This window comes from Acromyrmex echinatior, chromosome 9 (assembly GCF_024713525.1).
Source record: "Acromyrmex echinatior isolate Ae372 chromosome 9, ASM2471352v2, whole genome shotgun sequence".
Taxonomy (NCBI): domain Eukaryota; kingdom Metazoa; phylum Arthropoda; class Insecta; order Hymenoptera; family Formicidae; genus Acromyrmex; species Acromyrmex echinatior.
In genome coordinates, this window is record NC_141860.1 from 286,352 (window position 1) to 408,247 (window position 121,896).

At 34.7% G+C, this 121,896-nt stretch overlaps 4 protein-coding genes, 1 long non-coding RNA gene and 3 pseudogenes across 13 annotated transcripts; 4 read left to right on the forward strand and 4 right to left on the reverse strand.

Moving 5' to 3' along the window:
- Positions 1–44,382: 44,382 nt before the first annotated feature.
- Mdh1 (malate dehydrogenase 1) lies at positions 44,383–53,930 on the forward strand. The gene is made up of 5 exons (XM_011056426.2): positions 44,383–44,608; positions 46,696–46,891; positions 49,523–49,845; positions 50,029–50,406; positions 50,693–53,930. Exons 1-5 carry the CDS (start codon positions 44,606–44,608, stop codon positions 50,789–50,791), a joined length of 999 nt encoding a protein of 332 aa, XP_011054728.1. The 5' UTR covers positions 44,383–44,605; the 3' UTR covers positions 50,792–53,930.
- Positions 53,931–55,022: 1,092 nt separating this feature from the next.
- On the reverse strand, positions 55,023–70,392 carry Ufd4 (ubiquitin fusion-degradation 4-like). 6 transcript variants are annotated; one of them, XM_087409228.1, is made up of 24 exons: positions 70,281–70,392; positions 70,038–70,157; positions 69,416–69,464; positions 68,765–68,904; positions 68,443–68,677; positions 68,001–68,341; positions 66,867–67,926; positions 65,814–65,933; positions 64,153–64,549; positions 63,851–63,886; positions 63,374–63,640; positions 62,726–63,279; positions 61,738–62,644; positions 61,375–61,661; positions 61,015–61,272; positions 60,683–60,890; positions 60,236–60,436; positions 59,682–59,944; positions 59,380–59,538; positions 58,781–58,996; positions 58,433–58,677; positions 57,774–58,344; positions 56,613–57,667; positions 55,023–56,432 (listed from the first exon to the last, which is right to left on the reverse strand). In XM_087409228.1, the coding sequence occupies exons 4-24, from the start codon at positions 68,902–68,904 to the stop codon at positions 56,150–56,152; spliced, it is 7,803 nt and encodes a 2,600-aa protein (XP_087265354.1). In that variant the 5' UTR covers positions 69,416–69,464; positions 70,038–70,157; positions 70,281–70,392; the 3' UTR covers positions 55,023–56,149. The 6 variants fall into 6 exon arrangements, with proteins under 6 accessions (XP_087265354.1, XP_087265352.1, XP_011054729.2 ...); XM_087409226.1 differs by lacking the exon at positions 65,814–65,933 and having other exon boundaries at positions 70,112–70,157; XM_011056427.2 differs by lacking the exon at positions 65,814–65,933.
- Positions 70,393–73,813: 3,421 nt separating this feature from the next.
- On the forward strand, positions 73,814–78,144 carry LOC147908447 (uncharacterized; annotated as a pseudogene). The gene is made up of 2 exons (XR_015546110.1): positions 73,814–76,754; positions 76,832–78,144. The product of XR_015546110.1 is annotated as an uncharacterized LOC147908447 (transcript).
- Positions 78,145–78,550: 406 nt separating this feature from the next.
- Positions 78,551–84,982, reverse strand: LOC105146279 (uncharacterized; annotated as a pseudogene).
- Positions 79,486–98,308, reverse strand: LOC105146278 (uncharacterized). 2 transcript variants are annotated; one of them, XM_087409297.1, is made up of 8 exons: positions 97,054–98,308; positions 96,855–96,947; positions 96,696–96,770; positions 96,520–96,575; positions 96,142–96,449; positions 95,987–96,069; positions 95,614–95,774; positions 79,486–79,593 (listed from the first exon to the last, which is right to left on the reverse strand). In XM_087409297.1, the coding sequence occupies exons 1-4, from the start codon at positions 97,352–97,354 to the stop codon at positions 96,526–96,528; spliced, it is 519 nt and encodes a 172-aa protein (XP_087265423.1). In that variant the 5' UTR covers positions 97,355–98,308; the 3' UTR covers positions 79,486–79,593; positions 95,614–95,774; positions 95,987–96,069; positions 96,142–96,449; positions 96,520–96,525. The 2 variants fall into 2 exon arrangements, with proteins under 2 accessions (XP_087265423.1, XP_011054730.2); XM_011056428.2 differs by lacking the exon at positions 95,987–96,069.
- A 9,594-nt stretch (positions 98,309–107,902) lies between these two features.
- Positions 107,903–109,405, forward strand: LOC147908448 (uncharacterized). Its single transcript, XM_087409413.1, has 4 exons — positions 107,903–107,987; positions 108,318–108,456; positions 108,543–108,665; positions 108,851–109,405. Exons 1-4 carry the CDS (start codon positions 107,903–107,905, stop codon positions 109,098–109,100), a joined length of 597 nt encoding a protein of 198 aa, XP_087265539.1. The 3' UTR covers positions 109,101–109,405.
- Positions 109,406–110,057: 652 nt separating this feature from the next.
- LOC147908449 (uncharacterized) lies at positions 110,058–113,679 on the reverse strand (annotated as a pseudogene). Its single transcript, XR_015546111.1, has 3 exons — positions 112,761–113,679; positions 112,561–112,690; positions 110,058–110,297 (listed from the first exon to the last, which is right to left on the reverse strand). The product of XR_015546111.1 is annotated as an uncharacterized LOC147908449 (transcript).
- Positions 113,680–113,756: 77 nt separating this feature from the next.
- LOC105146280 (uncharacterized) lies at positions 113,757–115,638 on the forward strand. Its single transcript, XR_846172.2, has 3 exons — positions 113,757–113,964; positions 114,130–114,172; positions 114,252–115,638. It is a non-coding gene; the product is annotated as an uncharacterized LOC105146280 (long non-coding RNA).
- Positions 115,639–121,896: the final 6,258 nt, after the last annotated feature.

The following is a 121,896-nucleotide window of genomic DNA, read 5'->3' on the forward strand; positions in this document are numbered from 1 at the left end:
TTTGGTAAGTCACTAAACACTCAGCTGTTAGTCGGCGCTAACTTGTTGCCATCGCTCGCCGATGTGCTAATCCGATGGCTGTAGCACACGATCATGACGGACATTGAAAAATGTACCGCCAAATTCTTGTGACTCCCGAGGACAGATTATCAACGCATTCTCTGGCGTCACTCGCTCAGCGATTCGATTCGCGAGTATCGATTGAACACGGTGACATACGGTCTGTCGTGCGCGCCATTTCTCGCTATCCGTACACTTCGTCAGCTCGCCGACGAGAAAAACGCAAGATTTCCGCGAGGTTCCGCCGTACTGAGACACGACTGCTACGTCGACGACGTCGTGAAATTCTCGTCGGCATTCCTGCGGATCACTGTCTCGCGGATTCGCGGTCGTGGGAACACGAGAGTCACGCAACGCTGGGCTTGCAGTAGTACCCGGTCGACAACACCTTTTCAATCCTGCTTCAATCAGCGTGCGAAAGCTAGACTGGGACGCCTCGCTCCCTCAAGCAGATGTCTGCCATTGGAGTCGTTTCCTGGAGAAACTCCCAAGGCTTGAACAGCTTCGAATCAACCGCTGATTGAACACGGGCGCCAAAGACGCGAAAGAGTCGAACTGCATGGATTCGCCAACGCGTCCGAACGAGGGTACGCAGCCGTGGTGTATCTTCATGTCATCAGCACTGACAATGTCAACGTTCTCTACTAGCGGCAAAGAGCAAGGTCGCTCCGATTAAGCCGGTGTCTTTGCCGCGATTGGAACTGTGCGCCGCCTTGCTCACGAAATTGGTCACACACACACGTACTGTTTTAAGCTTGACTTCAGTCACTCTTTGGTCCGACTCCAAGGTCACTCTCTACTGGATTCAGGGTCATGCCTCTCGATGAAAGACTAAAAGACTACGTGGCCAACCGCGTGTCCATCATACAAGAAGTACTTCCAGAAGGCCAATAGCATCATGTTCCCGGAAAGGACAACCCGGCTGACTGCGCCTCTCGGGGAATAATACTAGGAGAGCTTATGAATCATCCACTCTAGTGGTCAGGCCCCTCTTGGCTGCTCAAGGACAACTCCACTTGGCCTAACGCACAGCCTAAAAGCTCTATCGGAGGAATTGCTTGAGCAACGCGTCCACTCTCGCACTGTCAAAGATAGTCACGGAGCCGGAGCTCCTTCTCCGATTCTCCTCACTTCACCGGCTCCTGAGGATCACAGCGGTGCCCAGCGGTCACGTCAAATTTTGCGAAATCTCATAGGCGATTGTAAAAGAAAGCCTTTGTTTTTCAAAGAGGATAAAAGGCAAAATCGAGCAGCTTCTCTTAGCTATTCTCGGAGTCAACGCTTTACTACAAGTGCAATAGCCTGGGAGACGCTCCGCCGCGTTCGATTCGCGATCGAGAATTCGCGTAAATCGAATTTCAGCTAAAACGCCGTCTCACTCAAAATTTTCTCGCTGCCGCTCTCGCTTTAACTTGCTTTCGAACAATAGGAAACCGAAGAAGAAGATGACGAGGAAAAAAGCGACGAAAAAACGGATACTTCCAATGGCGAGGCGATGCGTTACTGTGCGAGAGCGCACCGCGCGTAAAGATTCGAGTGAGAGTTCGGCGCACGGCTGGTATGATGCACGACAGTAAAATCAACTCAGTTTCTTTGTAATTTAACAAAAGAATTTCTTTAATATATTCAGTTACAAAGTCAAAAGATATAATTAATTAAAGATTAGATTAACAGAATATTAAATGCGGTCACCTTTTCCAAATTGAGTTTGGAATCGCGGTGATGGAAAATCTCGGCGATTTTTCTCGACGCTTCTCGAAAGTTTCGGCTTATAGCGATTTCACTACACGGTTAGCACGGCGATTTTACGAAGCGAGATTGTGACTCTAAGAACTCTAAGAACTTTTTGGAAGTAAGAAGGAGGACGGCGAGATCGAAGCATTTATTGCTTTCGGCCTGAGCTTTCCCTTTTGGGAAAAATCCAATAAAAATTTGCCACAATCGTAATTATTACGTGGCATTAGGTGTACAAAATTGATTGGCGCTTTGGATTCTTTTCTAGCGACGTTCAACGTAACAGTCATGCGCGACAGAAAATCCGTGCGTGGGATTGGTGACAGCGCGTGACGTATTCGTCGGAGCGCGGCGCTCGCGTGCGCGAATTGAATTGTTCTAGAACCTTCGATTGTCCGTTGCCGGTAACGACAACTTGTTTGCGTGTAACGAATTGTTTTTAAAAAGAACAAAGAACGACGAATTTGATGATTTTAACGAGGATTAAAATCATGTTTGAGATGAAATCACGAGCTCAATTTGTGCATGCGTTCAATGACAATTAATGTCGATCGACTGAAAGAATTCTTGCTTTCCTTTCGAATTACCGATCTCAAACGTTACTGTTTCTGCCAATGTTGGGCGCGCTCGGGTCCTTGATCGGCGGAGCAGTCAGCGTGACGAAAGCAGTAAACGACAGTAAAGCCGCGCGATATCGGCTCGAAGAGCTGTAACGTCACGACCGCGCAATGGAACAAGTCAGTGGACTGTATCTCGCTCCGTACAAATGCGGACAGGGAGTAGCTGCAAAGAAAAAAAAAGAGTCGATAAAAATGTCGTCTAGCGCAACTATCAATGTACAATTGAACGAGCTTGCGAGACGTACCATACTTTAGAGGCGTTTTCATGCGTAACATGTTACCGATGAGCGACGCGCGCTGAAACGAAAGCGATATCGTGAATCTGGACGATGCGAGGGGGCCTGATACTCACTGGCGTAAGCGAAGAAGAACAACAGTGTCGTGTACTTTGACAGTTTCGGTAATCTTCGACCGCCCAAGGAATTGGTGCGGTGTTTCGGGAATGATGCTACGACAATAGAATACAATCTCACGTCCTATCAGATGTACTATTAAAGCTTCTGCGGACAGATGTGTCTGCGGTTTCCACAAACGGTAGACGCGCGTGAATTTGAAAAGCTCGACGAAGAGCTGTGAAATCACAATATTAGTCGAACGCTTCTTCCATCATGTCGCTGACGCTTGCGTTGAGCGGGAAGTGCACCGTCCTTGTGGCGAATTACTTTTCCTCCATAGATTTGATGGCGATTACGAGCTCGGTCTGACGATTTTTTAGACTTATCACACAATATCGAACGTGAACAAATCGAACAATTTATAAAGATAAACAAATTTTATAAAAATGACGCGGAAATTACAATTCCCAAGGGTTTGTACGAAGTGCGAGACATAAATGAATTTTTGAAACGCGCGATTTTACGGATACGTCCGCACCGCGACGCTTGAAACCGTTGACGTAGTGCGTGGTGACAATAACAACAATGACAATAATGATGAGGGTGGAGAATACCCGATTACGCTCCGCGCAAACTACAACACGATGAGGTGCGAGATTAGATATGCATACAGAATAAACTTTGACAAGTCCAACAGCATCGGATCACTGCTGGGATTCTCGTCGAAGCGTATACTGCGGCCGCGAAGATGACACGAATCGAACATGTTAATCAGCATAATGAACGTAAATGTTATCCGTGTAAAGTGTAACGAGATCGCAGGCGCGTACAGCAACGGCAAAAGTGCGCACATGATACACGAATTTTCGCCGGGATATAAGATATCGAAGAAGCCGACGCAGATCATTTACCTGCCGATCATAGCACGGAGCATTATGGATCTAATGATACGCGTCGTCGACGAGAACAGACGATTGCTCGATTTTCGCGGAAATCACCGTTAGATTGCACATACGATAATAGTGATGGTAATAGTGATAACGTGAGCATGAGATGCTCGTGCTGAACAGAACGGAGCGCACACAGAGAGATAACGTATTCATTCCATGGTGTTGGGCATGGATACGTAGAGGGATCATTTTTTTTCGCGTCAGGGATAATACGCCATCGTATCGTTACACCTCCCCGGATTCACTTCTCTCTGTCCTCGAGTCCGTTTCACTCCCGTCCGCTTCCTCTTATCCCGCTCCCCTATCTCCGCCGCTTGCGTCCGATGAAAGTGGCCCTGCGTGATTTCCTATAAATCCATCTCAATTTTCGGTTTTGAATTCGGGTACCTCGCAATGGCGGATTACGTGTTGCGCACATTAACGTTAGATCGCTTGTTCCGCATGTTGTGTTAGTCAGAGACATTATCGCCTTCCACCGTTTGGATATTCTGGCCGTCAAAGAGACTTGGTTGCGGAATTCGACTGACTCTGGATCCGTTGATATAGATAACTATTCGCTCGGATAGATCCATGGGCCGCTGCAGGAGCGGTGTCGTGCTATATAGATGATCTCTAAAATTCTCCCCGATCGGCTTGGGCGTCCCACCGGTGGATTACTGACACTGTTGCTGTATCTCTCCATCTTGCTCGCAGTCGGCGGGTGGCGATTGTCTGCGAATATCGCCCTCCGGGTGCTGTCTTCCGTTGTTTTCCGACTTGCATTTTATAGAATCATGCCTGTCCTGTGCAGCATATATAATCGATGCGATCGTGTGCCTGGGTGATTTCAATGTCAATGTATTGATCAAATTGATTATAACGCCAAACTGTTACTCGATATCGCGTCGCTGTTCTCTCTTAGGCAATTAATTGATGCTCCAACTCGCTTAACATGTAATTCGGCAACTACCTTAGATCTTATTTTTGTCTCGTCGAGAATTAATGTGATTGAGTGCGGAGTCAGCGATGCAATCAGTGACCATTTTACTATCCATGCGACGCTGGCTATTCCGCGACCACATCGCCCTGGTCATGTGTCTGTCTCGCGTAACATTCATGTAATCAGGCCTGAGGATTGAATATGAGTTGGGGCTAATAGACTGATCTCCTTTATATGCGGCGTTGCATGTTGATGAGATGATTGATGAGATCTCTTACTTTATGACCTCTCTTATTGCAATTTTTGGCCGACTTGCCCCAATTACTTGTAGGCGCGTTTCTTGTCTCTCCGCTCCGTGGCTGAATAATGCAGTCCGACGGCTCATTGAGCTGAAGAGATGTGCCCTTCTTAGATTTAGGCGATCTTAGTCTCCTGCGAACTGGCGGTGCTATAAAGGTTTGCGGAACGACGTAAATATTGTTGTTCGTCGTGAGAAAAAGTCCTTTCTCTCTGCCTCCCTTAAAACTGATTCCTCGCTCCAATTCTGGAAGAATCTCCGTGCCCTTGGTGATGCACAATTCTCCTCTGCTTCTATATCTCTGCACCTCAGAAACCTTCCCTCCTGAATAATCATATTCTTGATGTTCTACCTTCTTTGTCTTATTCCTCTAACTCTTTTACTCACCTTCTTTCCTTCTCTCCTCACGTTTCTTCGACCTTCAATTTTGCTCCAATCACTCCCAGCGATCTCTACAGTATTTTTAAGTGCATTCGGTTGACTTCTGCTGGGCCTCTTGATCTCTCTAGTCGTGTGCTTCTACTGTGCCTTCCTCAATATCTTGATCTCCTTCTCTATATGTTAAATTTCTCTCTCTCTCTCTCTCAGTAGCTTTCCCTCCTCCTGAAAACACTTAATTGTTCTTCCCATTCTTAAAACTAATAACCCTTCTTCTCCTTCATCTTTTCGCCCTATCTCGCTCTCCTCTTTCCTTTCAAAGCTGCTTGAGTATATCTGCTTCTCTCAGCTTAATGCCTTTGTCTCTAATTTTAATATCCTTCCCTCCTGTTAGTCTGGTTTTCGTCGATCTCACAGCATGACGACAGAATTGTTTCACATCTCTGACGTCGTGCTTCGTAATTTCGACAATTGTCGCCTTACTTCCATCGTTGCGCTTGACTTCACAAAAGCTTTCGATACCGTCAATCATGATCTACTTTTAGCTAAACTGAAGTTATGAAGTTATGTCTCTCTCACCCTCTCTCGCTAATCTGCTCGTTCCTTATAAACCGCACGCAGCAAGACCTTGTATATAATCCTTTTCCTCTTTTTTCGTATCGTTCTCTCTGGTGTTTCCCAGGGTTCTCGCATCTTTACTCTTTAATATCTTTGTCTCTGATTTGTCTAATGTTTCTGTATCCTCTGAGTTCTTCATGTAGGCAGACGTAATTCTTCTCAAATTCTTTCACCCATTTGATGTTTTAGCAACCTGTTCTGCTTTGAATACAGACTTAAAATCTATCGCCGAATGATCCACTAATAATGCCCTGCATCTAAATCCTTCTAAATCATCCTTTATCCTTTCTAAATCACCTTCATGGTCATTCGAGTCACACGTGACCATCAAGTGTCGTGCTGCTTATGCTCGTTTATCTTTTTTATTCTCTTTGCCACATCCTTTCCTGCTTTCAAAAACTTCTCAATTATTTCTTTATTTGATTACGCTGATGTATACATTCCTGCTCTTAACCAACATCTGCTAAATCGTTTACAGCATATCCAAAATATTCTTGTCTCTGCTTCTCCTATTGTATTCGTAAATACGATCACATATCTCCGTATTATCAGAAATTTGGCTGGCTTAAAATTTGGCAACATTTTATTTTCCTGTGTATCTGAGTCATCTCCTTCAGTTGAACTCTAAGCATCATTCCTCTTTTAACCTCCTTATCAGCAAAATTACTTATCCTTCCCCATATTGGTCCACTAAATTCCGTACTGCTTTCTCCTACACCTGTGTCAAACATTTTAATTCCCTTCCTGATTCAATAAAAACTTCTCTTTCTCTATCCTCCTTTCGTTCTGCTGCCTCGCGTTTCATTCACAGTATTCAAACGAAATGTAATTGATGTGTATGCGGGTGTATGCGCGTGTGTGTATGTACGTATATATGTGTGTGAGTGTATTTGTGTGTGTATGTTTTCAGCTATTAGTTTACCTCTTATTATTCTTATTGTTGTTTTATTGTTGTCTAGTTTTGTTACTAGGCTTTATAACAGCAATTTTGCTGACGCCTAACCATTTGCAAGTTACTATTGTCTATTGTATTTATATTTATGTTAACTATAGTCTATTGTTTCATACTTTATATCAATGCTCGGAATTACTTGCCCAAAGGGCAAATTTTTTATTATTAACATATTATGTGTATATTCTACAATAATATAATAAGCAATAATATAGTAAGTAATTATTATAATACTGTAATTACGTCGTAATTATAGTATTATAATAATTACTTACTATATTATTGCTTATTATATATGTTAATAATAAAAAATGTAAATATTAAAATAAAAATCATGTAGGAAAAAAAATATTTTGTTTAATGATATTTGCCGGAAGATATGCTCCCAGCATACTTTTTGTATCGCGATGCTCCTGGGGCACAGCGTCACGTGGGCTCGGCCGCCGAGTCTCGAGTAGTAGAAAGGGTCGCCTCAAGAATCTGTCCGAAATGGGCAATTAATTCCGAGCACTGCTTTATATCTATTACTCTGTTAACATGTAGTCTTTTTTTTATAGCTTTGCAATAAACTAAATTAAATTAAAATTAAATTAAACATACGTACAAACGTATATATGAACATACGTATAAACGTATGTATAAACTCGTGATAAAGAAAATACGTAGAAAGGCGTGATAAAACGTGTCGTGACACGTTCGAAATTCTTGGAAAGAGGAAGAGGCCTACCTCCCCTTTTCGATTCCAGAAGTATTATCATATACGTCACAATTTACGCGAATGCAATCAGTCTTGCGATACCCCTTTGTACGAACGGTTGAAAATGTACTTCGCCAAAGAGAGCAACGCATTGTATGAAACGAAGAACGACAATAACGTAATAAGTTTCAACGTTCTATACATAAAAGAAATGTTTTTTAAAATTACATACGTACATAACATGGAACATTGCGCGATATGTTTACTGAGCAGACGTTATGATCTGACGAATATGAGTTACAAATTTTTAGAAATTGAAATCAACGTTGATCCACCAAGTTACGTGGAGATCACTCTGAGAGATCATTGCGGACACGAACTGTCGCTGTCTCTTGAAACGTGGAAAAGCCTCTACGAGCAGCGATGGAATATTTACAAACGCTTTGAATACTTACAAATACTTCCAAATACTTACAAATGCTTCGAAACAAATACAAAAACAATTTTATAAGACCACTTTTGTTGGACCACTAATCGTCAGAGTTTGCACGCTGAACGATGCTACGCTCGTACATCTCGATTCTTCGTCCATACGCATTACGATAATCGAAACGACGCTACGTATTATATGTTTGCGTTTGACGGATGTATCGATGTAACGTTCGAACGATTAGGTCGATACGATTGATGTCAATTATATGCGATTCTTCAACATCGCATCCGAAGACTCTATACGCGATAGCAACATTTTCAATGAATATCAGCTTGTCCATTGCGAGCTATTGGCTTTAGTTTTTGATACATACAAAAAAAGAAACAATGTAATAACATGTGAATAAAAAAATTGTCGTTTGCATTATTACATATATATGTACTTTCTTTACTTCTCATCCTATGTTATATGTACCAATCCATTGTAAAAAAAAAGAATGAATAACAAGTATGGAAATAAATGCGCGCAATCGGAGGTTAAAATTGATCTTCTTCTCGAACATGTTGTGACATGTCGAATGTTCGTGAAAAATCTGATCGCGTGACATGTACACTATTTGGCAACGTCGTATTTATATCAAATCGCATTGATGATATCATCATCAGAACATGTCGTGACATGTCAAAAGTTTTGGATGCAAAAAGAAAAAAAGAGAGATAGGAGAAGACGGCAATGTATCGAGAAAAAAATGATAAGTATAAGAAATACCCCCGCGCCACTCGCCTCCCTCAGAGGACCTGAATTAGAACCGCCTTATTATAGCTACTATCGATGATTATTATCCAAACAGACCTAAGGAATTAGAATCATTGAACGATTTTGCAAAACTTCGAGAAATTACGAGATTACAGATGCCAAAAAATGACGAAATCGAGTGTTACAAACTTGTATCGGTTTATTTTTAAAAAAACGAAAAGTGTTATTTAATTAACTATTATCGATTTAATGTAAAAATTGAAACTGAAAAATACTTTTACTCGCTGTTCTTCTATTCTTCTTCGCTTCTTTTGTTTAAACCTTGGAGAGATTTGAGTGAAATCAAAGATGCATACGAGACTTACACGGATATCTTTAAAAATTCAGCGTCTGCTTTGACAAAGGCAATGAAATATCACGAAAGGCTCAAAGAAATACAGTCAGCTTTTGAGTACGTTGCTGAATTAATCAAGAAACACGAAAATGATTTGAAAACAGCAGATAGAAACAAATTCATGACAATGAACTGGATTGCAATCCGATAAAAGCTGACGACGCGATGAAAGATCTGATAGATTTAGGTAAGATTGACGCCCCGATTGATTTATCGCAAATGATGTCGCAATTGAACGAAGACCAGAAAAGAATCTTCGATAGAGTATGTCAAGTTTTACAAAATAAAAATCAGATTCTGCGACTGTACATAAATGGCGAGGGTGCAGGAAAAAGTTTTCTTATTGAAACGATTAACACATTGGATCAGAATACATTAAAAAAAGCCATTGCCCTATCCCACAGGTATCGCGGCTTGACGATCTATAGAATGTTTTAGCTACCCATTACACATGAATCTACGGCAAAATATACGCTCTTGTCAGGTTTTAAAAGGATTTTGAGAGATAAATTAAAGATTGTCGAATTATTTATAATCGATGAAATATCCATGATTTCGAATGTGACATTTATGTTTATCAATCTACGATTATGTGAAATCTTTGATACGACAGATACAGATGATGGCAGAAAATACATTCTTCTGTTTGGAGACTTGTTGCAGCTTCCCCCTGTAAAACAATCTCCGTGAAAATATCTCGATCAGAAATTAATACAATATTTAGGTACCATATATATTATAGATTTGATTTGTGGAGATTGTTCGATTACGATGAATTCTTGATTAATAGGCAACAAAAATGCGATAATACATATTGTGATATACTTTCTAGAATACAAATAGATTTGGTAACGGATTCTGATATCAATGTTCTTCAGTTGAGAAAAATCCATTTCAAAGGAAGTAGTTACGATGAAAGATTGAATGAATTATGCACTTATACGAATCAATTACCGGTTGATACAATATATTTATTACCCACGTGTTATTTGTGCAAGGTTTTGAACATGGCAATGCTCGATAAAATTGATGGTGATGAAATTGTACTGATAGCAGAAGATGATGTCGATTGTGCTCCAGCAATGAAAAAAAGAGTGCACAAAATTTTGGAAAACAAAGATGACAAAGTTTCGCAAACAGCATTGAAGAGTAATAGCGATTAAAATTGGCGCTGAAGTGATGATTCGACAAAACATTGATGTAACTTTGGGATTTGTCAGTGGAACGATAGGCAATGCAATTGCAGTTAATCGCTCTGTTGACGGAAATCGTATTGATTCCATTAAAATAGTTATTTCGGATAACAAAGAAATCACAATAACGGAAGATATTAAATTCAAAGTATTTCACAAAATGATGATACATTAGAAACAATTTCCATTTTCTCTCAGTTATGGAATAACTATACACAAAAGTCAAGCAATTACGTGTAAAAATGTAATGATGGATATAGGAACGAGTGTTCAGATCAAGCCTATGTAGGTTTGTCACGAATGAGTACACTGGAAGGACTACATTTGATAAATTTTAATCCGACATCCGTTAAAGCAAACTTAGGAACCATTGTAGAATATAATTGACTGAGATCTGTGCTCAACTATAAATCGTCCGAGAAAAAGTCTGTGAAAATTCACGCTTATCGATGGGCCATACCTAATATCATTGATGATGTACAGAATTATGATTGCGAGGAACTAGAAAGTATAGTTACATGGAAAATACATGGCCTCTGTAATGACGATTATGTTTCGTATTACGCTAATGTAATATTGCAATATGCGTTTCATTGTGTACGTATCAAGCAACAAATACTGAAAAATAAAGTATCGAATGTATTGACTGATGCTATCTGCGCGTATGCAGAGCATAAGTGTTGCAATATTCTAGCAGTTAGAAGATCTGTCAGAGAACGCTTCGAAGAACGAACACAACAAGATGTTTCGGAATTTTTCACGGCTCTAATGTCGAAATATTCCAAAATCAATGATGTATTAGAATTCGAATTGAAGCACATAACATCTTGTTCAAATACCAAATGTAACTACGCTGGAAAAGAGTTGTTTGCTAAATATTACCTATACAGTCGACATTAAAAAGGAAAAAAGGTCACTCTGCAAACTTTGATTAATTTAGAATTTTCGAAATGGGAAACAATAAATGGCAATTGTAACGAATGTAAGGATACCATTCTGAAAAAGAAAACCGTAATCGAATCGACTTGATCCGTCTTAGTAATACAGATCAATTTATACACTTTTCTAAACGGTGTTCCTAAAAAAATTATCGACAATCGGAACACCGTACCGACGAGTACTGTCACGATTAATAAAAAAAAAGTATAAGATAATAAGAGCTATATTTCACGAGGGTGAAGAAATGAATCGTGGTCATTACACGTGTATGTTGAAAATAGACAAAAAATCGGAATGGTGTTATTCTAATGATTTACAATTATCAAGAAGAAATGGCCCAAAGGAGCACAAGGGGCATGTTGTTCTTCGAGCAAGTAAGCTTGGAATTAACTTTTACATTTTTAATGACACTTCCTTGGAATGGAACGGAATTCTTTTGGTACGTTTACATGAACCTTAATAAATTGTTATTGAGATTTATAATTAAATTTTATTTTCAGAATATTGAAACTAATCGTCTTTGGACTGTATAAGGACTGTCGTAAGCGCTGAAATACATCGGCTGCTCCAGCGTTGTATAAACACTGCCGTAAACGCTGCATTAAAACATCGATTGCTCTAGCACTGTGTAAGGGTTGCCATAAGCGCGAAAATAACACATCGGTTGCTCTGACGCTGTATGTAAGCTGCCGTAAGCGTCACATTAAAACGAATGCAATAAAGTTCTGTCTTGCCTTAAGTATCGATACTATAAATAACAAAAGATTTTACATTAAATCGATAATGATTAATTAAATAATACTTTTTTCGTTTTTTTTTTAAATAAACCCGATACAAGTTTGTAACATTCGTCATTTTTTGGCATATTTCGTGATTTTCCAAAATCTAGCAAAATCGTACAAATTCAATGATTCTAATTCATTAGGTTTGCTTGGATAATCATCGATGAGCGACGGACAATAAATATTAGAATTTTCATCGAGAACTTTAATTGCATTAAATGTTTTAACTTTTCTGTTTCTCATCTCATTAACGTCAATTCATTTGACAATGGTATCACTGTCTGTACCATACAAAAGATTTCCTAGCAGTGTGTCCGCAGCTTTTAAAGCACTGCATTTTCTGTTATTCACGCATCACAAAATTCCACAATTTCGATGCCAAAGGCTTATTGCAATCTATCATTGCAAAGTGTACATTGCATTTCTCTGACTTTGTCGTGTATTTTGTTAAGTACGAGTTTAAAAACTCTGATTTTTATCCAATAAATTATCTAATAATATGTCCATATTCCCTTCCAGGCTAACTTGATAGTAGGATTATAATCTACAACTTTTAAGGCATTTCCCTCTTGGAGCGAAGAGATATTCACCCCAAAATCGTTTAAGATTACAAAATTAAATATTGTACTCTGACTATGCAAAATAATTCTCTGCTTTATGCGCTACTATTTCCAAGCATTTTTTATTTTTGCGCTGCAACTCTTAAGGCACTTCCTTCTTGGAGCGAAAGTATTGGATTTTACGAGCTTTCAAAATAATCCAAAACAATGATTGGAATACGATGATTTAAGAAATCAACCAAAAAATCATATCTATGTCAAATCTCTATGTCAAAGATCGTGTTAAAATCGAAGAGACGAAGAAAATGTGGTTGCGTTCTTACGAGAATGGGCGATAGAGAGGCTCATTCTTTAGTTTTAGTATATTCATACAATCCGCATGACCCAGATTTTAATGGATGCTTTAAGACCTATCTTTTTCAGATACAGCGTAACGCGTCGCCGATTTGTATGCATTGTCATATGACTGTGGATACGGCGATGCATACGCTGTGGGCCCCATCTTGGGCCGCAGAGAGGACATCACTTTTTGAGCGATTGGGGCTCGATGTCCTTGCGCATTGTCAGGGCGGCTATGTGCTCCGCTGCGTGTTGGACGGAAATCCCTCGCGGATTTCTGCGAGGCCATCATGCGCAAGACGAAGTGGGCCGAGTGAGAGCGTCAGGCAAAGGCAAAGGCTCTTTTAGTTCGGGCCTGTCTAGGGTCTGACGACAACCATGTGTAAATATGTATATATAATGTACATATTTAAAATAGTATTATAACATATTATTAAAGTTCAAAATGAACATACATCAACTGTATCCTCAAAAATTTAAACTTTTAAAAATTTTAATGATTATTATCTAATAATATATTACCATAACAAGTAATAGATATATTATCAAAGGTGCCAGTTCAAAGTGAACATACATAAAGTGTATATATTATCTAAATTTTATATAATATATTATCATGAAAAGTAACTCATATATTATTGAAGATGTGAGTTTAAAACGAACATACATACAAGTAAAACAGATTACAATTTCATTCTAGAAAATAAGTGTGATATGTTATTCTTAGTGCACAAAACATACATCGTCGTTTATTGAGATTTGATTTGAAATTTATACTAATCCGTACAATGAAAAATAATTGCTCATAATTCCAAAGTACCAATTTGTTAATGACTCGGAAAAAGAACATGACGGCCCGCTTTTAAAAAACTTTCGATGGATGGAATATTAAAATAAAAGATTTATGAAAATGGTCCAGATTAAAAGTCTACAATCTTTAGTAAAATTTCGAATTTTCGTATCAATTTCCAATTTTGAATTTATATCATACTTTGAGCGATCAAAAACATAGTCTTATTGTGTTTGAGAAACAAGCAAATATTAAGTAAACAAAATTCATAAATACAATGTTCATAGGTCAAGTACACAGAAGCTATACGGTTAAAAATTTACTGGTTATTTGACGTAATATATATTCACTTCGTTATAGAGCTTTCGAAAATACCATTCTAATATAATACTTTCATACTTCAAGTATTGTAATAATTAAGGGGATAGTGGAATAAAGATCTAGTTACAAAATCTTGATTTTAATAAAAATTAAAATAACTTGCTACTTTTTTGTTATACACAAACAGTATCAAATAAATTTATGTAATGTCCTTAAGAAGTTACATGTTACAATATATTTCCTTATTACGATCGATATTATTATATATGTGCGAGAATGCACCGCGCGGAAAGATTCGAGTGAGAGAACGGCACAAGGTGATGTGATGCACGACAGTGAAGAGAACTCCGTTTCATTTAATTTAACAAAGGAATTTTCTTTAATATAATCAGTTACAGAGTCAAAAAATATAATTAATTAAATATTAGATTAGCAAAATATCAAATGCAGCCACCGTTTCCAAAATTGTATTCGGAATCGCGGTGATGGAAAATCTCGGCGATTTTCTCGGAAAGATTCGTTTTATCGCGATTTCACTAAGCGGTTAGCACGGCGATTTTACGAGGCGGTATAGTAGCGAGACTATGATTTTAAGAACTCGAAGAACTTTTAGAAGTAAGAACTCTAAGAAGTCTAAGAACTCTAAGCGGTGTAAACGGTTTAAGCGGTGTAAACTATGTAAGCAATCTGCGCAATCTGCTTTGAGAACCGGCGAGATCGAAGCATTTATTACTTCCGGTCCGGGCTTTCTTCTTGGGAGAAATCCAATTAAATTTTGCCACAATCGTAATTATCACGTGGTTGTACAAAATTGATTGGCGCATTCGATTCTTATCTAGCGACGTTCAACGTAACAGTCATGCGCGACAGAAAATCCGTGCGCGGGATTGGTGACAGCGCGTGACGTATTCGTCGGAGCGCGTCGCTCGCGTGCGCGAATTGAATTGTTCTAGAACTTTCGATGGTCCGTTGCCGGTGCCTGTTTGCGTGTACCGAATTGTTTTGAAAAGACTACAGAACAATGAATCTCTGACTTTGATGAGGCTTAAAGTCAGGCTCGAGATGAAATCACGAGCTCGCCTTGTGCGTGCGTTCAATAACAATTACTGTCGGTCGACCGAAGGAATTCTTACCTTTTTTTTGAATTACCGATCTCAAACATTATATAAAAAAACTAATTTCTTGAAAAAGAGCCTAAGAGTTGTGCCTTCATTCCACCCATCCTCTCGATTACTCTGTAAAAACTCTCTTCGGCATTATTTTTAAGTGGACATCGAGAAACTCATCAAAGTTTTTTAAAAGCAGGCCGCCATGTTCTTTTTCTAAGTCATTAACAAATTGGTATTCTGGAATTACGAGCAATTAATTTTCATTGTACGGACTAGTATAAATTTCAAATTAAATCTCAATAAACGACTTTTATATTTTGTGCACTAAGAATAACATATCGCACTTATTTTCTAGAATGAAATTGTAATCTGTTTTACTTGTATGTTCGTTTTAAACTCGCATCTTCAATAACGTAGTTGAGTTACTTTTCATGATATTATATTATATTAAATTTAGATAATATTAGATGTACAAATAAGTTTCCGCCGTTTGACAAAAGACGGCGCCACTAGCAAGCTATGATTAAAATTGTCTGATGTAAAACATTATATCGTAAGGTTGGACATCTGTCAACAACATAATCTTGAAATACTAGCGATTTTGTATCAGCATCATTTTTTTTGTGCGAACATGCCGAGTTTTAAGCCGAATAAGCGTCATTTGCGGGAACTTTTGATTTACTTCTTTAATTTGAAGAAATCTGCAGCTGAGGCTCATCGATTGCTTGTAGAAGCATATGGTAAGGCTACCTTAAGTGAGAGAAGTTTTCGTGAATGGTTTCAAAAATTTAAGAACGGTGAATTTGACGTCGAAGACAAAGAATGTAGCGGAAGGCCGAAAGTGTACGAAGACGCGGAATTGGAAACATTATTGAATGAAGATTCGTGCCAAACGCAAAAAAAACTTGCACTTACATTTTGACTTACATCAATAAAACATTATGTATCGTTCTTTCACAATAAATGCTTAATTTTTGATAAAAAATGGCGGAAACTTATTTGTACACTTAATAATTTAAAATTGTCTGATGTTGACGCTCCATCCGAATAGGGGTACAGAGCGAACGTTCTCATCTTCTTAATCCCGAGCAATTGCGATAGTTCCTGAAAAATCCTAGATTTAAAATTTCTTCCTTGGTCCGTGTGGACTTCTAACGGGACCCCGTGTCTCGAAATAATTTGATTCAAGAAGATCTCTGCAATGGTCTTCACCCTGAATCTTTAAAGAAAAGGTTTCTATTCATTTAGTGAAATAATCTACAAGAACTAATAAATATTTATTTCCTGAAAGTGTTGTTGGGAGTGGACCAAGCATGTCCATTTGAGCTCTCTCAAATGAAGTTCCAATATTGTAAATTTGAAGCAGAGATTTCCCTTTTTCCGTCTGGCCCCTTCGAACAACACAAATTTTGCACGTTCTGCCAATCCTCCACGCCCTGATTACACGAAGCCCACTAAAATCTCTTACGGATTTTCTCCAGAGTTTTATTAACCCCGAAGTGTCTTCCCGATGAAGAATTTCCTTTAATATTTCCTGCATTTGCTTCTTAAGAATAACCTTGGGTCACGGTGCTTTTCAGATTTGGAACCTTCCATATTTAATAGAGTACATCCTTTTTTTGATCTCTAAGGAATCCCATCCATATAACAGCATTTCTCATTTTTAAAGTTTCCTTTACTTTCACAATACTGACACTTCGCATTTACATAAGGACATCTGGATAATCCATCAGTTTTTATGTAAAACATCCTTACAGTAAATTTCGAAGTCATGCTGGAGCTTCTCCAGCGTGCCAATTGGATCTCCAAATTCCTGAAGAACATGTACCATTTAAGCAACATATGATCCATTCGTATTAGAAATTTCCGATCCTACAAATCAGTAGAACGGTTTAATCAATCGATAAAAGTTCGCGTGACACGAATTAAATGTGATAATTCTTTTCAGCTTTATTCAAAACACGGTTAAAATAGGAAATAACTTTCTCTTTCCCATCTTGCCTTTGCGACAAGACTACACTGATTTCGAAATTCGATGCATTGGTGTTGAGAATGAGTTCTCTCTCTTCTTTGGGAAAAGAAAAAATTGGAGATAAGAACTCGTTTCAAACTATTAAAACAGTTCTCACATTGTTCATCCCAGACAAATTTCGTTTTCTCTGTAAGAGCATAGGTAGATTTTGCTAATCTCTTCACAAGTTTACGATAATATGAGCATAATCTCAAAAAGCTCCACAGATGTTTTTTATTTCGCGGAATTGACTATTCTTTAATAACACTAATTTTATCGTTATCTGTGAAATCTGGGAAATCCCTGCAGCCGAAATTTAGTACCCCAAGTATTTTACTTCTCGACTAAAGAAGGTATACTTTTTAAGATTAATTTTCGAATTACTTCTCACATACGATTCAAAACTTTTCTCAAATTTTAGATTATTTTTCTTCAAAGCTTTTACCGAAAATAATAATGTCATCTAAATATACTAAACAACTTTTTGAGAGAAATTTTTGCAAGATTTGCTTCATTACTCGCTCAAATATTGCTGGAGCATTATATAAACCGAAGGGTATCATCCTAAATTGCCATTCCGTTTTCGATAGAGAATACGTCTTTTCTTTATCCTTTGGATGAATTTTAATTTGCCAGTATTTGCTTTTTAAGTCTAGAATAGAATACCAAGAGTTACCTATGAGTTGATCGAAGATGTCGTCTATTCTAGGCAAGAGGTAGGAATCTTCGATAGTAATATTGTTTACGGTAATTGATACAGCATCTCATTGTCCCATTCTTTTTCTTTATTAACACGGCTGAGGACATCTAAGGACTTATTGATTCCTCAATTACATCTTGATTTCTCATGTCCTCAATAATTTTATTAACTTCCTTCCTCATATTAATTGGAATTCGACGAGGAATCTGTATGATAGGGAGAGAACATTAATTTCGCGTTAATTATTAAATGCTCCTCAACTTCACAATTCCCAGCAACAATTTCCTCAGCAAATATGTCGCGAAATTTAACAAGAAGTTTTCCAAAGAGTTCCTTCTGTGATTGATTTAAATATTTAGAATCTTTTTCAAAAAGACACACACACACACACACACACACACACACACACACACACACACACACACATACACACACACACACACACACACACATACACTCATTTCAAATTCGATGGAACATTACAAGGACTCTTTTACCACCCGGATATTCTGATCGGAAATGTCCTTCTTTGCCGCACTCCTTTCCACTTCCATTTTCTACTTTCTTATAATTCTTTGTCAAATTTTGTAAATTTATTTTTAATTTTTGTAAATTTAATTTATTCCGCAAAACGAATCTGAAAAGTTATCGTCGCAGATGACATTTTCTGCGACATCCTTAACACACAGTGACAGTCGTCAGGAGATTGCTCCGGAACAATGATTCTCCTTTTTCGAGAAGTTGACTCTTGCACAGCACGCATTGAATATTCAAGCGGACGAGGACCTCAAAATGTTGCGCCTATGCGGCCAATTTATGAGATCGCGCTCATGGACGCGCACACGCGCTCCTGAACCACCGAAATAAACAACACAAATGTTAAGAAGAACAAGAAGCGTTTATTGATCGAAGAATACAGAACAGAACACCGTGAAAGATGTAAAACGGAGCAATCGAGAGATACGTCCGAACGCGCTGACAGCTTACATCCAAGTCTGTCTATCTTGTTAGACAATTGACTTGTTGGTTGTTTCGGCAACGCACTCGCTTGCATATGCCATGGATGTCAGCAAGGCACAAGCATAACAATATCTACACTTTTTTAATAGAATTTTTCATATATAGAGTGATTCAGAAAAAAAATGTTTATCCTTAAAGTGTTATATTCCTGACTTAATTCTCAGATGATGTTTTCTTTGCAAAAATTTTGTTTTGTTGAAGCTTAATATTCAAATTACAAAAAAAAATAATTAGCGTGGAGGAGACGGACAGAAACAGCGCTCACAGTTAGAGGCGAGTGCTTTACGCACTCTGATCGGACGTTACACACGTTTAAAAAAACACGTTTCTTCTTATCTTTCTCTTCTACTATACTATCTCTTTATCTTTCATATACTTTAAATATGATAATTTAAATTATAAATCAGAGTAATGAAATTAAAATGAATGTTTTTGAACCCTTTGAGTATCGGATTGTTTTTTAATTATTATACATTGATAAAATTGTTAGAGTAATATAGTAAAAGAACGAAATTAGACAATAATTACGTGCGATATGCTCGTAATTAAAATTATTATTGACATATAAATGAAACAATTATTTCAGTATGTCGAATAAGATTAATTCTAAGATTATTTCTTACAATTTGATGTACCGAAAACTTGTTAGACATAATTATATGTTAATAGGCGTTGTAGCACACAATTATTGTCTAATTTCTCACTTTTACAAAAATTTCTCTAACAATTTTATCTACTCTATCACGCTCGTAGCATTTATAACATACTTATAAAAAGTCTTATGAAAAACGCGATCGCGCTTTTTAATAGTCAGAGTTGTGAATATTTAAAACAAAAACGTAAGCCAAGTACATTTTAAAAGCTTATTATTATCTTAATTATAAAATTGTTATTAACTTGTAGATGTTCAATGATTCCATTTTGCTCTAGTTTCTTGAAACAGTCGGAGGAATGAATTTGGATGCACCGTAATAGTGCTCGATACAACGGTTTACTGTACTTCATTTTCTTCACTCAAATATTAAATACCTTTAAGTACGTACAGGGTGGGCCATCTATTGGTACGTTTTTAAAAATGCGATCAAATGAGCATACATTGATATTTTTTATTAATTTTTTTTTTGTTGTGAAGCTAAAAGTATCCGCGTCAAGAATGAAAAACGATTTCGTTCATGTGGCTCCCTCTACTGGCCTTACAGTATGCCATTCGGTCACCCCAATTATTAATGACATTTTGGACTACCTCGGCGCCAATTTCACTCAAAACAGTCGTAATATAATGTCATCCACTAACATCCCTTTCTCACGAACTTTCCTCACCAATTTGCGTATAGCTCCTTCGGTGGGTGCTCTATCACGACCCATATTTCTTTTCAAAATTCGTACAGTTTCGGCGACACAGCACTGACTTTGAAAATAAGTTTTTAAAATTTCAAAACGCTCTTCAAGAGAAAACATGTTGTTTCGTGCCGCGGACGGTATGACTAATAAACTGTCAAAATTTCGGGTCTGTAGCTCGTTCGGTGTTGCCATACGACGAAATTCAAAAACGTACCAATAGATGGCCCACCCTGTAGATATCAAGTCACACATTTTTACAAAGAGATTTTTCTTTTATAAATTGTCACGTTTCAACATATTAACACTTCGTTATACTCACTTGATGAAACGAAAAATTTATTAACCGATTTATTAATTAATCACTGACAATTATAAACGATTAATTATTCGGTGATTGAAAAACACACAAAGGAAGGAAGGACTGACTTTTTTGGTTATGGGTTTAGTACTGCACAGTTCATGCATCATTAAGCAATGATGTCAGACATGCCCTGCACTCGCGCATGCGATTGTTTACAGCTTAACGCGCAGTGTTGTTGCCATTAGGTTAGGTTATTATAACGATGTGATGCCGTGTGAACTGCGTCTACGCGTCAAACCGGACAACAGAAGGTGCGATGCATCCCAAGAGGAAAATAAAAATGAGATAAAGTAATATTTTTGAGATAAGTAATATTTTTGCTTCCACTAGTCTAGATCTTCCAAGGCTTCCGGACTTTCTATATGAAGATTATGCGTTTCGCGGGTTCCCTCTGTGTTCAGATCCATTCTTGGAATACCAACGTTTTATGAGCCTTGCAGTCCACTTCATCAGGGCGAGGAGCAGCTTGATACTGAGCTGTTCCTCCGGGCCGTTCCTTTTTATATTAGGCTACTTATTAGAGTGATGGGATCAGCAGAAAAAGGTCCTCAGAAAAACACTCAAAAAATTAGAAGTTTGATTCCATTATATAGACGACACATTCGTGACATGGCAAAACCGAACTCCTAAATTTCTTATTTTTCTCAACAATCAACATCCAAATATCCATTTCACTGTAGACATAGACGAAAATAGAAAATTTCCCTTCCTAGATGATTATCTCTAAGAAAGCTGATGGTACCTTAGGTCATCAAGTGTACAGAAAATCAACATACCCAGATAGATACCTACATGCCAAGTCGCATCACCACCCAACACAAAAAATCTGTAATCAACTCACTTGTACATAGAGCTTTCATCATCTTTGACAAAGAACATCTGCAGACGGAACTCAATCACTTAAAACTAGCCTTACAGAAAAACGGACACGACAAAACAGACATAACCAAAACAATCAATAAACATGCAAACAAGAACACTGGTCTCTGACACACAACCAGACAAAAAGATATGGGAGGATGGATCCTATCTATTTTCCCATATATCAAAAGAACAATAGATCGGATTGGCAAGATATTAAACAAACACAATATCCGAACTATCTTTAAATCATTCAAAAAGATAGGACAAATCTTAAGAAATCCTAAAAATCAAAAACCTCCATTGCAGGAGTATACAAAATATCTTGTTCCTATGGGCAAGTTATTTTGTAAGTACATTGAAAAATCCGGGAGAATGGTCAACCTACGGATAAAAGAACGTGATGTCAGACTAAAATACGTCACGCAATTAGCATTATCAGAACACAACAGGACATCAAATACTGTTTGACAAAACGATCACAATAACCAACATTATATCATACTTTTCAAGAAAGTATAGAGAAGCCATAGAGATACAAAAACATCCTAACAATCTAAACAGAGATAATGACTACAACATAAAATATGGAAAACCATTCTCCCGGTTATTGAAAAATGACAAATTTCCCTCTTCCCATTCCCACCCACAATTCTCTTCCTTCCATCACTACTCCAAGTAGCGTAATATAAAAAGGAACGGCCCGGAGGAACAGCTCAGTATCAAATCGCTCCTTGCCCTGATGAAGTGGACTGCAAAGTTCACGAAACATTGGTATTCCAAAAATGGCTCTCGACACGGAGGAAATGCATAATTTTTATAAGGTAAAGTATGTCAGGTCAGAAAATGAATTGCAATGGAATCAGGAAAAAGGCCTACAAAAAAGATATGTATCCGAAAATTTAAAATATCTTAGACAAAAATATCTTTAAAAATTGCTTAGCAGAGAATGACAATAAAGCTTGGTGGAATTTGTAATATTTCTCTTAAATGTTATCCATATAATTTATCAATGTTTGCCAAATCAGGTTCTCATATAGATAATGTAAATAATGTTAATTAATGTAGAAATTGATACCTCACAATAAGAAGTATGTCTAATTTCTATATTTATAATTCTATTTTTCTTTGGGGCGACTAAGGACGCCAGTTTCACGAACGGATTAGATACTCTATTGGCGCTTTACTGCGCGCGTGCGCGAGTGCGGGGTATGTCTGGCAGCACTGTCACTAAGGCGTTGCGTGAACTGCTCTCACTACACTTATAACCAAAAAAGTCAATCAGCTGCTTACGCACGTAAACACGTATTGTGTTGTATACGGATTTACAAACATGTTTCTTCCTTCGTGTTTTTCAATCATGGAATAATCCAATTGTTTGTGATTGTCAGTGATTAATTAATCAATCGGTTAATAAATTCATCAAGTGTAATCGAAGTGTCAATATTAAAAACATGACAATTTATAAAAGAAGAATCTTGTTCCGGAATAATTTGAATGTATTCTTGGGGATGATAAACAGCTTATAGACCTTCACCGTTTAAGACATGAATATATTTCGCTTCTGTTCTAATCACGCTATCTATTTCAGATGGCACGCGACACTCAAAAAGTTGACGATCGTGCACGTTGCGCGTGCGAAAATTCAATTTGCTTCCCGATCCCGATTAATACGGATCATCTATTGCTATTCATTCTTAACGCTTCTTGTCCCAAATCTTAAGTGCGAACCACACCGAAGTTCTGTCGCGTATTACCGCTGTATTTTGTCATGTAACGTTCTCTGTATACGCGTACCGCGAGGGCATTCAGTGCGCGAGAACTGCTTGACTCTTCGGTGAGATTTGCCAGTCTCGTTGATGCTCGCAATACACTTTCTTTCGAATGGCTATGAGAAATTACTCGATGTCGTACTAAGTGCGAATTACCTGTGCACGCATTTAGCCGAACGCATCAATTATCGGATTACGAGCATCGCTTACCGCCCGCTCCGAACAAATCTTAATTCGATTGAACAATAAATTTTAAATTATTACAACAAAGAGAGTCATCGTTATTACATGCCGCCTTGACGAGCGAACCTTCCATACAAGGTGACATCAGCGTCATAAACACAAAACAAATCTCATCGTGAAAACATGTGACTTAATATTTACTTAAAAAGTTTACTTAAAAGCATTTAATATTTGTGTGAAGAAAATGAATTACAGTAAATCGTTGTGTCGAGCACTATTACGGTGTATCCAAATTTATTCTTCCGACTGTTTCAAGAAACTAGAGTAAAATGGAATCATTAAACATCTACAAGATAATAATAATTTTATAATTAAGATAATAATAAGCTTTTAAAGTATATTTGGCTTACATTTTTATTTCAAATATTCATAACTCTTTGACTGCTAAGAAACGTGATCGCGTTTTTTCATCAGACTTCTTATAAATATGTAATAATGCTACAAGTGTAAATAAAATTGTTAGAGAAATTTTTGTAAAAATGAGAAATTGGACAATAATTGCATACTACAAATATTTGCTTATTGCTAAAGCCTATTGACATACAATTAAGTCTAACAAGTTTTCGGTACATCAAATATAAGGTATGACTTTGCTTATGCGGTTTTTTTCCGAAATTCGAGGCTTTATTGTAAAAAACTGGTTATACATTTATGATTTAAAGTATTGTCCATCGCTGGCCACTACTTTTTCCCATCTTTCGGGCAGCATACGAATCCCGCGTCGAAAAAACTGGTCATCTTTTGAGGCGATCCACGAATCGATCCAATTTTTGACTTCTTCATAAGACCGGAAGTGCTGGTCAGCCAGGTCGTGTGCCATTGATCGAAACAAGTGATAGTCAGAGGGAGCAACGTCTGGAGAATACGGCGGGTGGGGTAGGACTTCCCATTTCAACGTTTCCAAGTATGTCTTGACCACTTTCGCAACATGGGGTCGAGCATTGTCATGCTACAAAATCACTTTATCGTGTCTCTCGTTGTATTGCGGCCGTTTGTCTTTCAATGCTCGGCTCAAACGCATCAATTGCGTTCGATACTGATCGCCTGTGATTGTTTCAGTCGGTTTTAACAGCTCATAATATACTACGCCGAGCTGATCCCACCAAATACAGAGCATGATCTTGGAGCCGTGAATATTCGGTTTGGCCGTCGACGTGGAAGCATGGCCGGGAACTCCCCATGATTTTCTGCGCTTGGGATTATCGTAATGAACCCATTTTTCGTCCCCAGTCACAATGCGATGCAGAAAGCCCTTCCTTCTTTGCCTTTCAAGCAGCTGTTCACAAGCAAACAAAGTCGTTCAACATCTCTCGGCTTCAACTCGTACGGCACTCAATTTCCTTGCTTCTGAATCATTCCCATGGCTTTGAGACGTTTTGAAATGGCTGATTGAGTCACTAATGATCGTGCCAATTCTTTTTGATTTTGACAAGAGTCTTGATCAAGTAATGCCTTCAATTCTGCATCTTCGAAAACCTTCTCCCTTCCACCGCTATGCTGGTCTTCGACGTGAAAATCACCGTTCTTGAAGTGTTGAAACCACTTATGACACGTTTTTTCACTAATAGCGGCTTCACCATAAATATTTGAAAGCATTCGATGAGCCTCAGCCGCAGATTTCTTCATATTGAAGCAGAAAATTAAAACCTCCCGCAAATGACAAGAATTTGGCTCGTAAACTGACATTTTCAATCGAGAATAATTTTATGATGCAGACACAAATCGACTAATGTTTTTATGGGATTATGTTGACAGATGCCCAAGTTTATTGTGTGACGTCTATGATCTATTTATTTCGATCACCACTTACCGCTAAAGCCATCTATACGAAAACCGAATGAGCAAAGTCATACACCTAATAGTAAGAAACGCTCTTAGAATTTGACATACTGAAATAATTATTTGATGCATGTCAATAATAGTTTTAATTACGTTCTTATCGTAATTATTGTCTAATTTCGCTCTTTTATTACATTTCCCTAGCAATTTTATTAATGTAATTAAAAAACAATCTGATACTTAAAGAGTTCAATATTCATTTTAATTTCATCACTCTAATTTATAATTTAACGAAATTATCGTATTTAAAGCACAATATATACAAGGGCAAATCAATAAGTACCCATGTTTCAAAACAGGCGACGTTGCTAATGCAAGTTAGCATTACCATCGTGTACTACCATCTTTCAAACGACGCCATACAAAATTTCAGAGTGATTCAATATTCTTGATTTGACAGCAATCCACGTGTTTGATGTTTTTCGATACAATGGAAAAAGAGCAATATCGATCTGTGATTCGTTTCTTATTTTTGGATGGAAAAACGTGTGAAGAAATAAAAACGAAGTTGGATGCTGTCTATGGGAATTCTTCACTATCTATGACAACCGTCAGATATTGGTTCAACGAATTCAAACGTGGTCATTCGTCTGTTTTTGATGAGGAGCACCCAGGCAGACGTGGTTACTGAGGAAATCGTTAAAAAAGTCCACGACATGATTCTCGCTGATCGCCGAACAAAAGTGCATGAAGTAGCAGAAACCGTAGATCGTACGGAACAGCATTCAATATTTTGCATGATAACTTGGGAATGAAAAAGCTGTCCGATAGGTGCCGTGATTGCTCACGGTAGACAACAAGCGGATGCGATTATCAATTTCAAAGTATGGTCGAATTGCGCTATGAATTACTGCCGCATCCACCGTACTCTTCGAATTCAGCCCCCTGTGACTTCTTCTTGTTTCCAAACTTGAAAAAATGGCTCGGTGGAAAGAAATTTACGTCAAATGAAGAGGTCATCGCCGAAACAGAGGCCTATTTTGCAGAGTTCGACAAATCATATTTTTCTGAGGGGTTAAAAAAATGGCAGAAACGTTGGGAAAAGTGTATCCTCCTAAAAGGGGATTACGTTAAAAAATAAAAAAAATTTTTGTGAAAAGCTTGCGTCTTCATTACTAATACCTATACTTATTGATTTGCCCTCGTACAGTAGCGTAACTCTCCTGATTTTATGTTCCTTAAAATGGAGTGCGCATGCGCGAAATAAGTAAGTTGCCTAATAACGCCATCTAAATTTCTATCTTACTTCTTTCTCTTTTCATTTTTTCTTTTAGGGCTATTTAAAAATATTTCCTTTTAATTGTTTAAATACCTCTATGATATTCTCTTTGGAAAGCTAAAATTTGGAAGGAATTAGTGTAATTGTCTTTTGCTTAAGCTGTGTCAGTTTAAGAAAACTCCGAATGCTGTATAATTTGTAACTAAAAAATAAAAATAGTGCAAAGAAGAAAAAAATGAAAATAGTACAAATGATAAAAGTGAAAAAGCGAAAATAATGCAAAAATGATAAAAATGAAAAAATTAAGTGAAATGAGGAACGAAAATCTCCTTAGGAAATTAATTAATCTGTACAATTATTGTATAAGTTTTCTATTCTTTTGGAAGCACTTTCGATATTAGCATTGTTTCAGGTATTGCTAAGAAAATTTTAACAGCAAGAAGAAATGGAACAAAAAGAATGAGTGGAAGAAAACAGCAAAACTGTGCAGTACCAGAATTGTGCGTTCAGAATTGTAATGTGGAACAACGATATTTTTCTAGATTTCCAAAAGAGCATGACAAGTAATATTTTATAATTATTACTTTATGATATGTAAATTATATTTTTATTAATTTTATTATATGCAGTCGTTTAATAAAAGATTGGATATATATGTGCGTGCGTGCGTGCATGCGTGCGTGCGTGCGTGCGTGCGTGATGGATAGGTACGATGAGGACAGCGCTGTGCGCTGAAAGCGTTCCTCACTGGTTAATTGGTATCTTGTGCAGCTTTGCGTCATGCGTGACGTTATAGCGCGCGAAATGTCGTAGTATGATTTTAATGTGGTCCTTTTACTCATTTAAGAGGATGAGCTAAGCGTCGCTCCAAACACTTAGTCTCTGTTTGTACTTGAATCACTTGAACATCAGTTATCTCTGCATGTATTTCTCCAATAAAAAAATATATATCATTTGTATAGAATATGGTATTATATGAAATAATATATAATATTTCAGTTTAAATATATATATCGATCCATTTTTTCTGCGAATGCATCTTCTTTTTCTTCTTCATCAGTTGTTACATTTCTGAAAAAAGATTTTAATTATTTTCTGTTTATACATTATTTTAGTAATAAATATAGTTAACAACCATTATCAAATACCATATATTATTTGAATTACCATATATTATTTGAATTACCATATATTATTTGAATTACCATATATTATTTGAATTACCATATATTATTTGAGTAATTATACATATACCATTATATTATTAAATAAAGCAATTATATTGTTGCAAAATTATTATGTATTATTTTATATGTACTACTTTATATGTACAGCAAGCAATTAAAAGATTGCAACACTTTTTTCAATGAGTTTCGGAGTGCAACTTATTTACTGAGCGATTGGTTCTTATTTATAGATTTATAAAAAAATCGTTCGGTAAGTAAGCTGCATTCCGAAATCCATCAAAAAGAAAGTGTTGCAATCTTTTAGTTGCTGTAATATAATATAATGGTATATGTATAATTACTCAAATCTTTTATATAGTTGCTGACTGTACAGTATTAATCAATTTGAAATCTAATTCCATTAAACTAAATCATTAATTATTAAAAATAAAAACTTATTCTTGTCTCAAATGTAGTCTAAATAAAGTAAGTACAGCATCTGGGTGAAGACGAGCTGTAATTTTGTTAAAATTATACCATTTTTTTTCAAAATGCAAATGGCACAAACGGCAATTTTGATAGACATATTCCGGACCTGGGTTCTAGATCCAGCCTTCTACATACTCATATCTACTGCAATCATCTGTGCACGCACGCACGCACGCACGCACGCACGCACGCACGCACGCACAAGAAGGCGGTAAAATTATTGATCTCTGAGCAAGGTGATTCCAGATTGCTCTCTTGTTTTTGTAATAATGATCGAGAAGATACTCGATCGATTCTTTTGGATTTCATATCCGGGTTTAACGGTTGCTAACATGTTCTAGAACAATCTGGAATCACTTGAGTATATAAGATAAAGAGCGACCGAGAGCGGGGCGAATTCAGTGCAAGACGATTCGGGTGGGCAATAGAGATTTCGTTGTAAGAAAGTCTCTGCGTTCAATAAAATTGTGCTGTAAAATAAATTTCAATCTGTTTGTCAATAAAGTTTATTGTCATAAATATAAAAGAGTTACACAAGTAATTTGATCGCTTGGCGTCCCGCTCCACCTTCCGATACGCTATACTTTGGTCCTTTGAGCCGGATTCAAACGTCGAATCGGCATTAGCTGAATATATAATGTCGCAAATCGTACAACTTCGAGCGTTCCTTTGCGCAATTCTGGAAGGAGGCACTCATTGAAGTTCAAGTGGAACTTTACAGACGAATCGCGTGCACGCACGATAATCTGAAAGTCGGGCTCAGCCAAATTAATAAGGGCACTTATCTCTACTACACTTAGACTCCTCGACGCCAAGTGGCAAAAATTCGAGAAGAATCATGAGCACCTTCTTAACACTTACTGAGACGAGATGAAAAAACACGAGTATCACCTTAAAGACTTCCTGGGCCAAGCAGAAGACATATACGCTCAACGAGCCATCCTTCTCGAAATGGAGGATTCTCTGGCCCGAGACTCGGTCAGGGAGACAGAGAAGACGAGCACGGAATTGTCTCACACCAGGCAACACACTGCCTCGGATCCAATCCTATTTCTCGAGGGAGTACAAAAAGTGGCCCGTATTTCGGGATCTCTTTACATCTTTGGTCTTGAAGGATACTAACATCTCAGACGTCATGCGAATGCACTACTTGAAGACAAGTCTGAAAGGAGAAGCAGAGTTAATTGTCAAGAATCTACCAACAACAGGTGACAACTTTGCGCTTGCGTGGAAGTTACTAGCGAATCGTTATAAGAATACAAGATTGTTGGTTCGATCGTCCTACACCACATTTATAGTGCCAAAGATGAAGTCCGAATCGGCCGCGGATTTGCGTAAGCTACACCACTGCGCCAGAAACCGTTAGAGCACTCGCAAACGTCGGACGACGTATGATATCAGAGCAGTGAAGATATGTTCGTATGGAGTTGCTGGATTCAAATACTCCGACGCACTAGGAGGAACACTTGGACAGCAGCACGCACCCACCTACCTTCGCGGAACTCCAAGAGTTCTTGGCGCAGCGCTTGCTGACGCTGGAAGCGACGCATCGGAGCAAGTCGAAAGTTGCTTTAGAGAAGTGCCGCTAAAACCATTCATGCTTACTACACACAGAGGGAGAAGGAACGCTACACATTATGTCGCAAGGATCACTTTCTTATGATGTGCGAAACTTTCAAACGGAAGAACGGCGCAGAGCGGAAACGGGTTGTCGACGGCGCACACTTGTGCTTGAACTGCCTAGGAAAGCACAAGGTGAGTGACTGTGTGAATAATCGTTGCACTGTGTGCGGGGATCGATACCACATCACATTGCACGATACGTGTCGTCCTACGATCGAAAGCCCACTATCGGACAGGTTCATCAGGCGGTTGAGTCGGCGAAAACCACGCACGTCATGCAGCATCCAGCCACTCATTGTCCTTCTTGCAACCGCGCGAGTGAACATTGCGGCTCGATCAGGAGAGTGATATTTCGTCGTGCACTTATTGACCAGGGATCCGAGACCTTGGCACAGAGATTGCGACTTCCTTGGCGAGCATCCATCGCGGTGTATGGTATCGGCGGGCAACAGATGACAATCGCGCGCGGGAAAGTCGCCGACGACAATATATCTACTCTCGGACAATATATCTTAGAAGTGTCAGCCATCGTGTTTCCGCGGCTCATTACATACGGGCGTTATGATGCGAGAATGGTCGCACCTGCGGGAGCTCGAGCTAGTTGATCCGGAGTTTTGCTCTACGGACATCGACCTTCTCCTTAGTACTGATGTCTACTGATGCCGCCATAATAAGTTCGAGCATCAAACGGGGAGAACATTACGAATCAACAGCCCAGTGGACGTCGTGGGTGGATCGCGTCGGAAACGGTAGACAAAGTGTCATCCCACGTGACGGTTTGTCTCCACCAGTGTATATTGATCGATCCATTGGCAGCCATGGTGCAGCGATTCTGGGAACAAGAAGAAGTAAGTCATCCTCTAATTTCGTTAACGCTAGAGCAACAAAAGTGTGAGAAGTCAACAAGCAGCTGCACACACGTAATCGAGACAGTCGATACGTGGTTCGACTTCCGCTTAGGGCACCGTTGCTAGATTTCTCAACGACGCGAAAAGCAGCATTGCGTATACAGAAACGCATGGAAGGTAAGTTCGAACGAGACTCACCTTTTCATGAGCAATACGCAAGCTTCATGCAACAATATGAAGAGTTGCAGCACATGACTCGCGTGAACACGTGGGAGCAAAGGGACGAACGTGCTACTTACCACATCATGGAGTCTCGAAGGAATCCAGCAATAGCACGAAACTGCGCGTAATTTTTAATGGATCTCTATCCATTGCGGGCGGTGCATCGTTGAACACGCACTTACTAACGGGACTGAACTTACTGTCACAACTCGCTGAGGTGCTTCTGAGATGGCGACGTCATCGATATGTCTTCGTGGCGGTTGTTGAAAAGATGTATCGCCAAATCCTGATGCATCCGGAAGATCGTACCTACAGCGAATTCTGTGGAAACCTGGAAAAGATACGGAAATCCAGGAGCATCAATTAAATACGGTCACATACGGATTGGCATGTGCTCTTTACCTTGCTATCCGTACCTTACATCAACTCGCGAAAGACAAAGGTCATCGTTATGTCAGGACAGCTGAAGCGTTACGAATGGATGTTAACGTTGACGACATCCTCACCGGGGGAGGCGGCGACTAGACAGAGGCTCGCAAAATTCAGCGTCAACTCATGATCTGCATTCCATTTATATTAATGGAAGTTTCCATTTATATTAACGAAAAATATTTTTTAATAATTAATAAAAAATATTTTTTAATAAAAAAATTTTTTTTATTTTCAGCAATGCCAGCACTTCAGAAATAATTCTGCCAATCACTGTCATTCATGACATAGAAGCTGAAAAAGTTAAACCGTAAATTTTCGTTCAGCAAATTATAGTAAAGCATATATTTTTATTTTCTCATTTTCAATAATAAAATTTTCTTACATTTATTTATTACTAGAATGTGTAGTTTAAAAATTAATATATTTTTCTTTTTTAACTTTACTTTTTATTTAATATTACTTGAATTGTTTATGTCTTGTTAGTAGAATTTATTAGATAGCTCATCATATTTAAAAATAATCTTTTTCATCATTGAACTTAATTCATATCATATTACAGAAGTATGTACATCCGAGAGTCAACACATTAAATCATCGGATGATAGCCCAAGAAAGAAAAAAATGCGTTTGAAGATCAAAAAATTACAGGTACAAAATAAAACGCTATGTGTAACAGTTCGACGATTTCGTTTGGAAAAAAAGAAAACTACAAAGTAAAAATTAAAAAAGATAACAAAAAACAGCTCCTAAATTATCAATGAATCATATTGAGTCAAATAATTTTTCGAAAATGAAAGTAAGTTATACTGTACAAATATTTAGTAATCATGTAGCTGCAGGAATGTGTACACGAATATCTTCCGGTTTTTCTTCCAATTGAAATAGTTAGAAGTATAGATTTAATAGATCATTTTGATAAATTATTTGATATTTTAAATTTAAATCTAAATAATTATAAAGAATATGGAAAAGCTTTTACCGGAAATGACAAACAAATGCAGTTTTTAGAAGAAATGTTATATTTCATAAAGTCTATTAAATCGAAATTATATAATAAATATGTAAAAGTGAAATGCTTTGATGGCTAGTAGATAACAATCAATAATATTATTCAACTCTAGACGATATTAAAAGATCATGATTTTCAGTATCTCCAAACGCGTATATAATAAATCAAGATAGCGTCGAAAATTTCTTTAGCTCTGTTCGGGAACAAGGTGGTAATTGCCTTAATCCGACACCTATACAATTTACACATGATTTTAAAAAACTATTTAGTACGAAATTTTTAGGACATTAGGAAACCCAAAATTGTGTTCCTGACAATGATGATATATTAAATCTTATTAGAACGTCTAATATCAAAGAGTCCACAACTTCGGAATTTGTTCCATCATCGGCGCATGAAATTTTAAATTTTTATTCCGAATCATGATTATCGTTCAATGACTTTGCCAAAAGAAAATACATTAAAATATGCGGCTATTAAAATTAAAAAGTGTACAGCAATACATCCATGATATATGTACAAAATATTATATATAAATGAAAATAAGGCTGTGTTAGATGACTACATTATATTGTTCTTTTCAAGCTTATGAAAACGAAAAAGGAAATTTGTTTGGAAATTTTACCTAGTAAGGATTTTTATAATTATATTCAGAAATTAGAAGAAATATTTGTAAAAAATTTTGAAAAGAATTGTTTTCAGAAAAATATTAATAATTATGTATTGCAATTGGCATGAAATATAACTTTGAAACCGCCGTATCCAAATTTCCCAATTACTTATTTAATAAAATACTTCGTATGCGTATATATATCACAGCATAATAAATCATGTAAAAAAAAATGAAAAAAATAACAGAAAATTGTTAAATATTTTACATTTATAAATTTTTAAATTTATTTATAAATTTCTCTTTTATTCTCTTTTATTCTATATTACATTTATAAATTTCATTTTATTCTTCTTTATGTTTGTATTAGTCTTGTTTTTATATTATATTATATTATAATATTTATATATTATTTCTTGTTATATATATTTAACATATTAAAATTATTAAAATTATGATTTGTTCATTCTAATAGTTGGTTGTATTGAATTTATAATTTATTTGGTTTATTATGTGTGCTTTTCATTGCTGCCATTCTTTATTAAGCTAGTACGCCCATTTTACATTTTTATTAACTTTAATATTTTATTATATAATTCAACAGTGAGTTAATTCTAATTTTATAATATAACAAGTTATTCTTGTGTAATATATTTTATTCTCAAATAATAAGGCCTATATATGTAAGTTTTTCAATTGTGCCATTTTCATTTATGTATATTAATTGAATTTTGTGTTTAAATTTGATAATCGATATGTGCAATAATTGATATGTATAATGTATTTAATTACGTGTGCATATATATGTATATGTTTTTATATGCATGTGTAAATACTATGGAGATTTTTAATTAATATGTTTTATTTTTACGTGTTTTAAGGATGGGTAATTAGCCAAAAACTCGGACAAGAAATGGAGCACTGCGTTAAATATGGGTTGCTTATATACGAGGTGTGGCTATTAAATAACGAGACTGACGCTGCTACAGAAGAAGTACGCATGCGCCAAACGCCAGCGACCGACAGCTGTTTAGCGTGAAGCCTTCTCTTTCGAATGCAGTACCTCTCGCTTCTGTAAACAAATCCGTATAGCCGTAGCCTTCTTTCGCATTAGAGTTGTTTTTTTGTTTCGCCGGAAAAATGATAAGTGTAACAATAGAGCAACGAATTGTTGTGAAATTTCACGTGAAACTTGGAAAAACCGCTACTGAAACTTATAATTTATTGAAAGAAGTGTATGGCCATGAATGTTTATCGCGTGCACGTGTTTTTGAGTGGTTTAAGCGTTTCCAAGATGGCCGAGAAGACGTTGAAGATGATTCACGCCTGGGTCGCCCTTCCACGTCAAAAACGGATGACAATATCGAAACAATCGGTAATCTGATTCGATCCGACCGTCGGTTAAGTATTCGTGTGATTGGTGAAACTGTAGGAATTTACAAAGAATGTGTACGGCAAATTTTACATAACAATTTTAACATGAAAAAAGTGTGTGCCAAAATGGTACCTAAAATTCTCACGTTTGAACAACAAGAAGCTCGCAAAAATCTTTATACTGACACTTTGAATGCCATTGAAAATGACCCAAACTTATTGGAAAGGATAATAATATGTGACGAATCGTAGTTTTTTACTTATGATCCCGAAACGAAGCGCCAATCCATGCACTGGAAGAGCCCAACTTCACCGAGAGTCAAAAAAGCTCGAATGAGCAAATCAAAATTCAAAGCAATGATGATTGTTTTTTTCGATATTCATGGGATTGTGTACCTTCACTGGGTTCCTGAAGGTCAAACTATTAATCAACATTGCTACCTTTACGTTCTTGCTGAACTCTGTGAAAGAATAAGGAAAAAACGACCCGAATTGTGGAAAGACAAGTCATGGGTTCTCCACCAAAACAATGCGCCGGCTCATTCCGCATTGTTTGTCAAGAGGTTTCTAGCCAAGTATAGCATCCCAGTGTTAGATATATATATATACACGGAATGCAAGAGATCCTGTTTCTTTTATTGTGCAAAGCCCCTTAAAGGAACAGGGAACAGAGAACAGAGAATAAGAATTTCAATCTATCAGAAACTGTGTTCCACAATACATAATTTCTGATAGGTTGAAAGTCTTATTTTCTGTTTTCTGTTCCCTGTTCCTTTAAGGGGCTCCGCACAATAAAAGGAACAGGTTGTTTTCTGTTCCTTTTATTGTGCGGAGCCTCTTAGACTTCGAGTTTGAGCTCCTTCTTATTACTCCGTGCAACTTCGTTTATCCAGTTGTGAAAGGTGGAAATACGGCATTCACAATTACAACATTATTGAAGTAAGAATAATGCGAGTTAAAAATAACTTAATGAAAAATGAAAAGTAAATATCATGGTAAAAAAGTGCTGTACTAGAGACCCTAGTGTAACAGAGATTCGCAAAATTTCACATGATCGATATATTTCTCTGATTGGTTGGAGTAATAGTTATTACTATAGCAATATGCGCAATTCGTTGGCATGGTGATAATGGATGTAAATTACATAAGGTATGCAACATTCAATGCAAAGCATGAAATAAGATTGATAAACAAGACCGTTTATGTTAAATACATTACTTTAAATACGAAGCGCCACTACGGTTTGAGTGTTAAGATGTTGAACTGTTTCTTTTTGCGCGAAATGAACGATTAGCAAAAGAAATGTCGTTCTATCCCGTGGATCGAGGTATTAATCGTTTAAGTTGACGATTATTCAGATTAAGAAATCAGTCACATCGACAGCATAGAATATAATGGGACATGAGAACATAAATGAGACTAGAATAAATATTTCCTGCATCGATTTTTAAGAGAATGTGGTTGAAACTGAACAATTATCTTCGATTTTTTCATTTTTGCAATTTAAATATTCGCGCCACGGAAGGCGGTCAGGTCTTCGGTTATAACAGCGCTACTACCGGCGAAAAAAAATTGGGGACCATATTTCGAATATATTGGGTCATCTAAAAAGTATCCGCGGTACTTTATCACTAGATATATGACCAACACACATCTAGTGACAAAAAACCGCGGATACTTTTTAGATGATGCAATAGATATAGTAGCTGTGGTCAAAGTCTACAAATGCTTTGAAGCGTTTGATGGACCAATTATAAGAAAGAATTTTACTGACCAATTAAAAAACGTTTCAAAGCGTTTGCAACATCGTGTTGACCATATACAGTCTCTAGACCGAGTATTGTCAGAAATTTCGGGAGTGGGAGTTGCCTCATTTAGAAAAAGACACATTTACTCAGTCCTAAAGCTCTATATTACTAAAGTAGCGCATTTCTTTTATCTGAGTCAAACCGCTATCTTGGATGTAGTTGTTTGTAATCCAATAAGCGCTTAGTATTATTAGTACATAGTAAGATTAAAGTAGGTAGGTCCAATATGACGGACTAATGCCTATTGCACACTGGACGCGATAAGCGATGAGCGACGAGCGATATCCAATAAGAGCTTTGTTTTATGTCACGTGAGAAAAAGCACAGCTTTTATTGGCTATCGCTCGTCGTTCATCGCTCATCACGTTCAGTGTGCAGTAGGCATAACGCGCTACTTTAGTAATATAGAGTTTTACCACGTGCGTTCTCTTTTGTTTCGCATGCGTATAAGTGTATCATTATTGCATCATCGTCTACCGACGTGATCGGACGTGTTATTACGTCATCAATTTTCGAAAGTGAGACCGGCTTCAAACGCGCAACTGAGTTTATATTGCTTTTTTAGATTTTCGTATTCTTCATATTGTTTTTTGTTACTCACATAAGTGCCGCGGATACTCAATGGCTCAGTTCCAACCTGTCTGGTTGCGGAGCCAATAAAAAGAAGAAGAAGAAATACAATATAAGTGTACCTCTGAGAGAGAGGATGGAAAGAGAGAACGAGGAACTGAAATGTAACAGCAGTCAGATCGGCAAAGAGAGTCTCATATATATTGAATACATTCTATGAGAGAACTCGTCTCACAACGAGTGCTAACCGGGACGAAATTTTGTCTCGGAATTTTTGTTAACCAGGTTAGCCCGTCCAGCTTCTTCAAGCTTTCGGTCCCCTTTAGAGGTACAGTTTAGTAATGTTCGTTTTGTCTCTCGGGAGCTGCGCTGGTTCCGAATGAATCCAGTGTATTTGAAATATAAGATTCACACTATGTACGGCATCCGTCAAATGACATCTGACATTCATTGTTACAATAAATGTCGGATGTCGTATGACGGATGTCGTACATAGTGTGAAAACCAAATGTAACCTAAATGTACAGAATAATCGTAATAAAGAATCTCTTAATGTTAATTTATTCAGCTACATTTTCAGAATACACACTCATTTGAGATTGAATGTACATGCTGACTATTATTTTTATATGTATGACTTATGTATGTACTATTATAAATCAACAAACAAGATCTATATTAATAAAGCAAATTGATGTTAGAGCATTAGCAATTTGTTTTCATGTCCCCAATTTGTTTTCAGTCTCCCCTATCGTCGAAACCATTAATTGTACAAAAAAAAGAAATCGATTTTAAAGATCTTAAATTGTTCCATAGATAGGTTATTTTTAATTTACCATTTTTATACAAATAAAATGATTTTCCGTTTGTTTACAATTTTCATTAACATTTTTTATCATGAACTCACCAGTTTAAAAATTTTCTAAAAATTTTATTCCCACGCACTATAATTATAAAGTAATCTTGCAAATTTCAAAATTTATTTCAAGATATAAGGGAAAAATTGAAGTGAAAATTACATCATTAACTACTACGTCAACTATTGTAAATGTATGCAAAAAATAAAAATGCATTTGATACACTAATTTAAGTATTATGCTTTTTTCATTTAATCGATCATTCTTATACTGTCCCTGTAAACTACGTCCTGCATGTATGCGGAACCTTGCCGTCACACAGAATTTTTTATCTATACAATCCATTCGAGTTCTATTTTGAAATTTGCAGGACTTTATAATTGAAATAGAAATATGATGATATTTTAATAAAAATCATTTATAAAAATTATAAACAAATGGAAAATCATTTTTTTATTATATGTGTATATATAAAAATGGTAAATTAAAAATAATCTGTCTATAGCACAATTTAAGATTTTTAAAATCGGTCTCTTGTATTTTTTTGTACGACTAATGATTTCGACGATATAATAATTTGAATATTCGAATGAATGACATATTTTTATGAATTTTTGCAACTTATAAGCGTGAATAACTTCACAAAAAAAATCTCAAATTTTTTACGCAAAACACGTATCTCATATTTTTATCTGTAGAATATGTCAGCAAATTTAAAAAAGAAATAAAAATGATCAACATAAATATGATAGAGAGCGCCAAAGATAGATCAAAGTTAGATATTTCGAATAATATAATATTTTTGATTCATGAATTTAATTTATCTCAGATGTGCGCCGAAACATTCGGACATTTAAACAAAATCAATTTGAGATGCTAATAATCGCGAGCCGAAACATTCGGACATTACGTATATACATAATTAATCCCCCTCCCCCCCATTTCGAATAAGAACTTTTATTGTGATTGTGAAAAATATTACCTCAATCAGGATTCAAACCTGGAATCTCTCGAATAAAAATTTCTTATTTGAAATGGGGAAGGTGGATTATACAGGATATTTTAAGTAATATGGTCAATTATCTCGTGAATCGATGATTTTATTGAAAAATTTTTCAAACGAAAGTTGCATGGCTTGAAGGAGTACACATGATGGAAATATGGACTTGATCTTGAGTGACCTTGTCAAAATCAAGTCAAGGTCATTAATGTTTTTTTTAAATGGAAACCTCTATTTTTATTACATATCCTTGTAGCTTATCTCGAGAGCTTTCCAAAACACTATAATGAAGTTACTTTTCATTAAGTACTTGTTAAGTTATAAGGCAAGACCGATCACTGATCCGGTCGATTAAGGCAAGATCGGGATTGATCCGGCCAACTAAGGCAAGATCAATTCGAATATGTCTTTAGACAAAATGTCGTTGATAAGATATTCAAATGGATTTTTTTGCAGACATAGCCCAATAGTTTCTCAAAATTTTCTACTTGAAATATTTTGAAGAATGCTACGATAAACATTAGTTATTCGATTTTTCATGTTTCCTACAGATGTCGGCGGAGTTTCGTAAACAATATTTTTTATGTAGTCTCACAAAAAAAAATCACATGAAGTTAAATCAGAAGACCGTGGAGGTCATCGAATATATCCACACCTCCCTATCCATCTTTCATGAAAGATATTATTGAGGTATTCCGTCACAATACGATAAGAATGGACTGGCACACTATTTTGCTGTCATTTTTTGTCGAGTAGCAAGATCAACCTCTTTTAAAAGCTTAAGCAATTTATTCTGCAAAAAAGAAAGGTAAGTTTCCCCATTTAAGCGGTTATCAAATAGTATGATCCAATCAAATATTCATTTACAATTCCGCGCCAAGTGTTTAAACTCCAACGATGTTGATTATCAACACGTTAAATTCAGTGAGGATTGTATGTGGATCAATAATGACAGTTATGCCTGTTGAGTTGTCCATTGTTATAAAATGAGACTTCGTCACTGAAGAGAACATACTGGAAAAACGTCGAATCTTCTCTTATCATTTATAATGCCCAATGACAAAATTGTCTTCTTAAGACATTTTCACTTACACTTGGGTTAAAGTGATAAGTTGATGTGATAAGGATGGAATTTATGTCTTTGTAAAATCCTCCACACAGTAACATAAGGAATTCCTAAATTACGTTATAGTTCTCTAGTCGAAATATGAAGATTCAAGTTTATCTTTGCTAGCAGTGCTAATACACGCGGATTATTAACGTCATCTTCAGCATTTATTTGCTTGCAGTTTCTCTTATCGGTTCTCTTACGGATTCTTCTACTCTCTCGTAATAAAATTCTTCTTATCTGCATTTGGATGTCATCTAAACGGATATTTATTACGATACAATCTTTCTGCTCTACAATAATTTCGTCCAGCTTCACCAAGCACAAAAATAATATCAACAATTTTATTTGAACTGTAAACTGCCATTTTGAAAAAAGCTTAAAAAAGCCCACTAATGTAAAAAAATTGAAAGAAAAAGCTATACGAAAAAAAAAGGAAAGTTGAATCATTCAATTGGGAAAGATTGGACTCAATTCCGTGCGCGAGAGCGTATATCAAGCAGTGTGGATAGATCGTGAAGACGCGCGCGCGTAAAAATTCCGCTCACATGCGCATGCGCATGCGTACATGGGTAACGCCGGCTATAACTTTCAATCTCCATAATCAGAAAATACTCGATGGAACGTAACTTTATTATAGTGTTTTGGAAAGCTCTCGTGATAAGCTATAAGAATATGTAATAAAAAATAAGGATTTGTATTTTAAAAAATACAATTAATGACCTCGACCTGATTTTGACAAAATCACTCAAGTCCTCATTTCCATCATGTGTCCCTCTTCAAGCTATTTTCAACTTTCGTTCGAAAAATTGTTCAATAAAATCATCGATTCGCGAGATAATCGACCATATCACTTAAAATGAAATACCTTGTATATATGTAATATGTCTTAGATAGCAAGATATCGTCTATTTAACATAATTAATTGGTCATTCTTGATGAATCTAACGTCCTATCATCATAAACATGGATTGTTACAGCCACATAACGTCATTATAAATATTTGTGGAATTTCACGATGCGAGTTAAAATTATAAATAATAACGCAGTTATGCGTATATTTCTTAATGCTTTCGCAATAAAGATTTGCACGTGCATTTTCAATATATAATATGCTTAAAATCAGCTTTGATATGCCTAACACGCCTACTGTGATATTAGTTCACAATAGTTCACATATTCCTCAATTAGTCGATGACGCGACACCCAGTCTGAAGTTGCAGCAGTCATGGTGGAAGGGATAACATGGTGTGCTCACTTTGCAAGCATCTCTCTCTAAGGGGCTCTGCACAATAAAAGGAACAGAAAACAGAGAACAGAGAATAAAAAAATTTCAACCTATCCGAAACTGTGTATTCCACAATACATGATTTCTGATGGATTGAAATTCTTATTCTCGTTCTCTGTTTCCTGTTCTTTTTATTGTACGAAGCCCCTAAATCTCCGCCGTCTCTGTCTGTGAATGTCGCGTCAGGGGAAAAGACTGCCAACTGTGAAACGCTAAACATGGGACGATATTCATAGTCCATTTTATTTTAAAACTGTCTTAAATAATGTCTAAGGCTAATTCTACAATGTGTTCTTTGTTTCTTGTTTCTTGCTGTTTGTCTCTGTTTGTCTCTTGCCTTTTTGATCAATAAGACTTTAAGATGCTAATACAGTCCTCGAATTGACTTATGAAATCTTAAGATTATAATCTGTAACTTAAAACAGTCTTATGCAAGAAAAAGCTATGAATACCGGCCTGTTTCGCGTCGTGAAATTAGTACTGAATTTTTCTATAGAAAGAGAAATATAAAGTGTATTAAACAAGGAAAGATTCAGTATCAATGCATTTAAGACTGTCTTAAGTATAATCTTAAGATGTCATAAGTCAATCCAAGGACTGTATTAGCATCTTAAAGTCTTATTGATCGAAATCTTAAAATATTATTTAAGACAGTTTTAAAATAAAAACAGACTATGAATATCGCCTCATGTTTCACGGTTGACAGCCTTTTCTCTTGACGCGACATTCATAGACAGAAACGGCGGAGATATACGTTTGATAGTTGTTTAAAGCGGGAAAGAGAGTTCTAGAATAGTCTAATGCAGAAACAAAAAACATATTATATAGTGGGTGCTTTCCATTTGATGATATAATGGCTTCTGCATACTGAACGCGGAAACGTTTGCCGCGCGGCAAAATGTAATGCGGTAGCCAGTAAGCTCACAGCTTGAATTATATATACACTAGAATGGGCATCTCCGCTGTGAAGCATAGAAAATCGTGGGACCAATTGATCAGCGCCATTTTTATTTGATCAATATAAGAGCGAATCAGAAGCTTTCAAGTGCTTATGCACACTTACGTTTAGTATGTCAGCAAGATCATTGTGTGTAGTGTGTAGAGTTATATTTGAAAGATTACTTTGAAAGATTATAAAATCGCATGACCGTAAAATGTGCAAAGCATCAACATGAAGTGCTGTGAGTCTGGATGTGGGCAGAGAAGTGGGCAGAAAAGAGCATTTCATTTCATAGATAAGAATTTTTGTATTAAATGTATCAATTTCTGTGTTAATGATGTAAGATATGAAAAGTGTTATTAATGTTATTTTATTGAATACTAATAAAATTCAAGTGACATTATTTTTGTTTATATACTATTCATATCCATATAGATTTCCATACATTGATAGTATCTCGATATATCGATCGCCGCGAAAGTTTCTGATTCGCTCAAATATCGTTCCAACTAAAATGGTGGCTGATCAATTGTGGTCATGAATTTTCCTCGATGCTCATTCTAATGTACATACAGGGTGATTTTAACATATTTCGTCACCCATGAACAGGTAAATCGAAAAGTCATCTACCATTTTGCAGTTTATGCAATAGCTAATGAAATATTAATTACTAAAAATTAATATTGGTCTTGAATAATTTTTTACTCAAATACTATCAACTTTATAGAAAATTCTGAAAAAATTCTCAGAACTTTGTGAGAAGAAAATAAATAATTTTTGTCTTTTGCAGCTTTTCTATAAAATTGATAGTATCTGAATAAAAAATTATTCAAGACCAATATTTGACAATTTTAAGTAATTAATATTTTGTTAACTATTGCGAAAATTGCAAAATGGTAAAGGACTTTTCGACTCAGTTCGATTCACTCTATCTACTCATGATGGGTGACGAAACATATTAAAATCATCCTGTATAGTTCTGTGCTTACAGCTCCTAATGTATTCATTGGTTACCGCGTCACATTTTGCCGCGCAAGCGTCCAGTGTGCAGGAGTCATCACACAAGCATCGTTCCTTTTTGACATTCAGAGAGTGACAAAGATAGAACGATACTTGTGTCGACTTGTGTCATTAAATGAAAAGTATCTAGTTAAAGGTCATGTTATCTCTTCTATCATGACATGCGTTCATATAGAAAGCAATATCTCTATCTCTTTCTGTCCGCCATTTTTTGTCTACATTCACCAAACCACATACATGTATACAGTAGCTGCGTTCAATAATGCAAATCTGAGGCGTCGGAGTGCTCTTATATTATAGCATATGTCACGTACACTATAGAAAAAGAACACTCCGACGCCTCAGATTTGCATTGCCAAACGCAACTAGTAGCGCAACTCTCTGTCGGCACCTTTAATGTCAGTATTGGCCAAAATGGAGTGCGCATGCGTGAAATAAGTAAGTTACCTAGCGTTATCACGGTTACCACTAACGGTTACCTAAACTCTTTCTCTTTTCATCCTTTTTTCGCTCTGTTAAAACTCCTCACAAAACTCTAGATTTATTTGCGTCACATTCCAACGAACGCGTTGAAGTGAATAAGAACTATTGTAGCATGTTGGAGCATATCATGCAACACGAATAAATCTGTTACTGCAATGAAATAACTTAAATTTTATTAAAATTAATAAAAATAAATTGTAAATATATTGAAAAATAAAGACAAAATGTAGAAAATTAGGAAAAATATTAAAATGTAGGAAAAATATTAAATTAATTAAAAAATGTATATATTCATACAGAAATATTATGTAATTGTAAATATATGCTATGAAAATATTATGAGAAAACTGATATAAAAGAAAATTTATATATAATACATATATATGCCCTAAAAATAAATTTAAAATACAATAAATAAAAAGAAATTTTCTTACTCGGTTTTTTTTTTGTTAACTTTTGTTCACTTTTTCACTTTTTCACAAGAATTAGACCAGTTTTTTGAGATTTCTTACACAACATTTCACCAATTGGACAATACACTTCCCTTCAAATTTCTACTCTGAACCATGTATGATTGAAAGACAAATGTATGAAATGTATGGAACATTAAAACGCTTATTTAAATAGAGAGAGAGAGAGAGAGAGAGAGAGAGAGAGAGAGAGAGAGCAGTAAAGAAAGAGAAAATGAGACGGAGCAACTTATTTATTTCACGCATCCGCACTCCATTTTGGTCAATATAAAAAAGCAGTAGAGTTGCACTACACTGTAGCTGCGTTCAGCAATGCAAATCTGAGGTGTTTTCTCATCGGAGTTTTCTCTTTTTCTACAGTGCACGTGACACATGCTATAATATTAGGTGTAGTAAAAAGAAATCCATAAAAAGCCATCTATTGGAAAAATAATGGATTTCTTTTTACTACACCTAATATAAGAGCACTCCGACGCCTCAGATGCATTACCGAACGCAGCTTGCATATACTGTGGCCAAACTCTGATTATAGGATCTCTAGTTTCCGAACACAGCCTAAGTGTATACGTTGCTTTATACTTCTACCTTTTCCAATTTCCAGAGTCGGGTCAGTCGGGTGTTCGGTTCCAGTTGTGAGTGCTCGTGAATAGTCTTTTATTCTCTGGTTTAATCCTGATCGTACTTTAGGTATCAGGTGTTTCTTTTTCTTATCATTTCGCTAATAATAACCATATTACAAGAAAAATGGTAAGTTTTTAAATCCATAATATATATTATTGATTTAGAGATAATGAAAAATGTGGATGAGAGAGATCGTATATCTTAGTAAAATTTATCTTTAGTTTCACCTTTATTTGACCTTTACTAAAATCCTGTATGTATGTCTATTCATTTACTTGTCAATAATTTTTGCATAAAAATACATGTTCATTGCATATTAAATGTACTAATTTAAATTTAATCAGTTTCTTGAAAAACATATATACACACATATATATATATATATATATATATATATATATATATATACATATACATATAATCGTGTTTTAATAAATAAAACAATTTTTATATATCTACGGTATTAAAAATTGATAAAAACTTAAATATTACACATATTAAGAATTTTAAGCACGACCGTATATGTGAATACATCAAAAATCTTCGGAGAAGACATTTTAGATTATAGTATATATTATATATCTAACCATATAACAGTTTCTTTTCTTTTCTAATTCAAATTATATATAATTTGTAATACACTAATCACCAGTATGTCTATATTTTAAAATTATTATATTATCATTATCAAGGATAACAAAACATAAAGTTTAATATTTCAATACAATAAAGAAAGCAAAGATCGATCAAATTTTGAATGTTTAAAATATAGACATACTGGTGATTAGTGTATTATAAATTATATATAATGCAATTTGAATTAGAAAAGACTGTTATATGGTTAGACTATATTCTAAAATGTCTTCTCCGAAGATTTTACTCTATATATATTATAGTAGAGAAAAGGCCCCTATTATGAAATACCAAGTTTATTTTGGGTAACTAAAAGCCTATGGGCAGAATTTTAAAAAATAATACGTCATTTTGAAGGAAATTTAATAAGCTTTAAAATAATATTATATAAAATTTAATTCAAATTCAACAACAAAAAATTCAAAAAACTAGGATGAATGAGAATCAGCGTGGTAGTTAGTACACAATCTTAAATCTTTATTCCAAAAAATAATACGTTTCAGTTCACTTTGGAACCATCTTCAGCAATACAATTTCAAAATATCAATCCTTTCATGTCCAAGAAAAAATCATCATCAAATTAATAGATTTGATGTTATAAAATCCCAAAACATAGAAGGAATTCGTCTCGACATTGGATCAAAAACAATTAAAATTTATTATCACTAAAGAGTATCAAGTTAAAAACATATGTTGATCGCAGTTCGAACGAAACATGACTTTTTTTTTTAATGTAAAAATAGCAAATTGCAAAGTCAAAAAATATGTTCCTAATAAATGCCCTGAGAATATCGATAATATCGATAAAACGCAAAGCACATCAGTATTACAATTAAAAAACTTTATTTAATGTTTCTAAAATACAAACAAACAGCTAGTGTGCGCAAAAAATGAGCATGCAATGAATTATATTCAGAACTCATCTTTAGGTAATTGAAATCAAACATCGCAGACATAGGCACTCGATTCATTCCGGTTGTCTTTTTTTATTATTGTACAATAACATTTATATTTTAGCATCGATTTTCACTGACATAGGAGCATAGGTTATTTCATATTAGAGATACCCTGGGTATCTCGTATTATGATTTCTATGCCTTATAGTTTTACAATCATCAAATCTAACTTTTGTAATTAAATAATTCAACATCCCGTATTTTTCTATTAGTACGATCTTATCTCTATCACTACATGAAGAATTTATTGCCAAATATTTACTTATTAAATAATAAACAAGATTTAAAGGTTCATCTTAATGGAACTTGAAGACATCCAAATTCTAAAATTTTTTTTTAAAGTAATAGGCATGATTTAATAATGCATTTTCCACTAAATAGTTTTCAATCTAAAAACAATAAATTCATGGTGGAACGAATAGATAATATTTATTAGGAACAGGAACACCGCTATCTCATATTAGGCGCCTATCTCCTTAATAGGGGGCTTTCTTCTATATATTACATGTACTATGTATTTCAAGTAAAAATTTTCGTCTGAGAGAATGTACCCTTAGTATAATTATTAAAGCGTAATATAATCGTAGATTCAAGAATAATTTTTCTCTTTTAATTTTATATTAGACAGAACCGATAAATGTCGTAGTTACTGGTGCTGCTGGTCAAATTGCGTATTCTTTGCTGTACCAGATTGCAACTGGTACAGTTTTCGGTCCACAACAACCTGTTAATCTCAGATTATTAGATATTCCACCTATGATGAAGGTATTGGATGGTGTGGTTATGGAATTAGAAGATTTAGCACTTCCTCTTTTACAAGGTGGGCATTGAAAGCTACATTTAAAAATTAATTTTGTATGAATATATTGAATATGTATGTATATCTACACACAAATATAATATATATATCTAACTACAAATATTATTTAATCATTTCAACATATTTTTAATGTTTACATGCGTACAGGAGAGAACATGTCGCATGCGTGTGTGCGTGCGTATGTGTGAATATAAAAGAAAAAAACGCTCATTATCTATGAATTATATAATAGTGAAGACAGATTATACAGGATGTATTTTTAAATAACATCTACTAATTTTATTCCTAATAGAAAACTGAATCGAAAAGTCCTCTATCATTTCACAATTTTCATAATAGTTAACGAAATATTCATTTCTAAAGATCAGTAAAGAATTCTTGAAGATATCTAATTAACATTGTCTTATACGTTAATTTTAGACATTTTGCTCATTGAGTAACTAAAAAAAAATTGCAAAAGTTGTAAAATGGTAGAGGACTTTTCGACTCAGTTTTTTATTAGGAATAACACTATATGATTAGCGAACGTTATTTCAGATATACCTTGTATATAAGAAACTTAATATTGAGTTTTGATGTATGTTGTAGCAGAATATTTTAAGGTTTAGATTTGTATTAAAAAAACATTTTTAAGTGATGTAAAAGTTTCTTGTTAAATCTTGTGAGAAAAATTAATAAAAAAGACATAATAACGAATTAGAATCTCTAATGGCACAGTTTTGGCTTCATTAATCATTTCAATTTTTTCTTTTTTGTATAAAATATATCATACAGAATAATGAAAATATGTGAGTATAATATAAATAATTTTAAAAAATACAAATAAAATAACTACTCATAATCACAAATAAGGACAGAAAATTGCCGAATAACAACATTTTCGGCAATTATAGCGAAATACCATTGGTTTTGTGTTAAGAATAAATACATGTTTTTTGAAAAATTTACATTTATACAGGGTGATATGGGGTTAAACCGCCAAACTTAAAATATATATTCATGACCTCAAAATAAACAAAAATTTTCCTCTGAGCGTATGCTTATAAATGCTTCATTCGAGATATTTACTTCTAAAGTTATGCAGAACTAGGAATAATGTCGAAATAAGATCTATTTTCTTTATTGTTTTACAATAATCAAAATTTAATCATTAAATGTTTTGTTCAAAATAAAGACTCCAGCTGGAGGCATGCATTATATCTATCAATGAGAGAACGAATTGCTGACTGACATTGTGCGCCTGTAATTTCTTTGCACACTTGCACAATTCTTCGTTTTAATGATTGACAGTTATTAATAGGCACTGCATACATTTTTTGCTTCAGAGTACTCTATACAAAAAATCTAATGATGTTAAATTCAATGAACACAGAGGCCATGTCACAGGACCAATATGATCCATCTTCCGGGAAAATTAATATTAAGCCACTGTCAAAGACCTCTGCCATAATAAGCAGGACAGTCGTCCAAATGAAACCAGGAATTTATTCTCATATTCAAAGACATGTTTTCCAAAAGCTCAGAAAGTGTTTAAAAATGTGAGAAATCCATTCGCATTCAAGCGAACTGGTAGAAAATGAGGTCCAATTAAAATATTGCCCATTATTCTTAAACATATGTTATATTAAAAAACGTGTTGAAAATGTTGTTCATGGATTGCTCGACAATTCTCATACGACCAAACTATTTCTTTGATTGAAAAAACTTTGCCTAGTAAATATGGCCTTATCTGTTCACAAAATGTGTTGTGAAAATTATGAATCATTATCTATTTATCTGTTTAAAAACCAATCGCAAAATATTCTTGGAATATTCGGTAATAAATGCTGGACATGTTGAAAAGGATATTGATGACGTCCATTGGCTGAAAGTATCTCCCACATGAATGTGGATGAAATTCCTAACGGAGAATCAGATCTTCGGATACTTGTTGATGGATTTTGATCGAAATGTTGCAATATAATGGCTGTTCTTTTATTTTGCAGCGGCAAAAACTCTATCAGTCCAGGGAACCATATTAAATGACCCATTTTCCTTCAGTCGTTGAAATGTTAAAGAGAATACTGATTTATCCGGCAATCTTCTTTTTGAAAATCACGCGGCGTATTCACGGCGAGCAGCGTTAGCATTTCCCATTTCGTCACAAAACCCATATAAATATATCATATCGGCACATTCACTATTAGAATACGTACAAAGCATGATTATAAGTTTATTCGACAAAAACATTCAATGAATTAATAGGTACGAGCTACAATATATATAATAAGTATGAGTTTTGCGAACAAAAGCCTATCAATGATCTTCAAGCTTCAAAATAAAAATAAGAGATATTTCAATTATTCATTCCTATAGTTCTGTATAACTTCAGAAATATCTCTTGAACGAAACGTTTGCGAGCATACGTCCAGAGGAAAAAATTTTTGTTTGTTTTGAGATCCTCTCTGGAGGGGGGGGGGGAGAAAAATATATATTTTAAGGCAGTTTAACCCAGAAACATCCTGTATAGTATAGTATAGAATATATTATATAGAATATATAATATAGAATATAACATTATATTGCTATTTATATTCTAATTTTTACTTATTAAGTTTATCTAGCTGTAAATAGCTTAATTTAAATTTTTAGAAGTTTTGCCAACGGCTGAACCAGCCAAGGCCTTCAATAACATAGCAGCTGCTTTTCTGGTTGGTGCAATGCCAAGAAAAGAAGGGATGGAACGTAAAGATCTTTTGGCCGCAAATATAGAAATTTTCAAGGTGCAAGGCGAAGCATTGGATAAATATGCTCGCAAGGATGTTAAAGTGTTAGTCGTAGGTAATCCTGCCAACACTAACGCGCTTATCTGTTCACATTATGCACCATCTATTCCGAAAGAAAATTTTACAGCGATGACTAGATTGGATCAAAATAGAGCACAAGCAGCATTAGCTGCGCGATTAAATGTACAGGTAATATGTATTACCACGCTTAAAACATTTTTTTCACAAAACATAAAATTTGATTTTATTATGGAGAATTGATATTTTTTTCAAATGTTTTTATATTAACAATATAAAACGTAAGACTATACTTAGATTGTTGCAACATTGTACTGTTTTGAATATTCCTATTTTATAATCTCGTTGATACAGATGGATAAAGTGAAGAATGTCATTATTTGGGGTAATCATAGTTCCACGCAATATCCTGATGCAGCACATGCAACTGTAACGCTTTTATCTGGCTTAAAAACAGTACCATCTGAGATAAATGATGATGAGTGGTTGAATAACACTTTCATCGAAACAATTCAAAAACGCGGCGCTGCTGTAATAGCGGCTAGAAAAATGTCTTCTGCCATGTCTGCTGCTAAAGCCGCTGGAGATCATATGAGAGATTGGTGGTTTGGTACTAAACCTGGAGAATGGGTTAGCATGGGTGTTGTATCTGATGGAAGTTATGGAATTCCAAAAGATATTGTATTTTCCTTTCCTGTCATTATCAAGAACAAGCAATATGAGATAGTGCAAGTAAGTTATCATGTAAAATGTATTTTGAAGTAATTTCAACTTAAATATATGATAGAAATGTAGACTCTTTTCATAATTTTGGAGTACTCTATATCTGATACTTCTATATGTTAACACAGCGATTTAATAGTTTGTACTTTTATTAGCGATGTTTTTTTAATAATTATTTAAAATTAAATTGATTATTCAAAATCAAAATTATTGAAAGCAAATACAGCATTTTTCATCATATTTAGAAAAATTTTTAAAAAGAATAGAAAAAATTCATCATATGATTTATTTTCAGAATCTTCCAATTAGCAACTTTGCACAGTCAAAGCTGGATATTACATCTAAGGAATTAGAAGAAGAACGTGCTGAGGCAAATAACGTACTAAAAAAGTGACTAGTAACATCAGTGTCAAATAGTGAGATGCAAAAGAAATTTCTGTTATCAAAATTGTAAAATATATAATTGTTCTGCATAATCACATATACATGCATGTATGCATACGCACACACACACACACACACACACACATACACACACACACAGTGTCTGAAAGATTGTAATAATGCTTGGTTAATATTATATGCATCCGTTTTTTGTTGTATGACAAATTTTTCAAGCCTGTTGATTGACTGTAAGACAAAAAGATCCAAGATTCTCTCTATCTTACAGCCAATTAACACGTTTGAAAAATTCATTGTATGACAAAAAACGAACGCATGTAATATTGGCCTAAAAATAAATTTCTGAATCATTTTAAGGCAAATTCTAATATCAAAATATCGAGACTATAATATTTTTTTTAATAAGCATTTAAAGTTGATAATCGTATAAAGTCAGCGCGTTTAAGTGTCGTTGGCATTTTGCGTTGGCACTTACCCATAGAAGGGACATATTGTATGCAGTTAGTATATCTTTTTAAATCTACCCTCTCCGTCTACGGATTATTCATAGAAGAAAGTTACCAACTGTGAAACGCTAAACATAGGACGATATTCATTGTCCGTTTTTATTTTAAAACTTAAACGTCTTAAGGGGATGCTGGAGTTACCAACGGAGCGTTATTTCCTATTTCTCAAATAATATCGTTTTTCTTACACAGAATGAAAAATCCTTCTTCAGAAAAAGAAAAAACACAAATACTTTCGGAAAAGTTCAAACCGGCATGAAAATCCACAAAAAAATTGTAAATTACAATTTTCTGTAATCATGTTGGTTCTTTCTCCACATATATATATATAAATGAATGCAAGCATATATCCAAACAAAAAGTACTTTTCCGTATTTGAATAATTTATAAGAGTATCATGAGACCTTCAAATTATGATTCACAAGAGAAATGGTTTGAGAAGTACGATTTGAGTGTACATAATCTCACATTCAAGTGATATATAAGCTAAAGCAGAGCAAGAAATGTACGTAACGTTTTTATTTAATGATTTTGCTTAATGTACGTAACATTTTAATTAATGTATGTAACATTTTCTTGATGTATGTAATATTTTATTTGGAATTAAAAATCTGTTTTATCGACATCGATCAAATTCGGCCATCGCTCCAGCATCTTAATCGACTACCGGCCTGTTTCGTGAAATTGATACTAACTTATGCAAGGCAATATGATTTGCTAACCTTAAGGCTCCTAAGTAGTCACCACAGATATATTGAATTGTGACGTCAGAAGCGAGAAATGACACGTTAATTTTACATACTATTTATAAATAAAGACAATTTGGATAAAACAAAATGATGAGATTGCTTTAAAACATTTATAAAAATGGACGAGAACTGTGCTTATCTCTTTTGACAGTCAGTAAATTGGGTCATCTAAAAAGTATCCGCGGTTTTTTGTCATTAGATGTGTGTTGATGGTCATATATCTAGTGACAAAGTACCGCGGATACTTTTTAGATGACCCAATAATTGTGAAAAGTGATAAAAGGCATGTGTAAGTGAAAATAAGCTACGCATGCGCGCATTGAATAAAGCACTTAATGTGCCTTTTATCACGATTATTTATTGACTATCAGGGGGGATAAGCATAGTTTTCATTCATTTTTACAAATGTTTTGAAACAATCTCATCATTTTGTTTATCTAAATTGTTTTTATTTATAAATTATACGTAATAAAAATTAATGTCATTTCTCGCTTCTGACGTTATGACTCAATATATTGGGTCATCTAAAAAGTATCCGCGGTACTTTGTCACTAGATATATGACCATCAACACACATCTAGTGACAAAAAACCGCGGATACTTTTTAGATGATCCAATAGTTGTGATGACTACTCAGGAGCTTTAAATGCTTATAATTCAAAAACTGTTATAGCCTCGATATTTTGACATTAGAATTTTTGTTTCAAAATGATTTCAAGAATCTACCATTGTTACAATTAGCTTTGTCTTTTACCGGACTCCCTGTATACATACATGTGCACGTATATATATTGGGCCATCTAAAAAGTATCCGTGATTTTTTGTCACTAGATGTGTTGACCATCAACACTATCTAGTGACAAAAAACCGCGGATACTTTTTAGATGACCCAATACATACGTATATAAAATACATGGTGATAAGAAATTACACACACACACACACACACACACACACACACACACACACACACACACACACACACACACACACACACATACATACATACATACATACATACATACATACATACATACATACATACAAGGTGTCTGGAAATAATCGCCAAAGATTATCATAAGATTTCATGGACAGATAGAGCGGACTACTGAGTCGAAAAGTTCTCTACCATTTTGTAAGTTTCCCCAATAGTTAATGAGATATTAATCCTTAAAAATAGCCGAATACGCGCGTCCGTCCGACCTACTACTGTGCGAAGTGTATACATGCCCCGCGCCGCGCACACTGCTGCGAGCAGTGCGAGCCTCCATAGCTCGGACAATGCGCTTGCCAGGCTATCCCTGCTCTCCACTGTTCGCGCGCCAAGCGATCGGTAGGCGTATACACTTCGCAATAGTAGGCCGGGTACGTATTTGGCTATCTTTAAGGATTAATATCTCATTAACTATTGAAGAAACTTACAAAATGGTAGAAGACTTTTCGACTCAGTTTAGTCCGCTCTACCTGCCCATGAAATCTTTGGCGATTTCCAGACACCCTGTATATATATATATATAAAATATCCCAAAAATAGAATATAAAAAATCACGTCTATGATAATTGCATATTTAGCCCAATAACTAACGTTACAAAAAAAAGAGTGTAGTAATACACATCTTGTAATTTTTTTTACTGAAATAGAATAAACGCGTAACTCACAATGTAAATATATTAGATAAAATGGTTTGATTAGAAGATATGAAAGAAGAAATGAAAGCATTAATACATAATTACTAATAAAATATAAATGTATGTATCCTGTTATAGATCGTACAGCAAATTATATTAAGATATATAGTATACATAATGTTTATGTATAACTTTATAAAACTTGTAACGAAGGTATACATCGGGAAATATATTATACATTACAGCACTTTTTTGCTTTTATTCATCTCCTTCATGAGAATAATTTATATTACAGTAATGATAATTTTTTAAAGTCAATATATCATAATAATTCAATCTTTTCTCACATTTATATTATCTTTGTATCTTATTTTCTAAAAACTATTATTACAACTATATATCTCGAATTTTTTTCTATTATAATCGCGCACGTGAGCATTAAGTAGCATAGTATTGTACAAGGATATAGTAATTAGTTTATCCAATTTTGGTAACGCACGCAATATCGCAACTTGTTTTTTTTTTCACATTTAAAGAGATACTTCTGCGTGTTTTAGCATATAGAATATTTAGAAGTTAAATACATAAATATACAAGGAGCAAATATTTGAAAGCTGTAAATATTAGCCTAAATACTATACGAAACATTTTTAATATCATGAATGAAAAATGTATCATTTTACGAATTATGTCAATTTCGATTTACATAATTTTCTTTTACATAAACATTTTTAGAACATAATTTGTTTACGTAATACATGTGCATATAAATATTCTCATAATAAAGAAAGGAATTTTTTTAATTTACTTTTTGCACAACTATTTTCAAAGTAATATTTATGATAACATTTCTATAGTGAAGAATATGGTTATTCAAGTGAAAAATTTCCAAGTTTTTCTTCCATGAAAATAGCAAATATATTTAAAATATTTCTATAAAGACATTTGATGAAAAATAGTCTTTGAATTCGATCAATTTTATAATGGTTTATGCAATCAAAATTTTGAAACATGTCATTTACAGATATCTTCCATAACAAATGTTCTATAACATACATACGCGTGCACATGAACGCATTCGCGCGCATTTCAGCATTCACGCGTATATATATTCGAAAAACAAATTATTTTTTATTTGCAGTATATAAGATAATACATCTGTCTTATAAATCGTTGTTAATGCAATATATATCAAAGTGCAATATGATTGCAGAAATCTGATTAATCATAGCTTATAAATCATGGATTCAACGAGTAATAATATCTATAGTAAAATAAAATAATTACTAATTCACGCCAAGAAATTACATTAAATATAAATATGTATATCGTATATATATTTTTTTTACCTTTTTTTTTACCTATATTTAATAATTTAATTGGATTGACTCATAAATAAGTTATGTTGTAAATAATTTATCTATGGAGAATCCCAAGTTACTTTAATTATACTTAATAATTTTTACATTTATTTAGTAGTGAAGGGTCCCTTAGTTACAAATCAGTATATATTATAGTACATCATTTTAAAATCATGAAAGTAAACTCTTAAAACGGAAGATTTGAAAGTACATATGCGCCATAATATATAACATAATTTTTGAGAATTTATTAAGGGAGCAGTGCTATTGTAATGGAAAAATTACATTAATGTATAGTGAAAATGTTATAACAGATCGAGGAGTGTGAAAATGATTTACGATAATTTCCTTCGAAAAGTATCACTCACGGACTAATTCCGAATAAAGGTTATTCTAATTTCAGTAACAATACTTTGAAATTATTGATGGAACAAAATCCACGTTACACGAGAAAATTAAGAAATGTTAAACATGTCATAGCTGCGTTTTGTTATTTATAAAGACTCTGTAAAAGAAAATGAAAGTTATTTATGAATCAACCCAATGTATGTATGTACGAAATATTACGAAGATCAATATACAGAAAATCAATGTGATTTAAGAGAGCTTGAAGCATTGAATGATAAATGTACTATGATTTATTGATCATAAATTTACTGAAATGATAAGATACATTTTTCAACGTAGATATCTGAAAAAAGGATAGAAAAAAAAAACAAGAATATGTGAAATCATTTTTTATCTAAATTAAGAAATAAAATATGGAGGCAAAACAAAATAGATCAAAGAAACATATTTAAACATTTTAGACACATGTTTTTGCTATCTGTTTATACTAATTCGTACCAGAAAAATAAAATTATCAAATTACAATAAAGGCCGTTCATCTATTTTTACATATACAATGTATACATACACGCGCGCGCACACACACATACGCGCACACACACACGCGCGCGCGCACACACACACGCACGCACACGCGCACACACACACACACACACACACACACACACACACACACACACCTATCTCGATCTGTTAAGTATAATTTTTTTCCCGCATAATTTATGACTAACTTGAATCTTGAGATAAGAGAATAAATTCAATTCAAGTGAAACCCTCTTTCCCGAGTAGCAGCCAACAGCCTTTCTCTCAGGATTTCTTCTGTAGGATATTCTGGTAATTTTAAGTAATGAACACAAGTATTAACAGAAGGATAACCACCAGAACCAGCGTCCACTTTCCGTACGACAGTTAATCTGGGATGTAAATTACATAAACCACCTGGAGGTAGAGCCGAACAACCGGTGGCAAATTGTAAGAATGCTTTTCTTTCAGATCCAGTTAATGATAACAGTACGTTGACAAATCTTTGGAAACCAGGGCTGAAAAAATAGAATTAAATGAAATAATGTGAGATTAATGCTATGTCTATTATTTAAGTCCATTTAATTTATATCTATTTTTATATACAGATTTACATAAACTTTGCTCCTAATAAATTTATTATAAAAAATAAGTTGCGATATCACAGTGTACAACATATCATTGATGCACTGTCTTACCTTTCCTTTGTGTATCCTAATTTTGGCTCGGTGTAATTGAGCAAATCTTCTCTTGTCCATTGTGGATTCTGTTCTCCACAAAGCATCGCTCTCATTTCATCTGGACTAAAGACATGGAGCTTTTCCATTGGAAAGACTTTTGAAAAGCCCGATTTGAACGCTTCGAGTTGTCTATAAATTCCTTGGTTAAGGCAGTAATTAATCGTAAGATTTGCATATTCTCTTACGTTTTCTCTTGTCACTGTGATATCCAAGCCACCTTCCATCAATTCCACTTGATCATGTTGAAAAACTTTCGAACTTGGTGAATACGTCATGGTTAATGCTAAATCCTCGATAGCCACTGAAGTGCCTGATGGATGAGTAATATATAATGATGTTTCTTCGTCAGTGGAGCTTGGACCATCGGAACAAGTTCTATCACGCTTCGTGATCGCATTTTGTATTTCTCTTAAAAATTCTCCTCTTACAGGATCCACCTCGACAAGATCTTCTATGTCTAATAAACCGGCGTACCACGGACAAGGTTCTAATGAAGAATACACAGCATCGTTTTCCCCTTCTTCCGATATAAAGCTACTCGACATACTAGATGACATACTTTCCTGTGTAACGCCAGTAAGACCGATTTTTTCATTGACATTGTTCGAGATATCACCACGGCACATTAATTTTAAGAATGGACGGGATAACGGTAAATCTACTAATCTATTATCCTGGAGAACTTTTGCCAAGAAGACTCCTAGGAACCAGAAATATCGAACAGCACGATCGCAGCATGCAGAATCTTGTGGTAATGGGGCTGGGAATAAGCCGCTGACTCGCGTTACATAATATCCTGCAGGCCGAATCTTCTCTCCAGAAATACATGTTTGCTCTTCGTTTAAAATCCGAGTGGCATTATCATCGGCGGTGTCATCGCATAACCAAAGACTCAAATCTTTGCGTTGCAGTTCCGCTGCGACTAGTGCAAAGAATTCTAAGGTAGGTCCAAGACCAGTGCCTTCTTCTCCTATGAACGCTACCTCGAGTATACTCTTGCGACTTGCGTGCACCTACGAGAATAAAAGACAAAATAAATAAATAAATGTACATTGAGTATTTTTATATTTTTGTTTCATAGTTGTAGATGCAATTTTCTTTCTTTTTTTTCCTTTATACCTTCAATACTTGTTCCGCCCAATCTAATAGCTTTTCTCCTCTCGGTACACTGACTCTTTCGTGCTTGAGCCTACCGACACGAAATTCATGACTATCGTCACGCCGTGGACTTAGACCAGGTGCCCTTTGTCTTTCAAGGATCGCATCTCGCTGCGTTTGTAGCCATACGATAGACCGTGAAGCACCAAAAGCGGTACAACTGAAATAAAGTCGTCTTGTTTCGAAAGGCAGCAAAAATGGACAACTTCGTGCGAGCTCTTCACACCAATTAGGCAATGCACCAGCGGCCAAAGCCAATGGGTCCTGAATTTGTTGTACGATCTTATTCGTGATTTTTTTAGATGTAAAATCATCTGGATGAAGCCAGTAAGTCGTATCGTTCGACTCGTTCTGCTCTGCCAAGATGCCTTCGTCCCGAATAGTGCCCAAGACAAATACGTGTCTCAAGAGTTGTAGAATATCTTCGACGGTGCACGCGTTTGTGTTCTGCGTCGGATTACGAGAGTACAATGTTACGATCGGCGTTGCTCTGCCAGATGATTCCTCGTCTCTGGCTTCTTTATATATTATTCTATATGGAAAGGCACAATTAAATTAAATTTGCTAATTTCTTATGATTTAAAAATACGGTGTAAAATGAACAAAATTCAAATTATTACGTGTAGGTTGGTTCCCATATTCTTTTTAATTTTTCTTGACGGCTGCCTAATTCAGTTAACTGCATTAATTCTTGGACCGCTTGAAAAATACTAGCGTGCGAATCCGAAAGTGATATCTCGACATCCGGTATACCTGGGAATCCGGGTCCTTTTAACGATAAAGAAAGTCTAGGCATAGGCAATGATCCTATGCGACTGTTAACTTGCGTCTCGCTGCCAGGAGAGGGAACTTCCAAATCAGTTGTCTGTTGTAAAAATACCTCAGAATGATGCAATTTAAAAAAATAGCATATCTAATTTATTACTTACTAAGAATACATACTAACTTATTAATAATACATAACTTACTTGATTAATGTTAGTTCGGCCAGGACGTGGATCAAAAGCAGGGATAAGAGCAGAAAACTGACGCTTCAATACAAACTCATCGTCCCATGCACGTCTTTTACTACTCTGTGGTGCCTCTTCTTCCATGAATGCTGCCAAGAGATTACGACTTACCATTACTTCTTCATATTCACCTTCGCAACCATCACCTTCTTCTTCATTCTCTTCATCTTCTTCCTAAAGTATTATATATCACATATTTCATCGTATATATGACAATTTTTTTACACGTTGATAAACACAGTTTTGATGATCTTGATCTAGACATATGTTGGTGATTCATAGCCTTAATCCACTTAATAATAGTGATTCAATTGATACCAGTGATTTCTAAAGTAAGTTGTTCAATTTTGTAGGCGCATTCTTCGACCAATCAGATTGATTCAATTTTTCCGCAGTGAAAATATCAAGATGTTACCAGAAAATCATAACATAACAAATGATGTGCAATCAAGTTCTTTAAGGAGATCGACTGAGTCGAAGGCAGAATAAAATCTGTGAAGTTTACAGACTTATTTCAGATACACAACTCTTAATGAAATAAAATGCTGCGCAATTACTTCTTGATCATTTTCTTCGTTATCTTCTTCCTCTTCTAGGACACCGTCTTCGTCATCTTCCAATTCAGTCAAAAGCGTTGGTCCACCAGTAGTACGACCTCCTCCGGTGCTAGAAGTTGCTACACCTCCGCAGGATTCCAAGAAATCTTCAAGACTGACCTGGAACCATGAATATTTACACATTGTATCATAAGGCAAAACCAAATCTTACACTTTCTTTCAAGTAAACAAATATTTACGAGAATAAATTTCAATAGAACACATTAGTTATTAAAAAAAGATTATTCAAATGGTAATTTTACCTGCTCGCTATCGCTACTTGTACTAGTTAGAGACATAGTAAGCGCTTGTCCTAAACCAGGTCCAGTTGTCGTAGTAACACCACTACCAGCTACTTGTCCACTACTTGTTAAACTTGGATAACTTTGCGCCGTACTAAGTAAACCACCAGGAAAATTGGGACTGAGTGCCAATCGTACGAGACTAGATACAGAATTCGGCCCTCGAATTGGATTACAATTCGTATTAGAATTTGAAGCGAGATGATGCTGTCCACCCGCAGGTCCTAGAAATTTTTTACTTTTTTTTTGTTTCTTTAAGAATTATTTACTACGAAAGAGATGCAATGTGCTATAAAGAGACAAATTATCGTCTTCTTAATGTAACTAAATATAATCAAAGAAATAGCTTTACGTAAATATTTCGCAAAAATACAGCGTACGTGTGAAGATGGTTTAATAATAATAATTATTATAATTATTATAATAATAATTATAATAATAAAATACAATTATACAGTGATAAAATGATAACAAATGTAATTTCGCCGCATGTAATTACTTAATTTGGAACTAACCTAATGTTCGTCTTCGCGCCATTGCAGCAAAAGTTTCCAACAAACCAGTAGCAGCTGTTGATTCCAAAGTATTGTTAGCATCGGAACAAGCGAGATTAGGCACAGATACCGACATGGGATTGGTAACCACAACAGGACAACCGCCCGTTGTATTTTGCGTAGACGAGCTAGCTTCTTTCTCTCGAGTACAGTCTTTAGCAACTAATTCGAAGGAAAAATGTACGGAATTTTTACATACGTTATTAATACGATCACGAGGGAAAGAAATCAATGTTCGATCATTAATTAAAATGCGTTCGTATATTTATCGCATACAAAAAAGGTTTAAAAAATGTATAGTTACGGACGATCTCTCGATCCGATTGATATGTCTGATTTAAATCAATATAAGCGTTACAGTGCTAAAATGAGTAGTCTATTGAAAGGTATACACATTTATACACATACCATCCGCGATTCCAGTAGGATGATGTCTCGGTACAGATTTAATCCTTAAGTTTTCATCTGACTCGCCAGAAACGCTGATTCTAACAGGAACTAAACCAAGTAGCTCACCACTCAGAAAACTGTTAGTATTGTTGCGCAACCTATCAGCACCTTCTCTCATACGATCCAAAACTTCAGCGGTTTCCAAACTCAATAAACCTCCACTAGTCTATGTGTATAATAAAATGTAAATCATATTAATTTATCATATAAACTATGATATCTTAGAAAAAGTAAGACGAGAAAGATATTACTTTCAAAGCAACAACAATAATAATAATCTCACAATTTACCTTATTTCCTCGCACAGTAGCAAACAGTGGTTTCGAGCTTGACGCTCGGTTACTGGTGCTATTAACGGGACAGTCCGTGTTAAGAGTGAGGCTCTCGACGATAGTAGCTAGATCGCTAGTAACAGTTGTATCTGGTCTGGGATGCAATACAACTGAAAGTTCGCTCGTCGAGTTTGCCCCGCTCTCACCAGTTACGGCAACCACTGCTTCCGCACGAGCTACCGACAACACACTCTCGGCTATCGACTCGGCAGCTTGCTGCTCGTCACAAAATTAAATTAATATCTTTGAATACTTCTTATAGCAACATAAAGCTTTTCATAATTTAGTAAATGCACATGATAAATAAATAAATTTTACCTTTGCCGCTAGATTATCCGCACTCGCAGCTTGATCTGTAGAAGCTACTGAACTACGCATAGCGGTATCGGTACAGTCGGGTAAACTAGGAGTGCTGTTTGATTTTCGACCCGTTAAAACTCCTCCACCACTCTTACATTTTGTCGCGTTGTCTGTATCCAAACCAGCGCCGACTAATCTGAGATCGTACTTTCCTTCGGCACCCATTCTATACGAATTCGATCCACCATGATCCCATGTTACGTCTATCCATCCGTTATGTAATTCTCCCGTAACTGTGCCTTCACCTATATTAAAATCCAGCGTTATGTTCCTGTATCAGTCAGTACACATTGATAATGAAATTATTATACTCATGCATACCTGGTGGTACGCCATCCTGATCTCTCCACTTCCAATCTAGACCTCTAGCTACTCGAACTCCTGCAACTAAATGTTTAAGAACTTGCATCTTGATAAATCTTCTCTGCTTTCGTACACCGGCTTCTGCTTCTTTGGCTGCACGGCCTAAATCTTCGCATACTCCAGTAACTTCCCCATAAACCTCAAAACCAGACACAGAAAGATAATGCGTCTGTCCTGAAGCATTCTTGCCAATTTGCTGTAGACGTAAATGTCGCCAGCCTTGCGTCTCTTCACTCGGTGGCTCCAATGCCCAAGTAGACGTACTACCCGGCTCATTCAAGGAACAATCGTCTACATGAGCGTATAACGTTATCCAAGTAATTCCATCCTTTGACGCTTGAAACATCCAATTCCTCAATGCACTTCTACCATATCCCCTCGCATGTCTCAAGGTATAAGCGCTAGGAATAATCCAAACTCCAAGATCTATCGAAAACCATGCTCGTTTATCATCGTTGGTGTGACAATTTAATGCCGATGGATCACGGCTGAGTATGTCCTCAAGATGACCGTACGGAAGATTTCGTCCGTCGCTCGACGTAACGACAACCAATCCATATTGCCCCGGGTTTACCCATTCAGAACAAGTTTTAGCATTTGTCCCGATCCAATATAATAAGCCATTTTCATCGAAGTCATGTTGATACTTAAACGTTACTCTATTTTCTTCCTTTAATCTTTTCACAAAAGCAAATGTAGATCTATCGTGATCATGCCACTGCTTAGCTACCATTTTTAACAAATGATTCTCCAATTGTTGTATCGTACTTAATGGTTCCATCTTTAAGCTGCGACCAGATCTATCTATTAACGCGCTCTCACTAGAAGCTTTTTCCAATCGAAAACGTAATCTCCTCGTCAAAATCTGCAAAATGTAACGAAACACGCATGAGAAATACATATGGGAAAGAAGTTTACATTGATATGCACACACATGCATTATTACCTGTAAACCGTAGCCTGATCCGGGTGTGTCATACAGATATACGGGTAATTTTTCTATTGATTCCAACACTGAAATCAACTTATGGACTAAAATCTTGGCCGAATTAAGCTCTTTATTTGTGTCTTTTGTTTGGAAGCAATTCTTGAATGCAGTTATCCTTTGCATCCTAAGTTTGGTGGCTCTCAATGTTGGGGGCGTGGGTCCAGAAGGTGCTGCCAACAAAACAAGTAACGCTTGTACAAGACCACTGGAGTGCAGCTCATATGCGGAAACTCGACCTTCTTCATTCAACAATATTTTGAGTTGTTCTAACGCAGTTTGTAGTGTATTGCGCCATTCCCGACTCCCAGATTGTTGTTTTTGGGATGCTTTTTCTATTTGATTAACAATGGCACCAAGCTTAGCAACTACACCGCGTGGTTGAGCTTGAGCTGCTTTAAAGTAACATTCGTATATCTCTTGTGCTTGTACTTTAACTTTCTGCTTGATCGCTTCGATCTTCGATCTTAATCTTTTCCCTCTTTTGCCAGTCCAACCTGCTGCAAATTCTGGACCTATAAAATGTAAATTATGAGGAATAATCGTAAGACCTTAAGGATTTTAACATTAATAGTATTACGCTGATATAATGAGATACTCCTCTCATACCTAAGCTTGTTTCCGCTGTAAAGGAATGTTTAGTACCTCTGTTTGATTCAAAAATAAAACCTGGTAAGTCTTCTCTTAAAATGGTTGCTTGTTGTTGACCATCACTATTATGTATACATAATTCACTTTCCTTTCTACTAGATAATGCCCAATTTCCTACGACCAGGCGTGTAGTACCAGGCCGAGAGAGCACAGGTTGACTTATAAAATTCACTTTTAATTGACTACGCGCTCTTTGCAGTTTCTCCAAAAATTCACCACGATTTTCTGCAATGTACGGATCATATCAAATAATTTATCTCGCTTGACAATAATTTCAAGATATGAAAGAGAATGGGATGTATACCATTACGTTAAAAGAAGAAAATAAAGAAAGAAAAGTTAAATATTTTTATATCGCGCGTTTAGAACGTACTAAAAGAGATAATAAATATAATGTGTGAGTCATTACACGAGTTAAACATGTATGTAACCTACCTTCAGTTGTAAGCGACTCTGTGTTCCTCCCCTTTCCTGTAGGCAGTTAGTAAAACCAGTTATTTTTTTACATAGTTCCCCTAACGAAAGTTAATCACAAATGGAAAATGTAACGTATCAAATGATGTTGAGAAAACTATAATATATTCGTTTATCATTAATGACGAAAAACAATAAAGAAAGTAATAGTGGGATTAATATGAAAAATGGTGCGAGGTTGATATGACTTTTGCAAATATAAGATCAAGCGTGCGTTGTGTGTGTGCATGTATATGTTCGCACGTAGGTGGGTGTATGCTCACCCGATGTATCTGTTCCACCTTCCGGACTTCCACTAGAATACATAGTTGCCAGTTTACCGTCAAGGATAAATCTAAACCATCCATTACTTCCGTTCGATAGTTCTAAAGCCGCCGCATCTGACCATATGTAAAGACAATCACGTCCTCGACATATGCACCAATCTCTCCAGTGATACGCTCTTCCTATTAACAATTCTTTCGCATCTTCCATTCTTTGCTCTTCTCCAGATTGATTTGATTCCGCTTCTGGCTCGGGCGTAGTTTCTTGTGGCCCGGCTAAAGTAGCAACTTTTGAAAATACTCCTAAACGTGCGAAATGTTCTAAGAATTCGTCTTTGCCTTTAATCATCAGATCCTGTATCATTTGCAGGACAATCAAATGACCGTCCTCATCTTCCTGTTAATATTAAAAAACATACAAATTTTTTAACAATTTAATTAAAATTTGAAAAGCGTAAACAAATAAGACAAAAGACAATAATAATAAAAATTGTTAAAAACATAAAAGACACAAATAAATACTGTACATCATATAATCCACTTTTATTATTAAAATTAAGAAAACTATAGTCTATTTTGCAAAGTTGCAGAACGTAATAGATGTAGTAAACGATTATTTCTTTCTTGATCCCTTCAAAATTTTTATCAAAACTATGTTAAAAAAAATTTTTTAATTCAATTCATGCATTTTAATAAATACTCCATAATAAACAACTAATTGTTTTCAAAATTTTGACCATTTTTCCAACATATACATTATTATGTACATGAACTCTCAGATAATGTTGATAGAATTAAATAATTTTAATGGATAATATTTGATGTACATTACAATATACGCATGGTCTGAAAGGATTAAATTACATTTCACTGAAATAAACGTAAATATATTTTTAGATCCTATCAACAGCAAACAGGCAGTAGACGAAAGATCTGATACATCTTTTTGATAAATTCTTGAGTTTTTGATAAAACTTTTAAAATATATCTCTCTATTTTCGGCCCTTTCACAATTTCGTCATTAGCTCGCGTAATTCTTGCTTTTTTGCAATATTAATATTAAAGTTTATCGCTTCTACAATTTCTTTTTTACAATATATTACTATATATACAGAAGGAAAGGGAGGCGAAGGAGAGAAAGAGAGAGAGAGAGAGAGAGAGAGAGAGAAATTATTATTTTATGGTATCAAATATATTCCACTATATGAAAAGAATATTGATGTAAAATATTTGTGAGATTTTAATAATACAAATAACTCAAATAAAATGTAATATCATATGGAGACATAAGACATGACTAAATTTAACTTTAATGAGTAAGGGTCGCGACACAGACTTTTGCATAATGCATAGTGCATAACAGAATCAATCAATCAAAGTTTTTTTCCATGAAAGGAAAGAAAGAATTCAGATTAATTGATTCTCTTATGTACTATGCGTTATACGTTAAGTGTTATGCAAAAGTCTATGTCGTAACTCTTAAATTCATGCTTTAAGTAAATTACAATAAGTACATTTATGTTAATATTAAACGTATATAAAGTCTGTCAAATCGTAGCTATTAATTAAAAAACTTAAATTGAAAACTTATGGAATTATAAACAGCATAAAAAACAACTAAAAAATTTTAATTAATGAGCGAAATATGTAATAGATGTTACCATCGTGTCGAGAATGTAGTTGTGAAAATTTGAAAACTCGCGAGACGTGAGACTAAATAATTTTGAGCCAAACATCTTAAACGCTGTAAGTGATGACAATGGTATCTTTATTTCACGTTTCTCGATTAAATCATTGATATCGTCATTTGAATCAACTATCTCTCTAAGTACGCATGTTGAAATTGTAACTTTTTGTCTTTGGATTTTTGAGAACTTGCATATTTCTCGGTAAGAGAATTTTATTATGCAAACGCTTATCGCGAATAGTAGATGTGTATAATTTTGTCCCAGGTGTCGTTTGCGGGAAAAAAAACTTGAAAAGGAAGAAGGAAATTTCTCCCTTAATCGATAAACACACATACACAGAAAAAAAATTCTTTTCTTTTAAAATATACAAGTTTAAGAAATAGATCATTTATTAAAAAATAAGCATCTGTGTGTGTGCGCGCGAGCCGACACAAATTATATTAATCGAACAAATTACAAAATTTTACATATGAATAATCTGTATCGACTTGCATTGGCTTATTTTTTAGTAAATGATTTATTTCCTGGAACCTTTTCTTTCTTTGTTATATGATATTTAATAGTAAATTCAGCAGACTGTATTAATGCGCACTGAGTGCAAACTTTTTCAATGCCACACATTGTGCACATTGTATCAGTGCATTAAAATTGTCGTATTCGGCAAATAAAAACTGACCTAATGTAGTGCTGAATTTGGAACTATTATATTCAGATCAACCAAATAAATTGAACAAGTTCAAGAAATGTTGCACTGATGTTTCTAAAAGTGCAATTACATAATGACATAGCACTAACTACTTCTGTACTCGTACCATGAGCAGTACTAAAGCAGAATCAGTATATGTATACCGAATTCATCATAAGATATAAGTTTCTCCATGTACATATAAATATATATGCGCTCTTTCTTTAATTATCTTTCCAATACTATTTGTCCATAAATATGACATAATATCACTCAATGTATGTAAGAATACAAATCGTTTGTGTCGACAATAGTTGAATAATTACCATTATTATGCTTACCTCATTATCTAAAACATTTGCAATTACTTCAACAAGCATAGCTCCACATCCGCCGGTTTTATCAGAGCCACAAGTTTCTATTAGTAATTCTGGCTGGATGTAATGCACCATTTTTCTAATTAAACTTAAGCTCGCTTTCCTAACACTTGGTAACATAGTCGACTGAAAAGTTGCACAAAACACGGGCAACAATCTTTTTAGATAAACAGGCGCCATTTCAGGATCTCCCTTAGGCTCCGTGAATTCTTCCACTTCCGTCTCAAGTTTTTTATGTTCTTGACTCGGCGGTAACATCCATTCTCCAGGTGATTGTAAAATAGCTGCAACTTCTCTATGTCCTTCATCGACGCGTTCTCTGGCTTTATCCAAAGGTGTTTTACCATCCTCGTCTCTTAAATCAGGATTAGCACCGTGCCTAAGTAGAACTTTGGCAATAGCTGGTCTTCCGAAACAAGCCGCGTAATGTAAACTAGACGATCGTTGACCTTTATTAACGTCTGCTCCTCTATCGCACAAAAACTCAACCATCTCTTGCGTACCGAATGCCGAGGCCCAATTGAGCAAAGTTTGCCCAACGTCGTCCATAAAGTTAACTTCAATTCCTCCTGTATCAATCGCCTCTATCAACGCATCCGTATCTTTCGAACGTATGCAATCGATTAACTGTCTGTGCGACTTTTCTCCAGCGCTATCCAAACGTCTTAGTCTTGGCAGCAAGGGACCAGATGGACCGCCAGTAGTGCTACGTCCCAACGCTGATCTTCCCTCAAACAATAAGACTAGCAAAAGATCAATCAGTCTCATGGAGTCAAGAGCGCATCGTTCATCTCCCTTTAGTGCCTTTTCTATCGCATCTGGTAATTCCGAACGTAGAAGATCGTGCGTAATGGACGGTGATCCTCTACAAAGTGTCGATAAAAGACTAATTATAGTTGAAACAGAAGCACAAGACTTTGGTTCCGGAGTTGGAACTGTGGTTACGGTACTGGATGATGGAGGTGTCTTTGGATTGCTGCAAGTCGCCGTAGCGGATGTGCCAGGGCCTGCCGCATTTGACAATCTAAAAAATGGTTCTCACAAGAAAAGATATAAAACGATATGACAATGTATATCGTCATATTAAAGATTATATACCGATATAAAAGTTCAGAAACCAATCCATTTGATGCTAATGGTGCAGGATCTGTTCCCCTTCTGGAAAATCTATCCGCCAGTGATGCGAAGCAACGAAGCGCACCATCAGCAACGTGTGCGTCCTCATGTCTGAGTAACACCGATAGAGCCTCGACACAATCGGGTAAAGCTTTATCCTGAGGTTCAACTTTACCGCATAGTCGAGTAACGACTGCCATCGCCGAATGCAATGTGTCCCGATGTACGCGCGCTCCGTGTTCTCGAATAAAACATAACGCGCAAGGTAGACCACCAGCTTCAAACACGGCACCTGCCTCTCTGGCGCATACAAGTTCTAATACCTGATTTAAGATATGAAAGTGAGATTCCATCAATTTGTCTTGTATTCTAGAAATGTAATCCAAAAATTTTACTGGAACTGACTTAATTCAATGTATCCTACCTTTATACATTGTTCTGCCAAGTCCCGACTGACTCTGGAACCAAGTCCAGCACCAGAGAGACGACTACAGATAGCCTTTACTGCACCTTCCATAGCAACCACTCTGCGCGTACATTCTGCGGAGACATCCAAATAATATGTGATAGCTCGAGCAGTCACTTCGAGCACACTGTCCGGCACTAATTCATCCAAAAAGATTCTGCAAAGCGCTGGGAGAAATGTACGTGGAGGACAGCTGAAAATATAATGCAAAATATACAATAGGATACATATAAAACGTTTATACATTACTATGAATTACATCAGTTGTAGTTATTTTTACCATTCGAAGCAACGATCCACATTATCAGACATGAGTAACAGCATACACAGTTGTTCTAATGCGATTAACTGCATGTCTCTTTCATCTCCTTGCCCCATACTGAGCCATTCTAACAAAGTCTCAGGATCAACATCTGCCATCTCAAAAAGAAAAAATACATCATTTTATATTTTAATTATGCTTGTATCTAAACTTCTATAAGTAATTTGCATTAAAAATCATAATTTAAAAAAAGTTTTTAAACGTGTATACAAACTATTGTAAATTAGTAGCCTGATAAAAATTAAGAAACAGCTTGATCATTTTATCTAAATATTTGACAACAATTGTCCATATTTCTACAACTATGTTCTAAAATTCATTGCTAGTGCTGTAAATCTATTGTGCACATAAAGTAAACTATATTTAGTGCAGGCAGTGAATTTTGAACTTGGAACACAACCAATATGTAATAGATTATTAATAAGCTATTATTATATACAACAATCCTTTGAATAGATATACAATAAATAAAAATATGAATAATGATAAAAAATTAATAACCCAAAGTTGAAGAGACTTATTAATTATTGTACCATAAATTGTTAGAATGTAGAATAAACAATTACATTTCTCTATTGGAAAATGAAATATAATTTGTTCACTACTTACCTTATACTTTAAACAGCACCAAACAGATTGATTATTTTATTTCAATACTCTGAAAGTTATACAGAACACATCATTAAACTATACAAATTGTATTAACCACTAATATTATTTAAGGGAAAAAGTGAGCAGGACAAACAAACATTGTAAATACAATGTCATTGTACAAACATAAGTCTATCCTATTCCATTATAATATAAATATGTACAATTGAATATGAAAAAGTAAACTGTAATACTTGACATAATTTTAAGATAATACAAATGTTTGGTAATTTGCTGTCGCCTCACTGTTTACTAAAATATTACACACAGAGGGAATCAGATGCAAATAAAATGTCATTACGAGTCATGACAAGTAGCACGATCGACGGGATCGGTAAAAGAAAAATATGATTATGATACATCACTATACAATGCACAAATACGGCTATTACAACTAGAGCATAATAAAGATTGAAAAAAGTTCATTGCCAAGACAATGTGAGATAAAATGATACCATCAAGGAAACCTAACCATGCGTACTTATCCATTTTAAAGGGATAAGAAAGCAATTAAGATAAAGAAAATATAGCACGACCAAAGTAATAATCATATTTCGATAGATTTACTATATTTACACACATCGCAGGCGCATCATTCGTGTTACACACGCACAGGCACATACGCTGATATGCACGCCTGTCGTTGAAGCGTACCGTTGTAAAAGACATTCCATTCCTCGTGATAGGTCAACTTGTCATCCTTTTAGCAGAAGTGTCGTTTACCACCGCGGAAAAAACAGATTAATTTTATATATATATTTTTCATCCGTTAACAATGCGAATTAGATTTTATGTTAATGGATCGACTTAACAAAGCACTTACACCGCAAGTAATTTCTTCTTTATATCATCGATACGTCATATATACTCCTCGCCATTTACATATGTGATGTTCATTTTTGATGTAGACTGGAGTCATGCAACTAGCCTGAACTAGAGTCCCTAGAACTATCAGAATCTGGCCATCCCTCCAACCTCTCTTGTGATTGGCGTGCCTACACAATGGCAGTACCAATCAAGAACGCATATACAATCATACCACCAATTGAGAGCAACCACATATTTGACACACACGTCATTTTTAGGGCAGATTCTGGTAGTCTAAGGCCCAGTTCACAAGTTCAACTTGTTTTCTATCTCTTTTCAATTTGAGAATTGGAAAGAGACAATGAATAAGTTTTTTTAATCTTGGTTAAAAGTTAACCGAGTTGTGGAACTGGACTTAAGGATTCTAGCCTGAACTAAAGACTATGGGTGCTTTCCAATTGCTTAACACATCTTAACGTACACAGGAATGCACGAAGTATATTATTGTGCACGATTCAATTGAAACAGAATGTGCATGGTTGAAATCCGTTTCGGGTAGAGTTAGATTAAAACTTTTTCCGCCTATATTAAATAAAAAAAAGTAAAAGTGCCGCCCACTCAATGTCTTCCAACCTCATTTATAGCCGCCGCAGTTAGTAACATGTAATTGTCACTAGAAAACACAAGCTTACACAGCCCTCGACTGAGTATAGATGTGATTGTGTCGACGATAACGGACAATTAGAATGCAACTCGTGTCGCACGAAATGTCTAGGGATATTGCAATTGGAAAGCATCCTATAATCAGAGTCTGGACATCTCGTAGCTTCGACTGTCACTACATTTAAAGGCCATTCTACAATGAACGTATCACAGACGTCGCAAGTCACAGTTTAATGCTTCAGCCAACCCGATGCTTCAATTTTAAAGTCGCATGATGCTTACGATGCTACGATATGACCAATGTAGAGTAGCCTTAGGCTTGTATTCACGATGCTAGAAATTGATCTGAGATCTTTCTCGGACATAATTCTCATACAGAGTTCTCTTATCCGAATGATTCTATGGCGATCAAAATTTCGCTACAAATAATTTGAAGCGTTTGATGGACCAATTAGAAGAAAGAATTTTACAAACTGACCAATTAAAAACTGCTTCAAAACGTTTGCAGCATCACGTTGACCGTACTCTATAATGTCTATTTAATCAAATCACTGGTCAATTATTCTTGTTACAATCGGCAAGTTGATTTTTTACGGCTTCATATTTATTAAAGATCCTTATTGTACTAGTTATTGTTACAATTTTCTAAGTTTCAAATAAATATTGGGTCATCTAAAAAGTATCCGCGGTACTTTGTCACTAGATATATGACCATTAACACACATCTAGTGACAAAAAACCGCGGATACTTTTTAGATGACCCAATATAAATTTACATTTATCAGTTCATGCTAAAGACATGATTAAAGTTCATGATTATATTTATATCCGAAAATAACGACATGCAATTTTAAAATGAATTAATAAATGTAAATATTGGGTCATCTAAAAAGTATCCGCGGTTTTTTGTTACTAGATGTGTTGACCATCAACACTATCTAGTGACAAAAAACCGCGGATACTTTTTAGATGACCCAATATATCATTAAGCAGCAAGGTCCAGTTTTGATCTTATCAAGCAGTGACTAAAATATAAATATTTATTTTTTTATTTTATAGATACATTTGATTTTTTATTTATAGATACATTTGATTATTATTAATTTTGATTATTATTATTATTATTTTGATTATTATTGATTTTTTATTACTATTTTTTTTAACAGTTTCTATAATTAAAGGCTATTTTGTTATTTCTTGATATTGCTGACATATTTCTTGATAAGCGTTCTCGCTTTTGGTTCGATTATGGTATTTAATTGACTTTACAACATACAACGAAGGATGTTCATACAATAATAACAGCGTTTTTATGTTGTCTTTATTATCCATTTCCTAAAAATTATCATATTTATGAATACATACGCACATGTGCATGCGTGCACGCGTGCGTGTGTGCGTGCGTGCGTGTAAGTTAACCTTCCAATTAAACATAGTGCATTTTCCTCATAAAAAATTTATGAACAAATATTAATTAATAATTAACCTTTTTATTTAAATATATTCAATAGTTTTACTTTGTACTTACAAAATATTTGTTAAATATTTTTACCGAACGAACAATTAATACTTCTATGGTGATTACTGTTCCAATATTCTGTCAGCACCAAAAATTACTAAATAACACGGAAAAATGGGACATGATGCATTTTTATTTTGAGAGGTCTGGCCAGAATTTTCATTGGAATTGTCTATATCGGTTTAATAATTTTTCCTTGAATCTCAGAGCTTGGACCGAGTTCTAGTATCGTGGATACAGACTTTCGAGATTTCTATATGAGATTGGGTGCTTTTAAACAACACAGATCGACACTGTGTAACACGTCAAACATTGTGCTTAGATATTGGGTCATCTAAAAAGTATCCGCGATTTTTTGTCACTAGATATGTATTGATGGTCATATATCTAGTGACAAAGTATCGCGGATACTTTTTAGATGACCCAATACTTAAATGGAATGCGTTTAGTTTGAACTAGATCACTAGGATCTACTATACAGATTGCGTTCGAAAATAGAAATGATAGATACTCGCATTCAGGTAGAGTTTTCGAACGCAGCTCTAGTGAGTTTATTAATCATTTGATTGAAAAATGGCGGACAAGAAGCGTATTGACATACTTAGGGTGCGTTTCGGGAAGATTGCGCTATTTAGCGCTACAAACTAGAGAGCCTATAATCAGAGTGGCCATACGAGAGATGACGTCATGTTTTAGCGAAATTCTGCGAAAGAGAAAGAGATATACAGTTTCAGTCTATTCAACAAACTATCAATTTTAGGGTTAGATGCAACAGCATTGAACGACATAGATACGTAAAGGTACATTGAAAAATAAAGTTATCGAAATTATTGGATCATCTAAAAAGTATCCGCGGTTTTTTGTCACTAGATGTGTTGACCATCAAGTGACAAAAAACCATCTAGTGACAAAAAACCGCGGATATTTTTTAGATGACCCAATATTATTACAGATGCATTTTGCTCCTAAAATGTGGGAACAGAAAATGGATAATAAATTAATGCATTTAATATTGGGTCATCTAAAAAGTATCCTCAGTACTTTGTCACTAGATATATGACCATCAACACACATCTAGTGATAAAAAACCGCGGATACTTTTTAGATGACCCAATAGCACAAATAATGTGCAGTAAATAACGTTTTGTATAAAGTAATGTGCAATATTACAAAATGTATATTGCAATAGTACAAAATAAATGAAATTTTATATTGGGTCATCTAAAAAGTATCCGCGGTTTTGTGTCACTAGATAGTGTTGATGGTCAACACATCTAGTAACAAAAAACCGCGGATACTTTTTAGATGACCCAATAATAAATAATATATGTAAAAGTTTTATTATTTTATATACAATATTATATATATTATTATTTTATATACAATATTTATTTATTATCATTTTTTAATTTGTCACAATTTTTGAGCATTTTTTAGCATGAATTCAAAATTTAGAAAATAATGCGTTTAAAAAACTGGAGGGAATGGTTAAAACATGGCGGACCAATCACAAGTGATATCCGTATAGCGTCACTCTGATTGTAGGCTCTCTACTATAAACTGTTCGCGGAATACTGCAGATAGTGCTATAAATACAATCATGATGTCACTAATGGTAACATGTTACGTCACAACTGCGCGCTATTCCTTCCGAGGTAATGTAGCGTTAGCATTTACAGATCCGTGAACGACCTTAGCGTAGCATTGGTAGCGTTTAATATACGTCAAAGTTAGATTAATGTTTGAGGGGATTCTGTTCTCGAGTGGCACCAAACTTCTCTCTCTTAGAATTTCGTAGAATAAATATAAACGTACGTACCCTGGACAGAAATAGAAAAAAAGACGTCGCTACGATAGAAAAGTTGTCGATTCGAAACTTGCATCGAAATTTCAACTTTTAATTTTCGAATGATAAAAAAATTACGTATGTAGAGAGTGCAATGAGAGTTTGATACATTTTTATTTTTTTTTTTTGTATAAATTTGTGATACGTAATCTTATATTTTGAATATTTTCGTTCAAAAGTCGAATCGACATTTTTTTCGATTTCATTTCGACAATTGCAATATCACTCTAATCATAAAAGTTTTCACAAAATTTTTCAGAATTTATAAATAATTTTATAACTTTTTAGAAAATTGTGGAATTTTTTTATATGAATCGGAATTTTTTACAATTGTCGATAAAGTCTACATCTTTTCTTCTAATAATTCTTTGTATTTTATTTTATTATTCTACTCCTGCTGAATAACATTACTTTTATTTGTACTTCGTAGTTTATAATCTTATTACGTCACTTTTGTATTGAGGAATTTCATGGGATATGTGTCTCTTACTATAAATGCTGACAACCTATTAGTTGTCTCTTATGATAAATGAGCACATTTATCAATCAAGGAAAAATATCATCGATTTTATCTAATTCTAGTCAGACTAATTCTAGCTCGAATCGATATCGAAACGATCTCGATTTTTAAATTAATGAAATTTAAATGTTGGTCTATCATATAAGTTTCCAATATCATTTGGAAGCATAAAAATATTATTAGTGCTACTGCAGTAGTATTACTACTAATACGCAATAGTATCAATGCTGAGCCAGTACATACGAATATACTACTGTAATAGCATATGACGACATATGACGTAACATAGAACTACTTCCAGTAATATTTGGTATAAAAAATTTATTAGAGTAAAAAATATATACATATATTATATATATATATATATATTAGGTGTTGGAATTAATTCGTAGCGTTTTTAATGAAAGAATGTTATTTATTTCACATGAGCATTAAAAAATACATTAATGAAAGTACTTCCCATCACTTGTAAAACGCTACGAATTAATTCCAACACCTAATATATATATATATATATATATATACATATATATATCATTAGAACAATTAGTATTATTTCAGCTAATAAAAATAATATTTTACAATATTATTATATTAAAAACAAGTTATTATCATAGGTATCATCATTTGTATATTACTGCTATATTTAACATTAATTATATTTTTTTATGTGTTCCGTCTCTTTCACAACATCTTTGAACAGATAAATTACAACTATACATCCATTAGGATTATAGGTGTTCATGGTTCTTCGAAAGAGCAGTTCCCGTACGATCACAGAAATAAAGCATGGAAGTGGAGATTCGGATGGGTGACCGCGCATGGGTACATCATAAAATTAGTTCTTGAATTCATAAAATAAATTTTTTTTTGTCGTGTATCTTCTAAAATATGATGCTAATCAATAATACTTATTTTCACAATAAAATTTTAATGAAACTTTAATGAAATTTTCTCCATCACTATTACACTATTAGTGACATTACTTATCGAATTTACTTATTGCATTAGTGACACTAATAGTATATTTTTATGCTGACTAGATCAATTCAAAATTTTATTTCCAACTCGAAAATTAATCGAAATTGAAACCAAAAATCCATTGAAATCAATAGAAATTTCGAAAACTTTCGACTTTTATTTTCGACATCGAAACGACGTTTTTTCGAGAAACTATTTCTGACTGAGATACGTAATGTGTGAATTTCAAATTTTATCATAATGAATGCAATGTCAATTTTAATCTCTGCTAATAGTTTATCACTAACCTGGAGTGAACATAATTCTTACTTATGTATTATCCTTAATTTTTCAAAGTTTCTGCAAAATTCAACTTATGTATTTGATTTCATTTTAAATGTGAAAGTCAGAGGTATCTTGTTGCTGGCAATTTTTAATTTCTGTACAGAAAAAAATTACTATTGCGGTATAGCGCGGCAGGGTATTCCACTACAGATGCTTAAGGTCCTTATTAGATGTAGATATGCTTCTTCTTCTGAAATCGACAACGGATGCTCAAGGGTTCTTCTTTTTATCTGATTAATTTACTTACTACTAATTATTAATTTTTTTATCTAATTTACATTGTTCACTCCGGTCTAGCGGCAAGCTATCATAGAGATTGCAATTGAAATTCTGTTATTCACTACGAGAAAATAAAAAAATTATGTTACAAATACTTTACAAAACCTTAAAAATTTTAATTATAGAAAAAAGTTTGGTTGGTGATTGAAAACAGAATCCCCTACATTAACTTAATCTCGACGAATATATCTCTCTGGTTAAACGCTACCAATGCTACGCTAGGATCGTTCATGGAGCTTGTTAACGTTATCGCGTTATTGGTTCCAAGAACAGCATTGGTAGCGTTTGCGTCCATAGCGTGAATAGTCGAATCTGAATAGTAGAATCTCCCCGAATGCATCCTTAAGTATCTATTAAAGTATGTACAAATAAACATAACAATAATCATTATTATTATTTACAATTGTGATAAGTTATAAATATGATATTTTGCAGAGGAATAAAATAAAAATTGTACATCAGTTAATAGAAACTTCCAATTTAGATAGTAGTTCCGATGAAAGCAGTGCAATGAAAGAATTGAGCAATAGTAGTAGTACTTCTAGTAGCAACGAAGATCATGCAGACTTATTGTTTTTTCCTCTTCTACATTAACGACTGGCCAAAAAAGATATTGTATTGAGAATTATCTTTTGATTATTGACTCTTGGACAAATAAAAAATTTAAGGAACATTTAAGATTGAATCGGCATACTACGCAAAAACTAATTAGTATGAAATATATTCATTATCGATTTATACATAATAGTCTACATAATTAATTATTGTGACTATAATGCATGCTGTATATAAAGTACGAAATAAATTTTTTACAGATGAGCTACATTTATCAAATTTTATTCCATCACATTCATTTGGAAAGAAACCAATTTCAACAAAATTGAGTTTTTTAATTTTTTTATGGTACATTGCCAATACGAAATCTCTGCGAACTATTGCTAATAGATTTGGAATTTCTATTTCATTTGTGTTCTCCGTGTCATAGCCTGGTTGATGACGAAATTAGATGTAGTGACTAAATGGCCACAAAAACAAAATCGTATAATAACGACCATTGAAGGTTTTCGTGCTAAGCAAGGAATTTCAAATATCTTAGGAGCCATCGATGGTACTCATATTCGGATAGAAAAATCTGCAATGTACGCACAAGACTTTTGTAATAGAAAACAAATTCTTTTGTTTACAAACTCTATTAGTTTACAAATAGTGGTAGATGCATATATGCGGATTACAACATACATATTGTGGTGAGTCCAGGTCTCTCCATGATACGCATATATTTCGAAAATCAGAATTGTATCATACAGACAATGGTGTATTATTTCCTGGTAATACTTTTTTATTACGAGGCTCAGTATATCCATCTTTATCGTGGCTTGTACCACCTTTTCGAGATAATGGTCATCTTACACTACAACAGAGGGAATTCAATTTTATACATTCATCCACAAGAATATCTGTTGAAAAAACAATAGGGGAATTAAAAGGACGATTCCGTCGAATTAAATTTTTTACTGAGTATCGTGAAATATCATTTATCATTAACACAGTAGCTGCAGCATATATATTACACAATTATTGCATAAACAAGAATGATGTTTATGATTTTCCTGAAGGTAATGATAAAAATTTTAATAATTTTGACAATTATAATGAGGAAATACAAGAACATAAAGTAGAACAAGAATACAACATCGCAGAATACAACTTTTCAACGAATTGTTCCCTGAACAATAAATTACCGTAAAAATTTTGCGTAATTTTCTAAATGGTTAAATACGCATAATGTAAATTTGCAATAATGTTGATTCCATAAAATACAAATAACTATCGACAACATTTGTATCTTATATATGTAATATTAATGTTAAATTATCTTTATTTAAAAATTATTGATATAATACTACTTATTTATTACATCTCTTATAAACATTATTTTTTGTATTTTTACGTGTGCTTCAATAAAAGAGATAGTAACATTAAAAAAATATATAATACTTTCCTAATTTGTTTAAATCTTTCGCTTATAATTTATATTTTTAGCATTATAACTTACAAAGAGAAAATAACTAATTATGCTTACAAAGAGAAAATAAAATACTAATAAAAATAAAAACTTAAATCAAATCTTAACGCTGCTTTAATTATAAGATTTCAGTCAGAATCTGAAATTTTATGAACATTTTCTTTATCTTCTGCAAGTTTCTTTAACAATTTGTATTTTAATTGTCTGATTTCTAATAATTCCATATGACGGGTTTTTTTTTCTTTTGGAATTTCTTTTCGTTGTTCCAATTCAATCTCTTTTAAATCAAGTTATCTTTTTTTAACTTTAGAGCTTCTTTCTTACCCTGCAACAAACCTGTATTTCTTTGATCTGTGATATGATCACGTTCTTCTTTTCTTTGTAAATGATGTAGGCACTGTTCTATCTTTGTTGCTGCAGTTTTGGAGCCTGTTCCATGAGAAGAACGCTTACGATTTTTCACGCTAGTAATGTTTGAGTTTATGAGATCATTCTTCGATAAAATTAATTTCGATGGATTGGTCTGAATTGAAGAGGATTCACTCGAATATTCTTTTTCAGAAGTCGAAGTACAAATGGCGGATGTTGATAATTTCGATGAAACAGTATGTCCAGTACTGACACGTGGTTCTAAAATTTCATCCAACTACTTATACCACTCCAAGTCCATGCAAGCCCTTCCCGACTTTGAATTATTGTCTACTACTTCTCTGTACCTTTTCACTATTGATTTTCCATCGGACTTTATCATTTGTCATCTAAAATAAGATAGAGTAATCGCCATGTTAATATATAATATTTGAATAAGAAAGGAGTACAGTTACATTTGTATCTATATCTATATTATATAAAATATGTAGTTTGTATAAAATTATATAGAATTAACTTAAAAAATATTTAAAAATATTTATTCAAAATTATTTAAATTATTACTTAAAATTCCTTCATTATTTGATGTTATGTAAACCTTTAGAAGTAAAAGTCGATGTATTATTATGGACGTAGAAAGTAATACATCCTCTTTAATAAAAAAATATCTTTATTCCAAACTTTAGTAGTCCAATTCTTATTACATCCCATATTTTTCCTTTTTTTTAGGATGATCCATCATTTCTATATTTGCTTCATATAAGCTTGTAATAGCCGATTGCTTTTCGATCCCAAACAGCATCTGTAAAAATATAAGTAAATATATATAAAGTATGGACTTATATCTATTTTTGTCAATTATTACTGATAATTATTAGTATATATATATATACGTTTTAGGCATCGAGACGTATGTATTTTTAATATCGTTTTACTCTCCATAAGGCAAAATGAATCTTTTATTATTTATTATAATCTTAATGATAATCAGATCCTTATTTATATTATTTATTTACAATAATATATTATTTTTTTCTTTATTCTTATTTAAAATAGAATCTAAGTTAATTAAAATAAACCATTCAAATTTAAACTACAATATTTATATATATTTTCTACTTCCTCTAATCTTATCATCACTCATCTTAATAATTTAATTTTAATACACCATATTATATTATTTTATTTAACAGTTGTTATTCCTCCTATTCTACTCTTTTTCCTTATTTTTCTATCACTCTTTCTCTTTCTATATACACCTATATAAATAAAATATCTTTAAAAAATATCTTTGAACGTACGAGTCTCATTCTAATTTCCACTCTGTTAATTAAAATTTTATTTTGATTGAAAACGTCGCAGACGGTGACCTATGAGATCTAGCGTACGATTTCCTCGAATGTTTCTCGAGCGCCGTATTTGGATTTGACGAGTCTAACGTGTCGTCCATATAACCGGGAATATCTGCGTCCCATAAGCAAGAGGTTAGATGGGAAGTTTTTGTGGGTAAAACATAATGTAATAACGCCTTGATGTACGCGCAGTAAGCGTAAATGTTATTTGATGGCGGCACGAATTTTTGATTGAAATATATGTCGATTTGATTGAACATGAAATACAGTAAATGATTTACGAGTCTTCTCTTACCACGACATCGGATGCGGCCGATGTGCTCTCTCCGCGTTCGCTTTCTACGCTTTCTATGCAAAGGCTCAATATGGTGTGAATAAGATCCAGATAGTCTTCTCCATGTCCGGGGACGAATTTTATGGGCGAGTTGTCCGCGAGCGAAGTTACGGGTTTGTAATAAATTTATTGCAAACTCTCAATGCTAGTTTGCGGAAGAGATAAAGAGAAGAAATCGAGTTTACTCTTTATACATTCGTTCGTGAGTATGAAAGGACACGCTTTTTTCCAGTCACGAATTCCTATCTCAATTAAGAGAATATGTCGGATACGTCATGTTTCTTGACTCAATATTTCCTAGCGATTTTTTGGTTTTTCTTCCTTCAACACAAATTTTCTTTTTCTTCTTCGTCACTTTTTTTGCTCTTTTTCTCTGTGGTACTTCTCGATGATTTTCTTTTGACCGTCCGACGTCGTTTACATTGCACGATACATCTATCTCGATACCGATTGGAAACTGAAGCGCCGCGGATTTCGGATATTTTATATCCTGATCTCCTCATCAAAGATCTTATTTTTTCTTTGGCTTTTCTCTTCAGATTACCCCTCGATTCTGCGAGCCGACTTTTGATCTTCCTTTAACAGTTTTTTATTTTCGATATCTTCTATTATGTTAATTCGCGCAAAAAAAAGCTTCTTTACCGACAGCACATGCACGTTATTTAGACGAGGTAATATTTTTTTAAATAACCTGCCGAGAAAGCTTTCGATTCCATGTCCGCGCTGGTAGGGTAAACGAAAACACGTGGAATTCCACCTCGACTACCGCTGTTCCGAGCATCAAAATACTCCTCATATTCCATCGCTAGTTCCTAATTAAAGACTGTCACTACCGACACACTCACGTACACAGAAGAAAGAAAGTTATTGCTTACGTTTAAAGTGCAATGTCACTGTCAGCGTTCCAAATTCGAACGAAATTTTTTTTCCAAGATATTCTCTTATATCTATTTTGAGCGTTCTAAAATTCGTTTGTGGCAATGGGATATAATTTGGAAATGAGAAATGCTTCATCAAATGCGTAATTATGACTGCGTATCTCGACCGGAACCATCCTGAGAAGAGGAGTACGTACATCATCTATTATATAAAAATAATAATACAAATATAAACGAACATTTTATCGGGAATACCGCGCCACAAACTATAGGGTTCGCTACTCCAGTAACCAACGGAAAAACAACCTGCAAGTCGTTTTCCCATCTTCTTATTAAATCCATGAGTAAGAAGTTTTCTCTTCTGTTTCATTGGAATTAGGTTTGCGTATCGCGAGATTGGAATAAAATAAATAATTATTTGAGGAAATTGATGATGCGAAACCTAACATTCGTAGAAGATTATCGAAAAAGTTTATATGATGTAGCATTTTGTACTTCTCATCACAGTTATATAATACTTATCAAGACTTTGCTTTTAGCCAGACGCTTTTTGCTGTTCGAAATAAAAATGATTTGACAACTTTACACGCGGTATTAATCGCATCAATAAGTTCATCAATATCATTGTAAATTCCATTTGGAAATGCAACTTCTTTTGCCGTAAACGCATGCACCGTTCGTCCCTTCATCGGGTTTGACGAATCTGATCACATTTTTGTTATGACATACATGTAAAAAGATAAAGGGAAATTGAATCTCGCTTATCGTAACTTCCCATTGTTCATGTAACACTATAGAGTGAGGTAATTCCATGATAAAGGACGATGTATTGTCCGGAAAATGACACATACTAATACTGTTACTCGGAAGTACCAGAAGAAATTGTTCCTCCTCCATCGCGAAGAGAAATTAAACTCGAAGCTGGAATCCAAGTGTCAAACTTATTGGGATAACCGCGCCAGCTAACAAATTGCTTATTAGCTCCACGTCCCCTACTTTTTCACGCGATCGACGATAAATTGTTCTAAGTTTTTTTCAACTCGAGCTAATTCTTGCTCATAAAAAATACCGTCTATGACTTCGTTTGCTAAATCTTGCAGTTCGTACACGGTACAGTTTTGCCAATCGAGAACACGTAAATTTGAAATATCTCCTCGCTCCACTTAGCTTTATATCCTTTCTCGAAGGCGTCTTTTCGCTCTACTAATACGAACGAGATCTCCGACATGATATTTAATCTTTCGCGCACTTTCGTTTCTTTAACGTTTCATTTTTCCAACGATGAACTATATTTTCACGAGCAATACGCGCGTTTTCTCTCGTTACTACCGCAGGTTGTATTCTCATGGACGAATGACACGTATGATTGTAAGCGCATACAATATCAGAACAATGATGTAGCGTCGCGTATTTTTATGCGTGAAATAATGTCACATTCGCTGCTTCTGTTGAAGCGCTCGACGGTGGCGGCTTTGACATCTGGATTGTGCGTTACCCGAAAACGAATGTCGTTTTCTTTAAGAAATTTCTGCATTGATTGCGCGACAAATTCTTTGCCCTTGTCCGTTTGTAAGTATACGGGTACTCGTCCTTCGCTTTTCGCTAGTATGTGTTGGAAAGCTTTTATCACCCAGTTACTCGTTTTATCGCGTAATGGTTCTACTACAGACGTACTTACATCGATAATCACTAACAGATAGGAATAACCGTCATTGTAACTTTTTAGATTTCGAAGTTCGATCAAATCTGCTTCCCACACATCGTCAATTTGTTACGTTGTATGTGCAATTGTTACAGACCTGTCCTACAGACGCCACGATTCTTTTTTTCGGCTGCACGTCGCGACTATGGTTGGCGTCTGCGACACTCGAGCGGAGCTTTCTGATAACGGTCTGACAGAATTGAAAAGAGGGACCGGACAGGCTCCGCGAAAACTCGTAAATGCCAATCAAATCAGAAGGAATAACAATCTCAATGCAGGCCCGAAAAGAGACAAGATTGCAAAAGACATTATAAATGCACCGAAGTCACGCAATAGTAAAAATCTAGGCTTTGTCATCCGAGACTGACTAACAATTTCATCTTAGAAAAACAGGCGCGCTTAAAAAATCGTAAAACGCATAGGATAACTTTCCACGGTAGCGTTATCTAAGGTCAGACTCGCGACTGACAATGGTAGCCCTGCACGCAAACCTAGTTGTGCACGGTAACCATTTATTTACCTAGCTGTATTTTCCGCGAGAATAACAGAATTCGTCATCCGTCTGGAGCAATCTTAACTCTTTAAGAAAAAACGTAAATCACTTCTTTTCTTCTCGAAACTACTCTAACGATGTACTTTAGATTAATAACAATAGGACGCTATAAAAATCGTAAATCCCGCGTGACATTGCAATGAACTTTTGCATCCTAGACAAAGGGCAACGCCCTTTCGCCTTTTTTCGGGGTATAAATAGAGGTCCCGCGGAAGCGCAGAGCATCACGAAACTTCAAACCACTCGGCCCACGTCAGCGAAGTTCGCGATCAGTTACGAGTTAACTCATTGTCACGGGTAGTGCGGAAATTATTGAAACTCGCGCTAATCACGCCAGTTCGCGATTCCATCCGACTGCAAACTTGTGAGCAAATCGCAACTGGAATTACCAGTTGCCATATGCCACTGCGACTGCCCTTCGGACGCTCTCCGCGGACGACGGATCTCCTTGGTCATCCGCTTGGAACCTACCCGATATCTTGGGCCCAGCTAATAACAAGTCGTTATTCTTTCCAGTCCACTCCCGCGTTTCCCTGCATAGAAACATATTCATTGTACTTAACTACATTTACATGCGTTTCCAAAGAACACACGTCAATTTTAATGCTTCGGTTCGTAGTGCGTACCATTAGGAAACACGGACGAACCTGTCCGGAGGAGTAGGCGGAACCGTTCCCCAGGGCCATCCACAACCGACTGGCGAACAATTCACCGAGATCTCCTATTCACCAATAGAGACACAACCGTTAGATCTCACCTCTCCTCCTGTTATCGACCTTGCTATTCAGGAAATCCTCGGTTATTCCCCTCCTCCTCTCGAGGAACGATTCCCTCCCCCTCCTTCTCATGAAGAAGGATTCTCACTCCCTCCTCCTTTGGATCAGCTCCCGCCCCTCCTGCCCCTCTTGCACGCACACACGCACGCACGCACGCATGCACGCACACACGCACGCACGCACGCATACATCCATAAGCTGTAATGTATATTTTTATGTAAAAAAGGGAAGAGAGAAGTTTTATAATGTATAAAACCCTTTTTTATTATTATTTTTATTAATAAATGTAACTTAAGGTGTTCCCCTGTCTTTTATTAAAATCTCGCATTCTCTTCCCTCTAATATCTGAGGTCGCACGAGGTCCAGTCCCGGGTCAAAAGCATTAAGTTTCTTGAAAAAGGATTAAGTTCCTCCAAAAAGTAGGAAAAATAGATGTTCGCACTGTCCAGCGGAACAGATGTCATAGCGTCCCTTCGGACGTTGACTCATATTCCGGGACTGAAAAGATGCGTACGACTCACAGGTGTTCGCCTCCGCGCGTATACCTGTGAGATTGAGTCTAACCGTCCTTCCACACCCTCTTCATTCTCCCTCATTGTCTCCTTGATCAAATTTTCAAGGGTTTAGACATAACACAATCGTGGAAATGTTCTATGTAATAATATAACGTGTTTTGCGATTCAAGCCAGCGCACGACTTCTCCCCGTGAGAAATTCGGTTTAACAACACGAATTAGAATATCCATCGCCGAATAGCCCGCATAATGCGACGAATCGTAGTATAATTTTTCAAACGTCATCATTATCCTATTTTTTAACAACTGAATAATCAATTTTTTTCTGTTTGTGAAGATATGGAAGTCTTAATTTTTTTTTGTACGAGAAAGAATCAACGAGCTTTCCTCGTTTATTTCTTGTTCGTAATTTTTACGTTTTTATCTTTCCACGCGCTCCCTATACAATTGGCGTAGAACTCGTGCTTTTGTTATAAAGAGCGTGGAACCCCCACGAAGTCGAAATTTTACGCTGTTTACACTAACACTGTGTGTAGACAATAATCTTTTATTTTTAGTGCAGAAGGTATGTTCAACACGCGGAGTAATAGCGCAAACTGATTTCTATCCACTACTTTCATAGTTTTTCTCTTACGCATCGCGACGTTTATCAAATCATTGATATGAATCTTTCACGACATTACTATCTATAGTCACGATTCCATGCTCGTCCCAACTAATTCTATTAGGCACAGCTTTTCGAAACAAAAGTTTCATCAGTAAGTGCGCGTGCTTACAATTTTTTTAGGAATTGCGGATCGTTAGGATAGACTTGACGCTAAATGATGAATTTGAGCGTGATCACGTGGATTTTTGAAAACGACAATGTAATTCGCGTTGAGCGATATATCGCTTTGACCATGTCTCTGATACAAGAGATGCGATAAGAATAACACTGAGATTTTTGTAATAACTGTTTTTGGTGAAAAGATCCACGATCGCGTAGCACGACGACGATTCTCTCGACGATAAGATCGTCGATTATCACTAATTTCGGAGAAAGCGGATCATTCGAGTAATCTTCCGGACGGGGTAAACCTTCGCGAAATTCAATTATATTCTTCTTCGTCGCTATAGTATTACCGCATCCCCAACTCTGTTCTTCGAGCTCTTTTTTACGAATGTCGCATTGTAATTGACAATAGGCTTCTTGCCATTCCGCATAATAGAACAAAATTCTCTCAATGTGCGTCGAAGAGATAAACGGAGAAAAGTCTTTACAAAAATCGTTTTCCCGTTTCCAGTCGGATTGCATACGATCGATGTCCATGAATGTTTCCAGCGTACGTCCATTTTGCAAAATAAGCTACTTTATTACGCAAGGCTTCAAAAAGAAATAAAAGGAAAAATGGCGCTTAATAATATGTTCAAAAATGTACAAAGAAAAAAATTTAAGGAGGGGGAATAAGCTGATCAACGTAGCGGAGGATGCGCGCTCGCGTCAGCGTATCCCCTAGCTGATGAGAGTACCGCGGCGTCTTCCGTGGTGATTCTTGCCGCGGTGCGACGCGTATAAGTTTATCCGCAATGAAATCAGCGTACAATTTCTTCGGGACGTGGCATCGCCGCTAACAAACTTATACGCGATGCCGCATGAAAAGCTTATGTAAACGAAGAAAAAAGATGTAAAAAAATTTCTTGTGATTTAAAGATAAAACATTTTATTTTTTATATTTGATGTTTATTTGTTACATAGTGTGAAAAAGGGGAAAATGTATTTTTGTATTTAATCAATTTTTTTCAAATGTTTCAAGTATAATTTCATATCGTGAATATTTTACATTATTTACATTATTTACATTATTAAAGTTCAATAAAATTTCTAGTACTAAAAGATTTAATAATAATATTCATATTTTATTTTACAAAATCATGTATCACAATTTTACATTTTTACTTAATTGTATAACTAATGGGCGGAAAACTCGATGACGTTTTTATTATATATTAAAATGAGAGAAAGCTTAAGCAAGAGGAGGGTTATTCATCTATGAAGCTGTAAGGAAAAGAATAACGATTATTGATAAATCTACGTTTTACCAATATAGGCGCACATGACTTTGTCTCATTTCGCGTTACAATTTCAGTGTGTCGAATTGTAGTAAAACGCAAATTTATCATCGACTCCTCCGTTTCTTCTCTTGCTTCTCGCCTTTCTCTCTCATTTTCTACTTTTAATTTCTTAATATTATTAAAGTTTAAAATTAATGAATTTTTATAATTAAGTGTTTATTATTAAGTTATACCCTTTATTTTACAGAGTTTATGCGTATGTCCTTCTGGTGTACAAATGATATACGCGTAAAATTTTGGATCACCCGAAACGAACGATTCGATATAACTTCCGCAACCGTAGCTTTCGAGTCCGTCATATCGTCCAGAAAATTTATTAAAATTTAATTACCCGTACGCGGTTCGTACTCATTCGGATTACCTGTATTTAAGTATATACACGAGTATCGTAATATAAAACACGCCTATCTAATTTTTCTAAATATTCATAATATATATATAATTATATAATATATATATAATTTTAATCGCGCTAACGCAGTCGTATTTGTTGCGATTACGACGTTCGTTATTGGGAACGATCGCCTCTTCGCGTAGCCGCCACGAAACATATATTATCTGTCGTTGACGGATAATATATCGGTTATCTCATGCTGCGGACTCGTGAGTAAAGTCATCAACGTCTCATCAGACGTTGGTAGGATTTTACGATCTCGGTATTAGGCAGTTCGCTGGCCGAATTTTCCCCAAAATTTAGACAAAGATTAGCGACCGAGCGTAAATCGGGATTCTGTGCAATGTTATTTCAAGAACGATACCCTCAATTTTTTTGTATTCTCAGATATTGTTCCTTAACTTCGTTGTCCCCGCATTCGCTCAGCCATCCGTTAGCTTCCCGTTTTAATTGTAAAAATATATTTATATATTTAGCCAACAATCTTTCCCGCCGTGTATTGAGATCGTAGCGCGTAACTTTATACTTCACTCACGCTCGTCACAAGATACCTCTTCTTGATGGCTTTGCGTAATTCGCAGGATACCTTCAAATTCACACTCTTCGGGACGATTGTGAGTGTACGTTGCTTGCGAGAATGTTTCGCAACAGCTCCGACACAAGACGAAAAGCAACTTTCCTTTTACCCTATATGGGAGTACCGGGTGAAATAGATTACGCGGTGAGAGTACTTTACACTGTACAAGACCCTCGACAGAGTCAAAATTAATATTTGGCGCTTTGTCGATTAATTCGCTACACTCCTTGCCGATATAAATATCGGGGTGACCGTACGGGAAAACCCGTTTTCAACACATACGGATACGTCCACATAGTATATATATTTTCTCTGTACCCATAATTTCGTATCGGATAGTGATGTTTCCTGTGCAACCACCGAAAAACGCATTGCGCAGGTCGAGAGGATCGGATTTTATTAATGTATGATTCTTGAGAAAATCTCGGGATTTTCGCATTTCCCGGTCGAAGTCGCATTCCCATTTTTCTATAACGTAGTAGTCCCATTTTCGAAGACGAAATGTCGATGCGAGAGTTTGTTCGTAACGCGCATTACGAAAACATTCTGTCGCGATTCACCTGATAGCACGTCGGACAACCATGTCAGAAACATCCATCAAATTGAAGCAGATAACATTGTATTCCGTTTGCCAACTCCGACTCATAGTATCCGTCAACGCGCCTGCCGTCAATTTTGTATTCGCGTCCTCATCCTGCATGGATTATGCGATACCTAGTTCGCGCTCCTTCCGTGCTAGCCACTTTAAAACTTTTCGCGAATGTCTGTCCGCATTTCTGTATCCGTCCGAAGGAATAATTCCTATTTCTTGCTCGCGCAAAAAGTTTTTGCGAAAAACTTTCATGTACGAGAAAGCGATAGTTGTGCATTCCTCGAACGGACATACATTACCGCATTCTAGAAAGATCTTTCTAAACGCCATGCACGAGCGTCGAAGAATATCTACATTGTTACGGCAATATTTAACAATTTCGATTTGAAAATTAAAAATAAATTATAAAAATATATATATAAAAAATTTGGTTGTCATATCTGTAACTTGCTAAAACAATTACGCAATCTCGTCAAATTGAGTGTGAATATTAGGACTCGTATCAAATTCATTAATTCATGCTTGAAATTAGAGTTAATTCCGCCGCATCTATATAAGTATTCCAAATCCAATGGAATTTCGTTACACAACAATACTTCTTACAAAAGACGAAAAGATACAACTTAGTAATGTAAAGGCAATTATGCGATTGGAATTGAGGGACGCTTACTGCCATTTGCACTCAACTAGAAATAATATCTTTTTACTTTCCAACACAATTTTTCACAATTTACCATTCCTTGTAACTAGTCAATTTTTCAAATATTTAGATCAAATTAACAGTTTCCATTTTTCTAAACAAATGTTTAGAATAAATAAAAAAATAAATTGGCTACGACAGAAAAAATTAAAATTATCAAACTCAAAAATTAAACCAATCTCTTACGATGTTCCCAAAGACACTAATTATTCTCCTAGTATTCAACTTGTTGTTGATGGGTGCTCGTACAATAGCCAATCCAATTTCGAGAGAATTGATATTGCTCCTGACGGTTTTGATGGGGCTTCTCCTTTAGACTCATTACGGGAAAAATAGTTTGTCAATTTGAGCGACATTGACGTTCCCTTAGAGGTTCGTTACCTCTTGCAACTTGGCGAAAAATTCGGACTTCCTATTAACAAATACAATAAAGACAGTACCTTAATCGAATTTATTAAATATATAGAAAATAATATCACTGGTCGTCCCAATAACATTATTAATTTTGTCAGACATAATTCCCTTCCAATCCTTAATAGATTCCAAAATAATTTTCCTTCTCCTACATCCACCGACAAATTAATTTTGAACTGGTTGCGCACTACCAAGAGGTTTATCAATGACCACCCTAATATACTACTTACTAACGCCGATAAGGGTAACGTCACTGTTGCTCTAGACAAAGACTCCTACGTGTCAAGGATGGAGGAGATTCTCTCGGACACGAGTACTTACGCCTTAGTTGATAAAGATCCTAGTAAGAAATTAACACGAGACTTACGCGCTTTTTTAGTGAGATGGAAGCGGGATCAATTTATTGACGAGCTAACATACCGTAGACTGCTTACATCTGATGGTGTTATACCTAGAGCTTACGGCCTAACTAAGATACATAAGGAAGGTTACCCATTGAGAGTGATTGTTTCTTGTATAAACAGTCCATTATATAACTTTTCACTCTTTTTACACAATTTAATTAGTGACAGTATTCCAAAAGCTCCCAGCTATATTAAAGACAGTTTCCATTTAGTTGAGCAGTTAAATGGTTCTGTGTTTGATCCTAATTATGTTTTGGCTTCGTTGGATGTAATATCCCTTTTTACATTCCTGTTGAACTAGCATTAAATAGCATCGACAGGAGATGGGTTTACATCTCGGCGAAGACAAACATATCAAAAAAATGAGTTCATTATTGCTGTCAGATTCATTTTAAACTCTATCTTTTTTACTTTTAACAATAGAACAGACAGGTGTTCGGCACTTCGATGGGTTCACTGTTATCTCCAATAATCGCGGACATTGTAATGCAAGATCTAGAAGAAATAGCACTAAAAAAATTGTCAGCACAACCCTTGTTCTATTTTAGATATGTTGATGATATTTTGCTCGCGCTTCTATCTGACATTGTCAATGACACTTTGAACATTTTTAATTCCTTACATACGAGATTACAGTTTACCTTGGAGGTTGGTGCAGATGGCAGATTGAGTTTTCTCGATACAATACTTATTATAGATAACCAGAGAATTATATTTGACATTTACCATAAAAAGACATTTTCTGGAAGGTTCCTTAATTTCCATTCAAATCATCCTCTGTGCCATAAAAAAGGTACCATCATCAGTTTTATTGACAAAATTATCTTATTATCACATCCACGATTCCAACAAAAAAATTTGATAGATGCTATTCATATTTTCTTAAATAACTGTTATCCTCTTCCCTTTATTTTCTCTACAATAGAACGTAGATTAAAGTTTCATAAATATAACAAAGATACTACACACTATTCACGCAATAAAGACAAATATTTTACGATTCCTTATGTTAAATCTATTTCCGAAAGTTTCCTTCCAATCTCTAGTATGTTTCATTGTAAATTGGCCTTTTCTATTCCTAACATTTTAAAAAGCTTCATAAAGAGAGGAAAAGACGAGCTTAATTTCCTATCCAATCAGAATGTTATCTACAAGATCTCATGTGATGATTGTGAGGCGAGTTATTGGTCAGACAAAGAGAAAATTGAGCACGAGACTACACGAACATATCTCTGACATCAAAAAGAATACAGGTTCTCCTACTGTCATAACTGATCATCGAATCAATTTTGATCATAATTTCAAATGGAATGATGTGAGAATTTTGGACTACGAATCTTCTTACAATAAGAGATTGGTATCTGAAATGATTCATATTAAAAGAAACAAGGCCTTAATAGACAAAACGATACCGAATCTTTACCCGATACTTATTCACAGATCATTCAATCTCTTTCTCCTTCTTGACTGCTTTCCCTTCCCTATCCTTCTCTTCTCTTCCTACTTTCTCTCCCTTCCACTTTATTCTTTCCTTCTTATTATTTTTTTCCCCCTTCCCTTTCTAGTTTTCCATTTCAACCTTCTTGTCTTTATATATCGTACTTTATATCTTAGCTTCTTAGAGAGACGATCAATTTCGATTCCAATTGCATTGCCTAATCGATAATACATCATTTCGACACACACATAAGGTATTTATTATAAATTTATTTGTTCTAAACTCATCATACATATACAATGCATGTCGGCAATTTACTCTTTTTTTTCTTATATGCTTGTCTTATAATATCAAAGATAATGTTTGCCTCTTTCTTTTAATTTTGACTTATTATTTACGACTTATTTTGTACTTTTCTTTTTATTGTTTGCGACTCGATTTGTACTTTTCTTATTATTTTTATTTACTTCTACCGTTAATTTATTATTACAATTTATACTTGCTAACAGAAACATGTTCGTCCTTATACACACATACTACATGGGCTGAAAAGTCCCGGGATTTTTAATGAAAACAAGCGTTTTTTGTGCAAAATTATATTTATTCCTCAATATAGTTGCCTTCGAGGGCGATACACTTGGTATAGCGATTTTCCAACATTTCGATGCCCTTTCTGTAGTACGAAACGTCCAAGCCTTCGAAATACGCCTCGGTTTCCGCGATGACTTCATTCGATGTGAATCTCTTTCCCTGGAGCCACCGCTTAAGGTTTGGGAACAGATAATAGTTGCTGGGACCAAGTCTGGAGAATACGATGGATGAGCAACCAATTCGAATCGTAATTGGTCCAATTTGACCATCGCTTTCAAGAACGGTGCGTTATCGTGATGGTACAGAACTTTTTTCTTCGCCATATGGGGCCGTTTTTTTCTTTATTTCGTCGTTCAGTTTGTCCAATAACGCTGCATAATACTCTCCCGTAATTGTTCTTCCCTTCTGCAGGTAATCGATGAAGATTATGCCATGCGCATCCCAAAAAACGGAGATCATAACCTTCCCGGTCGAGTGTTGGTCTTTTGGCCACTTTAGTCGGCTTTCGTGGCTTTTCAGCCACTCTGCAGACTGCCTATTGGACTCAGGCGTATGGTAATGGACATTTCATCCATCGTCACAAAACGTTGAAAAAAGTCCGCTCGATTACGCTGCAACAACGCCAAACCGATCGTTGAATCTCAACGAGCTGCTGTTTTTGGTCGATGGTCAGCAAACGCAGCACCCATCGTACCGATAGCTTTTTCATCTCCAAAATATCGTGCAAAATGTATCCCGCCCGTTCTTTTGAGATGCCCACGGCCTCAGTTAACTCGTGCAACTTCACTTTACGATCACTCAAAACGATTCGATGCACTTGCTTTGCGATTTCCGCATTCGTAGCCTCTTTTGGCCTTCCAGAGCGAGGTGCGTCTTCGGTGCTTGTATGACCCATTTTAAATTTACTAAACCACCGATAAACTGTTGTTCTCGAAGAAGCAGATGTGGGATAACATTTCTGCAACCATTTCAATGATTGTTCAGAAGTTTTTCCCATCAAAAAACAATGTTTCATCAAGATGCGATATTCCTGTTTTTCCATTTTTTTTACGAAGGTGAAAGTAACGCCACTTAAACGACTGTAGCTTGTAAACGAATGAACGAAATGTCATGAAACTTCATACATAAACTAGTGACAGATGAATCTCTCGAAATGAATCATGTTCATTTTCTAGTGGCACCACCTATTGAAAAATCCCGGGACTTTTCAGCCCATGTAGTACGGTTCGGAGGAGCACATTTTTGTCAACTATAATCGTTTGTTTGATTTCTTCTCAATTTGGAGCGAGCTTTATAATTAATTTGCGTCCGAATGCGAATTTTACTTAATTTCTTATGTTTTTATCTATGTTATAACTCTATTGTTAATTACCGTTGTTAATTTATTTGTCACACTAATTTATTTGTCACATTGAAAATGATTCAACTAGGATCAAAACGTTTGTTTTGTTCACCTTCTGATTGTCAAATTATATTTTACGTTTTTAATTTTATTATAGTTTTATTTCAATTTTTTTAACTATTTATACAGTTTGTCAATTTATGTTTTAGGCTCGTAGCCCTTTTTCCTTTTTACTTATTAAAAATAAAGTTTGACCGTATCATTTCCTCGTGTCATTTCATAAACCGTTCACGTTCTTCGGGCTTCATTCGGGAGAATAATATCGCGCGTATATCGGATATCGAACCGATGTACATTTGATTTGCCTTTGTATTAAATAAATAGGGAAAGACTTTACCCAATGTATCCTTCAGTCCGAAAGCTTTGGGCAAATCAGATAAACACATCGCTAAATAATTTATGCTATCTATAAATTTAGTGTTCCCGATCATCACGATAATTTTCGTCCCGTTTAAAATTACCCGCGTAATTTCCGAATTTTCGACTACATATTTCAAAATAAATTGCGCATCGAACGCTTTCGCATTATGCTATAAAATGATTTCTTTGAAACATTTTGTTATTCGCGTTATGAGATTAATAAATTGTTTAACCGAATCATTTCGAAATATAAACTCGCGCACTTCGTACCAACGACATTGCACCGATATATCTTCTATCCCCGTACATATTTCACAAATTTATTGTGCGACACAAAGAGTCGGAACGTAAATTTGTACGTTTTCGACTCCTTCACATTCTCGTCGCGTTTCGAAATCGTAGAGCACGAATGCGACGCGATCTCTTTTGTATTTATAATTTGCTCTACGTTCGGACTCATTCTCACCCCTGCGTGCAGTTTCTTCCTGTACCGTCGTATTACTCGTATCTTCCCCCGGATTCTCGGTAACGACTTTACATCGAAGAGGGTGCATAAAGCAAAAATGATTCGAAGGTCGCTGCGATCAGCAAATTTTGCAATATGCTGTCTCGCATTTTTCGACTTTGACTTTACGAATCGCCCGCAATTATTACAAATTTTTACCGATTCGCAAACGTTTGCAGGAAATTGATTGTTGTAGGATCTTTCCGCGCAATGAAAAACATGAAGTATCATTACATGTTTCGTACCTAATTAGGCCCGCGTCGGGAGATTCGCACGATGGAGTGGCGTAACAGCGTGGGCATTTTTTCGTGCAGCAGTGACCTCTATCTTTACAACAGTCCATGTTACACGCGACGCAATATCCTCTGCGAGAGCCAGCAGCGGCTTTTACATTTAATATCATGAATTATAATGACGCCTATGTTCGTAACATTATATTTATATAATCTAATAGAGGGCTCACGTCCTAGAGAGATAAATAACGCGCAACTGTCAAATAGCGGATTTTCATCGCGTCCAAAAGTACTGAAATTGTATACCATTATAGCAATATTTTCGGCAGCAAGATACCGGTGAAAACGCTCGATTTCGCGAATTCCGCATCCCTCCTCGGAAATTGTGACTCCAGCGTTCCTCATTAATTCTCTCGCTAATTCGGATTGTAACAAAAAACTCTGTCGTCTTATAAAATTGCATTTTTCATGGAGTTCACCCGTACGTAGATTTTCACGTTCGCAATGCACTCGCGCCACTACAAAAGAACGTGAAAAATATAAATTATCCGAATTATTTAATTGCAAAATCGAACGTTTTGCTACGTCTTCGCACGTTAAACGATTCGACTTGCGGCCACGACCTGCAGATGCCACAATATTGAAAACACACATACGTTGAAATTTTCCGTAATATCGATTCCGCCGGCACTTTGAGCTACCGAACTTACAAGTCCCCATACTATATATCCTCAGAAGTTAAGTCACGTACTGGACGAAGTGATAGTTCGGACCATGCACTAGATTCGCCGAATCCAACGATATCCTTACGTAATCGCCTGGTTCGGACAAACGTATCGCATACGCGTAGATTTCGCGGAACGCGAACGATATTCGCACCTTCGGGTATTGACCATATCACGAAACTTGCCTCTCTTCCGAGAATGCCGAAATTTCTGAAACGTCGCGAGTTTTCCGCCCGTAACTTTAAGAAATTAAATTGTTCGCCAACCTCGTGTCGATGATGCTGTTACTGATGGCGATGATGACATTGTTGCTGCTGTTGCTGCAGATATTGATAATGATGATGATGATGCTCCTCGTTGTCAATAGGATTCTCCTCTCTTTCGTTTATTAAATCGGCGTCATCTCCGTCGGCGCCACCGATTTATACTGAAAAATTAAGCAAATCTTATTATACATTGATATCGATAAAACAAATTATGCTAAAATATTGTGTCAGATTGTGATGATTTGAAACCACGAAAATTTTATAGTTACAATATTAATATATATCATATATAATTGTAATAAGTAAATATCACGCATAAATTTTTTGTTACATTCGAAGTAGTGACTATGTTTAGTATACTAAAGTAATTCACCTTTAGTTGCTTTGTTCACTCGCGTAAAAATCTCCGGAAAATCGATACGATTGATTTGCATTCAAGCGGCGTATATGAAATATCTAATAAAAAATTCGTACATGACAAATACATTACGAGAAAAATATATAAAAAATTTAGTGAAATATTATTACTTTCAACATCAGTATAGCATAGTATCTAGAGCATAGTATCTAGTTTCCTCCTCATTCTCCTCTTCCTCCTCTTCCATCCTCATCATTCTTCTCCTCCTCTTCTTCTCTTTCATTCGCGTCTTTTTCCCCCTCCAAAGCTTCTTGTGTCTCTTCTATCTCCGTGATATTGATGGATTCCATCACCGAAATTTCGCTATTGTTATCCATTTCCCCCTCCTCTTCTTTCTCTTCTTTCTCCTCTAAAACTTCCTCCTCCTCCTCCTCCTTCTCTTCTTCCTCCTTCTCCTATTCTTTTTCATTTTCACGCGCTAAAAAGTAACATTTCGTTATCTTTTACATAAACTTACTGTGGATTTTCGCTAACTTTTTAAAACTTACGTCGTGCTAGAATAAGGGGACTCCACAATATATGCATGGGCAGAATTGCGATTCATCTAAAACACAATGATATTTTTACATTAGTATTATTATACTTATTTATTATTTGATTATTATTATTCTATCCTTACAAGAACTGGTTTTATAGAGAGAAATATTTAAAAAATCCAACTTACCAGATGATAATAGAACCACGGGGATGTTGCGCTCATTACGGATATAATCCCGTACGGCCTCAATTTGTGCTTTTCCTAGAAAATTAAATATTTTTAGTAGACTATCTAATTCAATTTGTAATTTAATTTCTAATTAATTTTCTTTATTTTTCAACTTACGTGATACGACTTCATTAATCGCTTGTTCGGCTGGACGTCGTCGTCTCAAACTAAGGCCTAACGGATGTCCCCCATGATGCGAAATTGCCCAGTCTACAATACAGTTCGAAACTATGAAACAAATGTTGGAACCTAATGAAGCGAATTTTTAATAAACTTTTCTTTGATTTATTTTAAAAAATATATTGTTATTGTTTACCTCCAGCGCGACGCTTGAAGTCAGTTATGTAACCTCCATCGTCTTCTTCATGATTAAAGCATTCACATACTTCTAAATGATGCGAGATTATTTCCATCAATCTCGCATCGCCACCATAATGCCCCAGCTTGTGCATAATGTACAACAATGTATTGGAGCACTCACCTGCAAAACATCTGAAGACTAAATAATTCTCCTCGTCGTTTTCTGATAACTTTGTCAGATAATCAATTGCAATTAACTTCTGATTCAAGTTGCAGACAACGATAAAAAATTTTGCAAGCGATTCGTGAAGTGCCATTTTTATCGTTTACAAAACTATTGATTTTATAATTTTACAACGAAAATCAACTCTTGACATAGAAAATGTAAGACTAATCCTTAACTCAATCGATACGCGCTATTTATACGCTAGTGATATTCACGAAAATTCCTAAAGAAGGACGAATCAATAAAAATTTCTAATCACGCTATATATAAGTAGATTTTGACAATTTTTCCGATTGGTTTCTTTCCTTTTACACGTAGAGATTTTCTCGAAAAATTTTCAGAGTGGGAGATGATAAAAATTCTCTAGTTACGAACAAACCTTGACAACATAAAATTAATTCCCTTCTTCGCATATGAGCATCACTCCCACTATCGCTCGTCTTAGGAAATCCCTTTCCTCTCACTTTCCTTATTATCTCGGAAAAGTTTTTGTCGCATGCTTTTTCTTACTATGGTATTCTTATTGTCAGAGTAACTCAAATTTAACCTTTCCTATTTTTTGCCGTTTTTTAGAAAAAAACAAATTCTCACATACTATTAGTCTACGACAAGCAAAAATGAACTTTTTCAATGAAGAAAAAAACGGAATTTCATTCTTATATCACGTAGCGTTTGATTTTTGTTAGATTTCTTTTCACGTAAGAAAGAAATATATGAACTCACTGAACATAACTTTCGTCAGTTAAATTTTTTTCTTGACTCTCGTTATATAACTGAGACTTAATTTTTTATGCTATATAAAAAGTTTATGACGGTTGACAAATAATTTTCCTCAGGGACAACGTTTCCCTTTCCTTAAAAAAGAATTTTTTTAAACATTAAGATTGTTTTTTTGCTCAGATTAACTTTCATGCGTATTCTTAGTTCCAGTCGTGCTAGTGAGAAATATTTCTAAAATTTATGAAATATAAATTCGACATTAGAATATTTCCTTTACTTTGATGAATTATTTTCAAATATTGGATCATCTAAAAAATATCCGCGGTTTTTTGTCACTAGATGGTATTGATGGTCAACCCCATCTAGTGACAAAAAACCGCGGATATTTTTTAGATGACCCAATATACAGGGTGGGCCATCTATTGGTACGTTTTTAAAAATGCGATCAAATGAGCATACATTGATATTTTTTATTAATTTTTTTTTTGTTGTGAAGCTAAAAGTATCCGCGTCAAGAATGAAAAACGATTTCGTTCATGTGGCTCCCTCTACTGGCCTTACAGTATGCCATTCGGTCACCCCAATTATTAATGACATTTTGGACTACCTCGGCGCCAATTTCACTCAAAACAGTCGTAATATAATGTCATCCACTAACATCCCTTTCTCACGAACTTTCCTCACCAATTTGCGTATAGCTCCTTCGGTGGGTGCTCTATCACGACCCATATTTCTTTTCAAAATTCGTACAGTTTCGGCGACACAGCACTGACTTTGAAAATAAGTTTTTAAAATTTCAAAACGCTCTTCAAGAGAAAACATGTTGTTTCGTGCCGCGGACGGTATGACTAATAAACTGTCAAAATTTCGGGTCTGTAGCTCGTTCGGTGTTGCCATACGACGAAATTCAAAAACGTACCAATAGATGGCCCACCCTGTAATAGTACTTTATGTTCGCGTAATTTTGACAATTTATTCGATTTTTTTACGAATTCGAACATATTTGTGACATGAAATATTTCGTTATACATCTTCGAAAAAATTCTTTCTGAAAAAGTAGCTGCGTCACATAACAGCGTAGCAAGATTCTTCTAGAAAAGTAACAATTTAAACAAATATTCTGTGCGCGCAGATTTTCGTTAGTTTTAGAAAAGCATATATAAAAGCGCAAACCGCTTCACATAATATGTTCATTACGATACTTTAGTCGCGTCTCGTTGTTCGAAGAGTCTACTTCGAAATCAGTCCTCTTCCTTTATTTGTGTGAGACACATTCATCCAAAGTTTTCACGCGAAGCAACATGGCTGAAAGACAAGAAATTGGAAATCACTTTGTACCTAATAGTCCTCATGTGATAAACAATATTACCGAACGAAATGAGCAATATTTGCTGCTCTCTATGATGTACCCGCTCAACTCCTCTTATATGAAGAAATTACATATGGGATTACAAAGGAGAGAACCTTCGAGCCTATTGTCAAATTGACTGGTAATTATACAAAAGGAATCAACTTTGATTCCAATGCGTGGAAACAATTTTAAGAGAATATGGAACTCATGAGCACATACCTAAATGGAAGTAGCACAATCAAAGTAAATCCTGTCTCATTCGCAAACATATTTGTCAGCTTCACCTCCGTCTATGGTGCGAAAGCTATACTGGTGACGCGCAAGGAAGATGAAAATTTTCCAAAGGAGACGTCATCCGCAAGTACGCAAGCAGAATCAACACAACCACCGATGAAGAAAAGAAAATCTTACTCTGTCGCGAGTGTAATACAGCAAGCTACATTTCAAGGAATGGAGAGAATAATCAAATGTGTCGATGCGCATGTAAAGCAACTGACGTCTATCGACAATGTTAACGAATGCGCCCGATATTTGATTAAGGAGAGCTGCTTCTAATTCCTACATCGACAGCAAAATCATCAAACTTCATCATTTTCGCGGTCAAAGAAGATATTGAACGCTGCGTGAGAACACAAATAAAAAATTTGTCATTTTTGGAAACATACTTTAATATATTGTTTTTAGAAATAACTGAATTAAAATTCAACGAAATTGTTAACATAATTTTAATAAATCGAAGATTATGACTTTTATAATATAATTTTTCATGTGATATAATTCATTTATCGATGTAATAACTCTTTTATCAATAAATAAAATGTTTGTATCTTAAATTCTCGACTATTTCACATTCCAAATTTCAGGCTTAAATAATGTAGATTTTTATCATATTTAAATAAAAATATCTCCGGCATAAAGTACAGAAGAAGATTTATTCTCTAAAAACAAGTAAATTATCACGCCGATTACGACGACATACCAGCACGAACTTGTTCATTACTGTTTTACCTCCCCTTTCTTCCTAGTGAAAGCAAGAGTCTCCCGAAAATTCTCGTAAAAATCCTTGACATAAGTAATAAGAAAAAAACCCTTTCGCTAAAACGTCAGTATGCCGGAGACGGTCATATTTGAGCCGCTGCAGCAAAAAATGACCTACAGAACAAAAAACTGTGTGCTATTCATATCCGCGGCCCGCATCTTTCCCCTCCCCCGTAACGAAAAAATATCTCGGTCCCGATTTTCCTCGGTGTCACGGTATTCATCCCTGCCGACATCTCCACTTTTCTCCGTCACCGCATGGACGACTATAAACAGAACCAATCAGCGCGTGGGCAGCCATGATCCGAGCCAATCAAAATGCACCTTTTAATTACCTTATTATCCATACTCTCGCGTATTAATCGCAGAGTGCGCCATTTTACAGACAGGCCACGCCCCTGGCGCCGGAGGTGGAGTGATGGGGATTTGTTTTGACGGTCCAAGGCTGTCCATATACTACTAGTGAAGTTATATTTTGCTTTTTCAGACTTCTTTTACTGTATATATTTCCATTATCGATATACACTGTATATATTTCCATTATTGATATACACTACTAAGCAAAATTAAAGCATCACATGTTCCACCCTGCAGAAATAGGCAAATTTCGAGAAAGAATAACTTCGTCAAAAATTATCCAGATTTTTAAAAAAGCGTTTTGAAATCTATACTTTTTTTAGATCGATGCTTCAAAAAACGGTACTACTGATATTTCATAAAATTACACAAACATAAATAAAGACGCATCAGATCTTAAAAATTTTTTATGAAATTTGTGAAATTGCACGAATTAAAAATTGTGCACAAATTACACATGTTTTCAAAAGAATGAATCTTTACCTTTAATTTTTTTTTATAGACCTCTGTACGATTTTTTTTCATCGAGTTATTCAACATTGAAGCAAAAAGAGTTATTTCGAAATTAAAAATAAAGATTCACTCTCTCAATTGGTGTAAACCAAATTTTTGTGTGAATTTTATCTCACATAGTGAGTCGCCATAGACTTTTGTAAAATTTGTAGAAAATTTTCACATATGAGGTATCCATTTGTGTCCGTATAGCTTCATAAAGGATCAGTCAGATTAAAATATCAATTACCAATTTCGAAAGTAAAGATTTTAAATTTTAAAATACTTTTTTAAACATCTCGATACGGTGATTTTTTGATGAAATTACTTTAGCTTAAAATTTGCCTGCTGCTTCTCAAAAGTCATTTAAAATCAGTGTTAAAAATGAAAAATTTCACATATCTCTGCGGAAAATGGTCGCGATATTCGAAAAAGCATTTTACATAAGAGATGTGTTACTTGATGTAGATTGAGTATTAATATCAACTCCGTGAGCTATCAGCAACGACATGATATTTACATACCTAGTACTTACTCTCAGAAATGATAATGAAATCTACATCGAATCGACATCGATTCCATTATCATTTCTGACTGGGCTGCTTTCATTAAAGGCTTCCATTACGATCGTTTTTAATTATAAGCCTCAATATCAGCTCCCCAATCTACGTACAACTTCTTCGTGTCCATTAACATATTCATACATGAGAGATGTATTATTTGATGTAGACTGAGTATTAACATCAACTCCGTGAGCAATCAGCAGAAATACAATATCTACATACCCGGCGCTTGCTGCTTTCATTGAAGGAGTATGACTGTCTTCATTGTGATCTTCAACATCAGCTTCTGAGTTTAATAAGATATGTAGAATTTCTTCGTGTCCACCGGCGCATCCATATATGAGAGCTGTGTTACACGATGCAGATCGAGTATTAATCGGTCCCGTGAGTAATCAAGCATATGATATCCTGCACTAGCAGTTTCCATTAAAGGGGTGCGAATGCCATCAAAGTCCATCTTGATATCGCAATCTTCTATATTGTAGCGTATCCATTGTAGCGTTTATCATCAAGAGTACCTGAGCCAGTAAATTGCAAAATTGTGCAGAAATAGATTGAAACATAAAATGCTTTACGCTAGATTATGCTATGCTATACCTGAAATAATGGCGGTGTCTAAGGGAGCGTCCTAATCACGGAGTAAAAAGAAAGAGACCAAACTCGAAGATGAAAATGGGCTCAAAACACGATATCGGAAAATTTATGGAAAATCGGGATGATGCGATTTTAGTACCATTGCGGGAAATATTAGAAGTATATACCACGTGATAACGCGTACGGAATATACATGTATGCACGTTTTATTTTTAATATAGAAATACCAATTTGTATAAAATTTAATTTTATATCATTAAATCATAAATGTATTAATATTTATTAAAAAAATACATACATTTATACATAGTCATAAATTATCATTGAATTATCGTTTTTCAACTTGTCGACATCAAAAAACTTTGAAATTAAAAAGAATAAAAATGAAACTTGAATGACAACTGTCATTCTCAGAATATAGTCTACGCACGAAAATACACAAATTTACAGAATTACTGGGAAATGGGAACAAAAGTATTTATAAAATTCTCTAAATTGACAGTTTTCTCCGACAGAAATGCTCTTTGTTCTTCCATAAAATAGGTACCTATAAAGACAGTAGCGCCAATGCTGATTGGTGCCTAATATTGTTTTCGCCATTAGAGGTCCTTATTGTTAGTTAGAAAGAACATAACGTTAAAGAAAGAAAAGATTAAGAGGAATAGCGTCATATAGAAACCTCAGATGTAGGACACCAAATGGCGACTTCCGGCTAATTGGAGTTACTCTCTTTATATCTACTCTATTCTTTCATATAGCGATTTTCCGATACCGTGTTTCGAGTCCATTTTCTTCGGGACCGACTTGAGTTTGATCTCCTTCTTATGCTTCTAATATACCAGCGCGACACGCGATATCCAGTGTACAGCTTTACCGACGTTTTCATTCTTCAGATATACTCTTATTGGATATCTCGTATCGCACGCGACGAACATCGCGCTGGTGTTCCGAAGTCATTAAGGTGCGATTACATATAGCGCGGTACGCGGTATAGAAACTAATTAGGTAAGGGCACGGTTTGCGCGGTTATCTTAGGTGCCGTTCCATTAAGCAAGGATCGGAATGACGAATCGAATTCTGCTAGGGAATTCTTGATCTTCCTTCCGTTCGGAATGTTAAATTTCCTCATTTCCAGATCGGGCGGGTGTTTCTGTCCGCTCAAATTTTATAACGCCATTGTATTGGAAGAACGTTACAGGATATTTTGTTTTATTCCTACTTTTATTCCGAGATGAGTATTAACTATCAAGGAAAAGGGCCGGTAATAATAATTTTAAATACACATTGTTCATTAATTATTATTCATTAATTATTATATTATATTCATTAATTATTATTAGATGTTTATTATTCAGAACATATCATTGAATTATGTTCGCATATTAATAGGTTATATGAAAGTTTTATTTGTTTACCAAAAAACTTGAAATTATAATTAAAATGTAAGATGTTTTTTCATTACGCAACCAAAAGTTACCGCGGCTAAGGCTATCTTTGTCTTCTGATCGCTAAAAACGAAGATAGTCTTAATCGCGGTCGCTTCTGGTTGAATAACGAAAAAACATCTCTATTAAAAAAAAATCTATGCGGAAGATCATGTGGATAAACGACGAGGTAGCAATATTTTCTTCTATATTATTTGACATTTGAATGTATTATATTTTTCACGGTATAATTTTACCATATCATTCTTCTACATTTTTTCCGTATAGTTTTTAGCATATGAATTTTGTTCAATACGGACATCAAATATTATGCAATTCGGGTTCATTTGCAGGCTACAAAATGTGGTTATTGTGAGTGGATAATGTATGGATCCTCTGCAAAGGATCAAGACCATAACTGCTTCAAAAGCTATGATGAATTTATCTATATTCTCGTTGTCGACGAAAAAGGCCGTGTTACAATAAGTAATTTAATGTGCAAGAAAATATTTACAAATTAGTTTTCAAATATTAAAATATTCAGTAAATATATTCATTTATAAAAAAAACAGAAAGACAAAGGGCTATGAACCTAAGATTAATCGTTATAAATTAAAATTAGCAACCGTTAATAAATAAACTGTCATCTAGTTAAAATATAAAACTTTAATTTGCCAGTAACAAACAAAATAAAAACAAACGATCCCTTTTGGATTCGATCCCTATTGGATCATTATCAATGTTAACAAAATTAACATTGGACATATTACATAGATAAGATATATAAAAATTAAAATTCGCTCTCGATCACAGTATTAATTATCAATCTCACTCAATATAAAGTAAATGTTATAAGAATATTGTAATTGATAACCATGTATATTCCTCTGGATTATGTATGTATATTACAGACAAACATACTTGTTTCTGTAAAAAATACAAATATAATATAAAATTATTAGGAACAAGCAATCAAATCTAATAAGAGAAATACAAACTAAGAAGCAAGAAATAAGATAAAAAGTAAAATAAAAAAGTAAAAAAGTAATTTAATATTATGAGAAGTGTAACTTAAAATCATTAATATGAATTGAAATTGTTTTGATGTACAGTCATAAATTATATATATTTAATTTCGTAACAAATAAATCAAATGAGAATAAATACCTTAAAGTTGTGTGTCAATATAAACATCGTCTATTTTTAGGTAATGCGATGAGATTGAAAAATATAGTCATTTCTCTAAGACTTAGAAACAATATAAAGTCCACATATCAAGACATGAAGGTTGAAATGGTAAATTAGAAAGGAAGGGGAACATAACAGGGAAAAAATAAAGTAGAGGGAAGAGAAAGTAGGGAGAGGAGAAGTAAAAAGAGAAAGAATGTAGTTAAGAAGGACAAAGAGATTGAATAATCTGTAAATAAGTTTCGGGTAACGATTCAGTATCATTCTTTTAAGACTTTGTTTCTGTCTTTTGATGTGAATCATTTCAGACATTAATCTGTTGTTATACGAAGATTCGCAATCCAAAATTTTTACTTCGTTCCATCTAAAATTGTGGTCAAAATTTATACGATCAGTTATAACAGTAGGGAAATCAGTATTCTTCTTAATATCAGAGATATATTTGTGTAATCTCGTACTTAATTTTCTTTTTGTCTGACCAACATAGCTAGCCTTACAATCGTCACAGGAAATCTTATAAACCACTTTCTGGTTAGATAGAAAATCTAACTTATCTTTTCCTCTTTTAATAAGACTTTTTAATGTGTTAGGGATAGAAAAAGCTAGTTTACAATGGAACATACTAAACACTCTCGGAAATAGGAAGGAAACTTTCGGAAATAGATTTGACGTAAGGAATCGTAAAATATTTGTCTTTAGCTTGTAAATTATGTGTAATATGTTTATTATGTATATGGAACTTTAATCTTTGTTCAATTGTAGAGAAGATAAATGAGAGAGGATAACAGTTATTTAAGAAAATATGAATAACATCTATTAAATTTTTTTGTTGGAACCGTGGATGTGATAAGAGAATAATTTTGTCTAATTTGAAACTAATAATGCCTTTTTTGTGGCAAAGAGGATGATTTGAATAGAAATTAAAGAACCTTTCTGAAAACATTTTATGATAAATATAATTCTCTGATCATCTATAACAAGCATTGTATCAAGAAAACTCAATCTGCCACCTGTACCAACCTCCAAAGTAAACTGCAATCTCAAATGTAAAGAATTAAAAATATTTAAAGCGTCATTGATAGTATCAGATGGAAATGCAAGAATGATATTATCAACATATCTAAAATAAAACAATGATTGTACTACTAATAATTTATTTATTGCTATTTCTTCTAGATCTTGCATTGCAATGTCGGCAATTATCGGTGATAATAGTGAACCCATTGGAGTACCAAATACTTGTTTATAAATTTTGTTATTAAAAGCAAAAAAAGTTGAATCTAAAATAAATCTAACTGTATTAGTGAATTCGTTTTTTGAAATGTTTGTCTTCGCTGAAATGTAAACCCATCTCCTATCGATGATATTTAATGTTAGATCAACAGGAATATAGTAAAAAGGAATTCTACATCCAATGAAGCCAAAACATATTGAGAAAAAAACTGTGTCATTTAATTTCTCAACTAAATGGAAACTGTCTTTAATGTAGCTAGAAGCTTTTGATATACTGTCATTAATTATATTGTGTAAAAAAAGAGAAAGATAATACAATGGATTTAATAGAGAATACAATCATTCTTAATGAGTTGCTGTCTTTATCTATCTTGGTCAAACCGTAAGCACTAGGTATAACATCATCAGTTGTAAACAATCTTCGATACGTTTGTTCGTCAATAAACCGATCACACTTCCATCTCACTAGCAACGTACGTAAGTCCTGAGTCAACTTTTTAATTGGATCTTTATTAACAATTTCATAAATATTAATATCTGAAAGAATCTCCTCCATTTTTGATACGTAGATATCTTTGTCAAGGACAATAGTAACACTTCCCTTATCAGCGTTTGTAATGAGTATGTTTGGATGGTCATTTATAAATCTATTTGTTACATATAACCACTCTAAAATCTATTTATCAGTAAAATTAGGAGAAGGAAAATTGTTATGGAATCTGTTAAGTATTGAGATAGAATTATTTCTGACAAAGTTAATGATATTTTTAGATCGACCACTTATATTATTTTCAATGTGTTTAATAAATTCAATTAAAGTTTTTTCTTTGTTGTCTCTATTAATAGTTAGCTCAAATTTTTCACCAAATTGTAATAAATACCGAACTTCTAAGGGAATGTCACTGCTGCTCAAATTAACAAACCATTTGTCATGTAGAATATCGAGAGGAGATGCTTCACTAAATTTATCCGGATTAATATCAATTCTTTCCGAGTAACTGAATTTTTTGTAAGTCATTGCAAATCTTAACTTGAATATTGTTAGAATTATCATTCGTATTGTTGGAAACAGAACACACATATGAGATAGATATCTAATTTTAGACTTGGATAATGTAATTTTTTTATGTCATAACCAATCTATTTTTTTATTTATTCTATATATATATATATTTGTTCGAAAAAGTATTAGAAGTATTGTTAATATGATCCAAATATTTAAAGAAATCATAATCTACAGAAGCTGGCAAAATATCAGAGACTGTATTCGAAAGATTAAAAATATTAGTTCTGATCAAATGTAAATGGCAGTAAAGCATCTTTCAACTCTAATCGCATAATTGCCTCTACGTGATTCAATTGAATACCTTCAAGTCTTTTGTACGAAGTGTTATTGTAAAGTGAAAAATTATTAGATTTAATAAGTTTATATAAATGTGGAGGAACCAATCCTAATTTCAAACAAGAATTTATAAATTTGATGCGGACCCTAATATTAAGTGTAATAAAAAGAAATCCATTATTTTTCCAATAGATGGCTTTAGTAATCTGTAACGCGTAGACGAGATACAGATTACTAAAGCCATCTATTGGAAAAATAATGGATTTCTTTTTACTACACCTAATATTTACACTCAATTTAACAAGATTGCACAATACTCATTTATGTATAAACAGGAATGAAGAAAGTAGGAGAAAGTACACAGAGGGATGCATTATCATCAGAGAATAGTAATGATTCTATTCTATTGGGTCATCTAAAAAGTATCCGCGGTTTTTTGTCACTAGATGTGTGTTGATGGTCATAACTCTAGTGACAAAGTACCGCGGATACTTTTTAGATGACCCAATATTTCTAAAAATGTTAGTGTGTATTTTTATCATTCTATCTTCATCATTTATTAGACGGTTAGACGAAAAATAAGAATAGAATAACAAAAACGCACTAACATCTTTAGAACACATTCTGAATACGGGCCTTAATCTGCATTCGCAAATGGATTGATTTACTTTAGTATTTGTATAAGCTGAATTCGTAATTCGAACTAGGGATTTTTAGGTTTTAAGGACGTGGATGAAATGGTCGTATCTGAGGGACTGTTATTAAAAGTCCGCAAAAAATAAAAGATTATATACACAAAGAATCAGGTGCGGAAGCGGGACATCTGCAGAAAAGTACTTTTCGCTTCTATTCAAGAATGCAATTTCTAGACGAGGTTGCACAGAAAATGCCGTACGTAATAACTTGTCTGATATATAGGTTTTAGAATATGAAAAATATGGTATATTTTTCTTATTTATCTTTATTGTTCATTTTAGTACGAGTTCTTTATCGCAAAACATATGTCATAATGAAGATAGTGCATCGAATCGGAACGATTTGGAATTTCAGCAATGTAATTTCAGTAATGTATCTTCTCTAACAGATTGTAGCAAACATTTGTGAAACAGCAAGTAGTTCGGCTCAATGCAAACGATTAACAAAAAAACAAAGAGGTGAATTAATTTTAAATAACTCAATAATAATATCATAGATTTTCATTATTAACTGATACATTTTCATACTTTTTAACTTAATAAATTTATATTATACTGATTCTCTGTAATAGTCTGAAATTGATTTTTTAAATAGAATTTTTTGTATTACAGAAAAGCAGTATTGATTTCGATTCGCAGACACTGCATAATAACATATTGCAATTACTTGCCAAAAATACGTCAAAAAAGGATGCAGTGGACAGTTTCCTGGAGCAGATAGGAGATATGCTGCGTAAGTTAAGTTATCTTCGAAAAAGGCAAATACAAATAGAGCTGCTGCGTCTCATTCACAGGGCAGAAGACGAAGAATTGGCGGAGATGAAACTTCAAAAACCATAAATTTGTTGTATTATTATCGTTACCTTTAATTTGCTACCAATACATTATACATTAAATAATAAATAAAACATTTTTTTCAATAAAACCTGACGAATGTTCATATTTGAATCTGAAAAAAATTTTTTGTTATTACACTATACATATATGTGTACAGGGTCCATTATAAAAGTAATGCGCATTTTCTGGGAAAAATAGATTTATTGATCGTAGCGGTACAAATGCTCAAAATTCTTCAAAATACTCTCTCCCTGAATCAATACACTTGCGGAGACGTGTCTGCCACGCCTGGAAGGCACGCTGAAACTCCTCGACGGGAATGTCTCTTAAGAACGTTGTAACATGTTTTTGGATGTTTTCCACGAACTCCCAATGCTTTCCTTTCAGCTCTTTCTTCAGACAGGGAAACAAAAAAAAAGTCGCACGGAGCCAAGTCGGGACTGTAAGGGGATTGGAGGACTACCGGGGTGTTGCTCCGGGCCAGGTAAGCCAGTTGGCAATGATGAAGGCCGTGTGGCTGGGGGCATTGTCATGCTGGAGCTTGATCGCGTCTTTGATGTCAGCCCTCACGCGCGCGACCCGGCGTTTCAATCTCTTGAGCACCTCCAGGTAGAAGGCTGAGTTGATAGTTTCTCCCTGCGGTACAAACTCAAAATGGACGATTCCTCGGACGTCAAAAAAGACAATGATCGTTTTGATGCGAGACTTGCTCATTCGCGCTTTCTTGGGGCGGGGGGATGATTTTGAGTGCCACTCGCTGCTCTGCCTTTTCGATTCTGGGTCGTACTCGAACATCTAAGATTCGTCTCCGGTTATGACAGAGTTAAGAAAGTCCGGCTCATTTTGAATCAAATCCAACAATTCTTGACAGCGCGAAACTCGAAGTTCTTTCTGGTCTTCCGTCAACACTTTCGGCACAAGCTTCGCGCAGACCTTGCGCATTTGCAGATTCTCCGTCACTATCCCATGTACTGCAAATGTGGACATGTTTAGGGTGTCAGCGATGTACTGGATGCTCAATCGACGATCGGAACGCAAAACTTCGCACACACAATTCACGTTTTCGTCGGTTCTGGCCGTTGTTGGGCGTCCAGAACGGGGTTCGTCGGCGACCTCCTCCCGGCCCTCCTTGAACGCCTTGTGCCACCTCCCGGACTGTGACCTTGAAATGCAGTCGTCCTTGAAGGCCTCTTGAAGCATCTGGAATGTTTCGGTTGCATTCTTTCCAAGTCGCACGCAAAACTTGATGGCGTATCGCTGTTCAAGCGAACGCTCCATCGCGCCGTGTTACAAAATCGAAAAACACACTTCACGCGGAGGTACGTTTTTCCACTCAGACTGCTCAGAGCAAACTGGCGACCGGCTGCCTTGGAAGGGCAGACCCCCCACCACATTTCCCGACCCATTTTACCCCGCTGCGATGGATATTCGCGTCACAATAAAATCATGCGCATTACTTTCATAATGGACCCTGTATGTCAAGTTCAAAACATTGAGCTATGTACGATCTTATATTTATTAATAATTCTTAGGAAAAAAATATGGCTTTTTTATAGTCTTATAGATAATTATATTAGGTGTACAAAAAAGTTCTGAGCTTTTTTTTGTACAATTCAATCTTTATTCAAAAACAAACGAAAAAATATTAATCAGCGAAATATTCTCCGTTTGCATCAACGACCTTTTGCCATATTTCGGGGAGCTTGCGAATTCCTTGACGATAGAAACTCACCGGCTTCGAAGCGATAAAGTCATCAATGCATTTTCGTATCTCTTCTAATCTCACGAAATGTGTATCAGCCAAATGATGCTGCAGCGACCGGAATAGGTAGTAATCGGAAGGCGCCATGTCTGGGCTATACGCCGCGTGCGGAAGAAGTTCCCAGCCTAACGCAAAGATATGGTCCTGAGTCGTTTTCGCAACATGAGGTCGAGCATTGTCATGAAGCAAGATCACTTTACGACGTCCTTGGCCAGTAAATGGCCTCTTTTCTTCTAATGCATCGCTCAAATTGGTCAATTGTTGTTGGTAGCGGTCTGCCGTGACTGTTTCACCTGGTTGTAACAACTCGTAGTACAACACACCCTTCCAATCCCACCAGATACAAAGCAAAACCTTCTTGGCGTGGATATTGGGCTTTGGCGTCGATGTTGAAGGTTGACCAGGATCAACCCATGATTTTCTACGTTTAGGGTTATCATAAAGAATCCACTTTTCATCGCCTGTAATGATTTTGTGCAGAAAATCTTTTTTCCAGAACTTTGAAAGTAAAGTGAGTGCAGTGTCACGCCGTCGATTTTTGTTGTCTTCGGACAACATTCATGCGGAACCCATCTGCCTTCCTTTTGAACCTTTCCCATCGTATGTAATCATACGGAATTGGCTTGCTGCGTAACGCCAAGCTGTTCTGCAAGCTCCTTTTCAGTTTGCGCAGAGTTTATATCCAGCAGTGCTTGCAATTCGTCCGTTTCAATCTTTTCAGGGCGTCCAGCACGCGATTCATCTTTAAGAAATCTCCTTGGCGAAACTTTTGATACCGTCTTTTACATGTAGCATGACTTACAGCGTTCTCTCCATATGCAGCACAAATCATTGCAGTGGCTTCAGCAGCATTTTTCTTCAGATGAAACGCGAAGTGGATGGAAAATCGAATATGCTCTTTTGTTATTGCCATCGTGAATACTACTGATTTTTGAGGTTATGTGCATCAAACGCCAAACCGTATGGCATTTTAGAAGGCCAAATGTTAACGCTTTAAAACCGCAAAAGGGCGGGAAGATATATAAAATTTAAATTGTTATTTCGGTTGTATCAAATCTAAAGCTCAGAACTTTTTTGTACATCTAATATAACATATTGCTATATAACAATATATAATTATATAATATAGAAATTTAATATTCATTGTTTAGAAGCTTTCCTTCATCGACAATCAAATGGATTTGGAGTTCAAAATACATAGCAAAGACATCTCTAATTCATATAGCTTCAACGTTCTTTCGTGCATTGCAATTATGTATATTTTCAATTCTAGTCGAAATTACATTTCGGTCATCACCACCTTAAAACAAAATAAATTCTTTCCGATAGCTCCAATTGAAGTTCACGTTTCATTATAAAGTTATGTATAGCTGTTGCAGCTTGAACGGCTAATTTGACCATTGAAATGTGAGAGACAATTGGCCGACGAAAAATTGCCGCCCAATCATCTTGCCAATCTCTAATAACTCAAACGCACATTCTACTGTTCTCCGTGCTCTAATCTGTGATTAAAGAATTTCTTCGTAATAGTTAAGTTCTCACTTCGAGAGTATGGCCGCATCATATAAGATGCTAGTAGAAATGTCTCGTCCTCTACTAAGACATAAAATTTGAATCCGCTATCATCCAAATACCTGGCCATAGGCAGTTGAAGTGAATTTCTATCTAGTAATCGAGCAAGGTCACTGCTAGTAAATATACCTGCATCGCTACGTCTCCCTTCAGCTCCAATGTCCACGATGCTAAAGCAATAATTTGCATTCACGGCAAGTAAATTTATACTATGATTATCTTGATAGTTATAGCAGGATGAGCCACTATTCGGTGGTGCCTACAATTAACAAGAATTTAATGTCAAATTTATTAAAAAATATACAAAAATGATTGTATTAGACACATACCTGAATGATAATGTGCTTCCCATCTATAGAGCCAACGCAATTTAGTAATTGATAGATTTGTTGAAATTCATCAGCAACTTTTTGCCAACTTTCAGCGGTAGATTGCAGAAAAACTATCTTTCAAGACTTTCCACAATGCAGTGCAAGTCTGTCTTACAATTTTGGATGCTATATTGAGTGCAATACGAAATGCATACGAATGAGATGTCACCGGATGCTAACTAGTGCAAAGTCAGTTGTAATCTTGTACGAGGTGAAATTGGGATTCGACAACTTTTTTTCTGAATGTGTGGTCCAACTGATGTTAGCAGTTCTTTAAATAATTCTGGAGTCATTCTAAAGTAATTAAAGTATTTTTCACGATCAGATATTTTTGCATCTCAAGGAGCAAATATCACTTGCATCTTGTAAACCTCATTCTATGTGTGAATATTGATCGTACCCAGAATTTCCGTTTCATTCTGATATTTTTCTGCTTCCAGATATAGATGTAGAAATGAAAAGATTGCATATTGTCAAGATAACTGTGTAACTTTGCTAAAAATACGTAGTTTAAATAACGAATTTGCTTTTTCTGAGGAGCATATGCGTACTTCACCGTTAAAGTTAATTAACTGTTTTAATATTATGAAGTATTGTTTGTTTCTTTCACACTTTCTCTTCCAACTCAACTATGCATATCTATACAGTTCCATGACAGAAAACTGTTTCGGAACTGGAACAGAATGCTCAATTCTAGTAAGAAATCAATCCGTCATTTTGATTCGTGTGTAAACAATTGACGACAACAGAAAAATATCAGGGCGCTCTTCATCTCGATCCCAGGCCTGTTCTCTCCTCTGATTTGATAGACTTTCGTTCTGCAACTGAGCCACACAGCCTTGACGCTATTGATATCTCTATTATGTTTATATCTAGTAAATTTCTTACACCTTATGCTTATTAGGACAGCACCTTTATTACTCCATGAGCGGAACAGAATAGTAACGGAAAAGAACAGGGTAGGGGTTAACCAATCAGAATGATTCCGTTCCGCTTTTTCACACTCGGGCTCCCCATAGTAAAATTTTTTTCGGAATTTTTTCGGAATTGAGCGGAATAGATTGTGATATGCAAATTAAAATTGATAAATGAGGATTTTTGATATTCGACATAGGAAAATGTTTTGTGGAAAGATTTTACAATCGTGCAGGGAAGAATAAATGTAAGTTTATCTGTTTTTTCTACACATGTGTGCTGTGTATTTGCATAGATACCAACGAAACATGTTTCAAAGTTATGACATTTCGTAATTATTATGTTATCTACATTGTCTGTCAAGATGCAAAACACATGTATTATATAATAAATAAATAAATGCTTGTTACAGGATTCGACATCACATCTCAGCATAATTTACACAACATGATAAAGTATTCTTTATATTTTATTTATTAACAAGATATGCTATATACATATTTATCGCATTAATACATGTATTTTGACTTTTAGGACAATTTAAATGTGCATATTGTAAATGGTTGTTACAATATGATCAATATGCACAGCATTTGCATACAAGCACTGTGGACTCACTTCACAATAATGGACAATGAAAGAAATATTTTTGTACACAATAAACTGAATGATTGATTCTGATATATCAGCGCCACTTCTTTTGTTAATATCTTATCGTTTCTTAAACAAATGTCTTGCTTTCCTGTAGCAATCTTTTAATTCCATTTCTTTTCAGCTTTAGATGACGTGTACAAACCAACAACATAAAATTTGTAACCACAATCATATAATGTACAAGTATATACATATACACAATTTAAGAAGAATATGTATATAATTAAAATAATTTTACTTTTTAAATTCATACTGACTTAATTCCACAAATTATTTTTTTGTTTTCTTCCTCTTTGTTTTTCATAATAATAATTATGCCAATATTCTTATGTGGAGTTTTATAATTAGGATTTTATTATTCATTAATGCACAAGGATATCGCCTGTCACAAGCTGTTGAGAAGGAAATAGTGTTACGTCCAAACTCCGGAAATGGGTAAAAAAAAAAGAGAATAGGAAGGATGGAGTGTGGAAAGACATTAGACGCACGGAGCTTGGTCTCCACGGGGAAGGGGATGGAGCGAGTCAAACGCACTTAGGTGATTCTGAAACGTAGACTAACGTCCTGATAAAACTCTACGACTCAGTTTCAAGAATCATGCGATCATGGGTCCTATTTTAGGTCAAGGAACTTCATCTCTTTAACTCGGAACAGGATCGTGTGCGAATCTATGCTAATAGAATATTTGTACGAGGGAGTAATAAAAGATATTTATTACGAGCAATTTATTTTAACAAGCACACACATATATATTTATATACGTAGATGTATATACGTAGATGTGTGTGTGTGTGTCTATTTTTATTATAATAAAAAAACGTAGAATATTTTCAGCGAAATTTTTTCACCAATTATTATAAATATTTTATATATTATAAATATTTTAATTTTTTACCTCACACTTTCTTTAAAAAATGAATTTACTAAATGTTCAGCCGTTATATTGTTTTATAAGTTCATTAGTCATCACGTTTTATTTTATTATCACTTCTTCTTCTTCTTCAAAATTAATACCACTCGCCGCAAAAATGGTGGCGATCCCGGCCAGAATCGTAAATAAATCGTGAAAACCAATGAATGGGACGAAATAATGATGTAATCAAGACAAATAATGTATTGTAATGTACAGTCGAACCCGGAAACGCTTTTCAAAAAATGAATGAGATGATACAACACTCAAAGCGAGGCGAGACGCACATGTCCATTTCGCTTGAGTGATCTCACAAGACTTTATTTTATTCTCGCATTTTCGGCTTCCGGTTCAGTCATGAACAGTCACGAAGAATTCAATTTCATGATTAGACACTAGCACTGAAATTTTGGTTGGAGATTTGAGATTGGAGGTTTGAGATTTAAGATTTGAAACCGATCTTGAGATTTGAGAAACGATGAATTCGGGCCATAGAGAATGGACTGCAAGATTCATATGTCAAAATAGTTGATAAAAGTAAGAGAGAGGGACCGTGGAAGACGGTCATCTCTGTCTCTTTCCATTCAATAGCGTAATGGGAGAGAGAATGAAAGAGAGATTAATTGTCTTCCACGGTCCCTCTTTCTCATTATTGTCGACCACATTTGAATACTACTTAGATAGGGATTGCGCAGTTCATTCTCTATGTCTTTGATATTGGGAAACATTTGATTAGTTATTTCCAGTATTGCTATCGCCATTATGTGTAATATTTCATCTTCTATTTTTTCCACTATGGTCGGTACCTTCCTATTCTGAGGATTTAGTACAGAGACAAACCACATCTACTTTTAACAATATAATTTTATCGATAATGTCAGAAAATGTAATCACGCAGTTCTCAAATTGAAAATGGATGTACTGACAGTTATGTACAGCCGGTCACAGAAAGGTTGCAACAATTTTCTTTTGATGGGTTTTGGGAATGCAGCTTGCTCATCGAGGGATTGGTTCTTATTTATGGATCCACCAATAAGAACCAATCACTCGATGAGATTCGCATGTACGTGACTGGACAAAACCTCCGATTGTAAAAATTATCATTTTAAATCGTTTGTATTTCGTATGAAGAGTTTTGAAGTGCAAATAAAAAGGTTTGTAAGTCATTCTATTAATTACAATTAATTATTCTTTTTTGGATCATACTTGACCGAATAATTAATTGGATCTAAATTCAACAAAATTTATATATGGAATCGTTTATATTTCGTATGAAGAGTTATGAAGTACCATTAAAAACATTTGTGAGTCATCCGGACATTTTTAATTAAATATTAAAATATCATGTATTTGACCGAAATTATAGATATAGACGCTACGGTCATGGAAATTCCATTAGACACGATAGTCTCTCTAGTATTTTGAGGACGTATTATGGAATTGCTTGGAATGAATTCCGATCGAAATTATTTAGTTTTCCTACAGTTTCTTTAAAAAACACAATAGAAATGTAGGAAATAATTTAATTATTTTGATCGGAATCCATTCTGAATAATTCTATTATACGTTTTCTGATTGTTATTCGACCAATAAGATGGATCAGTAACTAACACTGTAAGACAAGATTCTTTGCATCATTCTCTGTAAGACCTCAAATGCTATTATCATAGGATTTAATTGTATCAGGTTTTGAAACAAAATACAAAAATTAGAAATTGTTTTATTTGTAGATTTTAACCGTCACTCCTTCAAAGTATTGGTGAAATGTCTAAACGTAAGTTAAGTTTAATTTTATATATAATTTAACAAAACTGACATCAGATAAAGAAGATATCATCAAACATAATTACGAGATTTTACATATGCAACTGTGTTCTCCATTAATTAAAAAATGCAATAACCAAGATGATTATGCAATATGTCTAATAAAAAACAATACAAAAATAAGAACAGGTAATGCTGTACAGTTTCAATTATATTTTTATATATTAAAGTATATTATCGTAAGTCTGATAAAGGAATTAATTTTTTTTATATAAACAGGAAAATTTCCTCCAAAATTAGATAATGAATAAAGAAGAATTTGTTTAATTTTACTGATGATGATTGTCTATATGGGATCGATCATACGACAGTTATGCATTGTAATTATGATGCAGAGACTAATTCATATCCTGAATTATTTTCGCATGTAAGTAGTTTTTAAAAAATATATTTATATCAAGTGATATATGAATCAAAATATTTTTGGGTGATCAATAATGTAACTTATTTATAGTATGGAAGATTGTGTTAGCTTGTGTACTAGAATTCAAACAAATTGTACACTTGTTAACGCTGGACATTATTATGATCTAAGTCCTTTAACAAGAGCTTCAGAAAATTATATGATTCCTTTGCGTATAAAAAATAAAACATATCTATAATAAGATAAGACAAAAATCAATTTATTTTTAAAGTAAAAGGTTTTCTGTTATACAAAATTATACAATCAAATATATAACAAAATCAAATTATATAAATATTATATTTACATTATAATTAATTTTAATATAAAATCTGCTTGTCAATACCTATCTATAAGTTAAGTTTTTTAGGATCGTCTAAGATTGGATACATGATACTATAATATGAAGTAGTATAGGCTGCCAGACATATAATATTATTTTAGGTGATTTGAAGAATTTTGTTTTATTTTTTATATGGAATCATATAATTTTCTGAAGTTCTTGTTAAAGAACTTAGATCATAATAATGTTCAGCGTTAGCAACTGTACAATTTGTTTGAGTTCTAATACACAAGCTAATGCAATCTTTCATACTATAAATAAGTTATATTATTGATCACCCTAAAATATTTTTATTCATATATCGCTTGATATAAATATATTTTTTAAAAACTACTTACATGCGAAAATAATTCAGGATATGAATTAGTCTCTGCATCATAATTACAATGCATAACTGTCGTATGATCGATCCCATGTAGACAATCATCATCAGTAAAATTAAACAAATTCTTCTTTATTCATTATCTAATTTTGGAGGAAATTTTCCTGTTTATATAAAAAAAATTAATTCCTTTATCAGACTTACGATAATATACTTTAATATATAAAAATATAATTGAAACTGTACAGCATTACCTGTTCTTATTTCTGTATTGTTTTTTATTAGACATATTGCATAGTCATCTTGATTATTATAATACATTCTTTAATTAATGGAGAACATAGTTGCATACGTATCATCTTATAATCATGTTTGATGATATCTTCCTTATCTGATGTCAGTTTTGTTAAATTATATGTATTATAAAATTAAACTTAACTTACGTTCAGACACTTCACAATACTTACAAATAAAACAATTTCTAATTTTTGTATTATATTTCAAAACCTGATACAATTAAATTCTATAACAATAGCATTTGAGGTCTATTACAGAGAATAATGCAACAAATCTTGTCTTTTAGTGTTAGTTACTCATCCATCTTGTTGATCGAATAACAACCAGAAAACGTATTGGAATATCAAAATATTGAAAAGACTACCTATCGTGTTTAATGGAATTTCCGTGACCGTAGCGCCCATAGTATAATAAAAAAGGTATATCATTACGCACTGGCGACACGCTGAACAGAGTCAATAAAATTTGGGTCCAACTACACCCGCAATTTAAATACACGAAATATTCACATATGGTCGTATGTATTTAAAATGTTTGAAAAAATAATGTAAAAATACTTGTAATTATACAACGTGCAAAAATGTAGTGAGAGAAATAACGAGCTATGTGAATTATTATAAATGATATAATTTTCATTTGCAATGTATATGTATGTATATTTATATATACATATGTTTATATTTATATATATATATATATATATTTGCAGGAAACAAACAATAAAAGCATATGTTCATAATTTATAAAATAAATATCATGAAACGTTTCGAACTTTTTAACATGAATCCTCCACTGAGGATAACCATGTTAAAAAGATCGAAATGTTTGATGATTTATTTATTTAAATAAGAAAGTAAGAAATGATTGATTTATTTAATGAATTATTGTTACATAAATTTCGCAAAGTACATCCAGCGCTGCTCGAATAACCCTATAATTTACATTTTTTGAATTTATATTCTTGATAGCCTTATAAGTTTACATATATAGAAACTATAATCTTGCTGATACACCAAAAAAATATATATTTTGTTAATAAAATTTAATTTAAAGAGGCGTGTCAATGATAGGAAGCGATACGAATTTTGTTTAGTTAATTGAGAATGTGATAAAATAATGACTAACATTTAATTTTTGACTCAATATAGCCATTTATTAGAACTCTTTTCCAAAAAAAAGAATGATTATTTTCTCGTTGATAATCATTATAAATCATTTATAAAAATTGGTATATGTTCATATATGTTAAACGATAAGTTGATACAATCTATTTCTTGTATGACAAATTTGAGAATCAGGAATCGAATTCTGTTCTACTTACAACTCAGGTAGACTGATCAAGAGCAAGTCTTCTTAAAATTTCAGTTTTCTTAGAAGCGTGAGCACAGCGTGTGTGGTTACGAACGTAATCCACATAATCTGAAACATCTTCGAATCAAGGCAGCGGTCACATTGCTTTTGAGCATTTGGACCCAATTCTTATTGGTCAAGACATAGGACTACTGCGCATACCTGATGTTGATATATCTTTTTTATTATACCATGGTAGCGCCTATATCTATATTTCGGTCAAATACATGATATTTTAATATTTAATTAAAAATATCCGGATGACTTACAAATGTTTTTAGTACTTCATAATTCTTCATACGAAATACAAATGATTCCATATATAAACTTTGTTGAATTTACATCCGGTTAATTATTTCGGTTAAGTATGGTCCAAAAAAGAATGATTAATTATAAATAATTAACGACAAGAAACAGTGCTGATAAAGCCAAGTTGAATAAGGCCATCAAAGATCTCAAAACAGTTTTGTCTGAATATCACAACTCAAAATTTCAAAATTACATCGAGTCCTTGAATGTCACCAGGGATAGCGATTACTCGCTTTGGAAGTGTACAAAAAAAATTAAACGGCCTCAACAATTTATTCCTCCTATCAGGAAGAGCGACGGAAACTGGGCAAGAACGAACTCCGAAAAAGCTGATACATTCGCTACCCACCTATGTACAACCTTTCAATCCACGTCAAGAGAGGTTCTCGAAGAAGAAGAAAGTACCTTAATGCTAGGAATTAAGTCTTTCCCGGATGATGATACATCCATTCCGCAAGTTAAAAATCAACGAAATTAAAGGTATTATTAAAAATCTAAATTTAAAAAAACTCCTGGCTACGACAATATTGATGCTAAGATCATCAAGGAACTACCAACTAAAGCTGTAAGGTTCATCGCAATATTAATTAATGCTTGCCTTCGCTTAGCATACTTCTCAGATCAGTGGAAGGTGGCACAAATTATTATGATCCTGAAACCTGGAAAAGATCCAGGTATTGTTTCTTCTTATAGGCCTATTAGCCTACTTGCTATAATCTCAAAAATATTAGAGAGGCTCTTTCTAAATAGATTAAATAAATATATTACTAATAGAAATCTTATTCCCGATCATCAGTTTGGTTTCCGTAACTATCATGGCACCATTGAACAAGTCAATCGAATACTAAGTAAAATCATTGAAGCTGTGGAACGAAAAAAATACTGCTCGGCCGTGTTTCTGGACGTAGCACAAGCTTTCGACAAAGTGTGGCATGATGGATTATTATTCAAATTGAAAAACTGGATCCCAAAAAATTATTATTTATTCCTAAGGTCATACTTGAGCAATCGTACATTCCAGACCAAAATCAAAGACACAACATCTAATCTGTATTCTGTTAAAGCTGGTGTCCCGCAAGGCAGCGTCCTGGGTTCCACGCTTTATTTGTTATTCACTGCTGACCTACCCTCATCACAAGATAACATCACAACTGCAACATATGCAGACGATACTGCATTACTATCCATTAACTCGAACCCAATCCTAGCCTCACAGAACTTACAAGAATATATGCACAAAATACAGAAATGGTTCCAGTTGTGGAGAATTAAGATCAACGAAAACAAGTCTACACATGTCACTTTCACTCTTTGTAAAATGACTTGCCCTAAAATACTTCTCAACGACAAAACAATACCTCAACATGACCGTGTTAAATATCGGGATGCATTTGGATCGTCGTATCACATGGCAAGAACATATCTGGACTAAGCGTAAGCAGTTAAATTTGAAACTAAGGAAGATGTACTGGCTCTTTGACAGGAAATCTCAATTATCAATGTCTAACAAAATTCTCATTTACAAATGTATCCTTAAACCGGTCTGGACTTACGGAGCTCAACTCTGGGGAAGTGCTTCTAAGTCCAATATTAATATAATGGAAAGGTTCCAGTCTAAGTGTTTAAGAATAATCACAAATGCACCTTGGTTTGTGCCGAATGAGATCATTCGGAACGACCTGAACATTAAAACCGTTGAAGAGGAAATAACAAGGATCCGCTCAAGATATAAAGATAGACTCAAAACCCACCAAACAAATTGGCTGC

Excerpts from the sequence above, each read along its gene's own strand:
- LOC105146278 (XM_011056428.2), bottom strand. The coding sequence starts at position 97,354 with ATGGCACTTCACGAATCGCTTGCAAAATTTTTTATCGTTGTCTGCAAC. Across the intron at positions 96,948-97,053 it reads CTTCAAGCGTCGCGCTGGAG|ACTGGGCAATTTCGCATCAT; the intron begins GTAAACAATAAC and ends ACTGTATTGTAG. Across the intron at positions 96,576-96,695 it reads CGTGGTTCTATTATCATCTG|ATGAATCGCAATTCTGCCCA; the intron begins GTAAGTTGGATT and ends ATTGTGTTTTAG.
- Mdh1 (XM_011056426.2), top strand. Across the intron at positions 49,846-50,028 it reads CTGCGCGATTAAATGTACAG|ATGGATAAAGTGAAGAATGT; the intron begins GTAATATGTATT and ends TCGTTGATACAG. Across the intron at positions 50,407-50,692 it reads AGCAATATGAGATAGTGCAA|AATCTTCCAATTAGCAACTT; the intron begins GTAAGTTATCAT and ends ATTTATTTTCAG.
- Ufd4 (XM_087409228.1), bottom strand. The coding sequence starts at position 68,904 with ATGGCAGATGTTGATCCTGAGACTTTGTTAGAATGGCTCAGTATGGGG. Across the intron at positions 68,342-68,442 it reads TGGCAGAACAATGTATAAAG|GTATTAGAACTTGTATGCGC; the intron begins GTAGGATACATT and ends ATCTTAAATCAG. Across the intron at positions 67,927-68,000 it reads GTTTCTGAACTTTTATATCG|ATTGTCAAATGCGGCAGGCC; the intron begins GTATATAATCTT and ends ACCATTTTTTAG.
- LOC147908448 (XM_087409413.1), top strand. The coding sequence starts at position 107,903 with ATGAAGAAAGTAGGAGAAAGTACACAGAGGGATGCATTATCATCAGAG. Across the intron at positions 108,457-108,542 it reads GAGGTTGCACAGAAAATGCC|TACGAGTTCTTTATCGCAAA; the intron begins GTACGTAATAAC and ends TGTTCATTTTAG. Across the intron at positions 108,666-108,850 it reads ACAGATTGTAGCAAACATTT|AATAGAATTTTTTGTATTAC; the intron begins GTGAAACAGCAA and ends ATTGATTTTTTA.